This window comes from Cyclopterus lumpus, chromosome 24, assembly GCF_009769545.1.
Source record: "Cyclopterus lumpus isolate fCycLum1 chromosome 24, fCycLum1.pri, whole genome shotgun sequence".
Taxonomy (NCBI): Eukaryota; Metazoa; Chordata; class Actinopteri; order Perciformes; family Cyclopteridae; genus Cyclopterus; species Cyclopterus lumpus.
Window position 1 is genome coordinate 10232802 of NC_046989.1, and position 144179 is coordinate 10376980.

The window sequence follows — 144179 nt, forward strand, 5'->3', positions numbered from 1 at the left end:
GAAGTAACAAGACAGCCCATAAATAAGACACACGGAACAAGAGCATAAACGACTCAGACATGCAGGAAGTAGGAAGTGGGACAGTCGACGAGAGCAGGAAGTCTGCGGGTAGGTTTTGGCTCCACACGGGAGACATGTTTGGTATTTGGTGCAGAAATGTCATGTCGCTGTCACGAGGAATATCTAAATGAAGAATTGTTATGTCTATGTGACGGTACTGATCTCGCTCTTCAGTTTCAAATGTAAATCAAAGAGCGATTTAAGAGTTTTTACTCTGTAATGACTCAGAAATAGATTCACACTCTAAACTGAATGATTTATAAAACAAACTACTGAAGGAATGAGTGTAGCTCTTATCCTGGATGCCAAAAGATTTCAGAGGCAGGGTTCTCCTTTTCACAGAGATATCAAAAGATGAACTTCAGGTAATGACTTTTACTCTTCAAAAATAGATAGATACCCTTCAGGAAATGAACTCTTCAAATATTAAAATAAGGCTTGATTCCCAGTTTGGAATACGTGTAAAGTAGTTGAAGCATGTTCCGCCTGATTGAACAAGCAGGTGTCGCCGGTTGAGGGATGGAGGAGCAGATGGCGAACAGAATCAGACTGAACAGAACAAAATGCCTTGTTGGTTTCTCAAGTTTATTCAATCTGTGGTTATCAAAGACAATGCCCAAGAACATAAGTTATGGAGAAAAAGAAATGATGGTGACTTGAGTGCGATATGACATAGCATTATTGTTTCGAAACATAGGCATATTTTCTCATTTATTTTAAAACAGCAATGTTAAAAGTAATAAAAAAAACAAATAGATGGACAGAAGAGACAGCAGAGATGCCGAAAAGGACATTATCTCGATGGAGTGCTTCTTTTGGTGAGCCTCGGGACGGCTCCTGTGTCTGTGTGTGTGCAACATGAGTGCACCGTCCTCCACATAGTCTTACCATTGTTAACTAGAGGTCCCCGGCCGCGTGACTGGAGCCCACCATTGTTCCAAGTGCTGGGGGGGCTGAGGACAGTCCCCGCTGTCACTGCCAGGCTCCGTCAGGAGGAAAGCCAGAAATAAAAACACACTGTTCATGAGTAATCAGGCACCAGGTCGTGACGTGGCCCGTTAGACTTAAACAGCACACACAGGCACACTTTAATCACGCGCACATCCATTCACACACGCGCACACACACACACACACACTGTACAGTATACAATGCACAAGCCCCACACGCACAAAATTAAGACCGTTTAAAAACACTCGATAAAAGCACAATATGGTATTTTAAAATTAATTGCACATGTAGAGACAAGATGGAGGAAGCACAGTGAGTGGAGCAGGAGGAGAGGGGGTGGGGGTGTGAAGGGGTGGTGGGGGGTGTCAGCGGTGAGCATGGCAAGAAGAGGATACAGTACATTCAGTAAACAAAGAAAAAACAAAAAACAGGAGGAAAAAAGGCAAGATTAGAATCTAAACCACTGACAAATAATTAAATAAAAATCAAAACACTTTTTTTTTTCCAGTTTGTCATCTTTTTTTCTGTAATTGATTCAAAGCTCACTCAGGGGTGTGCGAGTCTTACAGTAGCCCCAGTCTTGTCTCGGAAGAGCGAGCTCGGTCAGTTGTGTAGAGTTTAATTGTTTTCTTGCTTTAGTTAAAATCAATGTTCATGTCTACATCTCTACAGACCCGAAGTCAGAGCTCCGGGGCAGGGGGAGTAGTGGTAGGGTGCAAGTCTTCCATAGCCTGTCGTACGTGCAGGCATTTACACAAGTGCGCGCACACACACACACACACACACACACACACACACACACACACACACACACACACACACACACACACACACACACACACACACACACACACACACACACACACACACACACACACACACACACACACACACACACACACACACACACACACACACACACACACACACAGTGCATTCCTATCACCCCTGGGTACAGGCGTTTTCTTTTCTTCCTAGCTTAGCGCGCTAAGTACGCATCTCTCTTCTGTACAAAAGCAGCCTCCTTCCCTGGAATCGGAGTCTGCGTGTTTATCCTCGCTCCTTCTCTTCTTTTATTTTCATTTCCTCTTTTACTTCTTTTGAGGGTTGAGCAGTTTGTCTGCCTCGGGGTACGTTGGGTACTTCACTGTCTCGATTTTCTCTTTGACCTTGTAGGAAGGGTAGAGGCCAGTGCGGCCCAGTTTGCGGTTGATGCCTTTGGAGTATCCGTCCCAGTGGTTGCCGGCCACGCCGATCACGTCTCCGGGCTCCAGGGGAATGTCTTCGCTGTCGCGCGGCTGGTGGGGGTAAATGGCGATCTGGTTGTGGGCGTTCTGACCTCCAAAGTAGTAAATGTCATCCAAGGAATAGAAGTAGGAGGAAGCGTCTGGATGCAGCGTCTGCATAATCTCATAGGCCACACGGCAGACCTGAGACAGAAACAGAGCAGGGGATTATTTTCTTAAATCCATAAATGTGCATGTATTTGTCTTGATAACAAGGCTGTAGAGGCGAGAGAACATGCTGTTAGAGGGACAAAAGGACTTCTCACTAAGACAAACTCTTTTCGTTTCAGTCATGGTAAAACAGGGCTAACTCATTCCAGTCAGATCCTTGCAGTGAACTATTAAAGACAGAGTGTGAATATGAAATATGTGGCTCACACTTTATTTTTAGGGCTGGCAGAAAGCCCGATCACTCCACGTTATAACTCACTATTAAACAGCACTTTTGAAGCTGAGATGATCAGGATAATGGAAGACGAATGCCGTTGTAATGTCAAAGCCGTAATAAATAGGCTTTGAATCATCTGACTGAAAATGGGACAATGAGGTTGTTGACGATCACACGATTTGTGATTACCAAAAAACGTTCTGGATTGCCTTGTGACAAACTGGAAACTTGGTCTATTGGCAGACACAAATCAAAATGTGTAAACCTAATACTCCAATACAGGGCTCCGGTCTGTCCCATCACATCCTCTTCCTCTGAAGAAAAACCTCCCTGTGGACATCAACCAGGCTGATTCTGTGCAAGCCGATACATCCAAACTCAGAACTCATGTTTTAGCCTTGACGTTCAATTAATTGTTTACTCTTTCATTATTTATTTGGCTGGCAGGTTGGTCTCATTCTCAATGTATTATTTAAGCCTAGTTCTCCCCGCTCCCTCCCTCCCTCCCTCCCTCCCTCCCTCTGTGTGTTTTTGTTCTCCCGTCTGAGTGAAGGATGGACTTGAGGTTGCTTGCTGTGTGTTTTGGAGCCTTTCCTCTTTCCAGGTTACATGGTGGAGAGGAGGCTGCCCGGCTCAGGCTCTATCTGTTTGCCGACACCTTGAAGATGCTTGACATCCTCCTGGCTCCATCTTTTGTATATCATTGTTGTTGTATAATTGTAATATGTTGTTTATTCTGGACACACACCAGCTCCTGGAAGAGGGGTCCCTCCTTAGTCGCTCTTCCTGAGGTTTCTTCCATTTTGTCCCCATTAAAGTTTTTTTTTTCTTGCATTGCTTCAAGTCAAATAAACTTGAACTTTTCCTCAAACTTCAGTGTCATCGAAATACTAGAGTGGAAAAGTGGACTGACCTGTGAGGAGAAGGTGCAGACCAGAAAGTCGGTCTGAGACAGGAAGTGGATGTCCAGGATGACTCCTCTGAGAGAGTTCTCAGTGTAGCGGTTGTGAAGGCCTGCCGACCACGAGATGGAGTTATCACTGATGAACTCATAGTCTGGATACCTGGAAGGGACCATAAGTCAAGAGAAGGTCAAATGAAAGAAAATACAGAGAAAAACATACTCTCCCATATCAGTTGGACAGAATCACAATGGGCATCAACACACTCTCACATCACACACACACACACACACACACACACACACACACACACACACACACTCCCAAACACTGACTTGGTCTTGGCTTCCTGCAGCAGGGAGGGGTCGTCAGTGGCCAGGTAAACTCGCTTCTTGTCGATGTGGACACGTCTGGCCAGAATTTTGAACTGCTCCTCCACATGCAGCATGTACTCCTCTATGGGATGGAAGGCCGCCTCCGTCCCCACTTTGTCCGTCCTCCTCACGTGGACTCTACAGACAGACAGGGCCACAGACAGGGTTACAGACAGGGTCACAGACTGGTATTGTGATTAACTCTAAGCTAGTGGGGTCTATTAACACAGTTATGGACTTTGAAAACAATTTCAATTTTTTTTTTAAATATGCACCAAGAAACATTATTCTCACATTGAGACCTTTGTTAAGTTACCATAAAGATATTGAACCACAACTGGCAACTGTCAGGGGTGTTGTGATGGATATGAGCTTCTTACAGTGTCCTCTACAAGAACGTCCTGTTTTACACCCTGAAGCAATGTTTGTTTGTACTGTAAAGCAGAACAGCTTGAGAACCATCATTTACGTTTAAGTAGGGGCTTTTACATTTTTTTTATTGCTGAGCCATGCAAATCTATAGTTTTTTCAGAAACACAGCCATCTAAACCCAAATAACACATGAAAAAGGCGTTTATACACTTCTATACATATTACATTTATTAAAGGCCTGCTTGGATAAGTAGGTATTTAGTTGATTTAAAAGAGCTTATATATCTAATGTAGGAGAGTATTAGGGCTCTTGTTGGTTTCAGTAAGAAGGTGCTATATCATAAAAAGCTTTGTATGCGAGTAAGAGGTCCCTAAACTAAATTAAAAAAGAAATGGGGAGCCAGTGCTAGGTAGATGAAACTGGAGTTATTTGCCATCTTTTCCTTGTCTTTGTTAAAAGTCTGGCAGCGGAGCTCTAAACTAGTTGAGGTCCTATCCAATGTATTGGCATTATAATAGTCCAACATGCTAGTAATGAACGTATGAATACATTTCTTGGCATCCTGCTTTGTTCAGAACCGCCTTACTTTGGCAATATTTCTCAGGTGGAGAAATGCTAACATGGGCTTTAAAGCTTAAATCAGAGTCCAAAATCTAGTGAATAATTAAAATATTTTATATCCAAGGAATTTGTGAGCTTAGCAAATCATAGTTCTGTATGTTTTTTTATCCTTATTGAGGGAACCTAGTTTTTGATTTTTGCTGTGTATTCATTGTAAAAAAAAAAGAAAAGAAGGCACTTCAACTTGAATGCTGTACTTTGGAAATCTTTCCGTTCAACAACAATTGAAAAGGCAAGCAGTGACAGAGAGAGGAAATCTCTGAAATAGAGAGAGACAGTAAAATTGACCGACAGATAAACATTCAATACCCTTTCCGCCATCGCTTGCAGTACCAAGGACAAAGAGGGATTGCCGTCACCAGCTGTACATATGAGAGGAATAGCACAGCTGGAACACACTAGGAAAGATGGATGAGAATACTCACACAGACCTCAAACTGATGGATGCTGAAACACTATTTTATGCTGTCCACAACTATTCAATTTCAAAACCACCCGGTCACATCTGCATTGTGACTTCTGGCCTTGATGAGCACATTCAATTTCAAAATCTAAGAGAAAAACCTTTCAACTTTTAGAGAAAAACCTTTCAACTTTTACAATCCTTCAACAAATGAGGCAAGATGTGCACTTCATTCATAGAGTGCTACCCGGGAGCTTCCCAATACAAGCAGCCGTCTAGTGCTTACTAAGGAGCTGCAATATCGGGGGTCAGGAGCCTTTTTAAGGACACTTTGGTGTCCACCATTCAGGATTTCTAAATTGCTTTATGGATTCAAATCACTTCTCTAACCTCAAGGCTGCCTCTAACTCTTCTGTGAGAATGAGGTAGACAAAGTAAGAAGTTCAGAGTAAGGGAATAAACAGGATGTTCCTAATTTCTTACCAGTGGGAGCAGGAATAGCTCCTTTATTTCCGTGGTAAATAAAACTCAAAAGAGAGGACAAGCTGGTGAGCGGGCTACAAGGTGTCAGAACCTTTTATTCGGTGTCTCTGATCAGACAGAGGTCTCGACTCTAAGCTTTTTCATCCTTTGTTAGGGTCCATCTCTCCTGCTCCCTCATGTCTTTTATGTCTGTTTTTTTGTTCCTGTGAACTCTCTTTTTATCTTGCCCTTTTCTCTCTCTGCCAGAGTAGCAGAGACCACGCTGAGGCATTGCTTAGCAAACCTTTGCCACCCCTCTCCAGAACTCTCCCACTATTTCTCTCTATTCATAGTGTACTAGCAAAGCAGTGCACACCTCATGGTGGGCGAAAATAAAATGCATTAAAGACATCAAACACACCCACACTCGACACAGCAATGCTGATTCTGGCAGTAGGTGACAATAACATATAGACTAAATAAATGATTTGACCTCTTGATTCCAATCAGCGGCCTATGACGAAGAAATGACCATATTACATCTCTGCTTGCTGCAGAAGGACATAAACACCTGTCAGCGTTACAGTCACTGTTTCATAAAGACAGACGGGTGACACATGAAAGGAAAGGCCAACATAAAGTGTCTTATTAAGGTGTCTGTACATCACGTCGTCCCCATGCACCCGTATTTGTTCTGAAGATGTCAATGACTGCAGTTTATTGTTATAACGCTCACTTAGAAACATTATAACATTAGAAAGTTTCAATAAAAATAATAAATGCAGATTAGATGCTGATTATTCACCAGAAATATTCTAAGTGAAGAATAAAGAAATACCTGACCTAGAATCATATCATATTTCATATATGTATTTATTTATTGTGTTTACTCTGAGAGATAATCTGATTAAAAAAAACAAAAACATTGTTATTATTATTAATATATATATACACATATATATATAATATATACACAATGTATTGCAATAGACCTGAAACTGGATATTATAAAAGTATATATAGTAAACCTCTCTCTCCCCTCCTCTCTCTCCCTCCCCCTCATTAGGACACATTAAATGGTGGCAGGGTGGAGCTGTGCTGATAGCTGCTTTCAGTCGGTGGCTTCCAGCCTTCCTGCATCTCACGCCCTCAGAGAGCAGCAGGGAGAGAGTGGTGGTGACTGAGCTGGTGGGGGTCGGCTGGCGGTTGTTGGGTGCTCTGGGACAAGCTGCCTTTCTATTCCTCTTGGTACTCTCTCCATCAACCCCTGCATCTCCCACTGTTGCAACTCCCTCTCTTGCATTCACACTATGGATCTCTTTCAGTGTCCCCCCCCTTCCTCCCATACTTTCCCATACACACACACACACACACACACATATCGCCTTCCCCCACAGTGCTGACAGAAGCGCAAAGGCACTTTGTTGCAACATCAGTGCAGAGTGGAGTGGATGTATCAAGAGCTGAGCAGGGATGGTAAAAGAGGGATGAAAACTTTATTCTACCCAGCACATCATTTAAATAAGCCTTTCCCAAGTGATATGGAGGGAGAAAAGGGTGGGATATATGAGTGTATAGAGAGTGGTGGAGTGGGAAACACAAAGAACAGTGATAGGGATGTGTGTAAAACCATGAGAGCAAGTGCATTGTGGGTAGGGATGTGCACCTGGGGAATGCGAGGGAGATATAACAATATGAAGACAGAGCAACGATCACAAATGAAAGGATGCGAGAGGACGGGAAGAATAATAAAGTTGGGATGAGTCACAGAAAAAAAATTAAATTTAGGAATAAAAGGGGGAGGAGAGTCAAAGAGCCGGGAGGAAGAGATGGAAGCTGCCGGAAGATGAAAGGCAGAGAGGTAAAAACCAAAGAGAAGAGCATATGAGAAAAGAAAGAAGGAGACGGGAAACGAGTGTAACGAGAGAAAGTCAGAACTAAGCCGAGCAGGACAGAAAAAGTAAGGACGATTGCTTGTAGCGAGTAAGGAGTTATGAGAGCGAGAAGCTGGCAAAAGAGACTATGAACTTATGGATGTGAGAGTCATGTTGAGAATGATAGCCCTAAACTATTACAATATAGCTCCTAAGGTATATTTTAAAGTACTTCTTTTACCAAGCAGGTGGACTCATGGAAGAGCGATTACAGTCATTATGTTCATTATCCTAATACAGTAAATCCCTTTAATCCCTCTGCAAGACCAAGGAGGTTAAAACAAGTGCAGAGAATTATTTCAGTTAATCCAGTTGTGAAGTTCTGCTCAAAGAGGAGCTGTTATCAAAAGAGCCATACAGTATTGTGACTGCATACATTCCCACAAGGGATGGCCCTCATGGGAACTGAGCACCTCATACTGAAAAATACTTTCCAATAGTGGATACTGGAAGAAGTTTCCGGCTGTGGGAGCAGAATCTCTGGTGGTCACAATCAAAGCCCAGATGATATCAAAAGACTGAAGTCTGACATGATAATGACATGTTTGTTATGGAAACGGCATCTGCACCTGCCAAGTTTCCTGAGAAGTAATATCCAGGTGTTGCACTCGGATACCAGCTCACCGAGGTGCATTGTGTTGCAATGCAGAAGGCCGTGGGTGTTTAAAAGAGAAGGAAGGCTCTGGTGATGCCGATGCTGGTCAGTCAGCCAGTCCACCACTTTGGTCCCCACTGAAATATCTCAGCAGCTATTGGATGTATTGCCATGAAAAACTGTACATTAATGTTCCCCAGAGGTGCTCCCTTATCCTTTAATTTAGCACCATCATCAGGTACATTCTTTTATTTGTTCAAGACCAAATATCTGCAAACCAAACGTCATTCTCATCATCTACAGCTGTACTTTGTGTTAGTGTTTGATAATTAGTACTAAACACAATCGACTAAGATTGGAAACCAGCTTCATGCCTTGGGATTGGTTGACAATAAGAACAATATAGAACATAGCCATTCTTATCCTTTAATCAACAACGACTACTGAAGACATTTCTGTTTTCCATGCAACCATTAACAGAATATATGCTTCTCTCTGCTTGTCTTGATTGGTTTTAATCATATTAAAATCTGTCAGAGATACTTTTCAGCCATTCAATTGCCGTTGCAATAATATCTGATAAGGAGGTCTTCAGTATTACATTAATTGGATTTGCCTAGAGACTGAAAACCCTCATGGAGACATTAATACATGAAACAAGGCAGAATGAAAAAAAGGATAATATTAGAAAGAAGAGAATGATGAGATTTCTTTAATTAAGTTGCATGAATAGCGGCAATTAATATATAATATAGCTGTATTAGTGTAAAGGCCTGAAGTAATAAAAAAACCTTCAAAGTGTAAATAAAGGTAGAACATTAGCACAACTAAACACTTCCATTCGATTGGGTTACTTACTCCCGTTAACCTCAACAAACGCAGCGTTTGCAGTCCACCACAGCCCTTATGGCGATGTCTTTTGTTTTCTTCTTCTTGTGCGTTTGCTTCGATTGTGAAGCATTTTGCAAACTTTATCATAGAGAAATGCTAAAGTAACAGAGTCATTATCATTGAAGTGTTTATAAGCACAGACAAAGGAGGGAACAAAGGAAGCCACACTGAGAAGTGATAGATGAGGGCCCTCACCCGATGATGGGGTGTTTGAAGCCCAGCTTGGCAGTGGTCTGCTGGATCTCGTTCTCCAGCCACGTCTGCGGTCGCACCAGGTACTTGACAAACTGGGACACCCACCAAACGGAGGGGTCGCCGTGCAGGCGGTGCAGGCGTGGGGCCAGGTCCTCAGGGATCGCCAGGGGCAAGTAGGGGGGCCGGGGGTGGAGACTGTCCACTATCGGCAACTCCACAACCTGGACGTCCTTATCGTGGGCCTCTCCTGGATGGTCCAAAGAGGGGAAGGTTGAGTAAAAGACACTCATCATTTAAAACGTACATGAGCACTGCTGTGACTAATGATTATGTTCATTATCATTAATGCAAACATTTGTTTAGACAAATTTAAACAAATATCTATCTTAATCTATATAACAATTGATTAACTTATAATATAGCAGAAACAAGAAAGTCATGCTCATTATGTCTTCAAATTGCTTGTTTTGAAAGTTCAGACCAAAACTCAACGATGTTCCGTTTGCAATGACACAACAAAGAGAAAAGCAGCAACTAACCACATTTGAGAAGGTGAAACCAGCAAATGTTTGACATGTTTTGGTCGATAAGGACTTAAGTGATTAATATATGATTAACATCGTTGGTGATTCATTTTGTGCAGATTGACTATAGGCGGCTTCCTTATTAAAGCCCAGGTTCTCAGGATAGAGGGAGCGGCAGATTGTAAAGCTCTTTAAGATTTGGGATTTTCACTGTCAATAAAATTGACTTGAGTGACTTGGCTTCAGAGCTTGTATCCTATGTTTAGGATTAAGAAAGCCACAGACTTATTTTAAGTTGTGACATGATACCCGTTTCCGTAAGATAAACTTTTCAGTTTGAAACTATATGGAGTTTGGAGACATCAGCAAGTTGTCAGCATACCTTTCTGTCAAATAACTGTAGCCACTGACTAACATCTATGGGTTCACTGAACCTTTCAGTCTCTTTTTTACTGAACTTACTAAACAATATGTTACTCTGTCGAAATAAAATATTATGTTGTGATGCAGTGTGATTTTTCAGTGTTATTCATCATCACTATTACAGTCATTCATGTTCTGTCCAGCATATATACAAATCCCCCAACCCCTATGAGTCCAGCTTTTGTGATTGACAGCTGCTCTTTGCCCGTCCTTGTTTAAAGGCCAAGGTAAGCTCCTTTCTATCAAGGTTGTATAAGGCCCTGGGTTAGAGGGGTGGGGTGATGGGGGATTCTGTCCATCCAGAGGGATCCTCCTCTGTTGCTCTCCCTCAGGTTTCTTCCCTTTTTATCCCCGTCAAAGGGTTCTTTTGGGGGAGTTTTTCCAGTGCCGATGTGAGGTCCCGGGACACAGGATGTCGTATGTGTACAGATTGTAAAGCCCTCTGAGGCAAATTAGTAATTTGTGATTTTGGGCTAAACAAAATAGATGGAATTGAATTGAATGGGAGCGGCTGTTGGTCTGGCATTGGCGCCTTCAGGCTGAGTCCTGCTTGGCAGAAGCTCAGGGCTGATTACAAAGGTCACCTTTCTGGGCAGAAGACGGCCCCCGTGAACTGCCAGACCTCCATATACATCAAGGCCAACGGTCCATGAACACGCATGTACCCGCCCACTGAAATACTCGTGATAATACACACACATAAACATGCATGCACGGGGTCTTGTGATCAGAATGGAAAAAAAGGTGATCCAACACCGACAACGGTAAAACAACAATAAAAAGAAATGTGTATTCACACACACACAAACAGACACGCCAAGAGCACTAGCTAATCTCATCGCACCAGAAGGGATATATATGGCCGGCAGACAAAACCTTCACTCACTTTCAGTCTTTTTTGGTCCGTGTGTGAGTAAACCCCTGATTTACACAAAAAACAGGTTTAAGGCCTATGTTCTTTCAGACTAAAGTGGCTTCTCCAACTGCTACAGACAGGCCCCAATACAGCTGATAACACACATACACAACACACTTCCAACTAAATGGCATAATGAGTCATTAAAAATGGCCTTTCACAGAAAGGGTACATAAAAAACATGTGAAAAACAAGGACAGAAACAGAAGCTTCAATTTATGTGTGCGAATGCCTGAACATGAACTGAATATAAATTGGTAGAAGCATTAAATATTGAACAGATAAAATATTCCCAGGCCTGTTTTTGCTTATATAACAGCATTGGCATGATTCACATAAGGGGAAACGGGCATATTTGGAGGCCTGCACTTCCTGGCATAAATGTACTGAGATGCAGTAAGTCTCAGTACACACAGCTACTTAATTAGATCACAAAGCTCTTTTAAAATTGCATCTCAACTCCAAAGCATCGGCATATTTTTCCAGTATGCGCCTTAAAGCGCATATGTCTGAACTGACACGGAATTCCTCCACTGTATTTTAAGCCTATGCATACGTCCCCTCATACATATTGCACAAGTTTAACACAGCTACTGGAAAACCATGAGTGACACTATACAGACACACAATACGTTGTCTTTCCATTCATAATACATTTGAGATGGGGTTTATGAACTTGGACAACTCTTGTTCCAGTCTTTACATGGCAGGGAACATTATGTTTCCTCTGCTGCTCTCAGACTCACTCATAAGGCAGTAATATCTCTACAGAGAAGCTCAAAGGAATACACTCTCTTTGGCAAATTAGCTCTTTGATCAACGAACCATTATGCCACAAGGAGACGAGTTTCTGAATTGTGTGTTCAGAATTTAGTCTGTTTTACCAGGCCTGTGAGGTGGTGCTAGAAGCTCTCTCGTGCTGTGCATTGAACAGAACGCTGTAGTAAAACAGAAACATAAATAGACACAAGGGCTGGGTTGGAAACTTCTTACTTTTCTATTGGTGTTGACCGACATGTGTCCAAAGTACACTTGTATTGATTGTCTGTTCAGATTTGTAGTCATATTTCCAAACTAATGTAAACTGTGTGTTATTGAGGCAAAAATGATTGTTTTGGTGTGAGAACTAAAATGTCGGAACTGAATCGGCACTAATATCCAGTATCAAGTCCCAAGAGAAAAGGTGGGTCAATCTTTATCCATATTCCCATTACATAATCATAATCGAATAACAAATAATTGTTTTGTGATTGCGGTCCCTAGCTTACCAACTTCCGATTGTATTTTATTTAATCAAAGTTATTGTCAGGTTCTTTGAGTTTTGACAATGTTGAAAGTTTTGGACCTATGGTTCTCTGGTTGAATCAGAACAATGTTTTGTAGAAAAACTGATTTTTCTCACAAAAACCTAATCCTAGAGGGGCACCCTGTATTTTATGATAACTGTAATTAAATGTGGATTTTCTTGTAATGTTTTCTTTTCCCCACTTCCCATTTGAGGGAAGAACATCAGCAGGCCCTGTAAAGACTATCACTATCTTTGACCTTGTCACAGATGCATATACCATGCATCCCTTTTTCTATGAATATGTCTATGAATAACTCACATCCTAGGGAAAACACTCAAAAGAAAGTGGGCAAACCATGTTAAGATAAATGATAGGGCTGCTACATAAAATGTCAATAAAAGGTCAATTTCCCACATAAACACAAGGTTAGGCAAACAAAAGGCAAACACTGTATAGTGTAAAAGTATAGAACACTTGTCACTTCTCTAATGGGTTGGTGGCCTATGTGGCCAATGTGGAACACAATTTGAGAATGACGATGTCCCGAAGTTGCAAAGCCCACAGCCATTCTGGCACAATGCAAACCTTTATCATCTCAAGGCATTTGCATGGTAGGTAATACACACTGGCTAATCATTGACTAAAAGGCCAATCATATACTGTAACATTGGCAAACATCCAAACACGTTAATTGTACTGGCATGGGCAAACATTCCACTTAATTAGTGAGATAATCAATGTATATCTATTAATCCAAGGTTATAGTATCCTGTTGTGGCTGAGTGTCCCAAGGAATGATTGGACCTACCCTGTTAAAACAGGCATGACCACAGGAGAAGCCAAGAACCCAACAGGCTCACATTTGCTATGCTTGGCTTGTTAGCTGGCTTGGTCAGCAAAAAATACTGCCTCTGCAAATGACCAAACTTATAAGGATAAAAATTCATAATGCTGGAAGGCCTGGGGAGTGGCATTTGTAGTTGACTGTGGACTGCGAGCAGCCACAAGGCTTATATGGATCTATAGGATGCTGTGTGTAAGACAGACGCCAGAGAAAGACATTAGATAGTGGGAAAGGACACATGAAAGGCAGGAGAATAAGAAAGGGAATGCTTAAGGAGAGCAGGAGATAAGAAGGGAGAGCCCAGGAGAGCACAAGTCAAATGCAGCAATATGAGAAATATATAGAGCTGAAACTATGCAGCGATAAGAACAAGAAAGCAATGACAAAGAAAGTGATGGAGAGGGAGAGAGAGAGAGAGGCAGGCATCATAGTGAAACCTCCAAATCATCACTGATCTTTGGTTCTGTCAGCTTAACAAACGCAAAACACACCTATACTGTAAAACTATCCATTAATCATATACAAATGACAATATCCACTCATACCCATGTGCAATCTCATTCATCAATGATTCTGCTGCGTGTGCATTAGCAGGAGATGCATTTCCGCACAAACAAGCGCAGCGATCAGTCTCAGGTATACTGAGACCAGGTACACATAAACATGAGCTTCATTATATTATTATTATAGATAATCAGGACTGACACATACATTCTACATACATACAGCTTTTGCTTCAACCTTGCAAGCATCCTTGTTTCCAAGACCCAACACAAAGGTGGGTAGCATGCTCAGACACAGGAGTGAAGTCATTCCTAAAAAATGACTTGTCTGGGCTTTTGAAACATTTAAAAAAGATTAAACCCCTATGGAGTAATATTTAACCACGTGTAAAGCTAGAGGAGTCCTGTCAACAGTTTTACAGATGGTCTTTGGGGAATGTGTTCTTTGTATATTTGATCTCCCCCTTTACTCTCAAAAATAGAGAAGGAACAACCTGCTCCACCTCTTTTCCATTTGTGTTGTAATACCATCTGTGGCCACCAGAAACATTGGAATAATGGTTGAGTGGCGGCGCTGTATCCAATTCCACAATAACGCCATGGTGTAACTCTATCGCTTTACTGCCTTTGCAGATCATCACACTCACACACACATTACAGTGTCAGAGAACTCAAGATGAAATTTGGAAACTGTCATTGGACGAACGCAATGCCAATATTGTCTTCTGGCTGTTGTTTGGTTGGAGCGTCCTTCATGGAAGCATCATTGTGGCGAACAACCAATTAGCATGGAACAAATTAAGTTGAAATAATTGAGATAAGAAAGCCTGCCCTAAGGAAGACAGCGGGTGCCCGTCCTCCTCTGGCCCACCACCCCTTCACACAGACTGCCCTTTCACTTCTCGCATGTCCTGCAGGTGTCGCTGTTGAAGCATTTTACTTAGAATCTGAATAATAGATTTTGTACGAAAGAGGAGATAGATACTGAGATTTGGTAATGGTATATTTCAACCAATTACTCTATTATATTTGATTTCCCCCTTGACTCTCAAACCTAGAGCAACCTCCTCCGCCTCTAATCTAGCCTGTCACTGGATTTCTTGGCACGGCAACCTTTGAACAGTAACCTGCTGCTGCTGCTTCATTGGCTGCCAACGTGCTTTAACAGGAGTTGCACAGTCCTGCTTAGCCAGGGAATTCACACTTTGCTTTCGCTGTAGCAGCACAAAAGATTGAACCTGGCAGAGCCAAACTTTTAGCAGAGATAGACCAAAAGACAACACAGGTTATTTGATTATTAAGCGACCAATTATAGTCGTTTGCAGGCAGCACTGAGGCCGTGGCTGCATGCGGCTCACAATGGTGATGGCATGCGTGTGCCGGTGTGTTTACCTACCCGACCAGTGTCCAGTGGTGGCCCCGGAGCGGTCAGTGCAGGTGTTACTGACGGGCAGGAAGACGGTCTCCCAGCCGCCGGGGGCGTAGCGCCAGTTGTGGGACTCCAGGATGAGCGTGCGCTCGGTGCCATACGCGATCATGAAGCAGTAGACGACATGGTGGAGCTGGCAGCCATAACCACAGCCCTTATTGATGTTACACACCAGTTTCCTGGCCTTACTGCAGTCTGGGGGGTTCTGGGAGAAGGACAGGAAGGAATGTTTCAACATCTTTTATTAATAATAATAATAATAATAATAATAATAATGCATTTAATTTATATAGCGCTTTTCATAATACTCAAAGACACTTCACATAATTAAAACATCCTAAAAGCTAAAAATAAATAAATAAGAATAGCTAAAATACAGGTAGAACAAATAAAACAAATAAATAGGGACTTTTGAGTCGCTCGGACCCTGATAAGAAAGAAAACAAAAACAAACAATCACACATTAAAAACAGTTCTGAACAGGTGGGTTTTGATTTGCGATTTGAATAAGGAAAGATCGGTGCAGTCTCGGATGAGTTTGGGGAGAGATTTCTTGTATCTCTCAAAGCCCTGCTCTCTGACTTGTAATCACACATTGCTGATATTGTTTAGTTTGTTCCCTTTGCCTGCATGTCTCATACGCCACTTTGCTCCAAGTTCTCCGTTCGCCTCTCTCCCTCTTTACCTGCCAGTTTGTTTTTGGAAGAAGTTAGTAAGAGAGTCACGGAGGAAGAAGAAAAGACTTCTTCCTCCGTGACTCTCTTACTAACTTTTTCCATATTTTTGCTCCCGCCTCTTTCATTCTTATTGTTTAAGTATACAACTGGTGATGTTCTATATTTTGTAAATGCTTTGATAACAAGTATTGTCTGTGCAGTCAAAGCCTGAAATAGATACACGATTGTTGTCGAAACATTAAAAACACATAAATGAACCACACCGAGTGGCATATTTCTTCAATAGTATGAAGCCACAGTAGTTCAATTTAAATTGTACACATACATTGTGCTGTTGCACTGGGACATAGCAACAGTTGGCCGAATATAGTACCCAGAAAATGCAGTATTTGCCCCTGTTTGAGTAACATTTACAAGAAATGACTGATCTGCAGCAAAAAACTATATATTTGTGACCAGCTTTTTAAGATTGAAGTTGTCAGTAGGAGCCAAAGCGCTCAGGGCAGCGTGCCAATGACAGGGGGAGGATGGAAATGATTGAGAGATGGATTCATTGGATTTGGTCTTTTGGTATTTATTGGCAATAAACACAATCCTCAGCCTTATCCTTTTATATATATTCTTCATTAATCTCTTTTTTGTTGTCTGTAATCTCTTTTCTTCTCATTATTTATCCCTTTTCAATTCAAGGCTAGGTCTGCACAATTTATTGAAACCACAATATAGCGGACTGTAATTATCGAATGGGAGGAGGCACAGTTTTTGTTAAAGGCAAAATGTGTGTCACATACCATTTACAATTAAATATTGATGTTCTAGACTAAACATCATACTAAAGAGACTTAAAAAAAACTCTTTGTTTGGTACAAATCCCAGCAATGTATGTGTGTGTGTGTGTTGATGAAAGGGGAAGGATGAAGGGGAACAGGATTCAAATGAATCTCCAGTTAACAGTAATGGATAGTATGTAGTAACAAAAACATTCACTCAGTAATCACTTCTCCAATCACATCCAAACAGATCACATTACACTGTGTGTGTGTTTCTCTTGGTTGCCAAGATTCTTCCTTCTTTGCCAATTTGTGGACACAGACTGTGTTTAGTCAGGATCTGTGTCTGCTTTGGTTTTCCAACAAGAGAGACATTCAAATTCATACTCTCATTTTATGACCAGATAACATTCTAATCTATGTCTATCTGCTTTAAGTTGGGATTTCTTTACATTGGATATGATTTGGTTTACTCTGATTGGTCTATGGAGAGCAGTGTTGTTGTGAGGTCACGGTGTGTCAGAGTTAGCCTCCGTACCAACCTTTCCTCTCTCTCTCTCTCTCTCTCTCTCGCTCTCTCTCCCCTCCTATGTTCTACCACCCTATATCCTCATATTCTTTTCTCTCCGATTCTATTCCTACTTCACTCACTCTCATTCATCATTCTTAAGTTAGCTTTAATATCTTACAGTCTGAGGGGGAAAAACGCCAAATGAGAGAAACAAGAAGTTTTCATTTTTGCGTAAAAAAGTGGGAAGCAACAGAGTGACACATGCGGTGTTGTCGATGGGTCGCCGGGCGGTTTGTGATTCGCTCGGCAGCCGGTCTGAGCGGCTCGGCAACGCTGGTGCCAACCAGCTTCCTAAACAGCAATTACTGGCTGATGGGAGTGTTTTCCTCATTAGGCTGCTGCAGCTGTGGATGGTTCACAGTAATCAGGCCGCCCGGCACCCACCGGCTAACTCTGCCTATCACACACTACCAGGCGAGGAAGAGGAAGAGAGGGAGGAGAAGGAAAAAAGAGATGAAATGAGAACGAAGACAGGGGCAATAGAAAAGAGGGAAATGGAAGATAGGAAAAAGGAGGATAGGAGCCGAAAACTGATTCCCACCATTGCTGTTCAATAACACCATGGACAGCAGCCACCGTGCTGAAAGGACAAGCCGCACAGGTATTTCGTTGGTGTTACAGGCTGCCAGTTCACTATTATTCCCATCGGCATAACTGTGCTAATAATCTACGTCGAAGCTTTTCTTTACGATAGAGCTCGGCATCTGAGCCGTAATGTGTGTGTGTGTGTGTGTGCATGGGCCGTGAAGGCCAGCATTGGATCCATGGTTGATGATGATGAGGCTGGAAGGACTCCGAAGCACTGAGAGGCTCGGTTCAAGGATAATGGCGGCAGATGCGTGCACAAAGGCAGCCTCTGAGTACCGCTCTGTGCTGTAGGTTAAGTGCTTGTTTACATGGTGTGCTCTTTGAGTGTGAAACATAGGAGGCAGTTGCAGAGTGATTCAGTTCAGAGAGAACACAGTGAGATTGTTTCTGTGGGGAATATGGCTAAGAACAACTGGATAAGAGAAACAGTATGTCGGGCTCAGGTAATTATCCACTGTGATGCACACGTTCAGAAACACAGTGGAAGATGAAAGAGAGCTGAACACGCTTGAAGATATCTGAAGTTAAACTCAACTACATTTTGGTAAACGTCTGTTTGCCGTTCTCTGTTGTTGGCAGTTTAACACGCGACCCAGCTAATTGAAGTTTTTCCTCAGACGCCTTTAGCGTAAAACCACCTGGAGTGCACAGGTTGTGAGACATTTGTTTTGCATGAAGAGGCATCACTGGTTGTTAGCATAAGCAAAGGCCTCCACAATGACGCAACTATCATTGGGCTCCACCGAGAGGAAACTCAAATATTATTATCATAAAATCATATTCCGATTTAATTATATCCCACACCATTTTTGTACGATTTACTGCTGGCAATATTTCTCAGTAAAAGCCATTTAACGTTTTTGCATTCCTTAATTGCCTCTTTGTTTAGAATAATTCAGTGTTCTTAATTCTTGCTGAGTTTGCCGTTTCCACGACTAGATTGAAATTCTGTACCAACACAAGGGAAAAGGATGCATGTGCCCACTGCACAATATGTGAGAAACATAAGCCAGTGCAATGGGCACATTTGACTCACTGTTCTGTGTTACAATGATGTTTTCAATATAAACATTAATGTGATGACTATCTGGCTGTGCTGATAAATAACAGATACAAAGTTCTGTTCTTTAGACAGACTTGAGTTGAACTCTGCGTATAAGTAACACTGCCGTCATCATCAGTAACCGCAGCTGTTGTCAAATCAACCAGGACGAAAAATCTTAAAACTGCAAAAACTGATTCTTTTTTTCACGAGCTGTAAACACGACACTGACATATTACCTTGAGGCTGATAAGTCAACTTCAAGCTGTAGTCGGAGCTGAAGGAGTTTCTGGGGAACCTGCGTGCCGTAAATCTTTTTAATTGATTTTGTGGGGGAATCGGAACGTTTGACAAGCATTAAGAATAATGATAGAGGCACCCTTTAGCATCGAGCATCTCTGGGAGCGTTATAGGTCAACGTGCTGGGCTACCTAGTAGATGTCTATAGATCTAGCCAGAGTTTCAGGATGTGACGAGTTGGGATAAGAATGTTTTGCAGCGGGTCGAGCTGATGGTCTCGAGAATATTCCTCATAGTAACTAACATAAAAATACAGATCACAGTTGCTTTAAGGTACTGAACTTGTTTGATGAGCCGCAAGTGATGCCACATCTCACCATGCCAAAGATCACAAACACCGTCTTCCTCACTCAATTAAATCCGCCATATAAAAAGGCAAAAATAGATGAAAAGCACGTCCAACAGAAAACCCTCTGAAGAAGCCAGCCATGTTTACTGAATGTTGTGAGTGGACAGATGGAGCGGACGCAGAGAGCCAGTGAGTTAAACGAGGAATGAAGGGAGAGGCTGGTGCGTGTGGCAAGGACAGCAGGATAGGAGGGAGGAGTCTGTCAGTTTGTGTACATATAGATGTGTGTGTGTGTCTCACACACACACACACACACACACACACACACACACACACACACACACACACACACACACACACACACACACACACACACACACACACACACACACACACACACACACACACACACACACACACACACACACACACACAGAGAGGGTATATCTTTGCATACAAGCATGTACATCAATCTTGTGACTGTGTGTATGTGTGCGCCAATTGCTTGCATAGGTTCGGGTAAATCCATCTCTACACGTCTGTGTGTGTGTGTGTGTGTGTATGTGTGTGTGTGTGTGTGATGAATTAGTGACAGCAGCTGGTGGAGCGGTGTGATCCCTCAGCGGTGGTGACAGCAGCTGTTAGTGGTGCCGTCTCCGCCCAGCCAGACTGACTGGGTCCTCTTCATCAAACATACCGGCTCATTAATGCTGCAGGGCCCGGTGCCGCGGGCACACCGCCCCGCCCCGCACCGGGAACCCGACAGCACCAGAGTTGGGGGAGGGGAGCGGGGCGGCTGGGGGTGAATGGATGTGTCATGGGTCTGAGGATGTGTGTAGTGCTGTAAGCATATGTGCATCTATCTCAGCTTGGGTAAATATTATGCGCGTCTGCCGATCTGTCATTTTTGCAAGTCTGCATGTGTGTCTGTCTTTTGTCACTTGCGTGTGTGTGTGTCACTAAATCGCTGACAAGCAACAAGAATCCTGCTTGTCAGATCCAACTGCTGTGACAGTCTGCTCTCACACCCATCATCACCTGCTCCTTTTGGAAACTGAAGCTGACTGTTATGGATGGTGCAAATGAGACAAGCAGGTGTGAAAAATGTCCTCAAAAACATGTGCAGTTGTGCCTGTGAGGGAAACATTCACATCAATGCTTACCGTGTATTTGTGTTTACAGTAAATGCGGTGTGTATGTGTGTGTGTGTGTGTGTGTGTGTGTGTGTGTGTAAGAGAGCGTGCAAGGCCGGTTGGCTGAGCAGCAGGTGTGTCTGCGGGTACCTGTAGGTAGGTGATTCGGTTCTGGACCAGATCCGACAGGTCTTTAGCCTCCTTCATTCTCCATTCGCCCACTCCGTCCGCCTGGCTGAGGTAGTACAAGTCTGTCATGATGGATCTGCAGACACATTTCAAAACAATAATTATTCATTTATCATAACCAGTTGAAAAGAAACACTGATCACTACAAACACTGTTGGTTCATTTGCAGATTTGTAATACACCTTACAATAGTGTTATCAGCAATCCACTAATAATCCAAATCTATGAACATTAACCTGACAGCAACACTACTTATCTGAGAGGTTGGTACTTAATAATCCTTGCAAAGCTCCAAACACCCTTTTTATCAGGATAAATTAACAACGACAATATCTGGCAAGCTGCACCACCGCTGCAGAGCGAGCGCATGCAGCAAGACTTCCTCCCAGTGCAGCGAGAGCTTTCAGGAAACATACATCCACATTTTGAATTGTCTAATTTGGATCATTTGCATTTGCGTTGTTTAAATTTGCCTACTTAGCCACAATGATCGCAGTGATTTTAAGGTCCGGTCTCCGCATTCACTATTAAAAAATAGAAAGTGAATGAAAAACAATTAAGAGAGAAACGTATTAACTCTATTCACCGCCTGGCCCCGTCAGTCACACTGTCTGTATTCGTGATAAAAACATCTGGAAAATGTTGTTCATCTTGGATGAAGCCTGGATCACATGATCTCCTAATCTCTTTTGTATTGTGACTATTTTCTTTGTAAAATAATTTATACATGTTGGGTTCAGGTAAAATTTCCAGCGATCCATTTCAGATTAGCTACAAGGTCTTGTTAATACTTTTAATCTCTGGTTGTTCTCGGTCATTGAGACATTGCAAATCTATCAGCAGGTCTGTTTTATGGTAATGTTATGGATTTACATGATTTGTGTCCAGAACCATAATCTCATTAACTGTATAAGCCTACAAACAGACATTCCCACCTGGTTATTAACAGTTTCTAAACTGTGTTTAGAAATAAAATGTACAATATCACGGTCCAATATATCTATATCAAAATACAAAAGGAGACATACACTCCATATCAACATAGCCAACCATACTTGTATATGCAGAAGAGTTATTTCAACACAACTAAGCAGACTTTCATATTTTACACATCTCATATTACACACTTGCACATGTTGTCTGTGACCTTCTTAGATATGATGCTCATTTTTATTGAAAATCAGGGTCGAGATGCAGTCGTTTCTTATTCTCGCAGAGGATAAATGAACGTGATTATTTCCTGCATATAGATGTGATTGGAGTAAAACCCCTTCTCCTCCAGAAGTTGCCACAACGTGACATAGGGCTTTAGATAAGAACAGCCACCAGCATGTGTTAACAGTACACTGAGTGTTTGACATTCACAAATCTCATCATGCTTTCAGGATGTTTAGAGGAAAAAGTGTCGCGTTTGTCAAGCCGACTGATGACAACCGCGTCTTTCTGGTTGTTTAGCTCTGTTTTGGATTAAGTCTGCCATCTGCACGCCTCTGACAGCGAATTTGTGTCATGTCACACACTGCCAAATATCATGACCATCCACTTACAAACATGCACAAGGGCTCTGATACTTGCAGCTGAGGGCAGATGTAAACACATCACACTCTGTCTCTAACACAAACACACACACACACACTTATGCAAGCTTCATCTATTACTCACTTCTTTGACCCAAATCAGTCACATCCTGTGTGACTGAGAGTTCCTATGCATATATTCAGTAGTGCATGCAAAGACACATACTAAGCAGATAAACGCAACATGTCCCATTTCAACAGTGCGGCAGGGCAAATAGTGCCTTTCTCTAAAATAAGATCATTACTCATTGTCCCATTTTTAAGATGGAACCACAATGTGTGCACAGATGTCAAATGCTCCTCCAGGAGCAATCATTGACCCTCTGTGGGAAAAACTAACCTGACTGGTCACAACATCTAACAAGAAGGAATCAACAAAAGCCCTAAGGAATTTGGCAGCAAGACACCACATTGCCCTGATATCTATATGTAATGGGGGTTTTCATGTGTGTGGTCTTGGGCATCCAGTATGTGAAGCTTGTGGGGTTCCCCAGGGCTCCCGATTGGCTCAGACTGCAGCCGCTGGGCTTGGCAGCAGAGCACAGCTCCTGATGCTGCACCGGTGGGAGAGCATTTACAAGGTGAGAGCATGTACCAGGTTTTAAGCCAGACAGAGGATGGAAGCGGGAGGAAAGATGCTTTCACTGGCCTTTAATGTACATGATGGGAGCCATTTGGTTGTAAATAAACAGTAACGTAAGTTTACCCAACCTAATCTTAATCTGTTAACTTGTTTTCATTTCTTGCTCTGCCTACAACACGTCAGCTTCAGCCATGCTGTCTTCTCCATCCCGTATTGTTTCACCGTTTGTAATGTCTAACAACATTTTGGGGAGGAATCTCATGTACATTTTTCAATTCAGTTTACATTGTGAGATTTGCATTTTCTGTGTAATACAATTTATAAATACCAATTGGTCTACAACATGTAGTATGTATACAATGGTCACTGTTCTGTCTAAAATGTAATATTTCATTCTTGATTGATTTTTGCTTGACTGCGTTTTACAAGCATCTTAGAACTGCAATGTGTGTGGCTTAATTAATGAAAAAAAGAAATTTGACAATTTTGGAATATTGAGTAGTTGTTTAAGTTAAATATAAGGAAAATAAATAGCAACAAAATCCACTGCTTCCAGCTTCTCAAATGCAAATATGTTCTGTTTTTTTCTAGTATGTGAAGATAGTTATGCACAGTTGCTTGTATAAAGCTATATATCAAGATGTTTGAAAATGTCACAGTTCTGGGTACCAAAGAAATAATCAGAGAAATAATCAAATTAATAATAAAAAAAATCAATAGATGCAAATCTAAAGAAGATAAAAAGATCAAGATCATATAATTATTTTTGTTTAAAAAAAAAAGTTGTGATATTCTGGTACACTCCTTTGTAGATGCAGAAGCGTTCATTTCCTGTGACAGTCATCTGAACTTTCTGGAAACTACTTCTGGCAGATCTCTAAACTTTCACAACGTTTCGGTTCAGCTGTCAATTAAACTTTGTGGAACTGAAAGCTCTCCATAATGCAGTGATTGTCTTAATTGGGATGGCCGCTAAGTTACTAACATTTTGATTTAACTTGGGACCTTGCACCCTTCCCGAGCAGAATTTAAACGAGGGAGCGATGCATTTATACGAGTCAAACATTTCATTGCTCATTCCACCTCTGGCCCTATCTGTGCTGGCCCTCCTGGCCTTCGCCTGCAGCAGATACAAAAACCACTGGCGGCTTAGATAGAGTAGAGTGAATGCATGTGAAAGTCTGTGAGTGTGTGTGTGCGTGTGTGCATCCATGCCTATGTGTACGCAGTGAGGAATCAGTCCTTGGAAAGCAGCTTAGGCAGCAAACACTAGGACAATGGGCCCTGTAAGCCACTTCAGTAGGATTACAATGAACCACTTGGCTAAGTGATCAGGCCTTTCTTCCTTCAGCGGAGTGGAAGCCATCCAAATGACAGAGAATGTGTCTATGACCTTTGCCCTTTGTTTCTCAGCACCCACAGCCAGTGCTGCTTTCAAGTTCACCTGTCAAATATGCCAACTTTTGACATCATCAGTAGGCAGAGCTGGTAAACAGTAGCCTGGGAGTCTGCAATCAACACCCACAAATAAACAATGGGGAGAGATTAAAACACTGATCAGAATTCTGAGCTATACAGACGACCATAAGCACTAACAATCTCTCCACTGAGGACTTCAGCTAATGACTATGTTCATCATCAAGAAAATGTTGATTATTTTGTGATAACTGAATGTCTAGTCCTTCAGATAAGAAAAACTAATCTGAATTCGAAAAGGAAGAAATAGAGAACTTTTGCTTTAAAAGTTTCTTCACATTTGCTGAATACGGACTTCTGAGCGTTTCTATTGCCCCCACAAGGCTCTCAAAAATTGCGATGGCTGAGCCTATATTCAGGTCGAAACCACTTAAGTATTGAGGTTCAATACCCTGGCCTGTACAGTGCATCTGGAATGTATTCACAGCGCTTCACTTTTTCCACATTTTTTTATGTTACAGCCTTATTCCAAAATGGATTAAATTCATTATTTTCCTCAACATTCTACACACAACAACCCATAATGACAAAGTGAAAACTGTTTTTTGCAAATCTATTAAAAATAAAGAACGAAAACACAACATGTACATAAGTATTCACAGCCTTTGTCATGACACTCAAAATGTAGCTCAGGTGCATCCTGTTTCCACTGATCATCCTTGAGATGTTTCTACAACTTGATTGGAGTCCACTTGTGCTAAATTCAGTTGATTGGACATGATTTAGAAAGGCACACACCTGTCTATATAAGGTACCACAGTATATCAGAGCATAAACCAAGCCATGAAGTCCAAGGAATTATCTGTAGACCTCCGAGACAGAATTGTATTGAGGCACAGATCTTGCGAAGGGTACAGAAAAATTTCTGCAGCATTGAAAGTCCCAATGAGCACAGTGGCCTCCATCATCTGGAAATGGAAGAAGTTTGGAACCACCAGGACTCTTCCTAGAGTTGGACGCCCAGCCAGACTGAGCGATCGGGGGAGAAGGGCCTTAGTCAGGGAGGTGACCAGGAACCCGATGGTCACTCTGACAGAGCTCCAGTGTTGTTCTATGAAGAAAGGAGAACCTTCCAGAAGGACAACCATCTCTGCAGCACTCCACAAATCAGGCCTGTTTGGTAGAGTGGCCAGACGGAAGCCACTCAGGGAACTTAAATGTAGCCTAGCTAAGCTGGACCCTGAATGCAGCTGGTTGGGAACATTGTCTGCCAGAAACGTAAACATAAAACGTTCTGTTGTTTTTGAACGTCTTTGTCATCAGTGTTGCGTCTGAACGTTTCAGCCCTTTGCCTGGCAAGTGTGAGAGCGCCGAGTTGTGTAGAGGCCAAGAGCGGTATCGCAGACAGATAAAGATTATATAATTATAGCTCCCAACATATTGAAAAAAATAACTGAACTAGTTCATTTTTTGGAGCTGTGAACTTAGTTCAACATTTTGAATTATGAACTGAACTAGTTCATTTTAAAATGTGCGAACTATGAACTGAACTAGTTCATGTAGAAAGTGAACTTTCCCAACACTGTTTGTCATTACCTAGCATATTGATTACTTGGTAAACTGAAGCCATCTTCATTTTAATACCAAATTTATTTGTATACAGTGGACTAACTTTTTACAGCAGTGACAAGGACGTTGATAAGGTCCAGGAAGAAAGCATTTAGACCTGAAAGGATTCAGGGGAAAACACCCCAAAAACAATTTGGGTTGGGGGGGTGGTGATCATAGGGAATACACCTTTTTATTCAACGTTCATGTTTTTGTTGTTCGATGAAAGAATAAAGTTCTACTCACAAAATGTAAAAAAACATTTTTAAAAGTTGTATTATAAATGTTTGCATGCATGTCTGCTTATGACAGGGTACATACAGTCAAATTACCCCAAAATTCCCAGTTTATTCCTGTTAATTCCCGTATATTCCCGTGGAAAGTTTCCAACTTTGAATATTCCCGGAATTTTGCAACCCTAGCTGTAACATAACAAAATGTGGAAAAAGTGAAGCACTGTGAATACTTTCCGGATGCACCGTATATACCAAGTGGACCAGCTGATTGCTCAGTAATATCAGGTCGGCTAATAGTCGCAGCACTAGATATAAGTGATCAACAACACTCACAGCATTATTGTGATAAAAGGAGCCTCCAGACCTCTACATCAGAAGGGGTTATATTTATTAATAGGAAATACATCCTTCAAGAGTTATTGTCCCAATACTTACTGCAAGTGTGTTAAGTTGAAGAAACAACACAGAGAAGACAAACACAAAATCACACCCACATCCTTTGGCAATTTTGAGTTTCAACTGACCAAATGCACATGACTTTAAGCCAGGGGAGGAAACCTTGGCACACATAGGAAACCACATGCAAACTCCACACAGAAGAAGAGCCCCACCAGCCAGGTCTGCTTCTTTCCGGAGGGGCTTTTCAACTACGACAGTTTATCTGTTTCCTTGACTGATTTCAGTGTCGGCTTTGCCACAAATGTCCCGGTTCTCTTCAAATCCTTGTGACACATTTTGACATTTCCACCTTCATGCAACTAAATGCTCACCTCTCCTGGTGTCCCAGGTGCTGCAGGAGTGTGTCTGCATACTTCAGCCTTTCGCTGAGCTCGGCGTTTGCCAATTTCTTCACTTCGCTGCGAACGAAGTACCAGAACTCCTTAACGCCGTTCTCCACCCTCCTACGCAGCTCCTCCTGAGTGGGCCCAGGGCCTGCAGGTGAGGGGTAAGAGACAACGACACATAATAAAGATACATTTGATGCACAGGTATGATCTTAAACAATGAATTGATGACTTCAGAGCAGCTCAATGGGAACACAGCTGGGAGGAACACGGTTTGAAGAATGCCAAGAGGTCTTTAAGAATGTTTGAGCATTTGATTATATAAGTCTAAATAGGCTGATGGTACAAAGCAAGGTTTTTGAATATAACTACTAAAATGTTCCTCTATTATTCCTGGTCCCTGGGTGGTGTTTTGACCTCAATAAGGAGAGCTTGATCATTATTTTTGTGTTGTGTCTTTTTCTCACACCGTTCTAACAACAGGAAGAAACTCTATACCCCAACCGAGCGTAACCCACATGCATAACACAGCTGAGTGCTCTGGTTTCTGGGGAGAGAAACAAACAAAGACAATCTAGGAATGGGTAGGACAGCCTCAAGCAGGAGAAGGTGGTGGAGAGGAAAAAGCTCTTTTTTTGTACCGTCCTATCTTGCACTCCCTCTTCTCTCCTCCCTCTCTCCCTGGGTGAAAAAAAAGCTGGAGGGTATTTTTAGCTTTTTCTTCCCCTGCGGCAAGATTGAAAGGCTGACCCTGCGCTGCCCTCCCCGCACACATGTCCTTCTTTATTTTCTCCCCGTCCGTCTCTTTTCTCTCCTCCATTCTGCCATTGGGGCATTCACACTGCTTGTACTTCATTCACACATTTCCCAGCTCACCTGACAGCCCCTCTGAACACTGCTTAGAGAGGCAAACAAACATGTAACCATGCCCACCCTATTGCATGGCTATACCATCATCGCTGCTGAGCCACAACAGGTTTAACAGCGGACTAGACGGAGTTTCTCGCTGCAGGCAAAAGCTCACAAGAGCCGTTGACTGGTTTATACCGTATATGGTCAACCCCCTGCACCTTCGAAATCAATCCTTTCATATTTCCAAGCTCTGTGCCAAATCCTTCCCTGCAACCTTTTACATGGCCCTGCCCTGCTTACCATCTCCAGTGAGTTTCTGGAAGCTGTTGATCTTCTGTTTGGCTCTGGTTAGCTGGTCCTCCAGGGAGTGCAGTCTCCCTGCAGCGAGGGACCCGGCTTCTGCCTGACCCTCTGGTATCCTGGGGGAGAATGACACAAGGTGAGCATGTGATGGGTGAGAGCGCATCATTGCTTTACTCTATCCAAGTTAATACAAATATCTAACGGAAAAATGCAGATAATAACCAATTTCATTATCATAGAAGCCATTAATCTCTTTTTGATTACTTAATAAAGTAAAGAAAGTATTTGCTAAATTACTTTAAACGATGAAACAAATTGCTGTCATTCAATGTCTAAGCAACTGGTTCAGCACCGACTTTATGTAAAACTACTGCATCACTTGTAAAACATTACATATGGTCTTTCTAATGGAATGCAAACTCGACGAGAGGGCAGAGTTCAAGTCGCTTGGCTGTAATTACCAGCCCGGGGAAGTGGCTGCTATTGTACTGCGTCACAACCGTGCAAGAGGAAGAAACAAAGATGGGTGTGGAAGGTGGGAAGCAAATAAGGGGCCACTGTCCACTTTACACCCGTGGCCAGTTTAGCAACGTGGCTGGTGTCGGTGTGATTTCATCGCAAGATGGTCTCATGTTTCTCAAATCTGGAAAAAACATGTTGGATGTTGCGCAAACATTATGAATTTCCGCTTCCACCGTCAACACAAATCAGTCTCTGAATAAAATGTGTCAACAAATACTGCAGGCCACACGCATTTGCAGGATTCTGCTTCTTTTTATATTCACAACACCTAGTTTCGTCACTAATGAGGAGTTTGGAGAGGCACGGGGAATGTTCATCATCCCAAACCACACTGTTTAATCCGATATCTACTGCATTTTCTCATTTGTAGGATTCTGGGCTGAACATTTGCAGTAAAAACTTGTGAGGGCTGTCATCTTTAAATGTACAACAGTAAATATTCTACTTGATTTGCTCAGACACCACAGTGGAGCCTCTTGGAGCCCTGTCCCAGTTTATTTATTTGAAGCTTAAAATTATCTACAAAGTACAGAATAATTTGTCATGTTTGTTAGGTCCAGCCTATCTACTTCTGAACCATACATCCAATAATGATATCATGTTTCACTATCTAATGACTCTTCTGTAATTAATGTCAAACGATAGAGACAAGTGGCAGTTAAATTATATTACTTCAGACTTTGATTTAAACTCTATAAAAACCACTGCTTGTTGTAAAGTAATGGACCACATTTTTTTACTCCATAATTAATACAATTTCAATTTAGTGGGGAATATACATGATACAAATGAAAAAAATAAATAACGCAAAGTTATTTTAGTGCAGTGAATAGATTATTATATTCACTAATATTATCCGTTGCTGTACTTTATTAGCAGCTGAAATGCAAATCCATTTCATTGTTGTTCATACTCATGCTGAATGGATGGCCTGGTCTTTCTAATAAATGTGAAGAAGGACTAAAAAGATCATGTTGTGTGCAGAGGTAGCCAACGACAAATCATTCCTTGACACTGTTTTTGCCATGGAGGCACAACTCTGCATATGGCCGCTAGCTTTCTTTGATACAATGTGAGCATGTATGACAGAAATATGTCGTCAAAAGCATTATATTAAAAGGGCGTAGCAAATTTACAGCTGTTCATTTCAACAAATGGCTCATTATAGTTTCAATTATGTTTGGCCAGCTTTTCAGACCATTTCATATTTCACATCGATAAAAAACACATTTTCACAGCTGTCGACGAACAATGAATAACTACTGTATGCATGTAATAATGGAACCACAAATGAGCACTCTGACACAGAACACAGACTTCAAATCAGCCGAGAAAAGAAAAGAGCTACTACTGACATTATTATACCAAATAAATTCCTCTACATAAAACAATTAAAGATGGAATATGTTTGCATGCACAGGGGGCATCGATGAAACACTGCAAAGGCCATGTTAGTGAGTCATCAAGGCATGCAAACTCAATTTGCTCCATGAGTGAGGAACATCAGTCGCTGGCAGGCATAAAGACGAGACTTTAAGTTGCAACAGCCCTTCTTGCTGCACATCTCCCCCCTCTCTGTTCAAGCCTCGGTCCCCGAGAAGCCCCGGCACTCACTGAGCATTGCTTCAAAGCCATAGAAATGATGGATATGGGATGATTGCATAACGTGTGATGCACAATGATAAAACTTATAGCTTGTGTGTGTGTGTGTGTGTGTGTGTGTGTGTGTGTGTGTGTGTGTGTGTGTGTGTGTGTATATATATATATATATATATATATATATATATATATATATATATATATATATATATGTCTTCAAATGTACACTTCCTTTCTCTGTGAAATCTGGGAATGTTCATTCCAGCTGCCTGACACAGATCTCTTGAAATAAGACCCAGGTGCATTTACTCTTCAACTCTACTGTCTATACTCACAGCTAAATCTGTTCAAACAATAATCAACCGGATCTCCCAAAGACCACACCCTAACTTGCTCGTTAAAGCATTGCATGGGAAATGGGACTATTTCCTAAGTGACATAATTTCCCTGGGGTTTTGAGTGTGGCTAAAACTGTAACATGAAGCAACATGATATCTCCTTGAACAAGGCAGAAGAAATAGGCCACACCAGCACAGGCTAATGAGTAGAGACGTAATACAGAGGTTAGCTAACGTGCTCCAAAGAAACATCGACTGCTAAGAAGCAACGCTGGTGAAGGCAAACCACAAGCATCCCCGACCGAGATATGTAAATATAAAATATATCCAAACACTCAGTGGAATCCAGACACACACACACACACACACACACACACACACAGGACGGAGGCAAATACCGTACACAAATGATCCTTGACGGTATCTCTAGAGGACCTGAAGCAAACACTAGACAAGGCAGCTGGATTCAACAGCGTCTTAATCAAACGATACAGGAGACGTAACAGATGAGGAAACGCTCCGACTCGGGGGAGGCAGGGCGGAAAGGTGGGGGCTAATACTGTGGAGTAAAAGACAAGCTATGAAAGCTGGGCCTGATGAGCCCCACTGGAAGTAAGCGCCGAGTCGGAAAGCAGGTGAGTTCAGCATGCCACCCAGTTTCCTCTGAAATGGTGCCCCAGCTTCCGCTCCATTGGCTCCTGCCCCCTCATCCGGTAACCATGAAGTTCACGGGGTGATCAGAGCCGGGCGGCGCAGTGTGAACGCTGGATATTCCTGTGGTTAGATTTAATATAATCTGACCTGGGAAGCCATACATATGGATAGAGATGTGAAGTATTCTGGGAGGCGTAGATGAGGAGCAGGCTACACCTATGCACTTTGCCTTAATATGAAGAGGAACATCTGATTGAATGTACCTTTACTCTCCACCTACAATATAAAGGGATGCGTCAAAGAAGGAACTCACAAATTCATTCTTTTCCTACTTTTTCCGTTGCTGTAAACTCGGACTGTGTTAAGCCGAACCACTTGAGTCCAATAAGTCAAGCTAATAAACCACAGGAATGCGGTAGGAAAAAGGCAAGTAAACACTAGAAATGGTGGAATATCTGGTCATTACAATGAAACCTCACGACCTCTACTGAGAATCGGTTTGCAAGATTTGTATAAAGAGGCGTGAATAGTGCTATCCCATTTACATAGTGCATGACTGTATAATATGGCATTGTATAGGTAGTACAATACATCTGTTGTGCTTGTGCAAATATTTCTTCATTGTGTCGAATCAGTTTATCTCGCTTTGACCTTCCTTTGCTGTCTTCCTGTTATGTCCACAGAGTTTAACCAGTATGATTCCAAGTAAACTGATTTTGTACGATGCATTCTTGCATCATCACCAGCTTCAATGCCTCACTCCATCCAGAGTGAGCCAGCTCCATTCGAGCCCTACTTGACCGAGATGTCCTGACCACAGACAGCTCCCACAATGGGGCTAGTGTGTGTGGAAGTAGACCTTCCCCCACTGGGCCTGAGCGACGGCCGTGTCGATGGGAGTTGAGGTCTGGAAGGCGCCGCAGCATCTGTTTGTGTGGCCGGACTGGGATAAAACCATTACCGGAGAAATGAGTCCTTCCATGGTCTCCTTGTCCATGGATGGACAGTGGTGGCACCAAACTGCACGGCCGTTTTCACAGTTTACATTTGCATCTTTTTTCACTTGAAAGAAAGGGATCCAAATGAGGCAGACATATGCAAAAAGTACCAGACAATGTTTGTACAGTTGCAGCCTCAACAACTCTTCTCAGCCTCTCAGTCCACATTTTCTATTTCCTACTTGCTGCTCCTTTACTTAGTGCAGTCCTCGCGCCATCCATCATGCTTCCCTCCGCTTCGCCTCCTCTTTGCCTCGCTCCCTCCATCCCTCTGTTGGCATGCCTAGGGGATCGATCAGGTCCTCATCGCTCAGCCCAGCTGTCACTCTCACCCTTCGCTCCCTCGGATGTCACACCATCAGGCCGCCGCGTGTCATTGTCTCCGCAAGAGCCATGGCTTCGTGCCCGAGGTGACTGACAGCTGCAGAGAGGGTGGAGCCAGACAGACGGAGCAACTCGACCTCGTGCTCACCTCTCATTAATGCTGCTTGGTGATTGTTAGGTTGGCACGCTGCCTGTCACTCAAATCCCTCTGGGATGGCCTGAATAACCGAATCACTGGACTGAATCTGTAGGCCAGCCAGGTGATACTAAGTTTAATCCCAGTGGAGAATGATTGATTGATTGATTTCACATTACATTTCCACTGTAGAAATGATGGCGGGTTCAGCAAAAATAGAGAGATCATGCTCAGTAGTGTGTGATGAATCGGTTTAGCAGGTTGAATACCGAAGTATCTTCATCCTCTCAGTGATGTTACAAAAATGTGGAATTTATGATAAAGAAAATATCTCATGCAAACTGCTTCAACATGACTATCACTCTCCGTCACAAAGTGAATGAGAAATTGTAAACAAGATCCCTTCAGGTATACGATGAATGCAAAACACTGCCCAATAACGCAATACGCATCCATCGAATATTGCTGTGGTGTGATGACGCTAACCAAGTTAAATCCTACTCTATGAATCATTCTCAATGCAGTGCGTTTCTACTGCACAACAACTCAACATAAAAGGTGTAATAATGTCAGTTTAATGGGATGGAATCTCTCTGAGGCCACTCGTAAAAAATGAATGCAGTAGTGTGAAGGTTAGGTGCGTCGGATAAAACCTTTGCCGTCTAATGTCAGCGAGACGCTTGCAAAGAACTGATTCTGCTCCTTTTGCAACATTTAGAGATTCTTGTTCTCGGCCAAACTCTTCAGAACGTGCACGTCAGTGAATTGGGGTTCGGCATGCGTGGAGCTAGTCGATGAGTGAGCTAGTGAGTTGTTACGTAGCCAGTCAGTCTGTGACAACCTTCAAGCTGGAGTCTGGCTCGGTGCCATGCCACTGTCAGCGGTTTGGTAGTGGAATGAGGAGGGAGGGGAAGAAGGAGTGAAACGAGTTACAGGCAATGAACTGAGAAGGGAGGGCTGTCGCAGGAATGATGGGCAGCTCACTAACAGCCTCTTTGTGTCTATTAGGGCTCCAGTATAAGGTTAAGAGACAGTACAGGGTGGTGCAGTACTATCCTGGGTCTGTATCTGAACACACACGCACGCACGCACGCACGCACACACACACACACACACACAGGGAACAGAGGACAAACCGAGCTGTCTCCGTCAATAGCTCATGAAGCTTAACCTCAGCAAGCCAGTAGCCTGCTTTTGGCTTAGCTGAAGCTGGAGCTTAGAGGGACTTGAGTAGGCACTGTAGCGCTGCCCCAGTAAACAACTGTGGAGGCCTCGGCCCAAGATCAACTACCGGACTTAATAACAAGCAACAAGCGTGCAGCGTGTCGGGGACCCATCTGGACTGAAAACTGCACTTGTTTTTTACGCCACAAATTCCACCTTTGTTTTTTAGCCAATTTTAAATAATTCCAAAAGCAAGGGATTTAATCAGGGACCAGCTGTCTGAAGCAACGTGCGTCCGGAGTGTGCCGATGAGGGCCCCGCATCAAAGTGAATCGGAATATCACAGAAGAGCAGCAGTGGCAACATCTGAAGCTCGTGTTCCCTGTTAATGTGGCAAATACCAGGACACACTACAGTGTATCCCGCACACATGCACGCACACTCAGCCGTCCATGGCCACGTACAGACCCGGTGTTTATGTGCAAAGAGAAACACTGTCAGCATGCAGGGATAAGAGCAGAACCATCTGTCTCTCTATTACAAATCGCTTGAATGTGTGAATGTTATTGTCTGCCAAAATAACACAATGAAATCTGGTGAGGTGCGTGACAGTCCAGACCATGTGTCTGTCGCACACTGAATCTCCGGCACAACTGATCAGCTTTCAATGAAAATTCGCAGCAATGTTTGTTTGACTGTACAATATGCTGATTTATTCATATGCTGATTAGATTTTCACAAAACCTAAAGAAATGGACATCAGAATGCCTCATTCTGGGATTTGTTCTGTTGGTCTGTTTGGACTACCAGGGAGCTAGAGGCTGTACGGAATTGCTGGACTTTGCAAAAACTTAAGGGGATGATGCATTGCACCATTGTTTGCTTTTTTTCTCCAAAAAACAAAAAGGTGTATTGCCAGGGAGGCAAAACATGTGTTTCTGGGAACTGATGCATTTTACCAGAGAACTCAAAATGTGATGTAACATTTTACTGGTTTATGTGAACATTAATGTCAACATATTTGAGATATGATGGTTGAACTGGAAGGGGAAACCTGCTAATTCATATCCTTGTATACAGGAATATAACAGTGTCCAGGTTTCTGAACTCCATCAGGTGCTTTCACATCTGTACCATATCTCTGCTAAATTTGCCTTCTTTGTTTACATTTTATTCTCTGTATTATCAGTGTTGGGTCAGACTTTCATTATTGTTATCATTATTAGAACCAGCAGGCAATTATGTATTTGGTTGTGTGAGCGTGTGCATCCATGTGTGCATCTCTCTGTCTGTCTGTCTGTCAACGGCTCGTCTCACATACGGTTGGACCCATCAGCCTAATATTGTTTGTGCTCATGTATAACTGCATGCTCAATGACCTCTTGTGGTCGAAGTGATTCACACTATGAAAACATATTTCATTGACTGTTTTATACCGTCATTGACTGCTGACTCCTCACTACTCTCAATCTGCTTCAGTTTGGACTCGTCTACAGCTCCAGATTAGTAATTGTTCCCCTCTTGATTTGCACGTCTAAGACAATTGCATGTATCAAATGATAAACTGGATGTAGCCCTGACTACAACAGAACGGGTCTTCGTATGTCGCTAGGAGGAGAACTAGTTAGCTATTTGCAGCCGGTGAGAGTCCAGCGGCATGATTGGCTAAGAGAGTCAACTTCTGAGCCAATCAGTTTCTGAGGAAGCGTTACATGAAGTATTACTCACAGTGCAGTTTAATGTGACAACACGGTCAGCATAGCACATCCCCTTCATTTGGGCAAAACATTACTCTAGGAAAAAAACAACAGTCTAGCAACTCAGTTCTAAAAACACAGAGCATGTTGTTACCTGAGCGATTCGGCCATGCGCCGCAGGTCTTCATTCTGCTGCTTAAGCCGCTCCAGCTTGGCCAGGATCTTGGAGAGCTCCCGACTGGAGCGCTCGGGGTGTTCGCTGTCCCTCACCAAGTGACCACCGATGTAGAAGAGGAGCGTGCCCCAGGCCAACAGCACCAGGGTAATCCATCGCCATGACCCCGCCCATGGCCGCATGGTGCAACCTCGCCCACCCAAAAATGCCTCTCGGAGTGCCCGTACACCCACCGACCCAACGGCCTGCCTGCCGGATGTGCACACACACTCTGTGCCCCGTCACCACAAGTGCCACAGGGCCAACCTTGGCTTTGGCATCTTTGCGAGGGTGGTGTACAGGAAATGACAGATGGGGAGGGAATGTGTGGGTTTCTTTGTGGCACTGGAGTGTGTAAGAAAAGGCGGCGGGTGTGTCTCCAGCGATCAACCAGCCTTTGCTGCGTGTGCTAAAGCATGGCTAGCGTGCCCAGATGTCTGTGTTTTGATGGCCCTGTTGGTGTCTCCTCCCCTCCACCCAGCTCCTCGTTGACCACGTTGTCCCACAGAGTCTTGCTGTTTCCTTCCAGTCCCACAGGATTCCTTTACTGGAGTTCTGTCCTGAAGAAACAAAGAAAGACATGGGCGTTAGTTGAGCTTACTGCACGATGTTTTGTCTTGCAAACGCTGTTTGTGCTTGTGTGTCAAACAGAAGCGAATTAAAATCATAGGGAGAGCGAAGCAAGCGAGCCTGCATGAAATGGAGCGTGAAGCAGGAGACATGCCTCATGAAGTGCCACACCGAAACGGAGTGCGACGAACAGGACAGACAGACAGATACAACCAAGATACAGCAGACTGGTCCCGACATAACCCGGTCTCAGCAGCCTACAGGATTGATCAGTGTGACACAGCAATTTTCATTTACATAGTGATGTGCAATCCCTGAGCTACAGTATGCTGCATTGCTATCGAGGCAGGACAAGGATGTTCACTTTCGACGTCCTGCCTGCCTGCACATCTCACACACATACACTCACATGCACACAATAAAAAAGTCCCACTTTTACGGATTTACCTGCACACACATACAAAAGCCATCACCCAACCAAGGATACATCTTTGACTTCCTCAACACCCTATACTGCATACTCAACCACATCCAACACTTTCTGCCTCACTGTAAAAGCACTGCTGAGCCCTAAAGTTAATGGATTTGTTTGGAGACGGCTAAATCCCACAAAGTTCTCCCGGAGCATTTCACTCGCCAAATGCCCGCTGTTGTCCTCGTAGCCTCCGTGACAGAATGCAACATTGTCAAGGTGATACGGTGAGTTCAATGGAGCAGAGGGAACAAAACATCCCTAGATCATCTCTTCCCTTCATCCCAAAGCAGCGGGGGAGACGAGATGGACGCACGCCGGGTTTATGAAACAACCTTCGCTGTCAACTACCCAACAAAGCCCTGTCACGCAACTGAGACTAGTCATGTGACGGGATGAAGACTGGCAGGTGAGTCTCCGCGCACAACATCCAAGTGTGTGTGAATAACAGCAAGCATCTCGGACTTTGTGCGATTTGTGAGCGTTGAAGAAAGAGGCAGGTGTTCCTGCTGGGGTTCACCTGGCAGCACAGAAGTAGGTCAACAGACGCTCCTCCCATTTACCTTGGCAGCATCGGCGATAGGTAGAACGGAAATGGTGCTATGCTGTAATACCATAGAGACTGTTCATGCCTCACTGATGCAAACTGCCCAAAATGTATCAGCCGAGATCACTGAAACAATGAGTAGCAAACCATTCCCCTTCATTTCTTATTGAATGACGTGGCATTATTGAAATCTGTGCAGATGTTCCTTCCTTGCCGGTGCTCCTGTTGGGACTAACCTAGGCTGGCACAAGGGTGGCTCCTCTTTCTGCATGCAGCACAAAGATGTGCTGAGCTGTGCTTTATTATGGAAAATAAGAGCTGTGAGAGGGTAGCACTCCACCAGCTAACGCACAACTGGGACTTCACTAAAAGGCAGGCTGCAAAAACCCTTGTCACTGTGTTTGAGGAGCCATAATGAGGTTTGTGCTCAGTAGACTAAAACTGATACATATAAAACTGTTGGAAGAGGCAGGCAACGTTTTTCTGAGATAACACTTCTAACTAGTAGTTCGGCTTATGTTTAAGGTTAATATATTTCTGTCATGTATTAATTAATGGACTCTCTGGTGCAATGGTTGTCAATGATATCAATTCAGATAAGAGATAAGTAAAAGCTTCAATTTGCGATACACACCTGACTAACAGCAGCAGTAAAACAAGTCAGTTCTATTTACAGGCGCTGGAGATGTCAGCAGGGCCCTGGTGATGTTATCAGGGAGCAGATGTGTGTGTTGTCTCCAATTAAGCGTGTGACTTCAAATATTTGACAGAAAACCTGGGTTACAATTGAAGGCATGGAATAGGGCATCTAACAGGGAGGGGTTATCCAATATAACTTATATGGAGTTGCATTAAGGGAAATGTTCAAAAGCTTCACTCATCCTGGGGACAAAAAGTCAGGATATCTCCCCCTCTGTTGCTTTGATGTTGACTGTTCTTTTTTAATTTGTGTAAGTTCTTTTAACTTCCCCAACCTTATGGCTGTGCATTACTGAATAGCTTGAGCGTCCCTTTAATTGCCTTAAAAGACAAAGCAAACATAATTTTTCAAGGTCAATAAAAAATATATATATATTAGCATGATCTGGGGCGGCTGTAGCTCATGGGGGAGAGTGGTCGACCCGCAACCACAAGGCAGCCGGTTCCATCCCCGCTCTCCCCATAGTTGCATGTTGAAGTGTCCTTGAGCAAGACACTGAACCCCCAGTTGCTCCCCGGGCGCTTCACTGCAGCCCACTGCTCCTTAATAACTAAGGATGGGTCAAATGCAATTTCCCCAATGTGGGATTAATAAATGATTAATTATTATTAGTGTATATATAATCTGTTCAACCACATTGAAAAACCCATACATCCCACCAAAGGTCACGAATGTTGGTTTTTGATTATTGGAAATGGCAGCAGAGTGGGCTGTGCCGACACAGTCTGGCACCATTAACAGCCAAAGCAAACTCACCTTAATGTTTGAGTGGAGGTCACTGAAGGGTGTGTGCTTTGAGTAATGTGAGCTTAGCTCAGTGTGTACAGGTCAGGTAACAGAAGCTGAGATCAGCTGCTTGTAATTAAACACTGGAAGCACCTAATACTCATTATTAAAGAGATGTACTCTACAGCAGAGTGTAAAAAAACAGCAGGATTATTGGCTAATTTGGTTTTAAGATTCAAGACATCTCTACTATATGCACATTACGGCAATCATCAAATTCGATGAATGGCCTCGGTAAATGGGTGAAGTTTGTAATGTTTCTTCTTAACATGTCTTTCAGCTTAGACTTGGCTGTGATGTAGCGGCAAAGAAGAGAAGAAACATATCCGTGGTCGCTCTTTGATAGAACGCTATGTTTGATAACTAAAAGAATGAGGAGATATCTATTGAGTCATGTTGGCCTGATTAAAGACAACATGATATATTTCCCCCCTGATGAAGATCTGTCTGTGTAATATTCCACCAGAGATACATGGAGTGCGAGTCGAGCGCTCAAGATATTTTCATTTTCTCAAACTTTCACATTTGCCCTTAAGTCACATGAACAGGAGGCATAAGTAATGAAAATTCTGATAATAATTTAGTCAGTTTGTCTATTTTTGTATTCCACTTTCTTCCAACGAGCCCCTCCTCCCTCAGCTTCCAAGTAAAATGGAAATATGATTGGGAGGTCTTCGCTACTCTAGACAAAATCAAATATGTCACTGAATCCTTTTGAATAAGCAGTGCTCCTACTTTAGCCTCTACCGCTCATAAACACATGCTCCACCTACATCTCGCTCCCCAAATCCTCCTCTCGCCTTTGCTGTCACGGCAACCGAGGGGGCTGCTCGGCCGGTAAAGGCTGGCATGGTACATGTGACACTCTGGGGCGGACTGTGACCGCGGTCACTAAATGCCCTTGTGCTGCAGCAACAAGCAGGAGCCTAAGGGGTCAGCAGAGATGACCTGTTTGAGTCCTGCTGGTTAATCTTTAACGTGACTCAGGCCACAGCAGAGGTCATGCATCAGCGCTCCAGTCTCCAGGCAATAAGCACCGCGACTAGGTCCACCATTGAATTATGCATGGAGCTTGGCTGAGGACGGCTTCTGCTTCACCAACATGACCACTACAGCTCTGGACAACTGCAAGGGAGCGTCATCTATACGATCTATACACACACACACACACACACACACACACACACATTTAATTTATACACACACACACACACACAAATACATATATATATATATATACATGTATATATATATATATGTATATATGTGTATGTATATATATATATATATATATATATATATATATATATATATATATATATATATATATACACATATACGTATACATATATATATGTATACATATATATATATATGTATACATATACATATATATGTATATATATATACACACATACATATATATATATATATATATATATATATATATACGTATATAAATATATATATATATATATATATATATATATATATATATATACGTCATATAGTTTCCTCTGTGTGTGTTTCCTGCCTGTGAACAGGTAGACCTGGGAGAGGATTGCAGCTTGGAAGAGTCTGGGTTCTCAGGTTTTGTGTCTACTGGCCTCGACTGTGGTTTGGTTCAGGGCGAAGTGGCCATGGGTGTACGTCCTGCATTGCCAATTAGAGGGGTGGATATCGTTCTGGGAAACGACCTGGCTGGTAAACGTGTATGGGCAGACGGTCCGCCTCGGCCCAGGGGAAAGTGAAGCGTCTATATTACCGGAGAGCTGAAATCCATAAGTTAAGACCTGGTGATCAGGTTCTTGCTTTGTTGCTGCTTGTGGGTTCACCGTGAACAGAGCTGCAGGTGTTTGGACTACAGAAATGCAGCTAGAGAAACATCAACTCCGACTCTGGCAGCAATTTTTAACCATTATTTATCCGATGAGCAGGCTGTTCTCGAGAGCCAGCCGTCTTTATAGCCATAAAGCTACACTGATTTCCACCCGATAGCTGCATGGTGCGGCCACAGTTTGCTACACACGGCCACTGAGCAGCTTTTCTGGCTATTTTCTCAGCTGGTCTGGAGTGACACCAGCGACCTTTCAGCCTCTACCCCAGTTCCCAAGCAGTAGATCACACTCGAATCAGGAACACAGGGGTCGACACATTGGACACACAAGTACCTGAACCAAAGTCACTACATAATAGTGAACCCAACAAAGACTGAAAACCCTGAATCAGGGAATGGCACTTAAAAACAAATCCAAATGTATTCGTTACAAAAAGCTGCTGCAGCGGGTGACAAAAAACACACAAATGTTTTCAGGGAGGGTTGTAACCTGAAAGGTTTGCTCCCTTGTTCCCTGCCATTTGCAACAAAGAGATTTCGATCACACTTTTGAGTGTTACTTTTGAGTGATTTATTTGTGTGTTTTTTCATCATTATGAATTTCAGCAAACGTCTGACTCATGCAGCAGCAGAATGCTCCGACTCCCAGTGCTCGTTTTCTCTCCTCGATTGGCTCAGAGCTGAGATGCAGAGACACCTTTAGCTTATTGGGGTGCCCCACATTGTATATGCATGCGTGTGTGCCCATGAGTGGTTGTGCGGGAGTCAGTATACCTGACTGCACACGCATAAATACATACATACATACACTCTCACACAAAGCCTACAGGAGAGTGGTGAAAATTTCATGAGCAGCTGTTTACAACAGTTCTGAGCTAAATGTGGAGGAGTCCATTAAAGGAGACCAAATGACAGAGAGAGAGAGCCAGGCGTGGGGAAAGAGATAAACACAGAGAGATGGCGAGCTGGCAGAGTAAAGACGCCAGAAGTGACTGCAATGGGTTTTAATACAGAAAGCCCCAAAGCTAACATCAAGGCCATGTCCTCAGAACTGTTTAAGGGAAGTCTGGGTTTTTAATGCCCTTCGAAGGAACTTAGGTTTTATACTTAAAGGCACTTTACACGCGGAGGGTTTTCAAAGGCTGAGTCTATATATTTCAATGTGAATGTTTTTAGGCAAAACAATTGATGGATTTAGGTTCTTCACCAGTATTCACACACACACACACACACACACACACACACACACACACACACACACACACACACACACACACACACACACACACACACACACACACACACACACACACACACACACACACACACACACACACAAACTTCGGCTATCTGAGCAGGGCCTCCACTTGAAGGCACTGAAAGCAGCTCACTTCATCGCAACTTTGAGATTAAGTCTCGTGGAAGTCGGTAAAGGTCTCAGAGAAGTTCTGGCCCGCAACCTCTGAGCCCGCTGCACCTTGGCATTCAGTATCAGAGCGAAGCACGCCGCCTCTCCTTTCCTTCAAGGTTATCTCTGTGGAGAAGTCGCTGACAGCAGGATACACCATGCACACGCATTCACACGTGCACTCACACAGTGACACAAAAGGTAGGTACCCGCGACCACAAATACAGCGGCGCATGCACACACACACGCACACATACACACACACACACACACACACTTCATTGGCCCGGTGGGGATGGTGGGGTGCTGCTGGTTTGTGCGGACACGTTTTTTAATTGGGAAGGAGAGACATATGATGAACAGTAAAAATAACCAATAATTCCTCAGCTGTATTACTTTTTATGTCCAAATAAAAAACGTGGACCTGGGGGGGGGGTCCACCTGCCAACCCAATCTGTCTCCTGACGAGTCAAGGTGCCTCTCGGGGCCCAGACGTGGTCAAGGACAGCATTGTAAATTCACCGTGTCAGTGCGGGTGATGAACTGGCTCTGTAACGGGGGGAGGGGGGCTGTGTGTGTGTGTGTGAGAGTGTGTTAGGTTGAGAGGGAAGGGAAGGGAAAAGAACAAGAGTCACTTCCACTCGAGCAGCTGCATTTATTGTGCCTGGAGAGGAGAGGACATTAAAAAGTCCATGTGTGAGTATTAACTTGGGAGGGTTGCAGAGAAATTGTGGAACCAAGCATCATTACATATTGATCATTTACTTTAAGCACAGCAGTGTTGAAAAAGCCAGAGTTTGCTATAAGGAACCTTGACCATCATTATTTGTGAGAAATAGGAAGCTCAAGGTCTCGCACACACACACACACACACACACACACACACACACACACACACACACACACACTCTCTGTTCCTCGTAATGAGTCCCAATGACGGCTGACCTTTCACGGCCTGGGGTGCCACAAAGGTGGGGGCAATGAGGGACGGTGGATGGGTCTGTGATGACCCCATACAGAGAGTGCCAACCGTCATTCAGTTGTGACCCCAATGAGTGACTAAATACACAAGAGAAAAGGCAGACGGAAAAAGAAAGGATAATAAAAGAAAATGTGTGGCCAGAGAGGGAGGGAGAGGAGGAGGAATACAGAGAAGAGGCAGAGAGAACAGCTACAGTTACACTGTGCTAAATTGTGTGATTTTATCACCTGAATATGCGGTGACGCATAATGTGATACGCCTGGATCCACTGAATATGAATTTTGCTAAGATTACAATCAGACCTTTGAAACAAGACGTGGAAGTGGTCAGACTCGCATTGCGATTACAATTCTATGTAACTTGGCTGCAATCCATGAGGAAAGATGGAATTAAACGTGTACTAAACATAGCAGAGTTCAGTTAATACCCTCACAGGAAGTGCAATAGGCATTTCCAGATGAAGTGTGGATGCGCAGCTGTTTGACAAAACGTAACACTTTGCAATCCGTCCCACTGACGGGGGCTGGCAGGAAGATGAAGGAAGGAAATCAGAAAGGGCACCGCAGTGAGAACAGATGACGGAATATGTCTGAGGCTAAAGTCACTGGTGAGTGGACACAGCCAGAGAAAAGACAGTGAGAGAAATTGTCCTCCCATCGCAATCTCCCAATAAAAAGCTAAGATTGACTAGAGCAGGGGCCTCGCTGGTCTCATGTGTCATAAGTTACGTTTCCACACTCCCTACCACACTCATCTTCTGCAACACAATTTACGGTCAGCGGTTAACTCCTATTACACCTTGGCTCAGGGAAAAAGCCCCCACCTGCCACAAGTCAGTGCCCTCTTAGAGATCGAGGCTTGGATGACAAAGCAAAGACTGAGGGGGGAGCGGGCTATGTAGAGGGGAGCTATGGCAGAGGAGACCCAGACAGCAGCAGTAGAGGAGGAAGACTTAGAACAAACAAGAGCAAAGAGTAAAGAGCACAACGATGCCCAGACAGCAAGAACACCAAGTCACAGAGAAAGACAGAGGGGAAATAAACAAAAAAAAACAAGTAGAGGGGACTTGGGAGCCAGGGAGGTGGTAATCAGAAGAAAGATGGCGGCTGTAGACTCAGAGACAGGGAGGGGGAGATGAAGAGCGTTCCCCGAGGGTTGTGAGTCCTGACTAATACAGAAAAGGAGTTCTATAAACAGCAGTAACACACAGCTCCCGGAGATTCAGCGCTCTCTGCTACTTTACCTCCATTCTCTCGTCGTCCACCCTTAGCTCCTTTGCTCTGTGACCTTAAATCCCCGCACTGCAAAAACACGTCAGCAGTGATAAGTGACCCATCTATTTTTCCATCGCTCCGACTTAGAATCTTTATTTTTCCAATAAACGAAAGAGAGAGTATCCGGAAACTGCGGCAGGCCGTTGATTACAAGATTAAACATGTGATGAAAACAAAAGCCTTCCAATCGGAATATTTTGAAATGTAACTGATTGAAATCAATTCTACTTGCATACTAATGTAAATGACTATGTCCTTGCAATAATGCATTTTAAGACATCTATACAAACAAGAGGTCCCTGACTCTCAGCTCTGCATCGACTTCCGCCTCCATGTTTGCCCTTTCCTTTGAGTTTCCTCCAGGTGCTCCAGTTTCCTCCCACACGCCAAAGACGTGCATGTGAGATGAAATGAAAACTCGAAATTGCCCAGAGCTGCGTGCATTGGTCTGTCTGCACTGGCCCTATGATGGACTGTCGACTGGCATGAATAAATGTTAAAGCGGACTACAAAATTAATAATTGACGAGTTGAGATGGGTGTTTTGTGCCACGCTCCTGCCTGACCGCTGTCCTCCTCTCAGCTCTCTGCTCCACTCTATTAGTTTTATTTTTTTCTGGTCGCACTCCATTTCCTCTTCCTCATCTTTGCAGATTTTTGTGAGAACTTGACATTAAAACCCAAACCCACTGGGATCTGCCCAGAACAGACTTGGGTACATTTAAACCTCTGAATTGCTATTTAATTGCTTTGCTTTGGGTCAGGATTGTTTGAAGATGGGAAAATTACTCTTACCCTCACTTAATGATGAGAACGTACTTAAGCAACGTTGGAATTCAGTGTGCTCATATATAGCAGGGTTTGGTTGTAGATTAGAAAGACATTACAAGAGTTTGGGAAAGCTTAGGCACAGATCCAATGTTTGCACCTCGTAAACCAGTGCTGGCCACCCGTCCCTTTCTTCCATCTTTCTTTAAAGAGCCTTGCCTCTTCCCTGTCCCAGCACCACAGCAGCCTGCATGCGTCACAACACAAGCCATATTGACAGAACTCCTCGTCCCCGTCAGGTTGGGTTTTCTGTTTGGGGTCCGCGCTCATTCGTTCTCCTCCGTCTGTTCCACTCTGGCTCGACGTCTGGCACTGTGTGTCTGTGTGTGTGTGTGTGTGTGTGTGTGTCTGTGTGTCTGCTCAGCCCGTCTGCTTCCGCGTGGATGCTCCTTCCACTCGATGTGACCTGCTTGCAAGTCGTATGTAGTTAATGTATAGATTGTGTAACAGTCCCATGTTGAAACTCTCATGTGGAAGGAGTTGTCAGGGATTTGGCACGGCAGCGGACGGCGGCATGATTTCATTTGACCAGCTTTAAAAACGTTTCTTGCGGTGTTATAGGAAAACAATCCAGCTTGAAGGGCTTCTGCTGTGCTGTACACTCACATCTGCTGCATTCAGCCTTGACTTGCTTTGCTCGGGTATACGATTGGTTGTTAGTGTAATGAAACTGTCAATTACAGACTACAGTGCAAACATTTCCTCTGTGGCTTTTCATAGCAAGAGGCTTTTTTTAGAGTGGTGATCCAGACTTTGCCTTGAATGGTTTAACTCTGCATTCCTCTAGAGGACAAGAAAAAAGACACAAGAAAAAAAACTGAATGAACGAAGTCTCCTAAATGCTCCTAAAAATACTGGCACGCTGTCTTCCTTGACCCCTATTAAGTAAGTCTGAGAAAACAACCCTCTCCACAGACCTGTTGCTCAAATCACATTAACCAACGGCACATGAAAGAACTCGATACAAAGCGTGCCGGCCTGTCCTAACGCTGACCTGATGCAATCACGCCTACAAACACGATCCCTCAATTTACTACGAGGAAAATGGAGAAATGAAATTACTTGGTATTTCTTTCTATTCCTCTCTTCTATCCAGTGCGGCCACCGCTGAAACCTTATTAATACTCAGCAGAGCCAGAGCAGGAGTTTACACAACCGGACTTTGTAAAAGCTGAGAGAATGACGGGAGAGACTAACCACTTCAGCTGCTGGCGGAACATTGTGACACAACTGGGAGCAGCTGCACCCTTGTTTCAATAATACAACGACAGCACACTGACCCCCTTCCGGAAAAAGAGGATTCGTCGAGAGACATCCTGAAGGGGGGGGGGGGGCGGACGGACGGACTCTGTCGTCTCCCTCGCCGTGCTCTTGGACACTCATCGATGTCACACATCAGACACAAAGTCAATGTCACATTTATGTAACGTTACATGTGCGTTTGTCAGTTGTCTTCGACATCAGTCCTGACGCACGAGTCTAGACAGTACAGGGAAGTCCATCAATCTTCCTCTGGGCAGGGTACCAGTTTGTTGCTTATTCAGTTCCCTTGTTGGGCTCTTAACCCCTCACTTGCTTGCAGCTCTCTGAATGTGTAACCAGCCACTGTGCACAGCTGTCACGTGTTAGGTAGAAGCGTTGTGACTGACATTCATTGTTCTAGATTGAATATGCATTTCTCCCTCCAGGACTGACGCATGCCAAATGAAGGACATTCCCCTGATTGATGGAATCTATTTAAAACAGGGTGCGTCTTCTTTTCCGCTCTTCTTCAGACTTTATGCCTTGCTGACCTTTGAGAGGCCCAGCACCAGAATGCAACACTGCCTGAAACACAGTTATTGGAAATCTCTTACAGTTTACCCAATTTCCATTTTGTGGGAAAAAAAAGAAAAAACACCCCATTCGCTGCAAAGATTATGCATGGGAAGAGGGAAGGGAGGAGGAAGAGGAGTGAAGAGGAGGAGGGAGGCAGTCCTGAGCACCAAGGTTAGATCACAAGCGTAATCAATAATGCACTGCCTATTGTGTTTCGGCACTGCAGTCAGCTCAGCTTAGTTCCAGTCAAGTGAACCCACAGTGGCAGGTCGGCCAGCGCCAAGTCAGCAGTCCAGATGAACGATGGATCTCCTTGAATTCAACGACAGTAGAAACAGCGAGGAAGGGGAAGGAGGGATGATGGCCTGAGCAGATGAGAGGAGACGTGGGCGGACTTGGCAGGAGAATGAGGCACAGAGGGATTGCCTGGTTACCACTGCTGCAGATGTTGTTTGTGAAACTTCACACAACGTTGCACTCCATCCCCAATCCACCAAAATTGATGGAGCCGATGGCAACCTAAATAATGATAATAATAAAAAAATGCCATTTTCTCTGTAATAAACTCAATTGATTCATAAAAATTTGAGGTAAACTGCTAAATAAGTCTTGCCTTGCCTCACTGTCTGACTGTCATTCCCCAGCTCTCTGGCCCTCGTTCAGAGGTACTTCCCTGCTGCAACCTATTGATAATAGCCAAGCCGAGCAAATAAATGCTTCCTCAACTAGATCTCCGGTTTCATCTGAAAACTCGGCAAACCAAAACACTGACAGGCGAAACCGCAGTCAACTGCATGTCTTCGGGATTCTGCCCGTCATACTGATCGTTTATGGGCCCTAGGAGTGCATTAAAAGGTATATTACGATCCATACAACATCCATATCCGCACAGTTATTACCACATGCCATACAAAAGAGGTATTCCCATTGCTTTTCCCGGTGAACATTCAATGGGTATGGTGATAAACAGGCCATTTTATTGCTGCTATCTTGCCGTGTAATGCAGATCGCTTGTGTGTCTGTCGCCCACTCAATTATTGATGTATTCAGGTGGAAAGTAAACACAATGAACGGTCATGATAGTGCCTCTCTGTCACAGCACACAGGATATGAGTGTGTGTGTATAGATCACACTTATAGATAAACATAGGCCATCTGGAAAATACTAAACACAAGATCATAGAAACAACTCAACCGTGAAATGCATTCACAAATTTATTTGATGTACTAAAACACTCCAGGCGGGACTTTTTGTAAGCGAGTCTTGTTTGATTGTGTTGGAAGATCCTCAGCTCAGACAATGCCCATTACAAAGTTCTCCAATTCAAACCGCTGCTTGGCTTAGAAATTATAATCATATCTCTGTGAATTACATGATCCTGGAGAACCTACGAAGCACATGTTGTACAAAGTATGCATTGATCTTAGCGCTGCTCGGCTAGCATTGATCTAATGCCAGGTCTGTGAACAGGAAGCTCGCTGGATGCCGTGTGCGAGTCCGTAATGGTCAGGTTTGGTCAGTCCGGAGGTAGAAATCTCTCTTCCTGCCTCCTCGGGCTGTCGGATCCTATCCTCCCAGTGCGTCCTCTGTGGCGTCTACTTCTGTTCCCCTTCCTGTCGGTGAGCTGAGGGCCAGCAGAGGAGAACGAGCTTCCAGCATCTTGGCCTGGGAGCCCAGCTCCCCACAGCCTAGTCATTACTGCTGGCTAACAAGCTGAGAGCGAGGGACGTCTGCGGATGCTCTTCCCCTTAACTAACAAAGAGACCGCACGAGTAACTGTGGAAGCAGAGGGAGCAGCATAGAGGCACAGGCTCCTGCTGGACCCATAATGGTGCTTTCTCATTATACGCTGTCTCCTGTAAAGGAAAAAAAGAGGATGTATCCGCTGGGCTACAGGTCCTTTTAACTAGGCATTGTGAGACTACAGGGTTAAAGAGGAAGGAGCATTAGGTGCACGCCTCGTCACATGCCACTGCTTTGAATCATCTTTACGTAGCCATAGTTGTGTGCGTGCATGCAAGCGTTCTGTGTTGTCCTCATGTACACGCATCCTTATTGTCATCTTGTATTTTTGTTGTTGCCATGGACATCAGAGGTAATCCTTAGAAGGGGGTGGGGGACGGAGAAGAAATGAGTTTGACTAGGGCTGCAGGGCTCACGCAGCACATGTGTACTCAAGCGCACACACACACACACACACACACACACACACACACACACACACACACACACTTATATAAAGATGGTATGCAGCGTTTTCCAATAGCTGGCAGTCAATTTAAGTGATGGGGGACGGGGGGAGGCGTGGGATATGTTTATTAATGACTAGTAAAATACTCTTAAATCCTCGGCCCACCCCTTGTTTGACAGTTGTTTTCATCAATTTTCCGTTGTGTGTCCATATTGAAGAGGGCTGTATTTTGGCAGCATTTTTGTTGACATTTCATTTAGTCAGCTCAATGTCTCATCTTTGCTCAGGCACGAAAGTCTCTCACTCCATTATAAGCTGATGACAATAGCGTTCCCCAACTTGATCATGCAAATTTAATGGACTATTATACTCCCAACTGATTGTTGAAAATGTTGTGAAACGAATATACCCTCAATTATTTCCATTGCATGTTGTGCAGGCTATGGTGCAGATGTCTGTGTCCATACAGGAGGTTGGCCAAAATATCATAAGATGTGTAAATTCTAATGCAACAGCCCTGCAATATATTCTCTACTTTTGAGAAGGTTATGATACATCCCTTTTTTGTTGACATTATGTCAGGGAGGCGTCGACACAACTATGTAGTGTTGAATTACATTATGTTGTCAGTGTTTTCCATTATTTATTTTTTCGATACAACACAAACATCTTTGTATTGTATTGTAGTATGCTGTTGGGTGTCATTTTTTCCATTGGTCGACTTAACACTATACATTATAATCAACTACCGACCTCGGAAATGACTGCAGAGTTGGATCAACATCTCTCTGACACAGACTCAAAAATACAAAAACACAATAAGCTTCACAAAAGGTCCAGCATTATGTATTGCAAGGCTATTGCACTGGAGTGCATTAGTTTACAAGTGTTAATGTAATTGTGTCCACGCGCTGCATCGTGCATCCTAAGTGCAATACATTTTGATCGCTGTAGTTCAATAACGTACATTTACTACTACTCAGCTTTGAATCTGCACAGATATTCAAAGAAATCAATCACAAATACTAAAAGGCAGATCAATGTGCACCGTTGCCAAATAAAGCTTGACATCTTTGTGTGGCTAAATACCAGGTATAAATACCTAATTACTGCATCACACCAGCCAAATTAAATATAAAACCAAAATTTCCATGAGGGACCATTAATTTACCTCGACCAGCTGCACAGTACAATTCAATATGTGGAGAAAAAGGCAGAATCTGAAACAGCTGTTGTTGGTTTTCTCAGTCACTCCGACACTTGTGATACACAGGTATACCCCACTTATATACTCTGGTCACGCAGCTGATCTTTGGCAGGTTGCACACAGAGGCTTGCGCAGAGCCGACACGAGACCAGAGCTCTGACCGCTGGTAATGGGTCTCTGAGGTGGGGGCTGGGGGGGAGCAAAGCCTATTCTGCTTTGTACAGTTGTAAAGCAGGCTGGACCCTCCCCTGGGACTGACCTCCACATGCTGCAACCTCATCATCACCTTGCCTCCCTCCTCCACCGCAATGAAGCAAAATGACGCCGTTGCCAAGGTTACCTGGGGGTGGGAGGGGAGCTCGGAGGTATAGATGAGGTGGTTTGTTATTTGCCTCCATGGTTGATGTGAGACGAAATATGATTGTGTCCTGGCGGTATAGGTAATAATGGGTTGATGGAGGTATAGGAATGCTATACTGGTGAGGGCATCGAGGAAGAGTAAATATGTACGTTTCTGTGAAATTGCAAATATATCAGCACGCGTGTGTGTGTGTACGCTCGTGTGCGGAAGCAGAGCAAAGTTTGGTGAAGCTTAGCAGACTCTATGGAATGTAAACTAGCTGCTGCGCACACACACACACACACACACACACACACACACACACACACACCCCACCAACCAACCAACAAGGCCGCCATCCCTGTTCAAACAGCCTGCGCAGCACCCACCTTGCCATCCAGTTGCTACGGCGACTCGCTCGCCTTCTTTCAATTTTCAAACACGTGCAGATAAGTAGAGTTTGAACAAAAGCGAGCAGTCACTTACCATGCATTATCATCTCACAGCCATTTGATACTTGTGCTGGAACAGCCGCAGCTATCTCCCTCGATGATTGCCCAAGGGAGGGTTCAATGATTTAATCTAATCTGATGACAAATGATTCGATTAGCTTGGCCACTGATTAACCTCTTCCTGTGTGTTGTGTACCTATAGCTGAGGAGGTCTCATTTCCTCCCTCAGAGATGTGGCTCTACAAATGTCACTGTCGGCTGCATGTGTCACTGACGTGATGCATTGTTCTGTGCTGTGTGCACAACGGCGGCTCCGCTGCACCCATGGCTCACCAGCCATCTGCAGCCTACTGAGGGACACATGATGATGACGGCTGAGTCACCCATTAGCCCAAATTAGAGCCATCCTTCCACCATTCAAGACAGGGCCGCTGGCAATGCCACACAGTCAAAGCCATTAAGGAAAACACGCGCTGAACTGATTTTGCTCTGCAAATACCATTAGCTGGTGCCCCGAGATTATAAATATCCGAACTTCCAATCTGACGAAGAAAATGGGCTTGGATGGGAAGCCGTGTTAAGAAAATCTTGCATCAATGTCATGGACTTCTTCACTTGCTGCCAGAGGGCACAGAGAGAAAGGCGGATAATGGCTACAACAAGCCAAAGATGAAGGAACAAAGAAAAACAGCGGTGGGAGAGGGTTTACATGGACGGCTATAGTTTGCTGCTGGGGGAGTCGAGTGAGGAAGTGGTTTTAAAAGACACACTTTGTGTTTAGCAGAGACCCCCCTCTACATGTTAGCAATCAAAACAGTTATAGCCACAGCAGCTTGAGATCCCTTTGAAACCCGCTGTCATCACTGGTACAAATCGAAGAAATACATTATTATTTGAAATAACTTTGAATAAGTGGCGTTTAAAATGGCGAATAGTTACTCCCAAGCTGTTCAAATGGCCTTGGTTTGGGAAACAACTGTCTTGCATGTGGGACAATTTGTCAAAACAACATAGCCTGGGAATATTGCCATTTTGTCCATACAGTTTTGCTCCACTCGTTTCCATTTTGCCCCAAACGCACCAACCCCACCCGCCTATTTCCTTTACTTGAGGGTTCCTGTCGAATGCCAACTGTTGCCTAGCAACTAAATATTCACCCTGCAGAAACCTGCTAGATTATTATTTCTTTCCAAGTTTCACATTTCTAAGGTAGGAAACTGTGGGTATTTCAGGACCAACTACACCAGTATTAATAACCAAAAGTATTATTTGTGGACACCACACTACATATGATCTGCTGTACATGTAATACGTGAATACAAATTAGACAGAGGATTTGAACTTTCATTTACAAACAGAAGTTACAAAGTGCATTCACTTCATTTAATTGAAGCTCCAGCGTGAGTTCAGTCAGGAATGTTGTCCTTTAGCACGCCACGGCTGTGGTTTACTTCTCATCAGCCATTCCCTCTTGTCATGATGCCGTCATAACATGTTTTTCCCTTGAAGACCGAGCGTGTGGGCTGAACTCTGGCCTCCCAGTAATATGTCTATTTATTCAAGACAACAAAGGCCCTCTGTGAAAAATACCAATGGGCGGGGCTCACAAAGCACAGTCAACACTGGTAATGTATCACTTCCAGTCAGAATGTGTATCTGACTACTGCAGAACGCGCCTCCTGCCACAGGCAGCAATGTGACCAATTTATTTGTAATATTAAAGTTTTCATGCTGATTGGCACCTCAGAGCTTTTTAAAGAGAAATAGCGATGCTTTCATGGCTCCTTTTTTTCTCTCTTCCAAACAACGTGTCTCTTTGCTGCAGGGGCATTACTTACTTTAAATCGGAGGGTAAACAGTAGCGCGGCTTCATGCAAGGCAGAGAAAAACTACGGTTAGAGATAATTACGCATAATTATAGTTATTTTTCAGCTTCATAAAGTCACGTGAAATTAAACATTTTCTGTTAGATAATGCACACGTTGAAGGTCACAAAATAGAAGTAAACAAGATTACAAATCAGAGTTTAAAAATAAAGAATTAATTAATTTATTGTGGTTATGAATATCAAATTGGTCTCCCCCTGCCCCCCTCACGTCTCTCTTAATAAAGGCAGAAAGACTCAAAAAATATCAATATTTGTATACATCTCTTGCTGGACTCTATACAGTGAAGATGGCGTGTTCTTGAATTTAAATTTGCGGGAGTTGTTTCAAGATCCTGTTGAGTGCAAAAGAGCAAAACGTGCCAGTTTCAGCTCCACATTTGCGGCTACAGGTGGTAAATCACTGACATTTTTAGAGCAACAGTCTCTCTCTACGCACCAGCTGGGATGTACTTGAATCAAACTTTTCAGTGAAATTGATGAGACATTTTCCGTAAAAGGATCTAATGAGGCATAGGGGAGCTCTATCACTTGCAGTGGATACATTTGCTCATTCACTGTTGTGCCTGTGCACTCAGGGAAGCCCGGCTATAAGTCTACCAGCAGACAACTGGAGGGGCCTGTTCTTTTTGGGATAATTAATTATGTTCTACTGAGACCTGAATGAGTCTGCTTATCTGATGCAAGCTATATGATGGCTGCTTATTAGGATCATGCCAATTCAATAGCATGTAGAAATATGAAAATGACACACATGAGAGAGCAGGTTTAGAGCTCGAAGGAAGACTAGCATGAAAGGATGGGTATCCCAAGTTCACGTCAGGCCTCATGTTCTCATCAAATCCTAAACCTGGAAACTATCATTGCCTTCTGCTCCTCAGCTGGAGATTATATATATATATATATATATATATATATATATATATATATATATATATATATATATATATATATATATATATATATATATATATATATATATATAATAATAATACATTTTATTTGGAGGCGCCTTTCAAGTCACCCAAGGTCACCTTACAATAAAATAATACAGGATGATACATGAATAATACAGATGCGCTTGTGAGAGTCGAACATTTGACATAACAATAACAGCCTTAAATAACATAAAAATGACATATGTAACATAACATAAAAATGGCCACACAAATATTTATCTGAATTCACGTTTGGCTTAATTTGACAAGAGTAACCCATTCTTGGATGCAAAATGGTAATTACTCCTAACCCACGCTGGAATAATGAACTCGTTAGCATGCTCAGCCTCCTGGAATTCATTACTGCACTCTGAGCTGCACGCCTGACTCCCGACAAATGGACGCACTCCGAATCAAACAGCCATGTTGGCTGCGACATGTCCAGCAGGCACCGGAGACGCCACACAGTAGACACACGTGCATCAGCCGCTCCAAAGACACTGATCGGTCGTGTCCCTGCTCTTCCACTGCATCATGTGACAGCACAAATACTTTTGTACGATCTGTGGGAATCAGAGGCTGATGGAGCAAGAGAAGCTCCATCGGTACATATCTTAGCCCTTCGAAATAATGAAAGCAAAACCAACAAACAGGACACAATGAAGGCTGTTAATATGCATGTCGCTCGTTAGATACTTACGAACATTTTCTTTTTTAATAAAATGTTCGGGAAGGCGGTTCTAGGAACTAGAAACAGTTCATTCTACAATTTCAGTCAATGTAAAAATAAGTGTAGAATCTTATTTGAACATTAACCCTCATTAAAGACATTTCAAAATCAGTTTTACCGAATCTCCACATTGCCATTTCACTCCAAATGTCAAAGAAAACAACACTCGTGACTAAAGGATCCAGTGAGGCATTTTGTAAAAAAAGTTTACATTTTGACAAGCTCCAGCTTCTGTTTCATATTCATGTTCACTTTTGAGGAACACCACAGGAGATGAAATGAGACAGGAGTAAGTGCTTTTCTTCTTTCTGCTCCTTTTTTATTATTTTTTGTAAACGTTTTGTGGTTATCTATGGATCTATGGAGATTGATGCAATATTAACGTGTGATAAACGCGTGAAAAACAACTCAAACAAGTAAGCAGCAAACATATTATTACATGACAAGACTTGTGATTTCAAACCGTACAGGAATGTAGATATTAATACAAAAAACAACTGAACTCTGATTGGTTGACAGAGAATGTGTCCAGACTCTTATCACCTGCATGAAGCAAACTGCAGTCAAAGCACCGGTGCACTTGTGTTCTGCTTTGCAGTCTCGTTTTCTCCCCTACCGGGTGGGTCAAGGGCAGTTCAGTGGCAACACACCTCCAGTCAGCGTTTGTCCTGCGTTTGAGTCAATCACACACCACCAAACAGGCTTACAATCAATGCACACATTGCTGATTACATTTCAGCTGGGTATTTGGGAGGTAAACATTTGACTGACAGTACAAACATTTGACTGACAGTACAAACAGACACTGTCTGTGTCACACTGCAGCAGCTGTAGATTCACAAGCACATTCTGCCATGATGCAGCTTGTGGAGACTGATAGTTTGTGTTTCTTTAAATGATGGCAATTCACAACTTTAAACTGATTCCATTGTCGTCGTCCCCATGTGACTCCCTCTGGAGACAAGCATTGGCTAAACGCCTAATGTCAGCGCCATATAGCACAGCTTTTTTACCAAAGAAGGCTTTATTAGGGTGGTGGCGTATCTGGTGACAGCGAAAGAGATTTTCATAACTGCAGCGTTTAATGGAAATATCTGGGCGGCATATGGGTTAATGTAATGGCCTTGCATGTTGAGCAGAAGTGGTTCTAAGCTCAGGCTATCAGAGTCATCGACAGAGCAGACCTGCCGCTCCATCTCTCTCACGCTCTCAGTCTCGCTGGCCTCGCATCTCCAGCTCTCCTTTTTCACTCCCCTCTAAGCACCCATCAATTGAGGCACTGAAGCCATCAGTGCCCACGCTTAGCCCGCCTGTCTCATTGCTTGGATAGCTGTCTGTCTGTCTCTCTGTGTGTGTGTGTGTGTTTTAGTGTTTGAGGGTGCTTGTGTGTGGAGCCCCTTGATTGGACTCTACAGCAGAGGCTGGAACATTAATGAACACTGCCTGTCACAGTCACAGTCCTCTTTGCTGATACCTCACCCATCACTCTGGCCGATGGCTCAGCATGGCCTGATCTAAATGGGCTCTCTTTTCTCTCTCTCTCTTTTCTCTCTCTCTCTCTCTCTCTCTCTCTCTCTCTCTGAGTGGAAGGAGTGCTGAGTGTTAGGAGCGTGGTAGCTGAGAGCGTTTTTGTGGCTAATTCTCGTTATTTCACCGGGTAGTGTGGGGTATGAGAGTGGGTAGCGGGGTGTAGGTTTCACGGGATTGTGTGTGTGGGTTGGCGGGTGTAGTGTGTGTGTGTTTGTGTGTTTGTGTCGGTGTGCAGCCGAGCAGCGCGCGCTGCTCGCCGTGCTAAACACTAGCATGGAGCTGCACTACTTAACCAGGAGACACGGGATCCGACTTGTACCCGAGTTCCCGTGCTCGGTGGAGGACTGCAGCCTCGCGGTGGGGGTGCTGGTCGGCCACGGCAGCGTGAAGTCCGCAGCGCGGATGAACAAAGCCGTGGTCATCTTCCTGGACACCGTGAGTAAGGCCGACGCGGTGGTGGAGAGCGGAGTCGTGGTGTCCGACACGCACGTCCCCGTCTCTCCTCTCACCGGCGGTGAGGGTGACGGTGTCGAATGTTCCTCCGTTCGTGAAGGACGAGGATTTGGTGGGGGAACTGTCCAGGTACGGGAGGGTTATTTCCCAGGTGAGGAAGCTGTCCTCTGGGTTTAGGTCTCAGCTCCAGAGACACATGGTGTCTCACCGGAGACAGCTGTTCATGGTCCTCAACGACAGGAACGGGGCCCTGAACACCTCATTCAGAGTGAGAGTGGAGGGGGTCTTATATGTCTGTTTCGCAACGTCAGACGACATGAGGTGTTTTAGTTGTGGGAGGGAGGGACACCAGAGCAGGGCCTGTCCTCAGAAGACATCTGGTGGACAGGACGGCGCCGAGGGGAACCCGACCGAGAGAGACACCGGGGAGGACGGAGGGGACAAGGAGGGAGGCCAGGAGGACGGAGGGGACAAGGAGGGAGGCCGGGAGGACGGAGGAGACAAGGAGGGATGCCAGGAGGACGGAGGGGACAAGGAGGGAGGCCGGGAGGAGGCGGGTGGGGGGTAGGAGGCGGGTGGGGGGTAGGAGGCGGGTGGGGTGCAGGAGGGGAGCACAGAGGAGGGAAGTGGGGGGCAAGATGGGGGATGTGGGGCACGGGAGGGGGGATGTGGGGCACGGGAGGGGGGGTGTGGGGGGCAGGAGGGGAGCACAACGGGGGGATGTGGGGTGCTGAGGGGGGGCACGGAGGGGGGAGGTGGGGTGCAGCAGGTGGAGGAGGAAGGGGCAGGGAGGGATAAACGTGGGCAGGAGGCTGAGGTCGAGTTGGCAGACGGTGAGGTTGGCATGGAGGTGGATGAGGAGAAGAGTCAGGCTCACCGTCTGAAGAGGAAGAGTAGGGAGGATGAGGAAAGCTTGCAGGCTAAGAAGGGGGCTTCGGGCAAAGGGGAGGAGGAGTCTGAGGCCGTTTTGGAGGAGGACTCCTACTCAGATGCTGAGGGTGACTCCTGTGAGGAGGAGGAGGAGAGGCCAGGAGTGTACAGCGTGGGCAGGATAAGGGGGTATCTAGTCAGGACCAAGAACCAGAGGGTGGTGATAGACAACCACTTCTCGGACATGCCGAGGCTCGCTAGGTCCATTAGGCACCACATGGCCGGTGAAGCAGGTACAAGCTTTACAAAGCAAGAGGGCTACAGACTGAGGAAGATAGCGCAGAATGTGGAGAGAGAGATAAGGGAGGGTGATGAGGTCCTGCAGAGATTTCCAGAGGCGACGGTGGCTGCCCTGCTCCGAGGACAAAGGAGAGATGATGCAAGAAGAAGACGGGACAGAGATGCTGCAGGAAGAGGAGGAGGACGGGACGGAGAGGCTGCAGGAGGAGGACGGGACGGAGAGGCTGCAGGAGGAGAAGAAGGACGGGACAGAGAGGCTGCAGGAGGAGGAGAAAGACGGGACGGAGATGCTGCAGGAGGAGGAGGAGGTTGAGAAGAAGATGCTGCAGGAGGAAGAAGAGGAAACTCCCGACTCCATACTGAGTGGGGTCTCAGGACCACCTCTCAGGGACAAAAGGGTGTTGAGGGTTTTTGTTGTTGGGTGTAGTTAGGTAGTGTGTCTGTATGTTCGTAATGTTCTATGTAGAAATAAAGTTTTTGTAAAATCAAAAAAAAATCTCTCTCTCTCTCTCTCTCTGGGGATCACTAAGATCAGTGGTGCCATCTAATCCTGGTCTCTCGCTGGCTCCTCCGCCCACCTCCCTCAAGTGTTACAGCCATACTTTGGTAGCGTTCAAGTCAAAATCAGGAACACAGCGAGTCCCACACTTGAATCAGTCTGCGATGTTCTGACAAAACTTCTAGGACTGAAACACCTCCATAAAAGTACGGTTTCTACTTTTTCCAAGTTTTTAAAATGACTGACTGGTGAAATAAAAATGTTAGAATGTGTTCAATTCTTTTGGAGAACATTTATGAACGAATAAATACAATCCAAACTGACCTTAGCTCCAGGCCATCAAAAATACATCTACAGATCCGATGTGACTGATCCAAGTGACGTAGTTTTTATTTAGAGTCATTGAATTTAAATTGACATTGAATGTTTCAGCTATTAATTATTATCATTCCGTAATGGGCAGCCCACTCAATCTCTAAGGCCACAATCTCATACATTGTGAAGAAGAAAATATATTTTTTTTAAATGCACAAGTCTACAAATATTGTGTATTAACATCTCCATTTATAGTAAAACATAATATGCCATTTCCTTGTAGGGCTGGGTGGGAAAATTACTATTTGTATGGTTTCGCTCTCATCCAATCACCACAAGCATTCTTTCTACTAATCAACAAGCTAATACCGCAGCAGCTAAAACCCCTGCAGCCAAAAGCACGGCTCTCAATGGTGACATCATTAGCGGCAAACAGTGCTAATAGCACGAACAGTGCTGAGAGACCTAACAGTGTTATTCACCTGAGGGGGTGGGTGTTACGCTTCCATGACGCGCAACAGGCCCAGAAGTACTCAGGAAACAGGGTCAGTTTTTGTTTCTTAAATAAGACCAAAACACTGAGTGCAATCTTGAGTGTCCTAATATATACTGACCTCTTCCATAATTTCCTTCAATTCGTTTATTGTATTTACGCGCTTCGGTTCGGACTGAAGAGCAGTTACTGTGAACACATTTTGGTTTTGTTGTCCTACCGGATTCTACGCTGGAGCCTGAATAGGAGAAAAAAGAGAAGCTCAGGACCACCACAAAATGAATGCGACAAAAGTCTTCCATCCTCCTCTTAGGTATCTGACAACAGAATAACCTCGTACTAAGGCTGGGCTCCGAGTCCGCACGGCACACACCCAAGAAGCACCCAGCCACATAATGTCAACCTGCGTAACATCATTTCAATCCACATTAGGGAAGAGCACTCATTATGAATATGCAAGGTTGCAGTCGAAGCAGGCTTTTGTCCTTACGCCTATGTTTTATTTAATGAGCCTGCGGTTGGCTTGACCTGATTTGCATGTGCTTGTTATAGAATCACACAGTGCCACTGCTCATGCCCACACACACACTCCCCAATATAGGGACATGTTGATTCCATTTTTCGCATGGCTTGTCCGTCAGTCTACGACAGCAGAAAGACCATGACTAAATTTTCCACCAAGGAGAATGCTGGGGCTTTCATTTGCGTGCACTTTTGCATCAAGGATGGTGGTTCTGCTGTTTGCAAGTCTATGTGCGCATGTGAGCGTACGCGAGCGTGTGATCTGAGGAATGCCGTTTGAAGCGGAGTGCGAGGGGAAGAAGTGTCTCCCAAGTGATGGAAGGCAGGCTGTGAAGAGAATAGTGCTGATGTTGTCCCTCTCACTCCGACAAGCGCCAGATACTACCAAGTGAGAAGACGGCAGGATACGAACGACATGAAAAGGCATAAAAACCTGCAGCCAGCCAGGATACATCTTTGATAACAGACAAAAGAAAAAGAACAAGACAAAGACGTTGAAACCCCTCCCCCCCCTCGTCTCCTTCCACTTCTAATCTGGAAACGGCGTGGATGAAAATGTGGCTCATTCCATACATGGCAATTAATAGACCCAGGGACAGAAATGTGTCCCACTTTGATGATGTCAGTGCTTTGAGGAATGAGAGGCAGGTCAGCCCGAGCGTCACGGACATCAGAGGCCCTTAGCGCTGTGGCGAGATGTCAGCTCGGCTCGCGCCATCGTCGTGTGATGAGGCCTGGACAGACGTGCGGGGGGGGGGGGGGGGGGGGGGACGTGACAAGCCAAGCAGAAACGGGGATGATTCAACCCTGCAGTCAGGATGGAGGCAGAGGGGGGAGAGACAGAAATGCGAGGAGAGGGAGAGAAGGATACGGAGAGAGCACATGGCGTTAAAAAAGAAGGAAAAAAAAACAGAAAGGGAGAAGAATAGAAAGAAGCGGAGGAGATGTCAGCGGGAGAGATGATCATGATAGGGACAACAAATGGGGAGTTTCTATACAGTAAACAGGAATTCACAGCGAGGGTTGGAGGGTGGGCGGGGGGCATTAATAGAGTGAATGAAGCATGTTAATGAAAACGTCTGCTGCTGAGCAAACGGGAATACAGCTTTTGAAAAGCTGAACCTTGCAGCAATAATGAATGAAAGGCATGATGACGGACGGGAGCAGAAACCTAGAAACCACTCGAACCCACAAGCAAAGCACATGTTGTCCAATCGGCTCCAGTGTAGCTGCTCCGTAACACGAGGAGGAAACAAACATGTGCTTCTCCTGCAGAACTCCCCAAGCGGATGTGAGCTGCTGCCTGAATGTGAAACAGGGCATTGCAGAACAAGAGCACATACTTTCACTGAATAATTTAATGATCTGTGTTTTAAGAAATAAAAGCCTATTTTTCTATTTTCTATTGCTGACTGATCCTACGCCATGGCAGTTTGTGAAAGCTTTTTCATTTTCTCTTGTGACCAAAGTCCTTCACAGGAAAGAAATACTCTTCCTCGGAAATTCATGCATCATCTTCCTCATCAAACAATCCGAACCAAATAACATGCAGTTTAAACCAATACATTGGTAAGCCAGATATCTAATTCATTGTCTTTTTTTGTCTAGTTTTTCTTTTTTGCTGTTCAAAGGCTGATAAAAGAATAACCATTAAAATGTCAACATGTTAAAAGGAGGACACCATGTTTCTGAGAGACTAGTACATTAGTGCAATGGTGTGCTGACTTCTTCAGATCATTTCTCTTCTCCGTGCATCTTGGATGCTGGTGAAGTTGTTCCAGAAATCCCTAATTATTAGCAGATTATTGCCAATGATGAATTTTGTAGAAGACGTCATATGTCATATAATTTGCGTCCATGTACTTTGGGTGTGGGCGGGGTTGGGAGGATGTAGGGAGTGCCATGTGGTCAGAAGGTGTGGTGCCGACACCACGGCCATCTGGCAGGCTGGTGGGAGCCGAGGACCTCACAGCGAGAGCAGACTGCCACCTCATCTCAGGCCAGTGTCGGAGTGTGTGTGCGAGTGTTCGTGTGGAGAGAGGAATTGAGAACAAGCTAAATTACAGAAATAAAAAGGGAGGATGCTCGTATGGCCATTTAATACTTTCAGCCACCTGGAAAATGGGTTGAAAGGTAAAGAAAGCCTGAGGTGCAGAGACAGATGGAGAGAGAACAGGGGGCATTATGAGTGTGTCAGATCATATCGAGGGGCGTCCCTGAACAGAACTACTGTTCCTTTGATATTATATTACATGACCCGAGCCATTTGTGTTCACATGCCACAGAAACCCTCGAACAACAGTGTTTTCCCAGAGGACTCAATTGTGCCTGCTTGCATCGCTCGCCCTGCTGGGAGGTTTTTATGATTTGCCGGCACCAGAAGGGCTCTTGAGGCCAAAGTCCAAACAGTGCATCTGTGTCTGCCGAGCTTGACGTGTCTAGTTTATTGAACATAATAAAAAAGAAAATCTTTCCAACAATGATTGACATTTATTACTATCAACGACCACATATGCACTGTTGTATTATCAAACAGTGTTAATTTACTTAAATGTCACGACATTTTCAAAAGATACCATTTTTTTTTTTTTTTAAAATGGAGGTAATTTTTCATCAAGAGAATCCTATCGAAATAAAATGAAACGTTAATATTTCTATAAGTGAATTTTTAAGTTGTCTTAAAGGCTGAAGAAGCAGAAATTCCTTCATGTGGAAAAAAGCCTGCTATCTTTGTATCAAGATGGGTCTTCCAAAAGCAGATATGGTTTTGCTTATGTATTCCTATTAAATGATTGCATTTTCTTTAACTTGCAGGACTTCTTCCTTTCGGCAACTGATGAATCTGAATCCGTGGTCAGCATTACCTGCTTTGTTGTTGACATCTGGTGGTTTACAATTGTCCTGCTGACATCAGGTAAGCGCAACATTTCTACTTTACTCACAGGTAGTGTGTGTGAATTGACTTGGATATGCAGGGTTTGTAGCGCATAACATATTACATCATTAGTTTCTAAAGAGCTATTTCCTTTTTTAGCCCTAAAGGGAAATAGCTCAGTGGACAGACAAGTAGCTATAACCCTTCTTCACCATCATTTTCGAGCTGGGTCCTTTTTCCTGACGGAGTTCACTCAAAGTCAACAGTTAGCTTTCTGTAAAAATGGATTTGGGGGTACGGAAGGAGGCATTTGGGTTTGGGTTAGTGAAGGAAAAAACAAAGCCCTGCATTGGTGTCCACAGTGTGGACAGGCGGGCTGGACCCTTCCAATCCACTTCAAGCAGGTCTCCATCGCGTGCCAGAGTGCTCAAACAGCAGCGATGATAGTGCATCAGTACTGGTGCTACTAAAGGTATCTTGACACTCAGAAAATGTATTATTTTGTTTCAGATACCAGAACTGATACTTTTCCTGATTTGTCCTTTGACATATTCTTTCCCTCCTGCGTGTTTCCTTTGTATTATTCCTATAGTGTGGAAAATAAAGAGGAAAAAAATAATTCCGTGACCCACACTTTCCTTGCATTTAATGATACAGTTTATATGCACTGCTTTCAAATATTGCTTTGCAGAGACATTCTCTGTGCCAATATCCTGTAGTCAGCTTGTTATTAAATTCATCTCAAGCATTATTTGCTGAGCTTATTAAAAAGGATATTGTCATCTTCATCAGCAACTATTCCCTCAACTGCCCATGTCACTGCCATTTGGCTGTAAAAGAGACTTGACCCATAGCTTATTATCATTATCAGTTATTTTCTCCATCAATTAATTGATAGTGTTGTCGGTGAAATGTTAACAAAATTGTGATGAATGAGTATTCAGTGTCCATGAATAATTTGTCAATAAAATGTCAGAAAATAGTGAGATGCCCATCAGAATTTCAAAATACTCAACATTTTTAACAATTAAAACTGTTAATTATTTTTGATCGAGTAACTATTTGTGGTTCATTTCCTGGTTTCCATGGGTTGTGGTTCCCTCCTCATCCCTCATCATTGCCATGGAGTGCAAACACAAACAGTGCAGAGCTGCAGTAAGCAGTAATCTGTGTTGGCCCGTTTCTTCTGGCAACTTTGACTTTTCTGTTATTACACCACTGCCCTGAGCCTGGTTAGAGCAGGTCTGACACAGTCTGGGTCTATCGCTTCTTGCAGTGCTGCCTACATTGTAGGTCAATGCGCACATTAACACAATTGTACAAAAACACAAAAGTATGACTACAAACAAATACACAGCAAGGCCCCTTGGCTATAAAACCACTCTCCTCGCTTCGAATACAATATATGTTGTTTGTTTGGTGGATCTGAGCCGGCCAGCAGCATTACCAGCCAAGTGTAGCCTGCATTGGACACACACTCTGTCAACGGCATTAAGCAAGCAAGAGCCCTGCCAGAGATACGGAGCAACAAATCTATACCTCTCACGGCATCTAGCTACAATATGATAGAATTTGATAAACAGCGGGGGTCAAGAGGCAAGTCAGGGCATCATTAAGTCATTCTGACCAATTTGATCCTTTGTGCGCACTGGGCGTCACCTAAGAGGGGCGCGAGGAAAAACAAATGGAAAGAGGAAAAACGGTCAGGAAGCATAAAACAAACTGAGAACGTCTTTACTGCAGGAGATGAGAAGCGATAAGAGACATCAGAGGGAGAGTCTGCTTCATCAGAATGCAGCGAGAAATCAGCAGGAGAAACGCACTCCCTCCAGGGAGAATGGAGGAGTCGCGGTGGGCAATGTGGCGGGGGAAGAGCTAATGTAAAACTGTGTTTAATCACGCCCAATAACAGAACGTGAAACAATGATGCCTTTTGACTTATTGCAAGATTGCAATACTTGGAATGAATATCTGAAAACGCAGTGTGTTGGATAATCCTACAGTATGTAAATGGGGAGGGACATGTGTGGAATATTTATATTCTTTACTGTATATTACGCTCTCCAGCTCAGTGGGAGGAGCTTGGGGCTCAATGGGGAAAACGGAGGCATTTGCTTCAATTAACGGCTGCTTATGGCCTGCTAAATATAATGGGTTAATAACTCAGCAAGCACAATCACTCATCTGATTGAAGCTGGAGAAAGGACCAATTTAGGCATGCATGAATGTATAGTATGTTTGCGTGGCCGTGTATTTATGTGTGTGTTGTTGTATCAGCAAAGAGCACAGAGCAGCATTCATGCCTGAGGTGGGTTTTTCCAAGCTTTATATGAAATAGAAAAACTGACCTAGTATCAGCTCTTAGCTGTACATATCGGGGGTCATTTTCTGTAAGCCGATGATCCTGATGTTTGACAGTCTGACAAAAAGTAGCTGTTAGCCACTTGTGGAGTGTAGGTCAACTGTCTAAAATGATTTTGTAATAGACAAAAAGTCTCGGTATGGGGAAATGGTTTGTATAGCCTTCATACCCTTAAGGTATGTTGAGTCATGTTCGTTTCAAGATAACTTCATGTACAGTGGCTTGATTCAGATGTAGTACTTAAAATGTGTGTGTGCGTTTGAGGGCATGCGTGTGGGCATGAGCCCAATGAGGCAGAAAGGGCGCCAGTAGCCTTTGAGGAAGGAGCATGTGTCCGGCATCCACTGCTGTTGTGCTGGGTCACAGATGTCACCTGCTCCAGCAGCCTGCCTCACACCACTCGCCCTCCCCCCCCATCACTCGCCCGCTGGTAAAACAGCGCTACACTGGAGGCGAACACAAGTCGCCCACAGTATGTGTGGTTATTTGGATCCCATCATATTGTTTTCAGATTCCGCAACAGTCGCTCGGATTAAATAAGAGAAATGCTATCTGGAGCTACTGGCTATGTTATGCTGCCATGGCCTTGCCAAGTACTGACACCGCAAAGTTAAACTGAATTAAACACTACTGGCTGCTGGGTTGGTGGCCTTAAACACAGTAAATTAGCCTGGAAAGACGCCCGGCAAAGGAAAACATACTTAGATAGTGTCAGCCACAAGAAAAAGTGTGAAACCACCATCCCACCAGATCAACTAGACAAAGAAGTGTGTGTATGTGCTTGTGTGTGTGTGTGTGTGACTGCTAATCTTTTAAAAGAGCTCCCATCCATTTGTGTGGTCATCTTTTTGAAAGGGCTTGAAATTCCTTTTGCACGCCTCACCACGTGTTTGCTTGAGAAGACAAGATGCTTTACCACAGGAATGCTCCATGGAGATTGTTGATGTGTGCATCTTACATACACACACACACACACACACACACACGCACACACGCACACGTTTTCGGAGCGTCTGTAAATTACCGCGCATATTAGGGAAGCACTGCCACAACCCCTTTTTTATTATTACTCTTAATCCTGTGTGTTTACAGGGTCAGCGTCGACCGCCCCCGTTCTGCCCTGCACCTCCCCTCTCCCCTTCACACCTCCCTTCTCTCTGGCTCGCCTCTGCCAGCAGAAACAGACGAGTGGCTCCACCGGGTTTCCCATGGAGCCCATACTGCACTGCACCGGACAGATCATGATAGGACAGCATGGCCTGCTCCTGCCACACGCCAGCCTCCTTCCCCTGCACTGACCACAAACTGTGACTCGCTTCACATAAAACCAGCCAGGCAGGTCTGCATGCCAGTGCAATGTTGTGAAATTGCCACATGGTTAAGATTTTCATTATTAATCTGTTATTCAAGTTTTTTTGGGTAACAGTTGGGTGTCTAATAGTTCATACTTTCCAATAAAGATTGAGGTGCCAATGTTGGAGAGGTGCCAATTGCAATTTTCTTGGCCAATTCCGGCTTCAGATTTATTCGAAGTCTGACCTGCAGATTTTCAAACCTCTTTTTAATACTGTCCCGGAACTGTCACAGAAAAATATATTTAACCATCCCGAGTAAACTGTCAAACATTCTAAATGTTATCAGTTTGCTTTGTTATTGTCATCTATGGTGGTAATTTGTATAAAAACATACAATTCAAGTTAGGAAATAAATCACTGCATTCATATTTAAATACTTGCATTGATAAAAAAAAATATATTTACATTAGTAGTTAGAATTATGTATAATATGATGCTTAGAGCGAGTGTAAGGAAGTTATACAGGTCATAATTCCCTCTCTAATATGTTGCTGTGAAATCACCCCCTTCAAAACAACTGTAGTTATTCACGTTTCTCCACACAAACTACATTTTACAAGATGACATTTGAACCCTTCATGTGTTTTTCATTTCCCAATATATCGCAGGAAGAAATAATGGAATGTCCATTTTTCCCCAATATCAAGCAGCCATACTGCTCACTTCAAGCAGCAATCCGGCAAAAGTACCCAGAAATGGACTTCTCTCTCAAGCCCTCTTATACCATTCTTCACACTATGGCTTCCATCATTCCCAAACCAAATGCAATACAATGAATGATTCTAGGAAAAGCATAGCCTTGCTAACTTTAGCTTTGTGAGAAAGGACCCAGATGGCACCCAATGGGTAAATTGACATGTGTAGTTAAATGGTGAACTACTCTTTTCAAGTTAAGTTTTGGAACAGAGTGCGAAGGTTTAACATTCAGGGTCAGGGTCCATAATACATTGGTACGGTGAAAATCGTGATTTCTGGATTTGCTTGGAAGAGACATCCCAGGACACAAAGAAGGTTCACTCAAGTAGGAAGGCCGGGACACCGAGTGCAATGTGGGGGCCTGGTGGGCGCTTGCAGCCAATGCTTCTAATCCCAGTTAAGACAAGCCCGGCAGGCAAGCCGACACAAAGGAGCTTGGTCCAGTGTTAGTGGAATTAAAGCAAAGCCTCTCCTCTGTTGTTAGACTAATCCACAAGACAATGATTATCAGCAGGGTAACGTTGCCACGGTGATAAACATGGCTCAAGAGTTCCTCAATTAGGGCGCCAATTGCCAGAGGACAGCAAAGACCGAGTGAGCCCAATGGAGCTGCTATGAACTAAAAAGAGAAAAAGTGTTCCAAAGGCGTTTTGTTATTCCAACCGAGAGGATGGGTTAGTTTTCAAAGTGAAGGGTAAACTGACAGATGAGGCCTGCGCCTCAGTTTGACCCTGGCCAGTCTTGACCCACTCCATGCTATGAAAACTTCCCCACTCGCTGGGACAAGTGCAAGTACAAGTACATGTAATTAGCTCTTCAATGGAGACCTAGCACGTTATTCTGCAACAACTATAGGGTACCAATATGGCTCTAAATAATACGTTATTTATACTGTGAATATTGAAGGGTGAGTATGCCGTACAGTGTTGTGGTTTGCCTCATTCATCCTCTAATGTGACAGCACAGCAGTTCAGGTGGTTGCACTCTTTTAGTTTTTGTTTGAACATCAAGAGTTGGAGGACAACCATAACACTGCATTCATCTCCAATAATCCTTCATGTACTCTATAAAATCAAAGTGAGCAGGCAAAGCTCCTCACTGAGTTGATGTGCCAACTTCAATTCGTTGCTATTGTCACAAGATCAAAGAAAGTAAACACCAGACTAGGGGAGGCTGTTTTCTGTCTTTGGTGCGGCTTGTCACACTTTACAGATGCATATTTGAAAACCTGGTAGTGTGGCTGGCATCACACGAGTGTCTCATCCATTCTCGTCAAAACTGTCTCTGGGTCACAGACAGACAGACAGATAGTATACATCCCATTGGTTCAGGCTTCAGACATGCTGTCTCTCTCCAGTCTCCAGTCTTGCGTCACACTGTCCTGCTGTTCCATGAGGAATGTTTCCTGATTTTTTGGCATGTGGTCAGTCACTTGCTCTTGCTTTCTCCCTCCTCCCCTCTGTCCCACAGCTACAACAGCATAATAAGCCTTGGACTGCTGTGTCATCTCATTGAGTCCTATTAGGGGCTCTTCTGACTGGCATGCTGTTATTAACCACAGCTTAAACTAATGGGTCTGCCAAGTGAGACCTGTAAAGTCACCTCTGCATTGAGGGCACTGGCAATAAAGAGCAGTGGGGTTTGGTGGCGAGATGGTACCAGGACAACATTAAAAGAGAGGAGGGAGTGGGTGAGAACACCTTGTGATGCAACACCCCTGGGGCTACATGACAGCCATGTAAGATGCAAATGGTCTCACACTGATTTGCCAAAGGCTTTGCCATAGGTGCTCGCTGTGCTGCCACTCTCACAAATGCTGAAGGAAGACTGAGGGGAGTCAATGCAGCAGGTTGAATTGTAGAAAAGTGCTGATTGAGGATGGGGTCCAATAACCGGTTACATTTTGGATCCTGCTAATTAATCTTTTATTGAACCATGCATCTCTCCCCGTTAGATTTGACTAGCTTTAGTTAATTGCAAATGATGAGACATCTGAGAGGATTCAGATATAATAAGCGGATTTGATACTGGACGAACTGGTCTCACTGCCAACTCAAATATAGACGCTTGGTCAGTTCACCTCTGTGTCGGATACCGACGCACTGAGGCGCCCTTCAGCGTCTGTATGCACCATGCTTTCAATTAACTCCAATGGGAACCCGCCGGCATCATTATTAGACGCACAGTGCAACTGACTTAGTATAAGATGTGTAACGGATCCTAAAACTCACGGTTCGTATGGTATCATTGATTAGAGTCACGGATCGGTTCACAGATTGGATCAGCACAAAAGAAAAAGAAGGGGAGCAAATACATCTTTTGGAAATCCCTGATCACGTTTTTCATTTTTGTTGCAGATACTAATTGCCGATCAATACTGATCCATATTGTTGTTTGATTATAGCAGCTGGTCTACAAGGCTCCAGAAACGTTAACCTTTGTTATAGTAATTTATAGTGTTTTTTCTTCCCTCATGAAAACACAATTCAATTGATAAGGAAATTGAAGACTGTATTTTTATGGATTGAAACAAATCTTTTAATTTTTCTAAAAGTTATAATGATGTATTATAAGCTGTTTTGAGGTAATGAAAACAGGTCATAATCCCTTTAAAAATCTATTTATCCTTTAAACCACTGGATGTATTCAAGTTTCTCACCAACACTACCTTGTACAAGATTGTATGTGAACACGTCATGATAACGTTATAATTGACCTACAACAAATACACATGTTCACTGAACAGAGCCTGAACGCATCATAATGTAACCGAACGGTACCTTCATTCTCCTCCGGTCAATTTAAAGATGAACGAGTTGTTTCCAATGTAATATTATCAGCGATTGGTTGATGGTTAACTTTAAACTGCGTAATCAGGGGCGACTGTGGGTCAATTAGCAGATTTGTCTTTCAATCAGAGGATCAGCGGTTCAATCCCCGCCTCCGCTATCGTAGGCAATAGTTCTGCAAGGTGTGCCTATACATGGCATGTGTCAAAGATTATAACACACAGCTTTCTAGCAAATGTACAGCTCGATTTAACCTCAACCTAAATATTACTACTGTTTACACAGCCCTCTTCACTTCAGCAATAACACATATCTTAGATGCAAAGCCTGCAATACGAGAATAATACTTCATTGTCTAACTCAATCAATAATTGAAACATTGGGAATTACACTTTTCTTGGAGATCACTGAGTGGTCCCTTATATAAGTTATTCCCACAATCATCCAAAGAGGGAGCTCCTGGAATTGTTTCAAGTCACATGTATCATGTAATATATCCTTAAATCTATTCTTCAAATGCACTGCAAATGCGATACATGACAAAACAAAGCTCATCTGATGTTTCGTCCACCCTCTTCAGATCAAGCTCTCCATGGTACTCTCTTCTGTCTTTGGGTGAGCAAATTGCAGAGATGTGTCAAATGACTGTGCAAGGATCACAGTGTAAGCCACACTAACACTTCTGTGATCCCCTCATTTATGAGGATATTTCATTATTTTCGGGATCAAAAGTAGAAACACCAGAATAGTACACTAAAGCGCTGCCGTATGCATGTAATGACCAGGCGTGTCTGACTCAGAGCTAACTTATTTTTTTTGACTCAGAAATAAATATTGAACACACCATTCACAGTTATGATTAAAATTGTAGTCCTTTGTAAAACAACACCATGATCCTTTGCTGATGTCCTCAATTAAATCCACCTCAGCCCCACAGGAGAGTTGTGAGAAAAGAACTCAAAAGAATAATTCACCTGCAGATACTCACACGGTAGACAATCTTCAATAAGCGATGAACAACGCATTCCAGAAGTTGTTTTGTGATTGTTTACGATTTTGTTGTACCCACTTTCTTTCAGCCTTCCTGCTCTAATTTGACTTCAGTTAGTGATTTCCTATATTTCCCAGAGCGCTTTTCAACAACCCGCGGAGAAAAGGACTGCCAGACTCAATGGAACGATTGTATGCAACTGTGGGTTCTATACCTATACGCAGGGATACATATATAGTAAATATAGTAAGCATATCAGGGCTTTCTTCTTCTTCTTTTTTAGTCAAGAGCAAAGTGTTCTTTCATCAGGAGACAAAATGTCTTGTTGCTGCTTTGCATGTTGGTCTTTTGAGACTACTTAGTGAAGCAATTAGCATAACGGCCTGGTTAACAACGGATTCCTGCCCGTCTAGCCATTGATCATCATCATTTAAAGTGAATGAGAATGCCCCTTTGCACCGGTCTGATCTCCTAAAACCTTATAGTCCAACCTGCTCTCAGAATACAGGGCTCCTGTCTGTGCCCAGAGTTACAGAGAAGTCTGCAGCCTGCAGGGCCTTTTCTATCATGTCCCTTCCTCTGGAATGCCCTCATCGCTCACATCAGACAGTCTTACTCTGTTCAGGCCTTTAAATCCATTCATTTTGTTGTTTATTGTTTTGATGGCCTCAGGCCTTGTACCTGCTACAATTATCCTTCCAGCAGGTCGATCTCAATGAATATACTAACTACCACTGGACTGTTCTGCACTTATGGTGCATGTTCGTCTTGCCCTGCTGTGTGTTTGTTTCCTTCCTCCTGAGAATGGTGTTTGAGCTTTGTCTCTTGTCTTCTTCACAGGTCGCCATAGTGGCGAAGAGGTTACATCCGATTCTGTCTGTTGGTGTCACCTGCTTTTTGTTCAAAATCTCCAGAGAACCGCATTTTTCATATGCATTTTATCTGGAATTTTGTTATTCAGATTGCCCATAATGTAGTTTCTCTTTCTGTTGCTCAGACTTCTACACGTTTTTTTTTCCCCCTGTTAAAGGTTTTCTTCTCGGTGGGGGAGGAGGATATGAGGGTGTTGTATGCTGTACAGGTTGTAAAGCCCCTTGAGGCCAATTTCTTATTTATGATATTGGGGTAGATGAATAAAATTGCCTTGACTATCAGGAAGTGTATCTTCATATTCTGTAAAGTGGATGCTTTTATTTGCACTGCCTGAATGCAGGTGTTTGCTGTATATTCACAATATGACTGCTGCCTGATTGCTACCCTGCTATCTTCCAGAGCACCATGCTGAGCCAGGTGACAGGACTCCTGCAACGGAAATCCAATCAGGCCAATCCTCTACGATCCTTTACAATCCTCTCAGCCGCCGCCGCACACCGCCAACCATCGGTAACACACACTGCACATGCCACACACGCTCACAGTGAACTCCTTGATAGCAAGGGAGACGGACACATGCACGTTAACTACCTCACCTCCAGTGAAATTGGCACAGCCGTTTGGGGGCTTAGTGCTCCGAGAAACCTTGAATCCCCTCCAGCTACGAGGAGCTGACCTTACCTTCTGACCTGTCGATAGTGGAACAACAAAATCTACAAACACTCCCATGGCAAACAAACCCTCCTAGAAGCAGGACTGGCACCAGTGGCACTATGCGTGGCACTATGCCTGCCCCCCCCCCCCCCCCCCCCCTGTGAGAAAGATAATACAGGCCTTTCTTCTTGGTCCAGGTCCTACTTTCTAAGGGCCTGGGGTTGAACCCTCTCTGGAACTGTATGGAGGTCACATACAGGCCACCCAATACTGGCCAGCACTGTATCAGATACCACTGGCTAAATGGAGGCCATTCAATAGTCCTCGTCTGTGTGGGTAGAGGTGGACTGGCTGCTGGGAATTTGGGCTTCCTGTTGAAAACAGAATAATATCCACAATCCCCATTGCCTGTCACACAACCTTTCTACCCGAGTGTGGGATTTGCACCCATTCTGTCAGATGAGCTCAGAGTCTTGTTCTCTTCTACCCCCCATGTGTGTGTGTCTTTGTGGGCTTGTGCATTCTGTGTTCTGGCTGCAGAATGAATTTGGGCTATTGTCACTGTGATCCTAATGGCCAGCATCTGGCTCTCTGGCAATCTTTTCTATGTTTTGGCGTGGGGAGAGTGGGTTTGGTGTGGGGGGGGGGAAGTGAGGTGGGTGATCTGACTGCTTATGCCGCGAGCTGCGCAGCTGTCCCAATTACTACCTCTCTCTTCATTCCTAATTTGCCCTCCGTACCCATCTGCCTCTTCTGCACTCCAAATCTCTGTCGCTTCCATTTGTAGATGCCGCTAGTGTGGGTTTGCACTTCCAGGAGGTTCCCATGCTAGAAAGAGCCCTTTATAGGCGGAAGTAGATTTAGATCCTGTTAAAGGGTTGACATGGTGGGGCGCAGACGACCCAGACAGTGCAGCTGAGAATTTTTAGCAGCATCCCTGAATCCCTCCGGCCATCCATACATGCTCTGATCCTGGCTTGAGCTGGGAACTCAGAGGGGCTGACAAGGCTGTTTCATGGGCCATAGGCACTACGCATCAGGGGAGTTTTTTCGGTAGGTAGGTAGGTAGGTGGGTGGGTGGTTGGCAGGGAGAGGGAGGCTGTTTGTTTCCCACAGCGAGTCCCTCCACAACTTCTCATGAGCCAAAAAAAAATGCTCAGTGTGTGTATATGAATATGGTTCATCATGCACAGGAGGCGCCGCAAACTTCACTGCATTCTTCTGGTGCTAAGCATTCAAAGTGATACATTAACAAAAAATTGCAATAAATACACAGCTGTGGATTGTTTTAGGCATCTCTCTGGCATATTCTATGTATGTATGTATTTGTATAGATATATACACACACACACACACACACACACACACAAATGAACGCGAAGGCACGCAGGCGGCTGTGCAACAAGGGGCTTCCAAATGAAAATGAGAAAAAAAGGGGAAGGGGAGAGTTTTAGCGCTGCATGTGGATGGGTACATGCCTATTTCTGGACGGCTCCAATGAGCCAAGAAGAAATGTCGTAAGATCCACTTCACAGCTCAGGCTGCAGCAGCAATAACTCCCCGAGATACAGCAAAAGCGAGCACACATAATTGTGCACACATCCTTTCTGCTGTGAGTGCACTGCAGGCTGGGTAGTCTTTCTGCAGGGCTAAACAGAGCTGGGGCAGCACACTCTTTAAGGGTCCAGGTCAGGATCTCTGTCGGGTCTACTCCCTCAACCCAAACCCAACACACATTCACACACACCCTGCAAACCCACCAAGACAGCTGTGGCTAAGGCATTGTGTGATCTAGATCCAGTCCCCACACATATCCAATCTGATGCCACATGGCTATCGGGCCACGGTCCTATTGTGCCTGTCTGAATGAATTTCTAATCAGAAAGAACCCTTTCTTCCACTCTTGTCTTCACACATTCAGCTGAGTAAGACAGGTAGACAAGCAGACAGCAGGCAGGCCTGCTGGGGCCTTTTCTGTTTTGGCTGCAGGAGAATGCTATCAGTCTGGATCAGGCTAGGCTGCTCAAGCCGAGCCTCGGCAGCTTCACCTTCCGGCTCGCTTTTCTCCATGGAAACCCGCCCCACACTCGCCCTGGGATTGGCTCGTACGATCACTAGACAGACACTCTGTCTTACAGCACAGACAATAATGGTCCTCAGTTAGGATGAGAGCAAGAGAAGACTGATGGCAGAAATGTGTTTTTCCTACGGACTGTGCCCTGCAGAGAGGCTGCATTCTCTGCAAGAACCTAGAGTTTACAGGTATGTTCCTGCATATGGCATGCAGGTAGTACGCTCTACAGCCGCTGATGCACAAGACGTCACTCTATCAAATCTTAAGAGGTTAATGATTATGTTCTCATCGCATTACTGGTGACTTCGAAAACCTAAAAAAGGTAGATGAGACAGAAATTGCCAGCCAAATACCCACACTGGACATTGTTTACTGAACCATATGGAGGAACCAGCTAAGTCTTTCTTGCGCTGGCAGACCATGTGTTTAATAATAAGTCTCAGAAAGGAATGTGTTTCCATGTATCCATATATAAGAATTTGAGTCTTTGCCTTACTCAAAGCAAATACACCAAAGGCAAAAAGCTTCCTTTCAATGGCTTCTGCTCTATTTACAGTACATTGTCTGGGATCGGAAAGCAGAAATACCCTGCACAGAGATTAACAATTCCAACAAAACAATGCTTCCAGATGAGCCTTCCTCTCTTGGTAGCATTGTTACTTACTGCCGCTCGCTACAAGCATTGCCGTGTCTTCAAGAGCCTCTTCACTTCAAAGTTCTTTGTGTTTGTAAGCATGAAGCCCCCAAACAGGGAACATGTATTCAAAATGTTTTGTTTGTTTCCTCCATAGCTCTATTCAGCCTTCTCTTCTCATCCACCTGACATTTAAAACAAGAAATTAGAGAAGCCCGGGACGACAGGGTGCAAAAAGGGGACGTATGAACAGCACACTGAAGCCAATATCAAGCATCACACACACACACACACACACACACACACACACACACACACACACACACACACACACACACACACACACACACACACACACACACACACACACACACACACACACACACACACACACACACACACACACACACACACACACACACACACACACACACACACACACACACACACACACACACACACACACACTGAGCCAAAACACTGTGATGCTTGAAATTAGAATGGCTTTTCATGCAAACAGAGGCACTTGCTGTGCAGGTGACAGGCTGGTAGCGCAGACAAAATTGAAATGAAACACAATTCCAACTGCTATTTCAAATAAAAGTCCACTTGGCAGCGGCTTGCTAAACCAAACAGAGAAATGGAGCGTGCCATGTGACAAATGTGCACGGTGTTGAATACAGATAAAACTATGAAATTTGTCGCCACCCATTTTTGCTCACTGCACCGCATCTAACCTCTCTGGCAGAGCAACACTAATATGTTTAATGAACTCATTAGTCAAAAATGAAGACAGACAGTGGCATGAGACATGGAAGGTGGATGCACAACATGCAAACGAGGGAAAGGGGAAAGAGAGAAAATAGCTGAAGTGAGGCAGGTTGTGTGGGGGGGGGGGGGGCCTACCTCTCTAGAAAGCACATTCTCCTGTTTTATAGATGCAGTATCATGTGTTACAAGGCACGCGACAGCGGGTGCAACATTTGTCCAATGCAATCAGCTCAACAAGAGCGTAAACAACAATCTGGGAGGCTTTGGTAAAAAAATTTTTAAAAAACTAAAAATTCAAACCTGCCAAGTAAATTCCAAGGGTTAGTTTGAGCGTTATCGCTACTATTTGATTTAAGTGCTTCATCAAAATTACACAGCCTGGAATGAACAGATTTAATGTAATTATTTGCACTTGGCTGCTATAAATGGGTCTACCCATGGCTATGCCTATTCATTTCCAAAAATGGCAAAGCCCAGATCAAAGAAAATTGCTGCCAAAGCATGAGTCACGTTGCTTTATGTAAAATAATTGGCCTCTGACAGTTTAAAACACTTAAAATTCAAACAGGAGTCTATCTGAAGGAGCACATTCCTCTGTATTCCGAGACTGACCTCTCATGCTATGGCATTGACTGCTGTCACCGCGATATATATATATATATATATATATATATATATATATATATATATATATATATATATATATATTTATTCATGAATGGGTTAGGGCAACCAACTCAATCACTCTGCTTCCAGTTACCCAGGCTGACTTTGAGATAACATTAATGATGCATTAGTTGTCCATTGGTGTTGCATTTTCTCCTTGTCAGCAACTATAATTTAAATAAGAACACAATGGATATTGGCTGCGAAAGGATCGAATGAATAAATTGTGGCACTATTCAACAGACAATATGCCGTCATGTAAATAAATAAAAGTTGAAATATGCTTGTATTATCACCAGCAGACATTAGGTGATTGAAAGTACTAGAGTTAAGGCTACAAAATAAAAAAAACATGTCAGCCATATCACAAATTTTCATGTGAACGCAAAAAGAGATATTGCACTTATTTCCCATTAAATCTGTCATATCGAATAAATAGCCACACAGCATACTGCTCCTTGGAATGCTTTTAACTTCCGTTGTGGAGATCATGACAATATCACACCCATTCATATATACTGAGGATTTGCTATGCAAGTGGTACATGTATCACTATGAAGGCAGGTATACATCTTCTATTTGGGGGGGGGGGGTGTTGGGATTTGGGATGGGGGGGGGGGAGAAGAGCATTTGACAAAAACTGAGCCCCGTTGAATTTAATTCATATAATTATTTGTCATCATAAATCACATATCAGAAGGCCTCATTATACGTGAACCACACCTCCAGATACTGAAAACAAACGCACGCCTGGCTGTGATGACTATTACAAAGCCGTTCCCAGATACCGGCAGCATCCGCGCACCGAAACACAGGCGGATGCTTTGTCTGCTCGCCACACATACAACACTCACGGGGGAAAAAGCACACTGGCTGACACACGCACACACACAAACACACACGCGCACACACACACTTGTCAAGGCACCTCCCCGTGTCATGTGTCTTTATGTTCACGCTCAGTGTGCGAGGGTGGAGGTTAGAATGCAATTCCACGGTGAGAACTCATATACCCACGATTCATAGAAAAAATAACAACCGCACGCAGACAGACAGCTAGCTTGTATGCTACAGGCTTGTAGCCCTGTTGATGCCCCCCCCCTCCCCTGGTCCAGGGGACGCGGTCTGGGGAGGCGTCTCGGGCCAGCCGCCGGGGTCACTACGCGCATACACTGCAAATTGTTTCCAACATGCCCAACTCGGCTTCACCCAAACGCGACCCAACAAAAGGAGGGCGCGGGGCGGTTGTTTTGAATGCAACGCGCCAATGGAGCAACGTCCAGCAGAAAGCATCCGAGTAACGGGACCAGGAATCCCTTCCCACCGTGACCGCTGTTTGGTCACCGGGATCTCAGCAGCGACGCAGTCAACAGGCCGGGATGTAGCGGGGAGGAGGAGGAGGGGGGGGGGGGGGAGAGTCTAAGAGCTGAGCCTCCGTAGCGCCGACATTTCCGCCATGCAAGCGGGGTGGTTATCACCTACCGTGACATGATACACCGGCTTCCAGCGGCATCCGACCGGGGGGGCTGCGGAGACCGGGTCTGGCGCAGCGGCAGCCGAGAGTTGTTGCTCCACTAAATTGAGTAGAAAGGCTGCGGCGGAAACAGGAACTGGGCTCTCTGAATACAGCAGCCGAGCCTGCTCTGTGTGGATCTGCTGGATGGCTGGTGTCAACGCCAAACAGAGAGGGTGGACACTTCATATCCGGTCATAACTTCAAACTAATGCGCTGAGCGGTCACTCCGTAACTCACGCTGCGATGTTTCTGCTCTGGACGGTTCACGCTACTGTTTGGTTAGTTGGTTAGTTAGTTGACTGCGGCAGCTGTGATGATATTAGTGATTGAATTATTTTAGTTGATTTCATATTATAAACACTACTAATGAAGACAAGTGGCTCTCTGAAAATGTGTAATCTTTTGTTGAGTTCATTACGGTGTGTATGAGGTATATTTGACTACTTCAGCCTAACGGCAATTAATCCCATTTTGTGTGTGTTTAAAAAAAAAAAAAAAACTTTAGTATAGAATAATACATATTAAGTCACCTCTTCCTCCTCTATTAATGTATTTTATTTTGAAGGCACAGTGGTGTTATTTCCAGTTTGTGTCACTGGATGACTTGACTACTAATGCATGTTGGGTAGCGTGGAAGCTGCAGTGCGCACACCAGTGTCGGGTTGTTGTACTGCAGTCGGGCTCAGAGACAGACACAGCTGGTGCCGATGGGGCGATGGAGGATGGAGGGCACCACAAGGTACAAAGGTACCTAGGGTCAAAGAAAACCATTTATTTTACCTTTTTCTTTCTTGTTCATTGGCCACCATAGACAATATCCCATTCATCTTTATTGTGTTGAGTTGATGGCAGACATTTCAGATTTCTGAGTATGTTGCAAAGTAAACCCAAAACGCTTTGCAAGGTTAAATAGTTGTAAGAGCAATTACACAATAACAACAAATGGCAGAACAAATATGCAACATCAACTGTATTTTCGTTTCACTGCCAATTTGCATGAGACAATTACACGGTAATTTAAGTGAAGCATAATTTATAGCACAAGTGCTATATGCTAGTTTTTTTGTTATATGGTGCAATGTACAACTCTGCATGTGTCAGCTTTTTGAGAGGTTGATAATTTCATTACTGTAAAAATTCTGGTGCAAAGCTCATCTATTTACGTTTGTAAATATCATACCTGAGTGGACGGGGCTTCTAGTCATCAGTTACACATCTATAAATCACTCCTATAAAGGCCGGACATAACCAAGCTCAGCAGTCTCCCTGTAGAGACATGCTTATTCAGTAATTTACCGTCATGGTTCACTTAACATGATATCGTTTTTAATGTGGTTATCTTTATACACCAGACATGTTCAATTAACTCGAAAACTGACTGAAACAAATACGTTTCTCATTTGCTTACGTGTGTCTTTTGCCACTACATATGAAACATATCAGTGCTGTAGCTTCCATTTGATATAAATAAACAACCATTTATTACACAATCATGTTTCCAAGCAAAAGGAAAGAGAAGCCAAAGACCACTCTCTGTGAACTACTCCATATGGATGTTTTCATATCCCCCATTTTCAGTCTGACTTGTGAATTAAGCCACTAAATAAAATGCACAACACCCAAAGGCTTTTCATTTGGTGTTGTCTGGCACTCCATCTCTGAGAAATATCCAGCATGCTTCTGAGAGGTCTCGCCCCAGCGGCGAGGAGCTGAATCACAATAACAACCGCCACCTACAGCTGTAACATACAGTACATATCTTCCGTGCGACTCACCGGACTCCTACAAATGATGCAGTAGCTCCCTCGTGTGGTGCAGAGGCCGCAGTGCACTCTGAGTGGGGAAGGGATAAACCAGTCTGAAGCATTTTCTTGGTATTAAAGAAGAAATATGACTCAAAAGACCTTTCAGTTAGGTTTCGTCAACCAGGAAAATGACTCATTGTTCAGTGGTTCACATATAATTGTAGCCGGCAAATATTCATGCACAACACCCATGTAGGAACACCACATGTAGGAACACCTGCCCCCACCCCCCTCTCAACCCTGCATACAATAAATGTCATCAGTCAGCTGATGTGATATCATCATCAGTGTTGTTCTCGGCGTGGGGTGGAGGCAGGTCGATCACCCCCGACCTTTCTTGCTATTTAGTTCCAGAAAAAAAACTTCTGAGATGTCGGCAGCCTTTCTGTGAGCAGCCTCGCACAAATGCATATTATATAAGTGTCACTTTTCATGCCTCACGAAATGCATCACATGCGTTTGGAAAAATGGAACAGAATAATTATAATCTCATTAGAGCATCATTAGGATATCATTACCATATTAGTCTCTAAGACTCAGGAAGGAATGCGTCAGCGTGGTACTTCTTATAAATGTATTCTGTGCTACAAAACATTTCATGAAACTGGAATATTAAGCATGATCCAATATATTTTTTAATATACTGTATGAGTTATTGTTGGGTGGGGTACTGGCACTGAGATGAATTATACCATTATAACATTTAGAATATCTTCATGGCATTTGTAGCGAATCCAAATGAGGATGACTTGGGGCATCTATGAATTATTTCATTGAGGCTATGACAACCTGTTTATGTCTTCTGTTATGTATTCAGTAACACATTGTTACCTGTAACAGTTGTACACAGTGAAGAGACAGTACCATCTGCTTTACTGACTTGTATTGCCTTTATTGAAGCAGCTGGAAGATGACAGGACGGGACGGGGGACGGGACGGGGGACAGGGGGTATGGGGTATTCCACTTATATCTAAGTGGAATACACATTTCAAAAGTATAGCGTTCTGTATGTGCTGGAATAAAAATGAAAATAAATGAAAATACAACAAGGATGTTTTTTCTAAAAGTTCCTAATTAAAAGTTATAAGGGATTTTGGAATGAGCACAGCACAAACACAACCCATTTAATCTCTAATATTGATGGAGTGAATGGCACAGGTTACATTCTCAATCTATGACAGAAGCCTTATTATGATTTGGGCCTGCTGTTAATGACGTCCCCTCAGTGTATGATGAGGTCTGATTAGGTATCTGAAGCATGTCAACGGTGACTAAACTAAACAGACTAAGAATAAGAGTAGAACGGACATTTACACTGCACTTTACTGACTTATTACCACCATGACAACAATCTCCATTCTCTTCTTTCATATGACCTCGGGAAACGGTTTGTTATCGACGTCTATGGTGAATGCTTTTTCCACATTTCCTGCATTTCCTCTTGCCATCACAGGGTAGCACTGCAGCACACACACACACACACACACACACACACACACACACACACACACACACACACACACAGGGTAATGAGCATAGAGCTTGTTTCATTTGTAAGGCAAATTACAGATGGCAGACTAGCGAAGCAATGGAATTAAAGAATGAACCAAAAGTCAAAAGGACTTGTTTTTTCTAGTCTTGCGACCACTCAAAATGCTTTGACGCTACATGTCATCATTCATTGCAGGGGCTACCATGCAAGATGCCACCTGTCCATCAGGACTCTAACTAACCATTAGAGTGATGCCCAAGGGGACATCGACTCGTGGAAACCGGGGATTGAACCGCGCAATCCTTTGATTGAAGGAAGACTCTGCTCTGCTCTAAGTGGGTGGAAACTGAACTGACAAGAAGCAAATTAATAAAAAAAACAATAAGGATGGTAAAAAAAAAGATTTTTTTTCGCAGAAGTCATGAGGTGAACGAATGTGTCTGAGGTTTTGATTTACATGTATATATATATACATGTAAATCCAAATATATATATACATGTAAATCCAAATATACACTACCGTTCAGAAGTTTGGGGTCACCCAGACAATTTCATGTTTTCCATGATAACTCACACTTTTATTTATCAAATGAGTTGTAAAATGAATAGAAAATATAGTCAAGACATTGACAAGGTTAGCAATAATGATTTATATTTGAAATATTAATTTTGTTCTTCAAACTTTGCTTTCATCAAAGAATGCTCCATTTGCAGCAGTTTTATAGCTTCTCTCACTAGCATACCTGTTTTCAGCTGTGCTAACATAATTGCACAATGGTTTTCAAGGGTGTTCTAATCATCCATTAGTCTTCTAAGAACACAATGTACCATTAGAACACTGGAGTGATTGTTGCTGGAAATGGGCCTCTATACACCTATGTCGATATTTCATTAAAAAACAGATGTTTCCATCTAGAATAGTCATTTACCACATTAACAATATATAGAGTATATTTCTGATTAATTTAATGTTATCTTCATTGAAAAAAACAGTGCTTTTCTTTGAAAAATAAGGACATTTCTAAGTGACCCCAAACTTCTGAACGGTAGTGTATATATATATATATATATATATACATGTAAATCCAAACAAATATATATATATATATATATATATATATATATATATATATATATATATATATATATATATATATAGCAATATCATATAAAATGACCTACACTGTGACATTTTATACACAGTATAATCCCCAGTGTTTCTAAAGAGCATATTCCCAGGCAATTATTCTTGTAATGATACACTAATTATGTTGTATTATTATTCCATGGCATTTAGGAACCTGGGGTTCATTGTGTGCATGTCATAAACGTCATGCCATATTACACGATATGAATGCATTTAAAGGCAGAATGTGATCCTTTGGGGGCCTGCAATTTTGTATGGCAACTTGTTTGCTAAAGCATAACAGGAGTCTTAGCTTCTCCTTAAAGCAGTTTTCAGTAAATAACACAAATGATTATCTGCAAAATATTACCATGTACCATTCTCTGATAGAGCAGAAAGAAAGAACCTATTTTAATAATAATCCAGCTGCTTTTTATATATTAAAAGCTGCTGGACCAGCCCAGAAAAGTCGGGACACAACAGACCTCATAACAAAACGCACCACCACACACATGTAATCAAATCAGCAGGGCGCTACATTTATATGTCAATTTCTTAAATGATGTCATGCCAACTATTTGAATGAAGACATTGTACCGGGAATAAATAGTGTCACATTTTCAAGTTTTACTATGCCAGTACAAGCCAAATTATGTTTTTAATTGGAAAAAAGGGGCAACAGTGAGTAACCCCATATAATAGTGTGTTTTTGAAAGTGCTTGACAGCACTGGTGACAGCAGATGAAGATTAGCCTGTCTGGCTAACTCTGGCTCACTTACAGTCTTACTGTTGATTGGTGTGCATTGTCCCTGCATAATAAACAAATACAATTAAAATAAATTGAGGTACACACAACATGTAATTAAATGCTAAGAGGCTTAGCTTTAGAAGCTTTTTTTCACAGCGGGTGTCCCAGGCATTTCCTCCCATCTTCCTGTCACATGAGAGTCGTGAGTCATTTGAGATTCATTGCAATCCCATGGGTTAAGGTGTGAAGGGCCGTGAAGGTCATGTCAGGAGGATGCTGCTGTAAGTCAGGCTAATCATAGGGCCTCTTGTGATGCCAAAAGTGGTAAAGTGGTAAAAAATAACCCCCAGAATTTGTAATTTGTATTTTTTCTTTCCACTAGTCTGAGAGACGACATGTTAGGGAGGCGAAATAGCCCAAACTCTCAACATGAACTAGTGCATGAAAGAAAGAAGGTCGACTTTTGATGCGACAAGCAGAACGGTCTTTAATATAATGACCTTGTGAACCTGCAAGCCAATCAATTCCATTTTTAAAAAGTAGCAGCTCTTCTCATACTGATCTGGTGTATTAAAATAAACACGACACAGTCTGTGTTATGTTGTCCAGTCCTGAATCATTCACATATGCAGGTGCCACAGCCATCTTCCATACTCGAGCAAATTACATTAGGTCACAGACCCCATTCATATTACACAAATGTGTAATCAACCTATTGGAAAGTAACTATTCATTGACATTTCATTTACTTTTTCTTTTTTCTCAGTAGATGGCAGTGTTACATCATGTCTGCACAGTGTCAGTCCTGTATCACAATGTAAATCCAGCAGGCCACAGCAACATTTATACATGTTGGTCTTTATATTTCAACTATGTGGTGTGCCGGTCTCTGTGCATGGATTATATATACTCTGTTTGTTTTATTATGTGCACTCAGTAATCCCTGTTTACGTTGCTGTTTCATGTCACGCACACTACCTCACCAGAGCTGCTTCTGGAGATAATGAGAATGTGCCATGTGGTTAAATGAACTGGGGAAGAGAAGGTGACACCTGATTGATGATCACAATTAGTGTTGCAGTGACAGAAGTCCCTCTCTCTCTCTCTCTCTCTCTCTCTCACACCTCCAGCAGGTGTCACTAAAGCCTCAACATGGCTCTCACTGCAGTCTCCACCATATCTCTGAGACCATGCCGTCATGTTTGTCCACTCTCACTGCGCCCCATGATCACTATCACCATCATCATTAACATCGTCCTTCGAATGAGGTAGGAATATGTCACCGTGCTTACAACATATAATGTCCATATGATATGAAGATTGCAGGATTACTGAGGTGCAAAGACAGAGGTAACGTGGTAATAAGTAGAATATAAATATGAATACATTTGACTACTGCACACGCTTTAACTAACATTAGATGTGTGTCCAAATAATGCCAGAAAAACAGAACAAATCTTCTAATTGCATGTTTCGTTTGCCCAACAGTCCAACACCAAAAGACATTTAGTTTATTCTCAGATACGATCAAGCAGCACATTCTCATATTTAAGAAGGTGGAACTTGCTGCTTTCCTCCGTTTTCCAATGTAAGCATTTAAAGAAGATAACAAGCTATTAGAAGACACACCTGGGGCTCAGGGGGATAGTGATGGGCTGCATAAATGATAAAAAATGGTCAATAAGATATTGGTTGATCATGTTAGCTGCAGCCCTAATTAGAAGCAATCACAATTCTCTCACACCTTATGTAATACAGTAATTGAGTGAAAAACCCACTCGCTGTGTAGCCTGTCAAACATGTCACCAGTCACTCACGAGGTTCATTAATTTTACTGACTTGTTGTGAGTTCCCAGCGTCTGTTCATTTTCAACCACACTTCCCAGCACTTCCATCTCTGTTGTCTCACTCACACCTTTATTCCTCATAAAAGCTGTTTTTGCTCTGCCAAATAAATACAGTGGATGAGTGTGTAGCACTGCTCCACAATACCCTGAGGCCATCAACTTTCAGTATTTTGAATGAAGCTGAGAGATTTCAAGGTTTATGATCGCTCTCCGTTGACAGCGAAGCTGACATCTGCCCTCAAATAGTTCCACCTGTACCACTTCATGGTTTATGGCAGCACCTATGTTTACTGCCACAGGTTGGTTAATGGACTCGAGCTCTTCCATCTGTCGTAGTGGCTAACATTTAGACTTAATGAGGAAGTGAGCTGTGCATTTATGAAACTCATCAGTCGACTCAAGGAAAGGAAAATGCCCATCTGAGTGACATGTAAAACACAATTGCGTGTCAAGCTCTGTACATGAGGGCACTTCCAACCCATCAAATACCGTATCATGGTCCGTGGCTCTACGCTTCAGACTATATGACGCTTTCGATATATACACATGACATGCATAATGTCTCAAAATAAACATCCTACGTAGGTTTACTAGTTTTTAGGTTTGCTTTCGCGCCAAAACTACGACTTCGGTCAGATTTAGGATACGATTCTGGTGGTTAACATAAGCAAGTTTGTTATGAAACACGTATTACAGATTTTCATTGTTTTAAGCAAAGTGACAATAAAGATCGACTCTATTCTGTTCTAACTGTCCTTAGTAAAGTACGTACGTTACGTAATAACACAAAGGTAAAATAACTGGTTTCATACAGGACACAAACAGCTGTCCTGAATAAAAGGTCCTGTCTATCTCTCCCACCCACCTTAAGCAGACTTAATCTCTCAGTATACTACGTCAGTTGCTCTGACCATCTTCCAATGATGCCGATGGGTTTGCATTGGAGTGAGTTGAAAGCCCGGTGAGTCTCATACAGACGGTAAAGGATTCCTCGGTGCGACGGCATCACCCACCGAGGGGCACTGACCAAGTGTCGATATTTGATAAGTTGGGAGTGAGTTGCCAAATCAGGTACTGTAGTCAGCACGAAGACTTACCTTGTTGGAAAATCCTTGTCACCCCCATGAGAAAGATTGTGCTAAAGCACCATCTCATACTTGCATGTCAAGTGGAGTTTTAAATTGAATCCTAGTTGTTGCCGCTGTCACAAATCTGCAGCCGTTAAAGAATCTGCTGAAGGGGAGATGGCTGAGTGACTATTCTAATTTATGAGATAATGAGTTATCTGGGAGATCTCTTGCTGTAAATGGGAGTCACAACGGCAGTGAATGCTTGGAGAGATATCGTTTATATTGCATGCACTTTTGTGTGGCAGGTATCAGCTTTTAATGCATGCCTGTGCAGGTTGGAGTCTTCATGAGCAAAATCCAAAGCATACAGAGAGGAGTATGTATTTATATTCAAGAACTAAAATGCTCTGTGTTTAGTTAAGAAGGTGTGGAAGAATTAAAGAGTGACTTTGACTTCAGCATTTTTTTCAAGCATTCTGTCGTAACAGAGAGAGAAGCAAACATCCAAATAAATATATGGTTTCCAAAGCCCAATTTGATGATGATGATGCCGGAAAACATCACAGCAACTGTCAATCAACGAGTCATCTTGTCATCAAAAGACAACATGCAGCAATGTGGCATTTCTTTCCCCCTCGGTCATAAAAGTCTGCTTTGCGTTTGCTTACTGCGTCAGCAACGCTGCACACAAGTTGGAGCAGTTTTGAGTCTTGTGTTTGACCAAACGGTGACCCTTGGAGAGTACTGTCCCCTATGGCTCAAGAACTACATTCATATACATTGTAGTCATTCGAAAGCCTGGTCAGACGCTGAGGGGCACTGACCAGCTGTCGATATTGGACGCGTTGGGAGTGAGACCGGGTTGTTGGATGTACACAATCCAGATTTCATAATATTCAACACAATTGCTTTGCAGTCGTGTCATGATGACAAAGAAAATGCACTCACTGCTCCACACAACGCATTTTGATGAGAAACAACAAATTCATCCAACTTTGATTGTTTACAAGAAAACCTCCCTGCGGTTATTTGGTACCATCTGCTAAAAACCCCATGTTTTCACTCAAGTAGTATTTTTTTTATAGTATTAGTAATTTATTTACTATATACTAGCGCAGAATCCATTACTTTAAACCTGGACACAGCATTCATCCCACCAAATTAGTTATCCCAATGGCCAGCTGAGCCCAAACAAACAGAAATCAACTAGACTGCATTGGATTTTCTGCTAGCGGAGTACACAGACCTGAGGATAAACACACCTACCAATAAATGCATGTTATCACAAAGACCATTCAGCCGCCTTAAAACACACCAGACTAAAAGACACTAAAAACAAACACGCCTAACAGTTTCAGACCGACAGACAGAGAGAGAGAGAGAGAGAGAGAGACAGATGCCAAATCAACAGCTGAGTGACTTTTTGCTTGCTATCTGCCTTCCATTAATGATAACACACCCACAGTGACAAGCATGGATGCAATGATGGCCACGCTGCCTTCAGTCTGCTATCCAACAGGATTGAAGACGGGGCTCCTCTCCCACTGATAGCTAGGCAGGCTAAAGAGGATGCAAACCAGAATAACGACAAGCCGCCCTTAGATACACAAAGATAGCCAGGGGTAAGCTTGTGTTTCTGGACTTGGATTTTGGTGCATCTGCAGAGAAAACAATAAACAGTGTGATATTAAAATGATCAAAGCACGGTAGCCGCACATTGTGATTTCAGCGACAAAAACAAAAGAGCTTCACATGATGAACGGACAAACAAACACACACATTTACGCATCCCAGCAAAGCAAATCCCTGGTTCCTGATCACCGTGACTCAGCACAATGTGAGTGTATAGGTGTGAGCGTATGAGAAGTCCGTGGAGGATGAAGCTGTAGGGACGTCAATGGCGGCCGTCATCACGAGCCAGCTTCGTTTTGGCAAGGGCGCCTCCTCCCTCCGACTGAGGAGAGAGACCACTCAATAAAGCAGGATGGCAATCTGGAGCGGAAATTGAGCCACATCCTGGCCTCTGACAAGAAAAATTCACTTAATAATGAGAGCATTCAGGATTTATGGGTAACAGTGAGGTGAGCCCCATCTCTAATCCGGCCAAAGCCAATGACTCACACCCTCTCGGTGGATGTTCGCTGTCATATACACAGCCCCTTTCCTTTTCACTCTGTCGGCACTGCTCAGCACCAGTGATGTCAGTTCCTCTGATGAAGCCTGACCCGCTCAATATTTGCAGATCACAGTGCGAGGGCCCGGTTGCCAAGAAGACAAGACCGTGAAAGGAATATTTGGCTCTGGCTGAGAAATTTGTTTTCACTCTCTAACTTTTCAACACTTCTCAGGTAACAGAAACATGGGTTGGGTTAGAATACACATCCGCTAACTATATTCAAACATTGATTTTACCCTTCGGGGACGCTTTTGGCCTGGATAGAGCTCTGCACAGAAAATACACAGTTTTTCCTCTTAAGAAAGTGGTTTATCCTCTTGGCAAAACAATTTAAGAGCAGATCCCTGACACGTTTCTGGAATAATGCAGAGTTTAAATGTGTTGCTTGTTTTCTTGTCCAGCACTGGATAGTTGTATCTTTTCAAGCCTCTAAAGAATCCAACAGAAAAGGAAAATCCCTTTGCTGATTATAACACATTGTGTGACATTGGGTCGCAAGAAGACACTGCTTTATTTTAAAGGAATAGTAGAAAGAGTTCAACCACTCATTCCTAGAGTTTTATTGTTGAGTGGTTATAGATGTAGAAAAAAGCGTAGCTGAAAAATGTAAATCTTGGCTTTGGCACCGACAACCGCCATTAAAAAAAGCTGCGTAAACTACAGACGAAACCGAAACCAGGCTTACGCCACATCAGCATTCCTGTTGGCGGTGCAACTGCAAACAGAAAAAAGCCCTCGGAGGTTTGTAGTTCTCGGGAGAGCTCCCCAGTGGACAGTTCCTCTCAGGGAGTCCCCAGAACAGTTAGGTCTGAAAATGCCTCATGCCACAATCATGCGGTCAGAATGTTAAAACTGATTGCAAATGATCGCCTCTCTTGGTTTTACACTATTCCTCTGATCAGTATACTGACTGTGGCTCAGCGGTGAGCAGGGTCGTCCTTCAATCAGAGGAACAGCGGGTTCGATCCCCGGCTCCGCTAGACCACGTCGACGTGTCCTTGGGCAAGACACTTAACCCTAAAAGAGACAGCAGCAAGATGCATTGTTTCCTTGTGCTTATTTGATAGAGGGGACCAGCTGATCTAAACAGCTGGTGTCATGATTGATGGCGCAGAACAATGACAGCCAGTAAACAATGAGTGAGCATGTGTGTGAAATGATTGGCAGACGTATGAGGAATAAATGGCGGGCTTACAAGAGTATGGTCTTCCGACTGAACTTACGCTCTATTCACTTGGCTCGGTTTAGGATAAGGTCGTGGTTTGGGTTCAAATAACCCAAGTAAGTACAGAAGTTACGTGACAGTGAAATAAAGTCAATGTTGACTTCTGGGTTTCACAACAGCAGTCTCCTGGGTGAAAGTCCATAGTTTCTATAGCGCCATCCGACCTTCCTACACAGACTTTGTCAATCTTTATACTATCTCACCTCTCCTGGCTCACAATTAGGTGGATTACATACAAATTGATTATGTGGGTTGATTAAGTATGGTCCATTACTTTTTGTTGGTAAAGCTATGAACATTGTATGTGAACAGCCTGATGGGTTAAACCAGTGGTTCTCAAACTCATGCCCCACTTTGGAGGAAGAAAAATGTTCATGCCCCACCGCCCCAACAAAATGGTCTATGCCGACTTTTTATTGAAATAACTTTTTGTGACTCCTCCATCTGTGCTTTTTCAAACAATAGAATAAAAAACATTGCAATCACTTTCAAGTAAACCAAATGTGCAACCACATAACGTTATATATGTGCAAAAAAGCACACTGCCAAAGAAATAGCTTATTGGGACTACAATTAACCTGTTTTGCACTGGATATCTTTTCAAGATAATAACAATAAGTGCAGCCTGTGAAAAACTAAACAAAACAAATATTTGGCAATAAAGAGTTTTACACTGCATACATTTTCAAAACGATAATGTGCAACCTGTGCAAAACAAAATTAGCGCATGTGCAAGCGTAACGACGTAACGTAAACATGTACACGAAGGTACAGGCATTTCGCCATGTATTTATTAATGACTTAGCCTTATGTCCGTGTACTTTGAATGTGAAGTTCTCAAAGGTATTTCTGCATTTCCGCCTGTGGTACCTGTAGTACCACTGCGCCCCACTAGAGTGTGCACCCCACAGTTTGAGAACCACTGGGTTAAACAAACATGTTAATACACATGTTAATTAGTGAGCTTTAGAGGTGTTTGTATTTTATCCCAGCAGCGTTTCCCCCTACCTCCAATCTTTATTCTAAACTATGCTAATTTCCCTCTCAGAAAAGGAGGCGAAAAAGTTATTTCCCTGAAATAAATCTTGAACTATTTCTTTGAGGTTCAACAACAACAACAACAACAACAACTCACTAACATATGCATTCCTTGCCTGACTTTGAGAAAAGATGTTAATACAGACGGTGGAGGAGAGTGGGCAGGGAGGCCACAGCAGGGTTCTTCAGTCGCCATTACACACAGGATTGGTGCTCACTGTGAGCGGAGCATCTTCATGAAAGGGAAAGGCGCACCAGAAAGCGTGCCCACATTCATATCGTGGCAATAAGATGAATAATTGCATATCGTGAATACAGTGTTTCATTACAAGCACATGATGGATTGAAGTCCTGTAGACCACAGATGAAAGCCGCAGTTCTGTTTTGGCCGGGCTAAGTGCAGCTCACCCTGCCTTAACCATTGTAAATTAATTCTTGCTCACAAAGGAAGGCTGCCCCGCTACTCGGCCTCGACGGGCCCCGCCTCGCTCCACTGGCCCCCGGACTTACCACTCAAAGCCTCCCTTTTTTTTCCATTTTCCAATGCGGCCGGGAGCCAGCTGGCTTTATTGGAGTTTTAAAAAGCTATAGCCTCAAACATTCATCCTCTGTCTCAACACGTTCTAGGCAGTTTCCCCTTTTTCTCTCTGCCTCACTCCATCTTCATTTCTCGCTCACTTCTTACTCTCAAAACTTCTTTCCCCTCGTTCTCCATTTTTCCCTTAATCCTTTATCTTATCCCCAGAGATCACTCCAGTGGTTCAGTCTGACCTAGCTTCTTCTAAGCCCCTCTCATACAGACAATCAAGACGGCCAACACAAATGCAACTTTCAGCCATATTAAATTCTCCTCCTTCTTTCGCACTGAAACAAAGTCCTTAGAGCACCGGGAGCCGGCTCTCATCCACTCACAGTTAATTTAAGTTTCTCAAAATGATACACAATCTGCTGTCTGACTCATGTCGAATGAAAGACCTGTGACTGGAGAGGTCTGCCCTCAATATTCTTCCCGTGCTTTATTATTATTCTGCTGGCAGCGTGTCCCGGTGCAAGGTTGTGGTCAGCGGCTCTCTGGTGCTCCAACTAAATAATTGCAACGGCCAAACGGACACACCAGAATCAATGGCAGATGAGGTGCATTAGACACGTCTATTCTTTCAAATTGGCTCACTTCTGTGCTCTTCTGAGTATGTGTGCCCACATTTTGCAAATTCGTTAATGCCTTTAAAACATGATTCTAAAGATCACATCGACATGGAGACGTTATTCCAACCTAATCCCCACTTTGAAGTTTAAAGTGCTATACGGACACTGTTTGAGTCATAGAGCTGTTAACTATAAATAAATGTATTGCCAAATGAGATAAGATCTGTCTCCAGCAGAATTGCTTAGTGGTGCATTTCGATATCATTAGTGGGGAATATGTCCAACGCCCTTTGCCTAGGAAAATGAGCACATCTGTGGGGGGTTTGAGGCTCTCGGCGAAGCAAACAACGCAGCATCTGTGTTCTTGGAGATGCATATCCGCAACCAATAGGGCCTTCTTCAAAGCCCCAAATGAATCCCCTAAAATGAGAGACAAATTGGAATGCCATTTGTAGAATAAATTGGGACGATAATTCAGTGGGAAATTAACTAAATGCAAGCGTGAATTGAAGCTTTGTAACTAATTTGGACCCTTATGCCATCAGTAATGTTATACTGAGATAAATGGTTGCCATGGTTGCCGTTCAGCTTTCCATGCCGACTGCTGTCTTGCAAAGATTATTTAGACACACAATGGCTTCCATTAAATTTAACCTGCCCCTAGTTTTTCTATTATCTCTGATTTATAAATTAGTAATGGTATTCTTCTTCTTTGTTTCATTCATTATGTCATTTAGAAAAACAAGCCACCATTCCTGAAGAGGCATGTCACGTTCTCAGCGCTTCTTCACCTTGGAGAACTTAACTCCAGAATTGAAATTTCATGTGTTGGTTTTTCCCACGTATTAATGTGTTTAATCTGATTACATTGCAAGAAATCCTTGCTTACAAGTTTGTTTATTTATAACCTCAAGCCAGGAAGTTCTCTGTGATGCTGGCCAAGTTTAATTGACTGCACAGCAATTCAACCACCCTCCAGTAGCAGTTAGACAAAAGTGGTACATTGATAGTTTTACCTCCTGGAGCCCAAACAAACTCAGACTCATGTTTTTTTAATTGACTAAACAACATCCACATTCACATAGTTTTCCTGGATCTGACAGAGAGGCTGATTGCCAGTGATCAATGCAAGCCTTCACATCGTGCAATTTAGTTGTCGTGCTGATGTCACAAGAGAGCGCGTCACAAAATTCAGACAGGAGCTTAGTCTACAGCCTAAACATGTCAAGATTTTTGCCGGTTCATTAACTCAGATGTTACAGTCTAATGGGGTTAAAGAACTTTATCATTCCGAGTTATGTGTCATGCGCCCGGAAAAAGGCCAACATTTAAGCTATGTCAGCATATTATAACGAGACAACGAGTCTCAATAGCGATCTGATAACCCAGCTCTGACTAAAGGCTTTAGAAATAGCACAGAAGAAAAACACACAGCCTTCTCTAACTTCGCTGCAGTGATGATGCTTGTGTCAAATCCCTGAAATACCAAACCGGTGGAGGTGAGAAATAAACCTGTCAGGCAAACATTTGACTCCTCAAAATAGCTCTTACATGGAGCTGTTTTGATTAAAAAACGTATTACCACCATCATTTGTCTTCTTCAACTTGGCATCATTATTACAGACGGCGTATCATCATCTTCATCAATCTCATAATGATCATCGACATTATCATCTCCATCCTCATCAGAAATGTGAGGTGTGGGTGGTGATGGAGGCATGCTGGCATACAGCAGAGTGATAGAATGGCTGCATTGTACACCTGCTTGAAAATGATTGGACATTGAACAGTCAGCAGGTAGCCAAACAGCTGATGAATGAGCCAGTGATTGTGAGAATGAAACCGCTAATGCAATCAGCTAATGCGAGCGCTACTTCAGTGTTCCGCTTGAACTAAGGCCATGCTGCAATTATTAACATTACAATCAGCCTTTATATCATCTTCATCATCTGAGTGCTGCGTTGTAATCCAAATGTTAACAACATAAGCCAAGAAAACAAAGTTAACACTTAAAAATAATCATGTTAATAGGGTTTGTTCAACCCAATACCAAAACCTGAAAAAAAGTCAAATGTTACGCTTGCATTTTGTGGTATCTATGTGTCCATGCAGGTAGTTTGGGTTTTATTTGTCCATGTTTTAAGATGTCTGCCCCTGAGTTTTCTGTTGACACGGTGAAACTGTTTCTTGAACACGAGATGCGGCTGTTGAATTTCATCTTGTGAGTACCACAAAAACATTATTATTCTATTCACGTTGGTGAACTGACCTCTTAAAACAAGGTATTAAATTCCACTCTATTAACATTGTTAGCATCATTGATCTTATTCCTTATTAACTTCATCATGATCATTGCTATGTGCTCATCAAAAGCTTTTCATCCTGTCTTTCATTGTGTCCTGGGGCCCTCCATCATCATCATCATCATCATCATTGGTATTGCCTCTGATGGACTGCAGAGGCGTTGCACCATGTAACAAGGATAGCAGTGGAAATGTCAGAGTAAATAGCCCGCAGGAGAAAGAGAACAAAACAAGCAGGTGCGATAGCGAGTTTGATCTGCTATTTATGAGAAAGCGGAAAAACAAAGCAGGACTTTGAAATCGATAGCTTCCTAAATCACCTAAAAAAGGTGAGCAGAGGCTCCTGGGCAGTCCTCCAGATCCGGGCCTGGCAGTATATGGATCCTCCGTAGCATGTACACACACACACACACACACACACACACACACATACACACACACACACACACACACACACACACATCAAATCCTGAAAATAAATGCATCTTCACGTGTCTCTCAGGTAAACACACACCCACATGAAAACCTATGTTGTGTATCTTTTGTTCCCCTCTCTCACAATCACAATCACACACAGAGAGCACCGTACACCCACACACACAAACATTAATCCCCTTTCAGGCACACATGCACACACACTCTGACATTTACAGTGACAGTCCCGAAACAAAATCTTGAAAGCATGTCCTTCTTACACACACTGACACCCACACGCACACTCAACCCCACTTTGACACAGAAAATCATAAATACTCTCTCTATTTTCCCCTCTGCCACACACACACGGACACACACACACTTACACACGCCCGCAAGCACACAAACACACCCACTCACACACGCACACACCCACAGACACACGCACACGCACACGCACACACACACACACACACACACACACACACACACACACACACACAGACAGAATGCACGCAATGGCACGCACAGTTCTGCTCATTTTCTCGCACACACACGCTCATACTCACCCACACAAAATCATGAATGCATAACTTTTCTTTGACACAATCATAAACACCTCACAAACATCCATCCAACTCGCACACAAACAGTAAAAAAAAAATTTACTGAAAGAAAAAAAATAGTTTTGCCGGGGAACTATATTACACTTGTATTTTTAGGCAAAAGATGTGTCTTGAAATGTGACATGGGGGAGGGGTTGTAAGTACATACAGTAAACTGCGACATATACTGAGCAAATAAAAATGATGTCTTTAAGTTTTTATTGTAACTTGCGGGTGTGTACTGTTTACTTACATCCCGGCTATAAATAGCCTAAGCTGCAATTTTGATCCCCTCTGAATTACCTTTACTGCCATGCTTTGACACCGCTTCAGTGTTGGAGGAAGTGAGTTTCTGGGCAGAATGAGTTGAAAGTCAATGTGTTTTTTTTCCATTAGGGAGAAATACATTAATCATGGTAAGCTGATCCTTTGGTGTCTGTTTTTGAAGTCTGTGCTATTCCGTGTGTTTGTTTGTGACGCAACAACTACTCTCAGACTCCACCGAGAGTTGCATGTTGTTCTTTTTTTCTTCTTTCTTTTTTTTTACACCAGTGTTGCTCACTCAGCACTTTACAACTGGTGTCATGGAGCGGTTGAGTTGAATGCCTGGTCAGCTAAGTTTAGCCCTTCTGCCAAGGGGGAACACTGAATTTGTATTCGCAGGCTCATCTGCACACATTAATTAACGTGATCCAAAGCATGCTTCCACACGCCCTCAGTGGGTGGTAATTACAGCCACAGCGCTCCTGACATCTCGGAGAGACCGGACGAGAGGGACTGGTCAGAGGAGGAGAGAAGGGAAAGAAATGACAGACGAGAGGAAGTGAAAGAGACGCGGTGTCAGAAAGAGAAAGAGAGAAGGGGGGAGAGTTGTACTGGCAGGTAAACAAAGGCGGAGGCGAGATATTTGTTGAGCTGAAGGGAATGTTGTGGAAAAAGTGAGAAGCGGTGCCTGTATCCTGCATAATATACTGTATGCTGTCATAGCTGTGTGAGGGTCCTCTGGTAGAACTGTGAATAGGGAGAGGGGGATGACGAGGGAGAGAGAGTGGAGGCCAGAGCTGTTTTCTCCTGGGCAGGAGGCAGGATGTGAATACATAATCAATAGCCATCAGGGCTCGTGAGGATTTACAGCCCTGTGCTGCAGGACACAGACACCCCAAGGCAAGCCCAGCACTCAGGCCAGAGCAACGGAGCATGAACGCTCCGGCACAGAGAGCTCGCTGTGATACACAGCAGGAGGGACAACTGGGGTCGGAAAGGACAATCAACCATGTTCTTTTTAAGCTTCCCCCATAAGCATAAGCTGTGAAGTGCTGCTCACGGCTGTATGTTTCTAGATTACATCCACCGTCTTACAATATATTTTAGTACAAACCCTTCTGAATACTAACCATCTTGTCACCCAGCCGACCTACCAAAAACCTCACCACTCCACCACCATACAGGAAAATACTTCTTCTGAAAGGACACAAAGGCATTTTTCTGTCACTATGTACAATGAGAGCAAGTTACACTCTTTCTATGAATATTTAGCTAAAAGTTAAAGGTACCCTGGGTCAGTTCTGACTACTTGTAGTAGGCTGTAGTTCATGGGGAGTGTGGTTGTCTCGCAACCACAAGGTACCTGGTTCAATGCCCGTCCTCCCCATAGTTGCATGTCCTTGAGCAAGACACTGTACCTCGGGCGCTTCACTGCAATGTATTGTATATAATGTAGGCTGCAGGTTGTGAGCTCATGTTTCTGGTATCAAAAATTTTGAATTAAATCCATTGATACATAATTAACTGCCCGCACGCACGTGGGCAAACACATTTTATTGGCTAGTTTACTTAACAGAAATGCCACATAAATCTTTAAGGAAATGTAATGTATTGTTTAACTGTCCCACACAGTATTGATGGTATACTACATCACATATCAGTTTTTAGAATAAAAAAATGAACGAAAAGTGTAATTTACATCTGTATCAGCCTCAAAGATCTTTTCTTGCTGTCAAATTTCTTATGTACGAGACAAAAAGGGGATCAGCAATGCGAATGCCTAACACCCGTAGCAATACAGTTGGCACGTAGGTTGTCAGTGTGGTACTGCCTAAAGGCAAAGACTTAGGTGGTGTCAGAAGCTTACAGAAGCAAAAGGACGACACAGCACGCTGCAAAATGTTGAGCAGTGTCTAAATTATCTGGAAAAATATCTAAATGAAAGATATTCGACAATACTTCTGTATATTAAGGCAAATGTAATGGACATGGAGCTTTATTTTAAATGCACAGAATTTTTATTCATCAAACAACCAACTTTGCAATCATATAACCGTCTGAAATTGTCAGAATATGTGAGGTCTCAGCTGTGGGGGATTTAGAAAAAAAAAAAAAGAAACATCTTTGTGAAGGAGTTTGTTTGCCAATATCCGATGCAGGAGAGAGGGACTTACAGATTCATAATGTTTTAGGACCGAGGGTTTCCCATGTGTGTGTTAAGAGAAGAATCTGATAGAGACAAAGATCACGGAAGCAAGGGAATTATTTAAGTTATTGCAGGCATGAAGATGCTTTGAACCACAAACAATAATTGATTTAATGATGATGCAGTCTGTATAATTCTAGAAACAAACACGTACTATCATTTTTACAAATCCTGCAATAATGATTGATAATGGATGTAGATATTGACAGAATGCTTGTAAACATTGGTGCTTGTAAAGCCTTTTATTTTGGAATCTAAGTGAACAGAACCAAGAGAGAAGTAAATAATGATCAGTTTAGATTGATGACAAGCTCGAGGGATACAAAAATAATACAGAACTTGAGGAATTACATTGTCTGGAATACCACATGGGTGACAGTAATTACTTACTTCAGTGTCACTAACTGGAATGTTCTGTGAATTATTCCCAGATGCTATACACAGTATATACATACACTGTAAATAGCATCTACAGCACCCTGTAAACAAATCAACCATACTGAATTGGTTTGAGAAGATGATTTCAAATAAACATTGATAAATATGTATCGCACTGCAAACAAACTCACATATTGACACCTGAAGCACACACAGACACCCACCTAGAGGCACACACACACACACACACGCACATACCGCTCTCCCCAGGAGACACCCCCCCCCCCCCCCGGGCCCCACCAGAGCGGCCTTGACGTTTATGCTGACAACATGGCAACAGCAGATATTGCTTTGCACTGCCTCTTCATATTGTCTGTGCTCGGCCCGGCACGGTTCACTTACTCACCGCCTCACAGCCTGGCGGCAAATAGACTGCGAACATCCAGACTGTCCATCACGGAGGGGAGTTTGACAGTCCTCTGACATGCACGCTGAATTGATTCTTCAGACCCGCTGTTTATTTTTTCGCCTGCTTCGCCATGCCGATGCTCGGCTGTGTCCGGTTCTCTCGCTCGCTTGAATTTCGAGGTCCAACCACCCATCCGCCTCCTCCTCCTCAGCCCACCCAACCTATCCTTGTCACTGCAACGAACTGACAACAGTGACAAAATAACGGGGGGCATGTGTTTCCCTCCTCAGTTTTCTCAAACCATTTTAAAGACATGCCACATGACAGTGAGTTATGGATGGCAGCAGCGGGTAAAAGGGAATGCAGCACACACTGGGGTCCCTCGTTCAAACACACACACATATTATCCAATTTACACGTATCAGACCAACACAGCATGCGTGTTCACAAGAATGATGCCGCAGGACTAAGCGTCTATCCCCCATAGACACACATGAGTAATGATTAAACACACAACACCAAAAGGACATTGATGACAACCAATTTGCAATAGCAAGCATGTTTTATAGGATTCCCAATGCAGCCTATATGATGTTTCTTTACACTGTGCGTATATGATGAGGACATGCTTATCGTAATTGCGTCTACAAACTGTTCACACACCCATTTGTTCTGCTTAAATTCTCACTGCTCCTTCATGTTCCTGCAGGGCCAAGTTGATGAAGTGTGGTTTCATGAGATTATGGTTGGTATGGTTATGGTTATGACTATGTTGATGATGATGATGATTAATAATGATAATATTCTCTTTCTTTTCTTCTTGATCTTCATGAAAAGCACATTTTGTTTTCCCCAGTGTATATAATGCTGCAAATAAACACCCTTTTTTTGAATCATTACTTAGATGATTATCAAAATGGTTACACATTAGTATTCTGTTGATCGACTAATTGATTAATTGTTTAAGCTGTTCACATCAATTTTTGCTCCTGGCACAAAGCATGATTAATGTTTAATGGTTATATTTAGGCAGTTCTTGGTTAAAGCCAGGCTAGTTTTACTCACCTGACTGATATATATATATATATATATATATATATATATATATATATATATATATATATATATATATATACACATATGTATAATGTAGGCTGCAGGTTGTGAGCCCGTGTTTCTGGTATCAAAAACCTTCTCCCTACCAATTAGAAAATATTACACTTTCTCCTCCACACTTTGGTAAAAAGAAAAAGAGTAGCAGTGAACTTTGTCTCTGCAAAAATTACATTCATCCATACAGAATGAACTGCCCACATACACTGTATTGTTCTCAAACACACACACACACACACACACACACACACACACACACACACACACACACACACACACTCCCAAACACTGACTTTACACATTTACTTTCACAGAAATATATTCACATAATATCTAGACAATTCACTGAACGATCTCAATCATTCTCTGTGGTTTCTCACAGCATCAGGAATGCATATGAGAAGGTTGGTCATAAATATCTAAGATAGCCTATTTACATTCTCAGTCAATACCTACTCCAGTCATTCAGGTCGATGGTAATCAAACTAAGAAGTCAGTGCTATGACAATATCGCTCTGACCTCCTCCCCCTCTCTCGCTACGGGCATAACATCATACTTCTTTGTTAGCCTCACCGCTGTGTAAAGCCTTGACAGCGTGACTATCTCTCCACAAAACAAAACAGTAATGTATGAGACAAGTTCTTTTCTGTTTTACATCACTGACATCAGGCTACAAGAACAAAGAATAATTTATAAAGGGAGCCTTTAAAGTTTTTATTCAACCACTGCATCCTTTATTTATGCAGGTGTCCTTTGGAGGTCAAATATTACGCTCCCAGCTAAAGTCTGGCATGAGATGTGTTACGTGAAGCATGTCAAATTACAGATTATTTATTAAAAAGTGTGTCCTTATGAACTCTAACAAGCTAATATATATAACAATACTGTATTCCCTACTAAAAATGTTTAAATAATGTGAAATATTCACTTCAAGCCATGAACCCCGATTACATGCGGTTGTATGACAGGCACTTCCACCTGGGAAGATCCTTTTTGTAATGTTAAGCTAGCTAGATATGATTGAGAACAGAATTCCACACTTAAACTGTCTGGCAAATTGTTACTTAACTCTACTAACTGTAGTCAGATGGTGAAATAACATGGGAGAGTGAACAAGATGATGGGTTCAATGTTAGTTATTCCACAGTCTATCATTCGGTTGACTAGTGAATGCAATAATGCTGATAGTCCTCATTTTACTGAGGACCCCATGGGTTCTCCTTAAGTGTCCCAAGAGGGTCCCTGCACTGAGAGACATTGAGCCATGCCAAACAAGTAGCTTTTTATCTCCTCTTCTTTTTTTAATCACAGCCAAAACCAGCTGAGGAATCAACTGAGGGACCAGCAATAGCAGGTCTGTCTTTCAATCAGGGGGTTGGCAGATCAATCCCCGCCCTAGTCGATGTGTCCTTGAGCAAGAAACTTAACCTTGAATTGTTCCCTGTAGCTGTGTGTATGATTGTAAGTTGCTTTGGATAAAAGTGTCAGCTAAATGAATCTTTATGAGCAACATCGCCCAAACTACATCTCACCCAAAATGAAAAAAAGCAAACACAAAAAACAAACACTTCCTAGGACCACCGAAGGACCACAGCACATGCCTCCACCTAAAGAAATAAAGGCTAAAGAAGAACTTAGCTGGCTAAAAGACTACAGAGCATTCTCAAGTTATTATTTGTATAATTATTTTCATCACACGTATACATTTATCGATTTAATAAAGACATTATTATGTATTGTGTTTTTAATGTCAATATGTTATGATTATTATTTAATTAATTAAACATATTTGTTTACTGACATTGTTTAAAATATCTTTTTTGTGGGCATCAATAGTGATGTTGCTACACAACTTAAGGCTCTTGGGCTTAAAGCTGAGGAATGGAGTTATGCCTCTTCCTCTCCCTGCCTCAGTTCCTCCAGGAGGTGATCGTTGACGACGCACATGTCATGGAGTACGTCGCACGCCAGAATGGAGATACGGTCAGTGCGGCCCATGTCAACATATTTAAACCTCCTTAACCTGTTCAATAACAATAACACTGTTATAGTGTGACTAGAGTCCAGTGAGCAGGTCGTTGTCTATGGCCCCAGAGGCCATGGCTGCAGCAGGAAAGCTGGACCTCCGATGATGTGTGTATCATTGGGGAATTATCTTCTTGTGTCAGTTATTGCCCTTTTGTTTAGGTCAGACTGTAGACTCTGACATCGTGCAACAATCATGTGTAACCTCTGCAGTAATCAATGAACACCATTTTGTGATTGCATAGAACTTGGAGTGGAAAGGCGATCCGTTTATCTCTATGGCTCCTATCCCCCCAGGGAAGCCTGCAATCATGGAGAAGGCCTGGCTTATCTTTGTAGGTCAACCTTGGAAGGCCAGACGGTGACTTTTGAGGCCAGATGAGCGACAACCAACAAGACCCGAAGAAAGGGTCCGCCACTGCTGACTTTGACACGTCAAACCTGTTCCTAATTTCCCTGCACAGACAAAATGACCATCTTTAATCTCTTTCAGTATAATTCAAAGGGGATTGTTTCTTCTGTTACTTACATGTGTAAAAAAAAAAAAAAAAAAAGTTTTCCTGGCCTTAAAATGGCATTTTACTTGCCCCGGGAAAATGGGCCAGTCTTGCTGTTGAGCCCTGAAGAGGATGGTTTGGGTTCAGATGTCCGGAAAGCAAAGGCATGAGCTTCATTGACAATCTGGCCAGGAACAGGTTGAGATGGGCTGGCATAAATAGAGGTGTTAGGGAAATTAGGAACAGCTGAGGAGGTGGATGAGAGAGTTAGGTGAACGGGACAGCTGGAGAATGGGAAAGAAGGGCCTGGGGAAGTGGAAATGAGGCTGGAAGGAGGGACAGAGAGGCAGGATGGGCAAAAACACACAACGCTGAGACGGACACTATGACAGTCGAGATATTTCAGTAAAAAACAAAAACTAGAAAAGTAAGAGAATCACCAAAGTCAACAGGCTTCATTAAGTCTGTAAATAATATAATGGAGGTCCATCCAATAATTACGCAATTTCAGTTTGGAGTGAAGTGGTGGATCGATAGATAGATGGCTAAAGAAACTGTACAGTGGCCCATTTCTGAACAACACACTTAATTAAAGCATTGACAAAAACAAATCGAAAAAAAATCCTTCCACGTTGACCGTGAAGCGAAAGGTGCTGTTGACTCACGGGACGGGACGCGAGGCATTTTTGGCAGCTTCGCCCGTTTGGTTTTCGGTTTCCCTCCAGAACAAGCTGATATTGGCAGCTTGGATTGGACTCGGGACTTCGGTGCTATTACTATTTTTACCCTCCATCCGTTAAAGCTTCTTCGCTCTCCAGTGGTTTCTGGGGATAAAGGCTTCTATCCCCGCGCTGCAGCTGTATTATCGGCATGCAAACCTCTGTAGGAACATCCTACCTGTTCCTGTGCCAAAGCACACACACACACACACACACACACACACACACACACACACACACACACACACACACACACACGCACACACACGCACACACACACACACACACACACACACACACATACTCTCTTTAACTTAGCAGTAAAGTTTCCATGCCCTCCCTCTGCTGTTATTTAATATATGTTCTGTTGAATAAATCATGGAAACTTCTTTCCCCAGTGTTGAGATTTTTGAGGTCTTTCTAAGTCTTTGTCCCACTGGTCTGATTCTTTGTGTTGCTTAGAACACTATTCTTTGATCCACCACAATCTTTACTATATTTTGCTCTTCAAACTCTACCTACATTTATCCCTCCCCCACCTTTCTCTCATCCCACCTCCCTTTCTTTCCATCCCTCCAGCAGCCTCCATTCATGCTGGGCCTGCTCTCTCCTGCTCCCTTCCTCCCAGTGTAGGAGAAGTTAAAAGCAAAGTTGGGGTAACATTGAACTAAACTTGATGAGTGTGAATTGCAGGCAACCACGAAAATAATAAAGTAATAGAAATAACTTTACTCACAAACTACAGATAGCTGTTGCAGCCGAACCCGGGGGTTTAGCCCTGATACGAAACGCTGCGGGAATCTTTTGGATTCGTCAGTTATTGTGATTCCATTAATTGTCCCTGAAGTTATACGTTGTGTAGTGATGGGTCATTTAATGCCGTAGAGACAGAAGAGGTACACGAGATTGTCAAGGCCAAGTCGAAGGAGAGAAGGTAACAAGGTGACAACTAGAAAATGGTGTTTCTTGTCTGCTGGTCTGTGGACATATACGTAGACCGGAATCGGTGGGGGTGTTGTGCACACACCAAAGAACTGCCACTGCGTGACCCCTTTAAGATACAACACTATTCAGTCCTCTATCCAAGTCCACCAAGGAACCTTTATTGTGCAGCTTAATCCTTTCGCTGAATTCCCTGCCCCACTGTTAAATGTAAAACAATGTCATAATTCCATAAAGAGTATCTTGCCTTGAGCAAATTTAATCATCAGCTACTTATAATATATACCAGCGTGATATTGACTTTCTCACCTGCTTTTTTTAAAATTGATGTTAGCCCAGGTAGTATTAGAAGCCACAGCATGGCTAATTCACAACACACACACACACACACACACACACAGACACACACACACACACACACACACACACACACACACACTCTCTGGTTGATCCATATGTCATCTGTCTTCACAGCAAGAACCTCTCCATCTGTCACACTACCCAGAACACAAACACACACTTCTACAACCCTCCATGCGACCACCTCCACATCCAGCACCCTCCCACTGACTCCTCGCCAGAGTAAACCCCCCCCCCCCACCCCCCCCGCACCCACCTACCCTCTTACTGGCAATGAATATTAATCAAAGCTAAAGCCAGCGCCCAGAGGGAAGCCTCATTGTGTGGACTGCAAAGATTGGCCACTTCATCTTCAGGATCAACACTCGGTTTGTATTTCTTCCCTCTGGTGATGAACTTGTACTATAAGAAAGGTTCACTGCAGTGTGGGGGTGTTTGTTGTCAGTTCGGGTGTATTTGTCTATATATGTCTCTAATGTGTGCATAGTTCACACGTGAGTAAATGTTGTGTATTTTCACCCATGGTCTTAGTGCACCACCACAACACTACATGTGCATTACTCTACAAGTATGTAAAAGGACATGATGCTGCAAAACAAAGCGAGACTCTAACTTGAATTAAAAAACTCTGACATGGCAAAGTATGAAAAAACCTGAAAAACTTAAATAGCAGCTCTGGACTGGCCCGGGGATAACAAAACAACATAATTTACATTTGAGTGTTATACTCGACTGTAGATTGTTATTATATGAATGCATTTCCATAAAATTAGCTTTTCACCACTGTGTTCCATGTAAAGCATTTGTAAGAAGCAAAACAACTAGTCTGCTTATGATGCACACAGCGCACACGTCTCCGTTGTTTAATTAAACTAAATCAAGAAGCAGAGTTTATTGCACTGATTAACAATGTTAATGTTGAGCCCAGTTAGCTGTCATCCTCCTAAAAGGGGACTTCATGGCAGTTTGTGAAAGTATAGCAACCAGAGGAGGAACCCTTTGTAATGTGTTCAAGGGTACCGAAATAGAGGAAATACACTGGAGGGAGCAGAGCGTAGGCTGTTTTATATAACAGGCTATTATATTATAGGAATAAATGTAAAACGATGTTAAGGAAGTTATTAGTGGATTGCCATTAAGGTTTTCAGGATAAGGATTTATTTTGCCCCAACACCCAGAAGATAAATCTTCTATAGTTAATAATATATGTCTCACTCAGCAGTCTTCTGCCCTAAGCTTCTCTTTGGTCAAGTACAACTGTTCTCATTTGTCTTACACTGCAGCACAACAGATTAACATGGAGAAGTGTTGAGTTTGCATTGAAGGCAAACAGCATCAGCAGCAAATTAAAACGGGGGTGTTTATAATATTGAACACTTGTTTATTGTAAAAAAAAGAATGATATGAAAATATGAATGTGCCTGTCTCTAATGTAATTACTTAAAATGTGCTGGGTGGAACCAAATTGAACTTGCAGGATGTGTGTGTAGGCACACAATGTGAGTGATGAGTTCCTGAAATGAATAATTACCAACTGCAGGTTACTCAAAGATGGAATGATGCCACATGTGCATCTGCGTCACTCCCTCTTTTTTTGTTACTGCAGTCACTGTTGCTGTTCACAGTCTTATGCTTGTTAGCGTTGCAAAGTTATAATTTCTCAACACTGTCGACATCACAGGAAAGCAACATGTGTCAAAGTTAACTCGGCTTCGACTTACAGAAAATAAAAGGACCAAACAATACAGGATGATTTCTTCCACCAGTTATCAGGAAATGTGGTGGATTCAGTGGGAACTTATAACTAAATAATCTCTTTTTGTTTACTGTTTCTCCCACGTTTTTTTTCTCCTGTGTATCTGCAGGGCTAGGTCCTCTGGGTGCATTGATCTATGAGTTTGGCACTGGCTTCCTGTGATCACCGTTGGTGTTTGTTGATCCTTTCCTTCCTTTATGGCAGAGTTCTCTCTGCACACCTCTCTCTGGCCTGTGGTCTTTCAAGCTGTGTCATTTGAATTACCTGCAGATGCGGTTCAAGACCTGACAGTGCTGTCTACGGATACACTCTCGTCTAGCTCTGGTACTCAGCATTACCTGTATGTGTTGCAGGAGCAGCAACACAGGCCTGAAACACACTTCTGCATACAGTCACAGTGCACTGTATTAAGCTTGACGGAGCATTAATCTCTGCACCAATTACTCTGTAGCACAACGCCTGTGCGAACAATGGCAACCTCGGTTCACTCCTCCCACCTAGATCATTACCTCAAGTCACTAATGGGTCTGATTGCAGGTACATTCTGAGATTCTCCTTCTTGAGTGTTGGGAAAATCCAATAACCGTCTATCATGCCATCAAAATGTTCACTTTTAATAGAGTATGCTTCACTCCTTCTGCTCATTTGCACCAGAACGCAACCACAGCAACCACATCTTTGTTTGACTTGGTTCTCCATCCCCGCTGCCCTCTTTACTCCTTCTGTCATCTCTCTTAGCTTTTTTTTCTCTCCATTTTGCTCAGACTCCCACCACCTCCCCAATCTCGCCTTAAATTGGATGGCAGGCAATTAAGTGAGTTGTCGGAGGGCTCGCTGACTGCAATTATAAGGTGTGTAGGAATTCATGTGGAGACACAACGGCTTGCTTGATTTCTAGACGAGATGTGTGTGTGTGTGTGTGTGTGTGTGTGTCTCTCGCTCTCTCTCTCTCTCTCTCTCTCTCTCTCACCCTCTCTATCTCGCTATCATCCACCGGGGAGAATAGGTTCAAAAAGGGGAGTTAACAAAAAGTGAAGAAGCACAAAGGTTCAGAAGGGGCTGAAAGAGATGAAGTATGGGGGAGGGAGACAGACAAAGGAGGCAGGATGTAGATGGAGAAAGATGGCAAAAAGCAAAGGAAAGAGAGGATGGCAGGGAGCAGGGTGAGGGAAGAGAGTGATCAAAGCGCAGTCAGGTTATTGTTAAAGACTGGAGGGCAAACTCAAAGGAAGCTGGAAACACTGCACTGACCAGAAAGCACACACTGTAAAAACACAAACAAGGCTCTTATGGGTATGCACACTGGGGGTACTTGAGCAAGCTAAAAACATACGGACACCCCCAGATTACATTTTTATTCCCCTTAAATCAATACACACATTTGCTAAATATGTGCATTTTAAGATGTTTGGAAAGCAACAATTGGACAATAGCTTTATAATCATGTGAGTAGCATAAAGATAATCATATTAAATGTTTCAATGTATGATCCACACTAATCTGAAAAAGAGTGTGAAATGATCACGAAACATCTGAAAATGCACTTTTTTAAATGCATGAGAAAGAAAAACAAGATTTAAATAATCAATGAAGTTTGGCTGCTGTGCCTTGTGAGTTAATGTGCACATGCTTCTCTCATAATTGAGAGACGCACTAAAGCATGTCTGCTGCGCTGCAATCGCAATCATCAAAAAACATGCATATGTGTGCTCTGCGGCGCAGAGATGTGTATTTATGTAAAGAGAGAAGTTAAATGAGCCCCAGTCTGACCCGAGCCTGGTCTATTTGGCCCGAATCAACTTTGTCACTTGGAAAATTGCGCTCAGCTGCAAAACTTTGCCTTTCAACGTGTTTGAAAGGAGATAAAATGATACGCAATAGTAGAAAAGCCTAATAAGCCAGCGTCTGTTGGGGGCTGAAGACTATAGAGGTTGAAAATGCTGGGGCGTGTGGAGTTGAATAGAAATAGTGGAATAGACAAGGAACAGGAATGCATAGAATAAAAAGATATTTTGGGTTCTGGTGCATTGATTTTGATCCTTTAAAAAGAAAAAAATGGGTTATTTTATATTAATCTGTTTATTGAGTCTGGCAGAGTTATGGGAGTGATATGCTGAATTGGAAAAATACCCTTTTAAGTGCATGCAAACACACAAGAGTCAGTGGCAGACACAGACTGTCTGAAGGGGCAAAAAAAGGGCAGCAGCTGCATGTTTCTAGCACGTCGGGTAACTTATATGGCACTGCGTCAAGTTTGAACCATTTTAACAGTAACCTAGAGGGCACTTTTGCAGAGATTTGTTTGAATATGGTGAAACAGCAAACGCACATCTTTTTCCATTAGTGCTCCACTATTATTGCAATTTACTCCCAACAAAACGTTTGTCAGGCCAAGGTGGAAAAATAACCCATCCCTCCCAGCCCAGCTGCTTCAGAATATGAAACACGTCAAAGGATTTTAAGTGCTAATTGATAATTGTTTTCTCTCCTTTTGGAGCTGTGTCAAAGACCGGCTAACACTTTCATTAACATGTATATCACGCCACCTTTTTAATTTCAGCAAAGTTCCTAGTTCATTAACGGGGCCCTTGTGGCCACGGTCCACGATTGATATACTCAAGGCAGACTCTTGGTCAGTAAAATTACACAACACACACACGCACACACACACGCAGATATTTTGAAAAGCTTTGTTTGAATTCAGAGGCGAATAATAAACCCTGACACACACGTACAGAAGCATTCCTCATGCACCCACACATATTTGAGATGCTTTACTTGAATTCACTGTTGAATAATACATCAAAACCATGGTTTGAGGCCATAAAGAAGTACAGAGCATATTCACAACCTCAACGCCTGGTTACCTGCTAATATATACATAAATTAAGTTCCGTACAGCCGTGTTGTTCTGAACACAAAACAAACCTCAGAGCACAAGACACAAGACACACAGTTTAGAATAATCCAATCTTTCAATCACATTCCCACACAGGCTCTAAACCGTCACAATCATGCCACTGAAAGCCCCCTCCTGGTTGATGCAGGGTTGCATCAACCAGGCAGATCAATCTAGCAGAGAGATTCTGTGTTTGTCTTTATATGCAGACGCATTAAGGTCAATCAAATAGGAAATGCTTTCCAGACGATCATAAGAGAGCTTCCTCTGTAATTAATTTTAAAATTCCATTTCTAAAGGAAGGCAATTTCCATTTTTCATTTCATGCTTACATAGGAGGAAATCTGCATACTGACATTATTATAAAGTGACCTCAAGCCTTTCATTTATGCACGTGTCTACACAATCTCAGGGAATACTTAGCTCAATAGGCTTCATTAAAGGATGGCAGTGCTGGTGTGGTTTTTGTGAAAATACATTCTACTTTTCCTGAGAAACATCTGGAAAACCTTCTTCTACTCTCCTACCTTTGGGAGTGTCTGTTACTGCACTAATAGCAATATCATGTTGTTGTGATTGGTATTTGGCCTCCTCACTCTCTGGCAGCCTTCTGTGCACAGTCCAGTCCGACTGACCACATGTGCAGCCTGATAATCCATCTAAACTGCCCTTTTGTTTCACTCCATTCAATCCTGACCTGGTGTTCATGTCGGCCATATTTATGTTTGATAAGATTATGACTCTAGAGGAGACATGTGAATGAATGAAGAGGAGATATGTATCAATGACAGAGAACAAACATGTGAGAGGCATCTGATTTGTATGTGAACACTAACCTTAAATGTTGACATTTCTGACTGAGAATGTTCCACTGCACACCTGATGTTTGTTTCTGTGTGCTGGAACACATGCACTCAGTGTGCGTGATGGATTAACTCAACCACGGTGAATGTAAACTGACAGTGACCTTAACCGAGAAACAAAGCTATGGGCTATGAACTTGAACACAGAGAGAGAGAGAGAGAGAGAGAGAGAGAGGGAGAGAGGGCAGTTGATAATGATGCAAAAAGATACAGAGATATTTGGATGAGAGAGGAAAAGAAAGGTAAGAGCAGGGAAAAACAAGGAAGAAAGGCAAGAGGGTAATAGACTGCATGGCCGGTTAAACTTCAAGATGAGTCATCAAAAAAAGAGAGTATGTTTTGCAGAAAAGAATAGAGAGGGATTTCGGTATAGAAATATTGACAATTTGGCCTTGACCAAGAGATAACTGAAGAATTAAAATCGTGACGTAAGTATCGTGAGCTGTGTGTGTTTGGATGTCATTCATTCATTTCTAAAACATGTGGTTAAAACACATTGCAGAAGATAAATACTTTTCTGTTTCACTGCACTTTAATGCTTCCCAATACCATATCATATTTTAGACTGGACAACGTTGGGGCAACATTCTGGGGAATGCCTGTCAAAACCAACTGAGCTACCGCTGCCCTTTCCCTGGCCTGCACAAAGCCCTGATATCAACACCTCTGGGATGACTTGGACCAGAGACTTATTGCCCGTCATCAGTGCTCAACCTCACTGATGCTCCCGGGGCGGAATAGGAGCAAATAAGTCTCTTTTGGAAAGAGATGTTAAACAACAAATATGGGTGTTATGTTTGGATGTCCACATACTTTTGGCCAGTTAAAAAAGGCGTGGAAGGCATGAACAGAGGGATGGCATGATAAAGGAGTAACAGGAGAGAGGGTTAAAGATAGAGATTAATGGATAAGGAGGACATACAGGCCCTCTGGATGATTTCTAAGGAGGACAGAAAGTGTAGCTGCGGAGGAAAAGGAGAGAGGCAGAGATGGGTGAGCGGGAGCAGGAGGGAGCGACAAGGACAGGTGAGGTAGAAGAACACAGAGGGGGAGAGGGGGAGGGGGGTGGGATGGAGGGCTTCAGTGGAGGGGACTGAAAGCAGTGTGTGGACCTGTTTGCGTCACTGCAGGTTGTAGTGGGGGCAGAACAAATCCAATCAGCTGTAATGGAGTCAAAGGTCACTGTTCACTCCTGCAAAATTGCTCTGGCCAACTGCCTGAGCATGAGGCATCGAGCTAAAAAGCTCACATAAACACAAACACACACAGATCACTCACTCTCCCAGCAGATGTAGTAGATCCTGATAACCAGAAGGGTTTGTGTGCGTGTGTGGGTGTGTGTTTCTGTCCTTGTATGTCCTCACGAAATATAAACTGAGAGAGAAGAGATATGTTTCATGGCTTTGGTCTTGTGCATGTCCACTGGGGTCAAATGTACAACCAGAGATGATTTATGATATTGGTAGTTAGGAATAGTTTTCTGCTGCTGTAATTGTTAGTGAACACCAAGCGTAGTATTTACTAGCTCTGAGTATGGTTTGCAGTACAGTGCCCAGCTGTTTTTGAAAATGTGTGATCCTTCTTCTTTTTCTTAAAGTGTACAACCCTTTTCAAAGATGTACAATGTCAGTATACTCGCCGAACACCTTTGGAAACTACATCTTTAGAGAGTAGAAGGATTGACCAGCTGTGCAAAGGAGATACATCTTTTCTTATCAAGCTCTATTTTTTCGTTCTTAACACAACTATTTCTGTCAATTTCTGATTGAACGAATGAGTGCAACAGAATAACGTCCAAGGAAAAGCTGTGCCCATATGTCCATATCCTGCCTCTCTCTATAACGACCAACCTTTCACCTGCGTACAAGTGTTGCTATTCGGAACGGCTATAAACACTTACATGTTGACTGTTTGAAGACAGCTGGCGGCTTTTAGCCAAATAAACTCCCCAGTGCACGAGCTGGTGACACTGGGAAGACTCCTAGTACGGATATGCTATGTAGCGTCTGCAAAGCAGGTTTTGAAATACTCGACACATTGGCGCTGCAAAGGTTATAAAAATGTGATACATGATCATATATCACACAAAAAAATATATATTTCAGGCTTCAAGTAATGCTTTTGAGTCTGTCAAGCCAGTGGACCAGCTAAACAGCAACCTGTGAGGAGATACAATGGCCGCTCCTGAAGAGATTAGTGTAGATGCTGCAATAGCATCGGTTATATCAGAACATGAGAGTATCTCTCCCTTGAAAGAAGAGCAAAGAACGCCACTGAAGGCGTTTCTTCATGTAAAAGTTGTTGTCGCTCTTCACCCGGATCGCTTCGGTAAGAGTTTGATTTAGAGATAGTTCATCCAATTTCATGCCACCTGTTTTTTTGTTTTTCTGTGGCTGCCCTTGTCTAAACAGTTTCTCAGAGGGTTCGGTGTAACAAACAAGGTGCCGTGCACGGTAAGGTAAGGGAGGTCTACTTTGCTGGTTCCAAATCAGAGGGAAATTGAACGGTTGGCTTGTTTTCTATTTAGTCTGGTTTGGTTTCATAGTGCATTAAAAGGCAGACCGAATCAAAATAATGATTTGCTAAGGGGCATGTACGAAGGAGCAGTGTCAAAGTTTTTTCGCTCTCGCAATTGGTCTCAGACTTGTTTTGGTCTGCGTTCTGAAATCACAACTCCGTAAAAATAAACGCACCAGGGATTTGATTAAAACCGAATAAATATTGGCTTGTAAAAGCACTGTAAAAGTATCCATTAAACACGTCTCTTAGCCCTCAAAGATTCCCACAGTGCATGTTGGTGAAAAACACTAAGTAAACTGAGTTTCTTTACAGGAAACTATTCTATTCATTCTATATCACTATTTAAATGCCACAGAAATTCAAATCTTACATTTGATACTGCTCCAGCATTCACACCTGCTGTACAGCTCCCAATTTGTGCAACCTTGGATTGCAGAGAAACAACATTCCATGCTGTAATCAACAGTTTTGTATTATTGCTGGACAGTCGGAGGAATGAGGGAACGAAGGAGTATATTATTGCTCTTGCTTCATATAACCAGACATTGAATCTTACTTTGTTTGGCAACTTCCTGGAGTGGAGAGAACACAAGGAGAAAACATTTCAGTATGAACATCACCTCTTCATGCTTTGTAGGTGGACCATATTTGGACTGTGGATCTTATTTTACATTAGTGCCGTTACATAATTACATGCCATTTGTATGTACGTATATTAACACAATTATTTTGTGCAGGGAAAATGTATTATCATCAGAATACATTAAAACCTAATATTCAAGTAGGTCAATACTTCACTAGTTAGCTATTGCAGTAAAAGTGGTTGGTTCAAGTGGACAACCTTTGATCCACTATGTGTGCATGGTATGGAGCAACAAGAAAAGCCTTTTAGAATTATAATGTGCGGTATAATCATTATCATTTCCCTGGAGCAAAACTGCACAGTAAAAATAACCCATGTCAATAGTCCCCCAGCCAGGCTACAGTATCTGTTCCCATTCTGAGTAATGATCACTGAGCTGCAGCGCATCAGAAAAATCACCCTGCTCAAGTGTAGAGCCCAGAGGCGTCAGGCAGCTGGGCTCGTGCTGCTCTCAGGGTCCAAGACTTGAGAGATTGTCAAGTAATTAGATACTACACACTGTCATGATGCGTTCCCCTTGACAACCTGATTAATGACTCCCAATCCCTTTGTTTTCGGTGACTTTGCTGACTTGCCCACTCTTTATTACATCTTTGGTTGATTTAGGAATGCTTTTCAGGCATGAAATATTGCTGCTTTATTGTTTTTAATTAAAAACACATTTTACGCAATTTCCCCTCATTACCACATGCAGTGTAGAAAAGAGGCAAGGCGTCGTCTTCTAAAGAGCAACTGGACCTTTCTGCTCAGGGGTGTCAATTTGTGGTGATTTAAAACCACTTTTGGTTTAATTGGGAGAAAACAACATTAGAAGCTTTTCATGAGGTGCTTAAGGGACAAATGGTTTGTTATTTCCAAACTGTCCAATCATGTAGTGGAGAGCTAATAGCTGAGGAACCTCAGCAGGGGTGCTTTAATGAGACCTCACAATAAAAACCTAGAAAATCCCCTCCGCTGGATGCTGCAGAATAGCTTCAATGTCACCTCTTGAATTAAAAATGTAAAAAGTTAAATACAATAGGTCGTGTAATTGATCCTCCTTCACTGACCTGAAAGAAAAACTTTCGCGCTGCTCACAGCATAAGTGAAAGAGACAGATGCTCGATGAGAAGTAGCCCGGATATAAATCAATAGATCTCAGCATCTATTACAGCAAAGGAGATGGAGTGAGTTGAGAGAAAGACAGATGAGAGGGACACCGACAGCTCAACGAGGTCGCCATAGCCTCGGCGAGAACGCAGGCGAGGAATCAGGGAGGCGGGCCACACTGAACACGTCATGTGCAAGCAAGCAGCAACCTCCGGTGCTAAGAAATAGAGCCAACTTAAAGTGCCAACAACTGCTTATTCATCAAAAGGACACATCAAGTCAATCCCCATAGACCCCCATGGAACAGCATAAATAACCTTTTTTACAGCCTGACAGAGCATATTTTCATCTTCATCCCTAATTTTACTATTCGTGATAAAAGTGTGTAGGGTGAATTTGTATACAACTCACTTGTTTTAATTATACCAAGGGTTACATTTAGGTATAATTATGGGTGTGACAGGTGGGTGACGTCTTAAGTTGCTAGCTTCTAGCTGTCCGCTGCGTCACATGGGCCCGTCTCAGCTCCACCAACGATCCACCTCTTTGCACATTTTTGGATTAGGCGTGAGCTCGGCTGTATTTTCGCTGATGGTGAACGAGACACCAAATTTGATCTCCCCAAAGGCTCCTCAGAAACTTCCAGAAGATTATGCCCGTATCTTACAGGCTCTGTGTGTGCAAGTGTGTCGTAAAGCTACTAGAAATTGAGCTTCCATCTATTCACCTCACAAGTTTGAAGTAGAGTTTTAGCAAATAAGTGCAAAGAAATGTATAAATCTCTTTTCAGGAACAACAGTTCTAAAGTGCCCCGCAGATACTAATGAAAATACATCGTAGTACACAGCATTAAAACACACATTCAATTCATGAAACAGAAACAGATACTCAACAATAAAAAGCAATATAACAAACAAAACAAAAATTAAAAGATGTCAAACTGAAAGGAATCAAAAGCAACACACTTCAGCAAAATGGCAGCCTACATGAGTGCTTTATAAAAAAAAAAAAAGTATGTGGTAAAGACTTTTGAGAATGTACCGTGAGTTATTTAAGAGCAGTTGGTCAAACGATCTGAGTAATCTTGGTGGATTTATTGTGTTACAAGTTCAGAAACACAGTATAAGTTTGTTTTACTTGCGAAACCTTGAGCAGAGGAGGAGCTCATCGGGGGATATTATTGATTTTACAAACTCTCTCACATCTTCACAAAGTACAGTAGTAACAACGCTGAGCTGAGATCCAGTGAGTGTGAACGTGAGGATTTTTGCCACTTGAAACAGACATTGTAATTAACAGATTTGGTTAGTGTGAATTTATGGAATGTTTGTGATTTCCCTGGAGGCGGTATTAGACTGAAAATGAGACTTAAAGAAAGGTGAAGAAAACACTATATTGTAATTGTTATGGGTTTTCTTCTGGAACACCGTCGATCTACCTTATTAGTAGACTAATGAGGGATGTTTAGACCAAAATGAGTTCCAACCCTCTCTCACTAATGAGACAACATCAATGTATTTACCATCTGTCTTGATATCAAATTGCCACATTTGGGACATAAAATGATGAAACGTTTTAACCCCTGACCCTCACTTCTCTATTTCCCCTTTAGTAAAAGTTGGAACAATGTAAATGTGAGAGTAACCACCCCATGGAGGATGCATTTTTCACTAAAATGCTGTAACCTATTCCATGTGTGAATGTAATACGTCCAAAATGAGCAGCGACGTTCCAAGAACCCCTGGCATATTTTATGACACAATTGCATGTTTTGAAGACTGCAAATGCCTGTGAAGCTTTTAAGTTGTCCATGGCAACTTATTTCCAATAATAAGCAACAAAAAGTCACTAAAATCCAGCAAATGACGCTACACGTCGCACAACACGAGCAGCTGTGTGATGGTAATCACAGAGACTTGGCTGGACAGTATCGTTCCCAATGAAGCTATCGAGCTAGCGGGTCGAACAGTTTACCGAGGAGACACGACTGCAGACTCCGGTAAGGAGGGCAGAGGAGGAGGTGTGTGCATATACGTTAACAACGACTGGTGTACAGCTACGGACATCAGACAAGTATCGAGCGAGGATGCTGCTTCACTTCTACAGGACTGCTTTGAAAGCACGGACTGGGAAGTGTTTGCACAGGGAGCTGACCTGGAGGAGTACACCTCGGCTGTCCTGGCCTACCTACACTTCTGCACTGGGACAGTGATGACCACCAAAACCAAAACGAAAAGTGTTTCCACATCAAAAACCCTGGCTACTGCTTGGAGCAAGAGACGCCGCTCTCAGGTCTGCCTACAAAAGTGCCCGGAGGGACCGGAAGAAAGGCATCAGGGAAGCCAAGCGCAGATACAAACAACGCATTGAGAGACACTTTGAGAATAACGACCTCCTCGAGCATGTGGAGAGGAATTAAAACCTTGACTGACTACAAGAGCAGCACCACACAGATCAGTCAGGACAGTGACCTCCCCGACACCCTGAACCGCTTCTTTGCCCGCGTTGATAGACAGCACAGCGGAGCAACAGCTGAGAAGACCCAGCCCAAGGAGGAGGAGTAATCACTCTTCCTCCAGCATCACCAGGTGAGGTCTGCTCTGAGGAGGATTGACATCACCAAGGCAGTGGGACCAGACAAAGTGTCGGGGGGCACACTGAAGGCCTGTGCCGACCAGCTGGCAGGGGTGTTCACTAACATCTTCAACCTCTCCCTGCAACAAGCTGCAGTCCCCACCTGCCTTAAAGCCACCGCCATTGTCCCTGTCCCGGAAAAGACCGCAGTCACCTGCCTCAACGACTACCGCCCTGACCCCAGTCATCACCAAGATAGGATGATCCTATCACACATCAAGAACGTCCTCCCAGCAGATCTAGACAGCCACTTTGCCTACAGAGCAAACAGGTCTACGGAGGACGTGGTCTCCATCACACTTCACACAGCCCTGTCTTACCTGGAGCACCCTAACACATACGTCATGCTCTTCATTGACTTCAGCTCGGCCTTCAATACCATCATCCCCCATAAACTGGTGCGTAAACTCAAAAACCTTGGACTTTCTACATCACACTGTTCATGGATTCTGGACTTTCTATCAAACAGACCACAGAATGTGAGGATAGGGAACCTGACATCGACAACCGCCATCCTGAACACTGGTGCACCTCAGGGCTGTGTGCTCAGCACGGCCCTCTTCACCCTCTTCAACCAGGACTGCTCGCCCATCTATTCCTCCAACAAAATATAGTGAAGTTTGCCGACGACACCACTGTGGTGGGACTCATCTCCAACAATGATGAGACACACTACAGACGGGAGGTCCAACATCTGGCTGAATGGTGCTCGGAAAACAACCAACACCACCAAGACCAAGGAAGTCATAGTGGACTACAGGAGATCCAGGAAGACCTCACCCTCTCCACTCTACATAAGTGGGGGGGAGGTGGAGAGGGTGGACAGCATCAAATTCCTGGGACTCCACATAAAGACCTCACTTGGTCCCTGAACACATCACATCTGGTGAAGAAAGCCCAGCAGAGGCTTTTCTTCCTGAGGAAGCTAAAACAAGCTGGCCTGTGTTTGATGTTTAATTCATTTTTAAATGTCTTGTTTTAAATTAGAATGTCCTGTCTTAAATGTGTTTATACATGTTTTTATCTGTTAATTCTGTACTGACTGATGAGTTGCCAACTTAATTTTGTTGTATGTTTTTACAATGGCAATAAACATCCTTACCTTACCTTACCTTACATGTTCATCTGCATAAGCTCAGTGGTCGTGTCCAAGTATGTCTACCTGTGGATCCACAGTACTGTCAGACACGTCTATTATGACATCTTAATGGTCTCAATTTGGTTTAGACACCAATACTACGTTGATAGGTGGAGGGAAATGTCATTGTTTGGGGTTAAATAAGCAAGTTAAAGTGTGTAGCAAGCAAGCAGCTGAATGGCTGGTCACTCAGATCATGCAGAATTTGGGTCAGAGCTGTGGCTGTGTATCCATGAAGCAGAATATTTGACTCATATTGCTTGCTATTATATTAAAAAAATATAGAGCATGTGAATATTTCATTTCATTTATTCAGTCTGAGGTATCCGAGCAAGTGTAATTGTGAAGATGCTGTTGGTTCTTCTAACTTCTTAAATAGATTCATGTAATCTTCATGAGCCATACGGTCTACGTTCTGCTTCAGCAATACAGCGTGTTCTTTTGTGTGGGCTAAGAAGGGATCGTGAGCGATTTGAGTGAGCAAACATTCTCCAGAGGTGTAGCTTAGCTGAACAGGTGATCCGCAAAAGGTCGGCGGTGCAGCAACAAAGGTCAGCTCCCTCAGAAGCTGTCTGCTCAGCGGCTCTCAGATCAGTGATTTCCTGCAGCTGGAGCCTCAGAGGTCAGACTGAGGCTACTGTATGCATTGTGCATGGGCATTCTTATATGTGTGTATTTTATTCCCTGCACAGTGACTTCATGTGCGTGCATGTGTGTGCATTTAACCGTCTGTGACACATGTTTCTCTTGGGGGCTTGTATGTGCAGTAAGTCTCTGCCGTTTGCTGCTCCCAGCTTCCTCATCAGCATTCTGTCCTTCTCCCTCCTGCCACCTCCGCTGGTGACCACCGCTGTGTATGCCGCTGACATTTCTGACAGCCTGAGGACAAAAAACACACATCTCTCTGCTCTGTCACCCCACTGGCCGGGAAAAGGTGAGTAGCTGCAGTTATTATGGAACTTGAACTTTGTTTTCATTGTCACATTCATACATGACATTTGACCTCTGCATTTAATCCATCCTAAGCATATAGGAGCAGCTCGGGGCTCAATGTCTTGCTCAAGGACACTTTAGCATGTGGAAAGCAGGAATTAACTGCTGAGTTTGGGATTAAAAAACAACTGTCTCTACTCCCGAGGCCCCAGCCACCACCCCTTCCTCCCCCCCGGCTCCGTCTTTTGCCCCAAAAACCTGCTGAGGCTTTCTCTTAGGAGAGGACAAATACAACAGGAATACGACAAAATCCCCACTGTGGTCTATTCAGGTCTGCGTGAAACATCCAGCCAGCCAACCAACAAGCCAACAAAATCTGATGGAAATGTTTCCATGGTAACGCAAACATGGTGCAATGACATTTAAATCAAGGTCACTTTTTATTAGCCTCCCTTATGTTTTAATTCAAGGAGACAATAGAGAAATTGAAGAGAGTCTCCACACAGCTTGTTATGACGGCAATCTATGAGCACTCTATATTAAGTTGAACAGAAATGTATCAGCAGCATAAAGCTCATCAGGAAAGCAGGGTCCACTCATTACTTTCCTCTCGACTATTTCATTTCCGATTTTAACCTCATTTGTCTCTCAAATTCCGGATGCTCCCATGGGGTTTGTCTTTTAGAACAGGAAAGCAGACTGATTGCTTTTTAAGCAAGAAGATATGGAGCGAGTTGGGTATTTAACCAGTCCATTTGTCATGACGCAACATTCTTTTTACCTCCCCTCATCACAAATATTGAAGACTGCTTCCTTGTATTTTTAACCAGCTAGACAGCGACGCAATAAGATTCAGCTCTAGCACTCACAGCCCGATACACCACACGGCAGCTATTTCTCACTGCACACGTCTCCCCATTTTCTTTTCTTTTCTTTCTCATCTCTACTTGCTCCCCTTTTCTTTATTCCTCTCTCCCCCTTTTTTTCTACTTCTCTCAAGTTGTTCCCGCTAAGTCTATGAAACAGCCACTGAAATCATCTTCTTTCATTTCTATTTATGGGCGCTTCCCTCTTTTTACCGAAGCTGTACGTGAGGAGCGATGAATGGGAAGGTTATCGGTAGCCAGCTGAAATGGAACCGTCTCTTCAGATTAAGACGCGTGCGACCGTGGATCGTGCAGTGAATGAGAAAATCTTTTACGGCTGAGTCGTCCGTGAGTTGGATTGAGGGAAATGCTGTGAAATATCAACAATGATTCGGCTGTCATTTGTGCTACTTTATCCATTTCAAACCCTTTGTTTACTCAGACGTTCTGAGCAAAATGTCAAGATCAAGGTGGCCTATTTGGTGCTGAGTGTATTTCTAGCAGGTTGGGACATTGGGGTTTGATTTCACAAAGGAACAAGCAAACAAGACATTTGGAGATTAAGAGTAAGATAGAGTGAGGCAGGGAAACTTTTTCATTTTAAAATTCATCTGCTAACTCACAGCTTGGATCAGATTTTGTGAATTGCTCCTTTATACTTGAGTTGAGCTTAATTAATTGTATGAATCCTAGGACAGGTACAGCTGTTCGGAGCTCTGCATCCTGCTCCGGACCAATCCCAGTCACAAACACTCGCTTTACTCATGGGCATACAAGTTAACAGACTCCAGCTCTCATAAGTATTGACAGACACTAGGCCATATGCTCGATCAGGTTGCTTTCCCACTGCTTCCTCATGGGAAAACCACACTGGTCCCATGAAAAGCCGAATTCAAACAACCACCTGGTTAATGAACAAATCGTAGAGGAATGATTCATAGCAGCTGGATACATGCTATCACTCTTTTGGCTCTCTGTGGCACATCAGGGCTCAGGGGCTTCCTAACTGATAGATATGGTGGCAGGGCATGAGAAAATAAAAACAAAATTATCACCTTTGCAATAAATTGTTTGCTAATGGATATAGACAACATGTCACAAGAATGTATGAAATACGGGCCCTCATTTGTTGGAGCGGGGTGATATTGCCGATGACATTAAATGCGTCCATATCCAGCTGCAGCTCACATTAATCATATTCTCGGAGTCCGGACCTGTCAACCCAGATTAGGAAGGGAGCAGAGCTAGCTTCATTATGCCGCTCCCTCACTACTGGGTCGAGCAAGATCACCAAAAGTCAAGTGTGGGAGTGGTGTTAGTGTGTTTGGGCAGACTTCATGTAGTGCTACGATCCAAATCCCACAGCAGCACAGGAGCACCTGCATTTCAACGGTTTCTGCGTCTTCTGTTAATAGACTGTGAGAAAGATGCTGTGTTGTTATGACACCAGCGGCTGGGCGGGTCAAATCCCTGATTGGTCGTTCCATGCGAGGCACTGGAAAGGCAATCGACTCCAGGAGCAGTTAGCCACAGACCATCAGCAGGGTGGCCTTACCCCCGCTCTGTAAAATTCACAGCGTTTTTTTTTTTCGGATATCATAATGATTATACTTAAACACCAGATAGCAGCTGATAAACAGTGATCCCTCATAAACTTCTAAGCATCAGATAAAAGCTCTTGCTGCAAGCAGAACATATTTGATAAAAAAATAAATAAAGCTGTGCTTTAAACAAATAGAGTTGAACTTCAACGTTTTCAGTGTTGGAGCTGGCGGCTGTATTCTACTCTGGTACAAGGACAATGGCCTCAGACACAACACGTTGCTTCAAATTCTGCGATGAGAATTTCTATCACAGTTATGACACAGGGACACATGTGCGTGGGAGAAAAATTAATTATAGAAAGAGAATTAGGAAACAGAACAAGTGAAGACAAAGGGCAATGCATGAGAAAAACGAGTGGACTGTCATTCCAACGCATCATCCTTACTCGCTTGAAGTCTCACGCATATCAATGCATTTTCTTGAAATTCCCTCTTACAATCAATGAGCCATTGATGTCCTCAAACATAAAAAATGACTGTTACAGCATCATGGCATTTGGGCGCCCTCCTTCTGCGTTGCCACAATGATTCAGCAGTGGGAGTTGACAGATTTATGGAATAATGAACAGTGGCATGCTGGGTGAATGCGTGTGCTCGCACACGCCTTCTCTTGCTCTTTCAACTTCAGTATGCCAGCTACATTAGGGGCAGTCGCCCCTCGCCCCTCCTCTTGTCCTGCTGTTCCTGAACGGTAGACGTTCATGCATATAAACTCTTTGAGCGAGTGCAACATAAACAAACAGGTTTGAACAACTTCTTCTCCTTTAGAGGTCCCAGGTGACTTTATAGCCTTTGTGTGATCTGGGAACCTTTGTTTCCGTCACACTTTTCTTTACTTATTAATCCATCTCCGTCTCGCGTGTGGCTTTGATGTTGCTGACGGCAGAGCTGTCCTAATTCTGTCACCAAAGAAGCTCTAAAGGTGGTGCACCGTCACTGTGATGGGGACTACAAGGGCTCTGGAGAACCCCAGTGGTGAGATGAGAGAATGTAAAACAGCCGAGAGTCCACAGACAGCTTCCGACGGCATCCCTGCATCAAAGACAAGGTACACTAACAGACAAATTGTCAGTTGATGTACAGTACAGCTCTGCTGGGCTATTTGGAGCAACAAATAGACTTCTGAGATGTCACACAAACACACACATTGCCAGAGAAAGGTACAGCATTAAACATTCCTTCTCTGCACACCACCCAGTGAATCCCCCCCATTGATTGAACAAGCTGAGTGTGTGCGTGTGTGTGTGTGTGTGTGTGTGTGTTTCCTTTGGAAGAAAGCTAGATTGAAAGCTGGCAGGACGAAGAAAACATAATAAATGGTCGAGCAGGATCGTAGCCAGAGAAAATATGTTTTAGAAAGCGACATTAATGCACCCTCTGGGTGGATTAGCCAACGCTGATATTCACAGTTGATATTCCCAGCCTTCATGTCTGTGCACACTATTTGACAGACCATATAAATAATGGATGAGAACAAGTTGTAAATGATTAATAGAGATTATTTGTTTTGTTTTTCTTACTGTTGACAGACATGTATCCTCTGGCTGCAGCATTGTATGCCGTTTCTCTTCCAAACGAGAGGCTATTTCAGAGATGGCGGCCATCCCAGTTGTAAATTACTTTGGAGTGGAGTCAAGGGTGAATGTGTACTCGTGTGTCTTTGTCTACATGTGAGGGAAAGGGAACGGGTGACTATGTTTTTCCATCATTTCAGCTATTGCATATACGTACAAAATTATTTAAAGAAAATGACGACATTGGGAGAAAGAACTTCAGAGAGTGAACTATTTTTTCTCATTAAATTACCAGCTGTTAGTCTATTTACCCAAAGTTTTGCTCAGAATACAAACAATTAATTTGATGTGATAAGGCAGGCTGCATTTGATTTCCCTTTAAGCCTGTTCCACGCTGCTATCATCCTCACATAGATGTGGAGCTATGTAGTTTATAGGGCCCCTATGGGGACTGACTGCAAATTATAGATTGCAATACCTTAAGCACGAGCTGTTCAAGCCTGTGACGTGATGAGAGTCTCAACACTTTTCCCATGGAGGAAATCACTTTAGCTAAATACGTTTATAGAAATGCCATTCAAGAGGAAAAGAGATGGATTATCAAGTGATTTAATATTGATGCAGGGATGTACATGTTATCCAGACCAGGAAATTGCCTCAACTAATTAGTGATCACACATATAGCCTCCCAAGGGACAGAACATACAAAGTGTCAGTAAATCAGATTCCTGGAAGGAGCACCTTTGAGGATGTCAGGAGTAATTGTCTTGTACTGTACTATGATGACAATATACATGACCAAGAGTTCAATCATGATTATCTGCTCTCTATCAGTACCAGCTTGATGTAAAAGTAGAGTGTCACGTGTCGATACAAGCAGAAATAAACATAATTGCACTGGAATCAAAACTCTAAGGGGAAAAAAAAGAAGCTTTGGCTTTAAGAAATTTGTATTGGCTAAATTTGCCACTGAAAAATGTTAAAATTAAATATAAAACACAATATTAATATGATATAATATAATATAATGTTACTGCTGCGCACTGTTACACGTACACTCTCTTTCTCTCTCGGCTGCTGGCAACGCTCGCTAATAATAATAATAACTCCACTAGTGCTCCCTAACGCTGCTCGAAGTCTTCAGACAGTTACGTGCCACGGGAAGCATGTATGAGAGTGACGAACCAAATCAATTGCAAATTAGGCCTGTGACACAGAAGTGTGGTTTCATTGAAGATTAAAAAATGAGTATTTGTGCGTTGATGCTTCAAAACGACAGTGCTGTCAAGTTTGATTGATTGTAATTGTGCATGTTTTCTATGTTGCAATGCAATAGCCTGTTTGCAGTGATCATATACCAAACAAGTGATACCAAAAGATTGGAAGAATGTACAGTACATTCTTCCAATTTATTAAATATAAGGTAGCGTGAGTCACAAACATGAGTGGGGAAAATCTACTGACTGCTATCAAAATGGTGTGTGCTGAGGGGCTAGTATTCAAAGGATAGAAAATACAAAAAGAATACTTCTTTTCTTCAGGAGATGTTTTCAACCTGAGACACAACAGCTGTCATTCATCTGTCATTGCTGAGGCCTCCCTACCCGCCAACATCATGGTCAATGAATTCATGCCTGCTGTGAAAATGTTTATCTCCATGCCAGTTCTCACTGATTAAGCCTACATGACTCCAGTGCCATACCCTTGGCCTGTCTGCACTGGCTGGGATCCATTGATGCTCTCTAGCCTTGTAGCACATTGCAGGCATGGAGCCCTTCTCTCACAAAGTGCTTTCAGTGACACTGTACCTCTCTACACTGCCCCCGTTACTTGCTTTCACGTGCCCACTGTTTCTGCTGAGAGTGTCCCAGTCCACTGCGCAGCCTTTGGTTCAGATGCAGCTCAATTTTCTCGGAGCCAGGTACAACCAGGTATCAGGCACCATGGATCCAACCAGCCTGCCTCTCTTAATTATGTTGTAGCGCGATGCCAAGCAGGCACAAGATGAGGCACATTATGAAGACACCCTGTCTGCCAGAGGCCTTGTGCAAATTCATAAATGGCTCCATCTATAAAAGGAGATTGAAGCTTAACATGTACCAGCTTCTGTACATATGTAAGTTTAAGTCTTGATAAAACTGATTTTCAGTAGATCTAGTTATTTATCTCTGGGGTTTTTATAACAACATTTCTTTATGCTGCTTTGACAATACTCTCCTACAATGACAATAATTGCAAATTCAGTCATTTTATTATCATCCTGAGGAATATTAAAGCAGTTTCTGTCAACGTTGGCCACATCATTTATTCTGTCCCATATCTGAAATTTTGTTCTGGAAGTAACTTTAGCAGAAAATGAGTTCTAAATTTTATATGGATTTTATACTGCTGAAACAATATTCATCCATTATCTTTGAAACCACATTACCATGGGGAATTTTGACAGTTAACAAGAAAATGTAAATCAGAGAATTGTGCATGAAACAAATCTTCGGCGGTGCTTTAACTTTTGTTTGGATGATTCATTTCTGTTATGAAGAGACTGTGGTTTTACGGAACGCGTCAGTGTCTGTTGTCCATTTTCTTTTACCAGTGAAATATATATTATAAATGTCAGTTTCTTCATGATCTGATTTTTACCATCATGTCTTTCACAGATACCCACTTGGAGTTCTGCTTTATCACTGGCAACACAAATAAATATATTGCATTTATATATAAATGTAAATATATCAAGTCATTCTCTGCGTGCTGGGATTTGATAAAGTGTGTAGACATATGATGGAGATAAGAATAGATAGATAAGTATGAGTGTGTTACCTTTGATGAATAATGGGTGGAAAACTGTTGTGGTCTAGTATCATCTTCATTGGTTCTTGGCTTTGTGAACACTCGTACTTTCAGACCTGAAGAGCAGTAAGCTCAGACAATCAAGGGGCTCAGACAGAAAGATAAAAAGGTGAATTTAGCCCACTCCACCGAGTTTGAGATGACTGATCTCTCTAGCATCGTGACATGAGTTGGTTAAGTAATCAATAAAAATTGATAAGCCAATCAGAGCCACGGGCGGTACTAATGCTGTTGTAAAGCCGGAACAATAATAACAACAATGGAGACTGGTACAGACGACATAGATGCTGCAATCAAGGCTGTTCTAAATCATTTAAAAATACCAAACAGCACTAATGTATTATTTACCTCCGTCATACTGCTACCAAATGTTGGTGTATCACTTTTCTCATGCTTTCCTCATTTGTGTCCGTAACAGTAACATTAAACTCCAGCTACCACCTCTTTACAATACATTTTTAATCTAACCGTACAAGTAATATAAAACATCCTCCAAGAATAGACAGCAGGTCTGTTTGGGAGAATTTGTCCGATACCGCAGAACTTTCACTGAATCTCTTAAATTTAGGCAGCAATAGTTTTGAATTTGATTTGACCTCCTTCATTAAAACATTTTCTTTTCATATAAACCATGTGCTCTCAACATCATCTGGCATCATCGGCTAGCTCTTTTTATAATTTTTATTTTTTATTTTCTCTTTAAAACTCCACTCTTACAACACCAGCACAAAGTATGTTGTCATGGCAACACCCCACCTGTTGACTTACAATTCAGGCAGATACTTTAGTCTTTATGTATTGTTGAGGAAATATCAAATCCCCCATGGACATTGATTAGTGGAGGCAATTTGAGAATGAAGATAGAAAAAAAGAGTTTAACAAGTTGACAAATCTGTCTGATATCAGGCAATGTTTTTAAAAGCCTGAGTGCTTGCCACATATGATAATACTGTATGTCAAAAATACATTGCCATTTTACAGTGATAGATGGACCCTGAACAATGGTGGATTGTTTCACTTCACTTTGTGCTGCTAAGGGACAAATGGGTTCAACTTCTGCCTTGAGTGTCTGCTCTTGTGACAATGGAAAGGTTTGCGCCTTCCATGGCCTACTCATGTGAGGTGGCTTTAGGACAGTCCTCTAGTAGGGGCTGTGGCTCGAACATGTTTGATAAATCCTCCACTGAGATGTCAAAATGCAAAAGGTGTACTCGACCATCCATTGTGCACTGCAGTCTGTCATAAAATGTGATTGGTTCTTAAATCAGGTTAATCTAATGGAAAAGGACTTGTCCACCAGGAATTAGTCAGGTGGTGGAATTACCAGGGAGTTGTCCTTGTCTCTGTCTCCCAGTATCGGTCTTGGTGTCTTGTCTAGCCAGACTCTAGAGCCGCCGCCAATGTTGGAGGCATTAGTTAGCAAAAACACCAGCCAATCGCTGTCAATGGAGCCAGCACAATCTGGGAAATGTAATCACTCAGTAGCATAGGCCCTCTTGTCTTCCATCATGGGATATGTTTGGGATGGCTGCAGTGGTGAGCGTCTACTTTTTTATAATGTATTCTGGTTAGTGCGGCTGTGGCTCAGCAGGGTGTTCCCTACCAAACACAGGTTTGATTCCCAGCTCCTGTCCACATGTCCTTGAGCATGACCCCGATATCTCCTGGTGGTTAGACCAATGCCTTGCATGGTAGCTCGCTGCCATTCATGAATGCGTGAGAGAGTGTGTGTAAAGAAAACTGCAGTCTATTTACCATTTCACTGAACTGCACTTATTTCTCTACAATCCATATTGTATCGCACATCCATCATTATATTCATTAACTACTTTTAAAGTTAAAGACCAAGTTGTTTTCGTGAATGTTCTATTATTGTTAAAATTGTACTGCGAGTGCCTCATACTAAAGTCGCAATCAGGTGTAAAGCATTGTGTGAATAGTGATGCGGGTCCAGACCTCATGAGATGGTCCTTGAGACAGAGCCATTGGTATGGTTCAGGTCTTTCACAAGGAGAGGGCAGCCAAGGCTATGTTGCATTAGAGCCACAATTATCTGTGTTAATACTGGATCCTCCCTGCGTTCAGCTGTCTGACAGCCAGCGGTGTCTCTGACCCTTATTAACCCCACCACGGTACCTGCTCCTCAGCTCATATCACGAAACAGCTGGCCCTCATATTGCACAGAAATAATGTTGGACAAAGTCACATCGGTAGAAAGTATGTTATGTAGGGGTGGAGGGTAATTTCTCATTTATACTCAAATATTACAAAAATGAGGAAATGGGCTCCAGAACCCCACAGGCAATAAATGACACACCAATGACTGTGTACACTTTTAATTTTGTTAAGAAAAACTCTAAAAAGTTTTACCCACTGGCAAGGGAAAATGGAAAGTAGAGAGAAAGGCCTTGAGATTTACTCAAGCAAAGAACAACAGTGGTTAGGAATTGTGTAGACTAATTAATGACTGTTTTACTATGCACCCTCCGTGCCACCAGAATTGAGCCAGCAATTGACCAAAACAACTTTTGTGACTTGATTGTATAGTATAGTTAAAACAGTAATTTTCCTAATCCTTGATAACTTATATACTATAAATATATGCTCAATTAATCGAGCATTTCGATTGCCTCTCAACATCCCCTAACACGTTGGCGGCGTTATCAGTCGACATTTGAGAGCGGTGCCGAGCAGCGACCGTGAGCTATCCGGCGAGCTCACGTGCACTAAATGCGCAGGCAGCCCAGCTATGTCAGCAGAGCTCAGATAACAACAGCGACTTCATTCTCTGCTAAGGCGGTCATTACGTTACTGGATTTTTACAAAACAAATAGTTGTTTGTATATTATTGTTCGGAAAGTTAAAACCCCTTGTGGCTTAAAGTGTTTTATATCGAAACATAAAAAGGACTGAAACTGCATTATTACCTGCATGAACACTGACTAATAAATATACGCTTTGAACTTGAATTATGCATTTTACAGGATCTGTTTGCAGACAGCTCAACTCTTTGTACTCAATGAATCCATTAGGTGAAGGCATGACTGAATGTGAAAGGGGAAAATACTGAACAATAAAAAGGTTGGCCGGCCGGACTCACATTCTTGGAATGGATGCCCAGAACATGAGCCAGTGGATGGCAGATCAGAGGAGAAGAGTTGCCTGTGAAGTGGGCAGTCGCAGGACCCACCATCCCTTCTTCCCTGCTTTTCCCTTTTCTGGTTGGGGATTAGATGCAGCTGCCTGTCTGTGTGCAGTTTATATCAGTCAGTCTATATGGTACCTTTATAAAAAGTCTGTTTCTTTCCCTCCAAATTCCCTGTTCTCCTCTGCTCATCCCTTTCTCTGACCCTGTGGTTACAAAAGAGAAACATCTGGCTTTTAAGAAGGAGCCACTCATGCATCTAAAAGCCAACAGAGTCATCGTAAATAATGACTGAGGCATTCCCCCAAAGAAGGACGCCGCATCATTTGTCTACTCATTACCACCCGCAGCTAGCCACAAAGAACGTCTGGAAATGTAAGAAAAAATAACCGAAAGTTGTCCCTTTACGCTGAACCAAGTGACTGCGATCAGTTAGCATGACAAGGACTTGCGGGCAGAACTGATTTATGTTCATGCGTAACAACCTCTTTCAAACAAGCACAATGGAGTGGAGATGTGGTCCTTGACCCAGTTAATTAAAAGTACTGGTGGAGATGTAACACAATAATGTCTTTGAAGTTAAACACAACAGTCCTATTCATGTTCCCAGATTAGCATTCCTTTCTCACCAGTTTGATTTAATTTACCAAGGACTACGGAATTACACTGCATTAAGTAGACCAGTAAGTAAACACAATACTGTCGCTGTAATTAAAATAACTCAAATTCAATTTTGATGAGAAATCTCTTCTCTTCTTTTTGTCTGTGCTTTTGTGGTCATAATTGTGAGCCTTTTAGACAGGACATGTTGACAGGTCAGAATGAAAAGTACAGGTGTAAACAATAAAGAATTGATGGCATGATTGTGCATGCTGACTAGCTGTCCCCTTGTCAAGGCTTACTCGGGCACTTGATAACAACAGAGCCATTTTTATGTTGTTAGTAACACCTGTGCTTTTCATGCTTTATCAAGCCAAATAATAGAGGCAAAATTAAGGCATCAGCTTATATCACGAAACAGCTGGCCCTCATATTGCACAGAAATAATGTTGGACAAAGTCACATCGGTAGAAAGTATGTTATGTAGGAGTGGAGGGTAATTTCTCATTTATACTCAAATATTACAAAAATGAGGAAATGGGCTCCAGAACCCCACAGGCAATAAATGACACACCAATGACTGTGTACACTTTTAATTTTGTTAAGAAAAACTCTAAAAAGTTTTACCCACTGGCAAGGGAAAATGGAAAGTAGAGAGAAAGGCCTTGAGATTTACTCAAGCAAAGAACAACAGTGGTTAGGAATTGTGTAGACTAATTAATGACTGTTTTACTATGCACCCTCCGTGCCACCAGAATTGAGCCAGCAATTGACCAAAACAACATTTGTGACTTGATTATATAGTATAGTTAAAACAGTAATCAATCTTTGATTACTTATATACTATATGTATATATATATTATATACTATATATACGATATGTACAATTAAGATGGAAGAACTTAGATTTCGAGCATTTCGATTGCCTCTCAACATCCCCTTTTAATAATTGTTCTGCTGTGATAGCGCCCCCTACATTAGTGTGATGGGGGCGTCGTTAGGCTCAGCTCCAGGAGGGGAGTGGGGGAGTGGCTCAGGGAACAGGTGCCGAGAGGAGGCCTAATTGGCCTCAGCTGGAAATAATCAAATGTTTTGTCTTCTCTATATTAGGCTGAGTAGGGATGGAGGCAAGAGGAGAGGAGAGCCAGAGTGCTCAGGTCACAATAAAAGCTTTACTAACCGATACCTTGAGTGGGGTCGATCATTGGTGCTGTGGGGTAAACCCAGGAAGTATAACAATTAGTTAGTTACAATTAGGTAACATAATAGTTTGCTACTAAGCATTCTCTGGTATCCCTTTGATAGCTGCAATTAACAACTATTTTTATAATCAATTAATCTGTTGATCATTACTGACTTAATCCATTTTTAATCATTAAATTAAAGACACATGATTTCAGCCTTTTTAATTGACTGTCTTTTTAATATCTAATTCTCTATTTGTCCTTGTTTAAATGTGTTGCTTTTTGTAAAGCACTGTGTGCTACGAACACTTGTATGAAAAGTGCTCCATAAATCAAGTTTATTTTCATCATTATTATATTTGATCAGATATTGCTTAAGTTTCTATTGTGAAGAAATGAAAGATACACTTTAGAACTGTCTCTGACTGGCATGACATATTCAGAAAACGTCATGAAGTTAAGTTATACTCCAGTGTCTCTACAATCTAATTTCACACAGCAGCAATTAAAAGCCCTTAGAATAGAAAATGATTGGATGGCAAAAAGTTTTGTATGGCAATGGAAAGCCAAAGTGTCCAAAGTGTAAAAAAGAAATGAAGCCAGCTGAGATGACTGGGGCTCTTGCAGATGAATTGTCTTCTGACAGAGGCCGGACCTCCACCGCTCCTCTTCACAGATAAATAATAGGAGGAAGAAATGAGCAAAGACTGCCATGAGGGATTGAGTCTGTGTGAGCGGCTACTCAAGGTGCAACGCCATTTATCAGTATCACAGCAGACAAGCCAGATTATCCAAACTCAGAGCAAAGACACAGTGCATCCCCTTCAGGCTTGAAACAATTTTCACCAAGAAATAGATTTTCACCAACGACCAAACTGGTTTGAACTGATTTTCCCTCCGATTTTATTTCCCCATGCACGTCGGATCTTACTTTTTTAAAGTATCAAAGTAAAAAATTGCACATCTCAGAATAAAACTTCTGGTATTAGAACGTGAGGAGAAAGAATGGGGAGAACACGTAAATGAGCTGCGGATTATGCAGTCACTGGGGAAACAAAAAAAAAGACAAACTCTCTCATGATAATATGATTTAAAAAAATCACTTCCTGTATAAATGCATACAAATGGAAAAACTTTCATTCTGAGCATTCCCACTATGTGTGACCTTTTGTGTACTACACAGAACGGAAGTCTTTCCTATATGTGTGACAGCTCAATCCTGTGTGACACTCCTGTCTCGTTGTTTTTATACGACTCCCTCCCCTGGCAACTGACTGACAGGTCTGGAGCAGCTACAAAATAAGCATAGCAACCTCACTCCGCTGTCACGCCGCTACAGCAGCCACTCCTTCCCTTCATCATGCAACACCGAGGGGAAGACTGAGAGATAGCAAGTAGAGATGTAAGGAAAGAATCAAACAGACATATGTGAAGGGAGTGGAACAGTAATAAGATAATATAAAGTAGGCCATTTGTCTTCAGGACAGTTAACTGTTCCTTAACTGTGTGTAGTGGATATTGTATATTTCTTCAAGCTTCTAAGATGGGATACAGAATGTAGACAGAAAATATCCCTGTGGGCAAATTCCTCTCTGCATTTGACCCATCCTTAGTTATTAAGGAGCAGTGGGCTGCAGTGAAGCACCTGGGGAGCAACTGTGGGTTCAGTGTCTTGCTCAAGGACACTTTGACATGCAACTATCGGGAGAGCGGGGATTGAACCGGGTACCTTGTGGTTACGGGACAACCACTCTCCCCTATGAGCTACAGCTGACCCCCTACCCCCTAGAAATCAAAGGTTTCTTGTCAAAGGTTCAGTGAGAATTACATGTTACATGTGGAAACTGTTGATATAGTATCCTTGTGCTGGAAAACAGCATCATGGATTTTGGGAATTTCAACTCGTGTGACCAATATAGCATCTGACCCAATAGCACTCCTTTATTTGTGTTGCTCACAGCAGACTATTTATTTTGTTTGGACCTTGGATAGAAAGTTTCTAACTCGACTATAAATGCCAGCTGTGTGATACCAACAACAACCATGTGTTGTGTTTTTGAATCAGTTGTCAGGCAATTATAGTGAAAAATATCAAGTTTTAAAGGTCTACTGTGTTGGATTTCGGGGAATCTATTTGCAGAAATGGAATATCATATTTATAACTATGGTTTCGCTAGTGTGTAATCACCTGAAACTAAGAATTATTGTCTTTTGTTAGCTTAAAATGAGCCCTATACATACAAGACGGGTCCTCTTAACTGTTGCACCGCCATGTTTCTACAGTAGCCCAGAACAGACAAACCAAACACTGGCTCTGGGAAGGATCCTTTTCATTTGTAGGTTACCTGAAGGCCACTGTTGTTCTCCGACACGCTTGGAAAGAGAATGAGACATTTACATATACATAACATGCAAGATAAAATGCAAAAAGACCACTATAGTTGTTTATTTGGAAACTGCTTTCAGTCAGCATTCATAAGATTAACCTTTGATGGAATTTAAAAGGCATGCCATGCTGTATAACTCAGGGGACCATCGTTTCTACAGAACTTCTTCGATGGAAAAGCAGCTTACGTGAATCAGAAGTAAATTAGATTTACCAGCAGCAGTGCCAGCATTGCGGATCTTTGATTGATCGTCAAGGGAGAACAGAAGCTCACTAACACTTCAGTATGAGACTAATCAGGACTCGGGGTGCAGGAAGGCGACAGAGAAAATGTCCTCTCTTCAAACACATAATGTGTGTATTGGCAGGTTGCTGTTGTTCAGCGGGAGGGAGAGCAGTTTAAACACACTGCTGGAGGGACACTGCTGTGTCACAGTCATTCACAATCTGATTTCTGGGTCCCGGTTCAGGAAAGCATCCAATTGGGAATCACTTATGAAGTGTCTGGTGATAACAAGCAAGTGAGGCTGAGGCTTCTATCAGGAGCAGGCAGATTCACGCTTGAAGCAGAAGTCCAAATGTAAACCCTTTTCTGCTCAGAAAGAACATTGAATCCAAGCCACTGGCAGTGTACATCACTGGCCCAATGGTTTCAATACAAGTGTAGATGGCATTAAACAGAAAGGACAATCCAATTAGAAGAGGACAAAGAGGACAGAGAATGCAAGAGATTGACCAAAAGATAAAAGACACCCGAGGAAGGAGAAAACCTGTTCAGGCCGAAGTTCACATTCTGCTAGAAATAGAGGAGAATTAGTTTATATGGAATAATACACTTGGGAAATGATTTATCCCATAAATATAACAGTGCCTGATTTGAAACCACGCTGATTAGTTTTATTCGTTTTTTTGATCTGCATGAAACTCGCACAGCAAAGAAAGAAATGTGTGATTTCTGCTAAAGATAGCAACAGGTTCAAACCGTCATCGTTCAGATAAACTTTTACAACACAGTAGAAGTTCTCATTGAGTTTAATAGTTCTAAATATAATATTTGACAAAACCGTCCCAACTCAACCATATCAGCAGATCATGTCTGGTGAGATGGATATAATGTGACGGACATGTGAGCTCAGTAGACGTTCATGCTTAGCAAGCACAGACCATAAGCCCAGAAACTGCTGCAGATACAATTATAACACAGTCTGCTCCGATTGGATTGCAAGAAAAATATGGTCCACTTTTACAAAGGTAATTCTCAAACCCACTCAGTTGAGGGGTGGTATATTGTAATGAGCCTGCATGTGACAGAGGAAGAGGAGCCCGATCGGATTGGCTTGTTGAATCACATGTTTTATAATCCCGGAATCCTGTAAAAAACTGACTGGGTTGGCATATTTCATAGTGGGTTGGCACTCTCCAGATCTCCAGGCTCTCCAGATACCCAAATGTTTTTGAAACAAAAACAGAAAATGTATGTTGTTTGCTGAAACGACTGTTGTTAGCTCATCTTGGGCTCAGGAAACCACAACATTCCTCTCTGACATGTTGCCTGAGATCCAATACTTATTTTATATGAGGCTTTGAGGCTCATTTTGGGAACAGTATATCTTGGCTCATATGTGGACATGAAAAGATAGAAGTTGGAAAAGGCTGGTGATCCTTGATTTTAATTTACCATTTAATTTTCACTTCAAGGAGGCTGTAGTTTAATGACAATTAAGCACCCATTGACCCCCAAATATGTATTAGCTTATGCAGGTATTATCTTGTGCATAGTGTGGAAATAATATAGAATATTACCTATTTAGAGATTGCCTTAGTACTGAAAATGCATGTATGTCCAATAACCAGCACCAGTGGAGGTGTAGCAGTCAAAGTAACCATTACCTCCAGTTCTATCATAGAAATGTCATCTCATATACATCCTTTCACTCAAAGTTGCCATTAAAGATATATTTGCTGTCTGACCTGAACTTTCCATTTGGTGCAAAAGAGACGAATACAAACCCGACAAGACCGATGGACGGGAGACAGGGAGCAAAGGATAGATGTGACTGAATTGTTGATGCAAGCACATCACAGGGACCTGTTTGGATAGATAGAGAGATATAATGGCAGGAGAGAGAGAGGGGCGATGCAAGGAGACATGCCAGTCTGGGAAAAGCTTGCATCACAGCTGGAAGTCCATCAGAGCAAAAGAGATGAGGTATTTTTTTTTTTTTAAATGAACCCAAGGGAGACATTCAAAGGAGCAAGATGAGTTGTAAGATAAGGTGAGGTCAAGGGGATGAGCATGACTGGAATGTGTAAGTGAGAAAAGTTGCGTTTCGCTTCTCCAAAACTTGTGGAGTCAACTGTTACTAAGATGATTGTTTAAACACATTCCAGAGAATACATTCGCTCAGAGAAAACTCCAAATTATATATATAGACTAAGTTGAGGACTTTGTTCTAGACCAGAGTTCTGGCCAAGCAGAAATAGAAACAACCGTCTTTAAAAAAAGAAAAGAAAGATATTCCAAGCAGCAGCGTGGTCTTTTTAACACTTATCCTGACTTAATGCCACGTTGAGCCTTGTCAAGCCCTCTTGTCCCCATCGGAGTGTCTCAAGGACTGTGAGGCCGAAGCAAAGTGGCTATCTGGTGCTCCATTTGGGAACACTTAAGACTCTCCCACCACTAATTACGCCTCTCTAATTAGCTTGCGAGTAGGAACCAGTAAATGCCTAATTGTCTATTGACATTATGCAATGAGCTGCAACAAAACCCTCTATCTCTGTTACCGTAACGCCTCCACAGCAAAAAGTATAGGGTGCTGAAAGTGTCAGGTCTCTGCGCAAACACAAGCACAAAATGGAAAAGCAATGTGAATATTCAGTATTCCAATCATGACTTTTTAAAGTCGTCAGAGATGTTAAAGACTCAAGTCCGTCAGAGGCTGATATATTGTCTCTATCTCTTTTTTTTCGGACTCTCTCTGTCTCGGTTCCACTCCTTGTTCCTTTTATAATATCCAAATTAAATTTACTTTACTGAAGTAAAATACTCATGTTTGAGCAACACAAATAACGATGAGCGATACTGAACTTCCAAGATCAAGACACAACAAGACATAAATGATTAATAATAGCAAATGATCACTATGCCATTCTGCCGCAGTGGATCCCATGAGCATTTCCAGGAACGTCACATTATCGGCACAGACAGACATATTTGATATAGATGGAAGCATCTGCAGATTCGTCTTTTATGCTTTGGGACAAAGCGGACATTGAGTACCTGGCTGTGTGTGTGTGTGTGTGTGTGTGTGTGTGTGTGTGTGTGTGTGTGTGTGTGTGTGTGTGTGTGTGTGTGTGTGTGTGTGTGTGTGTGCATGTGTGTGTGTGTGTGCATGCTTACATTTATTCTCAAGGCTTTGGGTATAATAAGAATGAACAGCAGTAATTGGTGCATGTTATTTATGCTTTTAATCCAGTCATTCTGCTTTGCAGGTGGAATATTTGAAGCAGCAGCTCAGTGAATGATTGGCTTTTCAAGCTAGAATTCAGCAACTATTTTTATTTTGGTTCTCTTTTGATGTTGCCAACAAACTGAGGACATAGCAGATGCATTAAGGTGGTTTGACGTAGCACTTGAAGCTTTTAACATGCTTGTAAAAACATCAACTGCCACATTTGAGAGCTTTTCCCTGTAGTCTTATTTTGGTGTTGCATGAGATGGAAAATCACTGCTAAATTTATTCAGACTCATTCAGGGAATAGATCCTTTTCATACAGTCTCCCTCAAGGTTATATCAGAGCAAAAACCAAGTGTATCAAGTACCGTGCAAAATCTAATAGAATTCTAGTAAATTGTGTTCAAATAAATATTATGCATTGTCGGCTTTAGATGACAGACACATGCATATTAGAAATGTTTATTTCTATCTTAAGTGCATCTTAAGTACTGGTAGAAAACTTTTCTGTAATGAGAAAACTTAAGCTTCCTGTAGACTAAAAGCCTCTGATATTCCTGTTGTTATTGTGGTCATATGTATCCATCCTGGTCTCTAACAGTTTTTCAGAAAGAGGAACTGAATCAAACTCAGCAAGAGCCGCAGATTCAGGCGATAAATCGGATAAGTCGTCTGTTTGCGGACAGGAGCCACCATTAGCTCATAAACGTACCTTTCCACACAGAACCTTCTGTCAGAAGATGCACCCGCCTTTGCCTTGTGGGACAAATCTGTCATAATCATGAGAAACTAGATGAAAGCAACAGACTTTACTGAAAATCCCAAGGTTTTTCCTCCGAGAGTTTCGTCTTCATCATCCATTTCTGGTTTCAAGGCGAACTCAAGAAGCGTTGAGTACAGTCCAACTGGAAGAAATAGCTTTAGAATTCACAACATTTTCCCATCAACCTCAGCTGTACTTTATGCGTTATGCTAACAAGCACATGACAAGATGACAAGATAATTTACAGAACACAATACCATCCAAAGATACCAACAACAAACTAGTGCTTTCCCCCAAACGAGTGCAGCCAGCAGGCTTGGGGAGTAACGGAATACAAGGAACAGCATTATCTAATTAGGATACAAAAGTAACCGTATTCCCTACAGGTTACCGAAAAAAAGACATAATCAGATTGTTAGCATTACAATTTGAAAATACATTTTGAAATTAAGAACGATATACTACCATGCAGATGTGCACACTACGGCCTCTAATGTTTGTGAAAGATTGCTTTCACTGTGTGGACATTTTGCAAGTTATGCCTTCCAGCATTACAAATGCGTGTTGTGTGAAGTGAGAATAGCATATTTAAAAAAAGTAACGTTCCATTTAATTGTGAATAATTGTGTTGCAGCCAAAGAAGCAGGCAGATGCTGGGACGTAGCTGTAGTGATTGTATTGCAGAATTTCTTCCTGCTCTTAAGTCGGCCCACACATTTCCTCTGCTGTCTGTAACACTTATCTCCTCGCTCAAGCAGGAAACGACGAACGATAGAGGAGGAACAGTTCTTCCCTATCGTCTACTTTTTATCTTGCTTTTCACTCACAGGGACTCGCTCGTGGCAACAACCATGCAGCGCATACGCAAACATCAATACTGCTTAAAATTATAACAAATAAAAATAACATCATCGGTGCTTAAGTTTAATTTAAAGTTATCTTAACAATATTTCTTTCCGGAGTCACGTGACACAACAAAGAAGATGGCTGCTTAAGACTTTTGCTCTCACTCGCTTCCGCTATCTCTTTACCATAATTACCCACTAACTCACACTTTAACTCTTATCAATGGACACATTAATTCCCCTGTTGTCTTTCTCTCCTCTGTCACACATCCTCTACACAGCAGTGTTCTGTTTTGTGTTTCCCCCCCAAAAAACTGGAGGTAAAGTTGACAGTCGGCATATTGAGACTGATTAAATGTTAGTATTTCAATTTTGAAAAGATGACACTCTGAATTTTCAACCTCTAAAAACCTTTCTGACCATAACTGTTAGAGAAACAACTTCTGCTCTGCAGACACTGTCCTGTTTCCTGTGAACGCTCCAACACTTCTAAAATCACTGTTAGTAATAATCTCTTCTCTTCCCATACGTTACTCTCCAGTACTGTTCCTGCTGCCTTACTGGCTATAGCTTCTAAGAAGAATCAAGCGTTTTCATACATATTTTGTAGACCCAAAACATTTTTCATTTCACCGCAAACCCAATTCAAATTCTGTTTGTGCTGTCAGTGGCTTCACAGGACTCGATAATTCACTATGGCCACAAACCTAGTTTGACTATTGTCTGAAGAATGACACTGAGAGTAATTATTGACATTTGAATTGAAGTCCCCTGGTTTTGAGAAACAAACATAAATGCACCGCTGAGTCCCAATCCCTGAGTGAAGAGACTGACAAGGAGGTGTCATGTGAAGAAAGTCACGGCCGGATACAGAGGCGCGAGTGTAGAGTTGCTTTTGACAGAACCATTATTAATTCATTGTTGTTTTTATGAACTTTATTGCAGTTTTCCTTTTTTTAAATCTCAAAAGTATCTTCTTGATTGACATTTGCGTGCAAATGTTTGTGTGTGTGGATATATTGTGTGTCTGTGTGTGTGTGTTGGCTTTCTTGCTGATATCTCTTGGGGCCAAACAACACTTCTACTAAAATACAAACGCAGCAGCTCTCCACAGTTCAGAGGAGAATTACATCGCTGCAGGTGTTTTTCAAGGTGTTAAGGGGGCCCTGTGAGACCACTTCTGTCTGTCAGCATGTGTGTCGGCATGCATGTATGTGTGCAGTGTGCAGGCTGTAGTCCAGTCTGTGTACATATGGTATATGCATAATGCATCAACATCATAGTAAAGTTAACAGGAATATATAGTTATCAGTGGCGGCTGGCCAATAGACGGCCACGGGGCGATATGGAATATACCCAGTAATATTTGTAAAATAGGATATCTGCGCAAAATATATGCTTGTTGGAAACATTAAGAAAACATGAGAACACCTGGACACACATGGATAACTCCATCAAGCAGCCATATTGGGCAAAGTGAACGTCACTACCAGCTGAACGATGGACACAGGACTACGGTGAAGAAACACAATGAGGAGGTGGATAAAAACAGGCACACTTTAACCCTAACAAAGTTCATAGGGGCATCTTAATATATAAACATGTTCTATTATATATATATATATATATATATATATATATATATATATATATATATATATGTATATGTATGTAATGTATATTATACAATATTTATATATATAATATATTTATATATGTATATTGTATATTTACATTAAATAGTATTTATATATCATATTATATTATTAAAATAAGTTCCACCAGCCGCCACTGATAGTTATAGTATAGGGTAGAATAAAGTGTTTTAATGCAGTGCGTGTGCGTGAAGGTGGTGAAGCCGCAGGTGTTTTGTCACATGGTTGTCAGGCATGTCACCCAACCTCAGGTACTATCTACTGCTCATTCAGCACAACATGGAACTGACCTTTGATATCAAATACCAACTCCTCAGCACAGAGCACCAACACACAGGAGGGTATTCTGGTGATATGAGAGTATTTAGTTAAATAATCTGCCCTGAAGCCTTATTTTTCCCTGGACACCTCGACACACTAAGGACATGTATGCATACACCAGGGCCATGATTAATTAAACTATGGTAATAATTCAAAGTAATTACCAGTGAAGTGTGTCTGAAAACTCCCTTTAAAGCAGCTTTTCTTCCGCCAAACATAATTACTGCAGGCATTCAAGGTAGATTAATACCCGCAGGCTTAAAAAAGAGTCACACACATGACTACTGTGTACAGTGCCGTAACGGAAACACATGAGGCCCCCCTGCAGAATAACCCTGAGAGGCCTCCCCCCCCATATGTAAGGGATAATGTATTGTCCGGCGGTCATTATCCAAAGATAAACGAACAGGACCCAAGCTTTTCTTTTGAGGGAAATTTATTCAGTCAGAAAAAACAGCTCAAACAGAGAACAAATGTATTCCAACAGAAACAAAACATATGCTAGGGCCTATCAAACAGCTCAAACAGAACATATGTTACAACAACATAACAAATATGCCTACATATAGTCGATACACCGGTAGGCTACTTTCTACAGGTTTGCATTTGAATACACATGTGCGCGTCTTTTAGCAAATCTGTGTGCAAAGTCTTTAACCACGCTCTTTACATCTAAACTGCGCGCACGTTTATTCTCTATGCTAAGGATGGCCAGACCTGACAGCCTCTCTTGTGACATGGAGCTTCTGAGATATGTTTTGATCAGTTTTAGCTTGGAAAATGACCTTTCAGCTGACTGGTACATATCATTGTCTGACTTTGACAGGAGTTCTCGTGGGCATAGGAACCCAAACCTCCTTGCCACCTCTTGCATTCCACTGAACCTACGGGTCACCTGTGTAATGGCTATGTCTACAGTCTGGTAAAACACTGACACTTTAAAGTGTTCCTCGGGATCCAGCAGCCTCTCATCCTCGCATAACTCATCGAAATGCCTCTTGGTGCGCCTGGCGCGTTTTTGAAGAAATGTGGGAGAAATGCCCCAAGACTGGGCAAGATCTTGGGCACTTTCTTTAAGGCTTTGAAACTCCCCTCTGAGTGCAGCAAGGCTCTGCGATACACCGGCTAGATATTCGCTTGCCTGCAAAATATCCACATTCTGTTTCTGTAGGCTCTGTGAAACAACATTTACAGTTTCGAGAAGTTTACCCTGTATAACTGTTTGGAGGACAAACTCGAAATTCTCCATGCTGTGTTTGAGTCCCTCGGCCTCAGCACACTCTTCCTTTTTGTTGGACAACAGACATATTTTCGTTAGTGCTTTCATCACGTCTTTAAAGCGAAAGCGGAGAGAGCGCACAGCATCATGCCGTTTAAGTGTAGGCCCTGCTTTGAACTCTGTCTCCAGGACATCATCAAAAGATGGGAGCTACCACTGAAAAAAACATATAGTTTTTGTACAGAATCATAGAATTCTTTTACCTTCGTTACATTTTGTCATGCATCGTTCAGAACAAGGTTCAAATTGTGAGAAGCGCAGTGAATATAGATGGCGTTACGTTCTCTGTCTGAGTGTTTTTGTAGCCCGGAGTACGCCCCACTCATTGTGGCTGCACCATCATATCCCTGTCCTCGACATTTATTGACAGAAATACCCTTCTTCTCTAAAAGGCCAACTATGTCTTTCTCCAAACCAGATGCGCTTTGATCATGTACTGCATGGAAACCCATAAAGCTTTCATGTATTTTGACCTCTAACGGAGTGTCATTTTCATCTTTTGAAAGTGTTACATAGCGCAGCACCTGGCTGAGTTGATCTGCTTTGGAAATGTCTTGAGTTGTGTCTATTATTACCGAATAAAATTCTGCGTCGTGGACCTCTTTCACTATCTTGTTTTGAACCTTCTGTGCCATAATAGAAATAATTTCATTTTGAATTTGTGGGCTTAAGTATTTTGTTTTACTTTCGCTGGAAATTAACCTCTGTAATATAGGGTCATATCTGCCGAGAAGTTCTATAACGGATAAAAAGTTTCCGTTATTGATTTCTCCTAGTTTCTCACGATCTGCACGGAATGCAACATTGCATGATGCAAGTGTCAACGTAACATCAACAATTCTTGTTAATACCCTTGACCAAAAGTTGACTTTCTTTTTATATTCAGGGGAAATCTGCTCATCAATACTTTGATGTCCTTGTCATGTGTCATACACGACACAAGCTGCCATATGTGAGCGAGTGTGTTCGTGCTCTTTTATTTTTCTAGACAGTCCTTGCCAATCATTTATTCCCGTAGTCCAGGCACTGTTATGGCATGCAGATCTTCTCTCACCAAAAGGCCAACAGGGCTCACAATATACTCTGTCAATTTTGGGGGAGTAACACAGCCATTTGCGTTGTATCTTGGTTCCTTTTTTTGACACTCTATGATAAAAATCTTTAGAAAAACATCTCCCCTTTTTATCTTTAGGATACGGACCTTCAAATTTACATGGTCCCTGCCTTAAAATGAACTTTTTCATGTCAGCATCAGCAATATCCACCGGGAAATGTGCCCGGTCACCAGGGTAAAGTGTAGTATTAGAAGTTTCATCTGACTCTGTCGCACGGCTACCCGAGGCCTCCTCACTGCAGCCTGACTTCGCTGGACTTGCAGAACCTTGGCGCACGCCTGGCTCTCCCTTATCCTCTGTCACAGAATATGATTTAAGTGTCAACGGTGAATGGGACTTTTATTTTGACGGCCATAGGTTTAATAAGGTTAATGTATTTTCAAGCACAACACATAGACAGAGCAGTACAGCTGTCAAAGTATAATGTTAGCTACGTGGTAATGTTAGCTATCAAACAGTACAATAACCGTCTCTTCTGGCAGATGAGTGCATCCTTCACCAGCTGGTCGAAAAAGACTTGTAATTTTGGGAATTTGGCATTTAATTCAGAAATGTTCTGTTTTGAATGCCGCTTTTGGGCACCACTTTTAAATGTGCGTTTCATTTTTCCTCAAGAGAAATTTCCTCGTAGTTCTCCCAGAATACACCGCGGCCCAACTGTGTTCACACCAAACGCGCAAATTTTTCGCGCGTCTGGATCCCATGTAAAGTCAACTACAGACTCGTTTGACGCAAATTCGCGTCGGGTGGCGCGATAGACGCAAATTTTTCGCCCGAGTTGAAATATTTCAACTTTGGCGTCGGGCGATAGCCAATCAGCGTTGAGATGCTCCGCCCGTCACTGTCCTGCCATTGTTAGATCAGAAAACAATGGGAGGACATCGTAGCGGTTTGCGGACCCCCCGAGCTCTTTAATACAGCTACAGGTTAGCCTGAAGTAACGCTGGAAGCGGCAGTCATCCAGACACAGTTCCTGGAGAAGACGGTGAAATTCACCGAGCTGTGTGCGGGGACGGGTGATGTTATGAACCCAAATACGAGGGCGTCTGGTGTTCCGACGTTTGTTGTATTTCCACAACAAGTATAGAGTAAAAATAGTGGCTATTTATTTCATGGCGGACGGCGGTAGTTATAACTGTTTTTACGGAGACAAGCCACGGAGATAAACCACGCCCCCTTTTCACGTCTAAACGCGCCTGTGCATTGACTTTGGGATCTGGTCGCGCGTTTGGTGTGAACACAGTTTTAAATACTTTTTTTTATTGTGTAGCTTTATATGAGAGAGACAACTTTGAGGGATATCTTAATGTTATTACGTAATGTAATATTATTTATTTATTACATTATTCGGCCCAGATTCGGCAGCCATTATCGGCCAGAGTCGATGATGGCTGCCGATAAACCGGTTGCCATGTCTCAGACAGAATCTGCCCATGTCCGTAACAGCTACACCTGGGCCAGACATGGCAACGGTGAAATGTGCCAAAGGTGGCTCACATTTGGCCGCATCGAGCCGGAACACAGCCGAGTCAGCCGACACTTAGCCGCAATACGGCCGAGTCCGCTGGCTAGTGTTGGATTAAAAAAAATAATAATTGCCACGCGAGGCCCCCTGTCACTGCGAGGCCCCCCCGCGGTGCGGGGGCTGTGAGGGTGATCTCTACGGGCCTGACTGTGTATATGTTTAAAGAATAAAATAATATTCTCTCTTCATAAAGTAAATGGTTGAGTAGAGCTTCGATATTGTGAACAGGTACGGCAGCTGCATGTCAAAGGGGTTGCCATGGTGACTGGGCACAGTCAGCTCAGCCATCCCCTCCCTCACTCTCTGTGCCTCTCTCTCACTTTATCTTTTTCACTCACTTTTTTTTCGCTCCTAGTTATGTTGCATACCAGTGTATGGCTTTAAATTGCTGTGGTTGCCTTGTGGATGTGACGGATTCTTAGACCTTTAAAGAGCATCATGACGCTCGTCATTAAGGTATAGCAATACAGCATCTCGAGAGGACACGTCTACAGGATAACGTCATGTCGTCATGTCTTTTTTCCTCTGGGCACCATAATGTGTGTGTGGGG

At 42.9% G+C, this 144179-nt stretch overlaps 1 protein-coding gene across 1 annotated transcript; it reads right to left on the bottom strand.

Moving 5' to 3' along the window:
* Positions 1-626: 626 nt before the first annotated feature.
* fut8b (fucosyltransferase 8b (alpha (1,6) fucosyltransferase)) lies at positions 627-78297 on the bottom strand. Its single transcript, XM_034527891.1, has 10 exons — positions 78098-78297; positions 35869-36488; positions 28280-28398; positions 27113-27275; positions 20884-20998; positions 15331-15568; positions 9436-9682; positions 3923-4099; positions 3599-3749; positions 627-2441 (listed from the first exon to the last, which is right to left on the bottom strand). Exons 2-10 carry the CDS (start codon positions 36069-36071, stop codon positions 2103-2105), a joined length of 1752 nt encoding a protein of 583 aa, XP_034383782.1. The 5' UTR covers positions 36072-36488; positions 78098-78297; the 3' UTR covers positions 627-2102.
* Between the last annotated feature and the right edge of the window lie 65882 nt (positions 78298-144179).

Bases quoted from the DNA above. Each gene is read 5' to 3' on its own strand.
- fut8b (XM_034527891.1), bottom strand. From the start codon at position 36,071: ATGCGGCCATGGGCGGGGTCATGGCGATGGATTACCCTGGTGCTGTTG. The intron at 28,399-35,868 runs GTAACAACATGC...ATTCTCCCCCAG, and splicing joins CGCATGGCCGAATCGCTCAG to GATACCAGAGGGTCAGGCAG. The intron at 20,999-27,112 runs GTGAGCATTTAG...ATGTGTCTGCAG, and splicing joins CACCTGGGACACCAGGAGAG to ATCCATCATGACAGACTTGT.